The sequence below is a fragment of the Myotis nattereri genome (genome assembly GCF_964212035.1).
Source record: "Myotis nattereri genome assembly, chromosome: 12".
In the NCBI taxonomy this organism is placed as follows: domain Eukaryota; kingdom Metazoa; phylum Chordata; class Mammalia; order Chiroptera; family Vespertilionidae; genus Myotis; species Myotis nattereri.
The window spans coordinates 77,029,018-77,151,705 of NC_138087.1; the positions used below are offsets into that span (position 1 = coordinate 77,029,018).

The 122,688-nt window shown below is 52.8% G+C and overlaps 6 protein-coding genes across 15 annotated transcripts; 3 read left to right on the plus strand and 3 right to left on the minus strand.

The window, feature by feature from the left end:
- Nucleotides 1-9,583: 9,583 nt before the first annotated feature.
- Nucleotides 9,584-57,785, plus strand: STXBP1 (syntaxin binding protein 1). Of its 2 annotated transcripts, XM_081104127.1 has the most exons (20): nucleotides 9,598-9,821; nucleotides 29,054-29,103; nucleotides 30,675-30,756; nucleotides 31,926-32,002; nucleotides 32,854-32,932; nucleotides 34,055-34,158; nucleotides 35,873-36,021; nucleotides 37,575-37,659; nucleotides 38,395-38,525; nucleotides 39,508-39,615; nucleotides 41,007-41,067; nucleotides 42,859-42,924; nucleotides 43,621-43,701; nucleotides 45,160-45,298; nucleotides 45,959-46,068; nucleotides 47,488-47,589; nucleotides 49,365-49,450; nucleotides 50,029-50,183; nucleotides 51,679-51,804; nucleotides 55,879-57,785. In XM_081104127.1, exons 1-19 carry the CDS (start codon nucleotides 9,785-9,787, stop codon nucleotides 51,786-51,788), a joined length of 1,812 nt encoding a protein of 603 aa, XP_080960253.1. In that variant the 5' UTR covers nucleotides 9,598-9,784; the 3' UTR covers nucleotides 51,789-51,804; nucleotides 55,879-57,785. The 2 variants fall into 2 exon arrangements, with proteins under 2 accessions (XP_080960254.1, XP_080960253.1); XM_081104128.1 differs by lacking the exon at nucleotides 51,679-51,804 and having other exon boundaries at nucleotides 9,584-9,821.
- A 3,260-nt stretch (nucleotides 57,786-61,045) lies between these two features.
- CFAP157 (cilia and flagella associated protein 157) lies at nucleotides 61,046-67,139 on the plus strand. Its single transcript, XM_081103810.1, has 9 exons — nucleotides 61,046-61,237; nucleotides 62,654-62,925; nucleotides 63,596-63,749; nucleotides 64,442-64,709; nucleotides 65,305-65,435; nucleotides 65,657-65,807; nucleotides 66,162-66,319; nucleotides 66,477-66,663; nucleotides 66,948-67,139. The coding sequence occupies exons 1-9, from the start codon at nucleotides 61,077-61,079 to the stop codon at nucleotides 67,017-67,019; spliced, it is 1,554 nt and encodes a 517-aa protein (XP_080959936.1). The 5' UTR covers nucleotides 61,046-61,076; the 3' UTR covers nucleotides 67,020-67,139.
- PTRH1 (peptidyl-tRNA hydrolase 1 homolog) lies at nucleotides 66,987-68,716 on the minus strand. 4 transcript variants are annotated; one of them, XM_081103813.1, is made up of 5 exons: nucleotides 68,602-68,712; nucleotides 68,018-68,487; nucleotides 67,697-67,796; nucleotides 67,496-67,541; nucleotides 66,987-67,396 (listed from the first exon to the last, which is right to left on the minus strand). In XM_081103813.1, exons 2-5 carry the CDS (start codon nucleotides 68,184-68,186, stop codon nucleotides 67,214-67,216), a joined length of 498 nt encoding a protein of 165 aa, XP_080959939.1. In that variant the 5' UTR covers nucleotides 68,187-68,487; nucleotides 68,602-68,712; the 3' UTR covers nucleotides 66,987-67,213. The 4 variants fall into 4 exon arrangements, with proteins under 4 accessions (XP_080959939.1, XP_080959940.1, XP_080959937.1 ...); XM_081103814.1 differs by having other exon boundaries at nucleotides 68,018-68,237; nucleotides 68,602-68,664; XM_081103811.1 differs by having other exon boundaries at nucleotides 66,988-67,425; nucleotides 68,018-68,237; nucleotides 68,602-68,716.
- A 448-nt stretch (nucleotides 68,717-69,164) lies between these two features.
- On the plus strand, nucleotides 69,165-83,000 carry TTC16 (tetratricopeptide repeat domain 16; the record flags this gene model as incomplete). Its single annotated transcript, XM_081103171.1, has 14 exons — nucleotides 69,165-69,182; nucleotides 70,222-70,367; nucleotides 70,670-70,760; nucleotides 70,890-71,033; nucleotides 72,323-72,423; nucleotides 72,984-73,113; nucleotides 75,131-75,345; nucleotides 75,944-76,188; nucleotides 76,454-76,595; nucleotides 78,175-78,340; nucleotides 78,874-79,016; nucleotides 79,173-79,341; nucleotides 81,192-81,258; nucleotides 82,254-83,000. The coding sequence occupies 14 exons, from the start codon at nucleotides 69,165-69,167 to the stop codon at nucleotides 82,850-82,852; spliced, it is 2,376 nt and encodes a 791-aa protein (XP_080959297.1). The 3' UTR covers nucleotides 82,853-83,000.
- TOR2A (torsin family 2 member A) lies at nucleotides 82,931-87,293 on the minus strand. 2 transcript variants are annotated; one of them, XM_081103848.1, is made up of 5 exons: nucleotides 87,079-87,293; nucleotides 86,264-86,529; nucleotides 84,729-84,904; nucleotides 83,937-84,064; nucleotides 82,931-83,693 (listed from the first exon to the last, which is right to left on the minus strand). In XM_081103848.1, the coding sequence occupies exons 1-5, from the start codon at nucleotides 87,242-87,244 to the stop codon at nucleotides 83,449-83,451; spliced, it is 981 nt and encodes a 326-aa protein (XP_080959974.1). In that variant the 5' UTR covers nucleotides 87,245-87,293; the 3' UTR covers nucleotides 82,931-83,448. The 2 variants fall into 2 exon arrangements, with proteins under 2 accessions (XP_080959974.1, XP_080959975.1); XM_081103849.1 differs by lacking the exon at nucleotides 83,937-84,064 and having other exon boundaries at nucleotides 82,935-83,693; nucleotides 87,079-87,286.
- A 1,588-nt stretch (nucleotides 87,294-88,881) lies between these two features.
- Nucleotides 88,882-117,655, minus strand: SH2D3C (SH2 domain containing 3C). Of its 5 annotated transcripts, XM_081103095.1 has the most exons (12): nucleotides 117,535-117,655; nucleotides 115,060-115,534; nucleotides 104,910-104,949; nucleotides 98,960-99,088; nucleotides 96,798-97,252; nucleotides 95,544-95,668; nucleotides 93,800-94,335; nucleotides 92,485-92,600; nucleotides 91,877-92,048; nucleotides 91,036-91,147; nucleotides 90,457-90,663; nucleotides 88,882-89,517 (listed from the first exon to the last, which is right to left on the minus strand). In XM_081103095.1, the coding sequence occupies exons 1-12, from the start codon at nucleotides 117,569-117,571 to the stop codon at nucleotides 89,342-89,344; spliced, it is 2,580 nt and encodes an 859-aa protein (XP_080959221.1). In that variant the 5' UTR covers nucleotides 117,572-117,655; the 3' UTR covers nucleotides 88,882-89,341. The 5 variants fall into 5 exon arrangements, with proteins under 5 accessions (XP_080959221.1, XP_080959217.1, XP_080959220.1 ...); XM_081103091.1 differs by lacking the exons at nucleotides 115,060-115,534; nucleotides 117,535-117,655 and adding an exon at nucleotides 113,255-113,347; XM_081103094.1 differs by lacking the exons at nucleotides 115,060-115,534; nucleotides 117,535-117,655 and adding an exon at nucleotides 108,830-109,102.
- Between the last annotated feature and the right edge of the window lie 5,033 nt (nucleotides 117,656-122,688).

The window sequence follows — 122,688 nt, forward strand, 5'->3', positions numbered from 1 at the left end:
GCTGGAGCCACAATTTTCAGATTCCTAGGCTTTAGGATTTAATTTCTTTTTCTCTCCATCCTACAGGATTCCGCTGCAAGGAGCACAGTGTCTGCGGGTGACCAAGAGTCCACGCAGGCAGGAGGCTCCGCAGCTGTCCCCTGGGCCAGATGCCTCAGAGCAGGATTCAGGCTACCTGGTCCGCCAGGAAGGAACCCACTGCCCCCTGGTGGTGACAAGGGGAAAAACCAACACGGGCAGAAATTGGGGGAATAAGGGCAGGGGAGGCAGGGGTCCTCAGGTCCGCTCCTCCCCCAGGCCTCCCATCTCAGTCACCAGCACTACCACCCTCCCAGCTGTTAACCAGGGCTCCCCCTGCAGCCCCCCCTTTCTCTCATTTCATTCCACCTCTGCCATGTCCCATCCTGCGGCTGCTACAGGCTGATGCTCTCTCCCTTCTGTCCCCCAACCTTTGTCACAGCCTCCCAGCTGGTTTCTCTGCTGTCTGCCTGGACCACTACTCTAGTCTCTACACAGAAGCCAGGGCGATGCTTCGTTGTTATTATTTACTTATGTGACACGCAGCAGATTGCACGAATCTTAAGTGCACGGCTTGATACACTTCTGTGCACCTAATCATCCCTGGAGCACCCACCCACATCAAGATGCAGAACATTTCCAGCCCCAGGAGCCCACCCGCTCCCCTCCCCACAAAGGTAACCAGTATCTCATTTCTATCACCATATTAGGTCAGGTTGGCCCGTTGTTGAACTGCAAAGAAATGAAGTTACCATGTAATGTGCTGTCTTTGGTGTCTGGCTCACCACACTCAGCACCATGTTTTTTAGATTTACCCGTGGTGTCGTGTGTGTATTTGCACGTTGTCCTTTTTATTGTTGGGCAGATTCTGTGTGTGAGTGAGCTACCTCCATGTGTCAGTTCTGCTACTGAGGGACGCTGGGGCTGCCTCCAGTGTGGGGCTGTTAGGAATACACTGCCATGTGCCTTCTGGTACAGGTCTCTCGGTCGATACCACGCGTTTCCATTAGGGACATGCCCAGAGGTGGAGCCTCCAGGTCACAGGGAGGCGGGGCATTGGCTTCAGTAGGTGCCGCTGCAGAGCTTTCCAAAGTGGCTGTACCGACTCACAGGCCCCCAGGCATGTAGAGAGAAGAGTGATCTTTTAACCTTTTAATTTGGAAATAATTTCTAACTTACAGAAGGGTTGCAAGAATAAGAATAGTACAAAGAGCACTATTATTTTAATTAATATTTTTATTTATTTCAGAGAGGCAGGGAGAGGGAGAGAGGGAGAGAGAGAAATATCAATGATGAGAGAGAATCATTGATTCTCCTGCATGCCCCAGACCAGGGATCGAGCCCACAACCCAGGCATGTGCCCTGACTTGGAATTGAACCATGACCTCATGGTTCATAGGTCAACACTCAACCACTGAGCCAGGCCGGTTAGGCTAAACTCAACCACTGAGCCTGGGCAAAAGGAAAAAATCTGGATGCCATTACCCTAGTCCTGGCCTCAGGGACCTGCTGTTCCTCCTGACTACCGGCAGGGGGCGGGAACAGCCTGGTTTTGGAAAGTTGTCTCTGCTTGGCCCAAGTTCTCTAGATCCACGGGATTACTTAAAAGCAGATGCTGACCAGCTGGGTGGGCATCTCTGATCTTGGATAAGTCCCCCTCTCGTCTCCCGGACTCCATTTTCCTATCTGTAAAGGGCCAGGAGCTCACATTTAATTTCCAGCTCAAACAGCTCAGCCCTGACTTCTCATTCATCCTCACGCTTCATGCCCCCCACTGGGAATGTAATTGTTTTCAATTTAGCACCGATCACTGTTTCTCATACACCATCATCTGATTGACTGGACACTCGATTACAAGCAACCTGTGAGCTTCTGAAGGGCATGAGCTCCAGGTACAAACCCAGCGTGTCTGGCATGGTACAGGTCACCCAGCTTCAATATATTTTCTGGTCAAATAGTTATTCATGGTTTTTCTTCTTTAATTTGTTTATGTAATAAATTGACTGTCTTTCTAGTGATGAAATATTTTATGGGGGGTGAGGGAGCGGATCCCAAAGTGAAAATGGTCTATGGTTTTACTTAAAAAAATAATAATAATAACTATATATATATATATATATATATATATATATATATGGCACTAAAATGGATCGGAACTTTCTACATGTTTGTATAATCTAGAATAGTTTGTGTAACAGAAATAATCTGTTATGCAAACTATTAATCTGTCTAAAGACTAGATAAGCCCTGGTTGGTGTGGCTCAGTTGGTTGGGCATTGTCCTGGGCACTGAGGTGTTGCCGGTTCAATTCCTGGTCAGGGCACATGCCTGAGGGTTTGGGCTCAATCCCCAGAGGGGGCCACGCAGGAGGCAACTGATAGATGTTTCCCTCTCACATCGATGTTTCTCTCTCTCCCTCTCCCTTCCTCTCACTCTAAATATCAATTTTAAAATCTTAAAAAAAAAAAAAGGCAAAGTAAAACTCAGAACTCAGCTGTGAAACCATCTAGGCCCAGTGCCTTTTTCACCTCTAACTTTTTATTAAAAATTTAGAATCTACAGAAAAGTTGAATGCTCTTCAGCTAGATTAACCAATTGTTAACATTTTGTCACATTTGTGAGTGCTCTCTCTCTCTCTCTCTCGCTTTCTCTCTCTCTCTCTCTCTCTCTCTCTCTCTCTCTCTCCTTTGTACTGTGTCAACTTAGCTGGAACCACGTCTCCCAGAATTCTCCTCCCTGTGTGGCTCCAGGTCAGGTTGGCCACAAAATAAATTGGCTCACGATTTGGAAGGAGCAGCCATCTTTTATGCTCTGTGCTTTGGAAGAAGGCCTCAGGCGCTCCTGTGCCTGGCACATGGTTGTCCCTGAGCTGTTAACCTGCCTTATTATTGGTTTGGAGCAACACCTGGGCATATGTCTTCTCTGGCTCCTGCTAGGTCTCCTCCTTCGGCTTCTCTGAGCCCTGGGCCAGGTCTGTGTGCAGCTCTGCAGTAATGGACACCCGTTCTCCTGCAGGTCACCTGTGTCATTGAGGTTGGAGAGGGTGAGAGACAGATGTGTCCTTGCTCTCCCCCCGCACGTCCATCTCTCCTTTCCAACTACCGGCCGGTGTGGAGGCCTTGCACAGTCTGTTCCACCAGCACCCACAATTGCATGGGGTCTAGTCCCTGTTACCAACCCCGTATCTTATATCACTAGTGGCCCTGCTTCTCTAGATCAAACACACATGCACACACCATATTTAAAATTATTTTTAAAAAGATATTTTTATTGATTTCTGAGAGGGAGGGAGAGAGAGATAGAAACATCAATGATGAGAGAGAATCAGTGATTGGCTGCCTCCCACATGCCCCACACTGGCCCTGCATGTGCCCTGACCAGGAATCGAACCATGATCTCCTGGTTCATAGGTCCACGCTTAACCACTGAACCACGTGGCCGGGCTGTCCATTTCCCTTCTGTCTCCTTCTGGGCTCTGCTCCCTCTGCTCAGCCTTAAGCTGGAGTGCTTCTCAGGGCCCTTCACATGACCCTCAACTCCCAGGTCATCTCAGTCCCTCTTTCTGGTGTCATCCATCTCCTAAGTGCTGGCAGGAATGCCCAGAGCTGGCTACTGACTTTGAACTCCTATCCAACCACTTCTTAATGAAACCCAGCCTACCCCCTTTAACATACAAGTTGTCCAACCCCCTAGTCCTGACCTTACCTATCATTACCACAGGACTTAACACCTTCTAACATACGATATAATTTAGCGTTTACTTATTTATTGTCTTTCCCCCTCTACAATGTCAGCTTCATACCCACAGGGAATTTTCTCTTTTGTTCATTGCTGGGTCTCCAGTTCCTGGCACATAGTAGGTGTTTAGTAAATATTGCTGAGTTAATGAATGCCACCACACTTTGCCTATGCCAGAGGTTCCCAAACACGGCAGCCTTTCTCGGTAATTTTTTCACAGTCCTTGACCCAAATGAAAACCTAACAGCTCTGCTTATTAAGTAGTTAGGACCTAACAGCTTAGTAACCATTTGAAAAAAATAATACCCACAGATTGAAAAAAATGTTAACTATAATTCTTAATGAATCAGCATTGCTGACTAATGGGATGTGGACACCGTCTCAGACCTTGGAAGCACATCAGACAGCACATGTTCACAAGAGTCTGTGCTCCCGTCTTTGATTGGATTTGATCTTCTCTTTCTTCTCGGCCCCTGGGCTCAGCTCAAATGCCCCGTCTTCCATAAAGCTTGCTGGCCAAGCTGTCCGGAAACAGAACTCATCTGAGCAAAACTATTTACCCAGTTGGAAGAAAAAGCCCCCCTGGGATTCCACAACAATTTAACGTGTGAAAGGCATGAATTGTTCTCTGATATCCAATGTATAGAAAAATGCCATATTTCTCTATTTGATTTTTTTTCAAAATTAAATAAAATCAGCTTTAAGTCCCCACTATCTGAGGTCTCTGAGACTTGTCCTACCTGGCATTTGGGGGTGTCTCCTTCCTTGGTCTAGGGCAGTGATGGCGAACCTTTTGAGCTCGGCGTGTCAGCATTTTGAAAAACCCTAACTTAACTCTGGTGCCGTGTCACATATAGAAATTTTTGATATTTGCAACCATTATAAAACAAAGATTTCTATTTTTGATATTTATTTTATATATTTAAATGCCATTTAACAAAGAAAAATCAACCAAAAAAAATGAGTTCGCGTGTCACCTCTGACACGCATGTCATAGGTTTGCCATCACTGGTCTAGGGCATGTCCCAGCAAGACCAAGCTGCCCGCATCAGCTGTCCTCCGAGGCTTCCACTGCAGTTGCTCTTCAGTCCATTCAAAAGCGGCTGGCCGTCCTGGCCGGTGTGTCTAAGTGGATAGAGCATGGGCCTGTGGATGGAAGGGTCCCAGGTTCGATTTAGGTCAAGAGCACATGCCCAGGTTGCGGGCTCCATCCCCAGGAGGGGGCGTGCAGGAGGCAGCCAATCAATGATTCTTTCTCACTGATGTTTCTATTTCTCTCTCCCTCTCCCTTCTCCCCTGAAATTAATAAAAATTAAAAAGAAGAAAAAGGTGGCTGGCTCCAGCCTGCCACCCCAGAGCCAGAGCCAGGCTGAGCAGAGGTACTTGCTCCTGCCTCTCCAGGCTGAGGGGCCAGGCCCTGCTTCTTGGTGCCCACCACTACCCCTGTCTGAAGCCTCACCCACCACACCCCTCTATGTGAGTGGGGTAGAAGTCAGTGCGTCTCCAGGAATCTGCCGCTTGGGAGAATCCAACCTCTCCCTTTGTGAAGAGGTATTAGTCCACAGTTTGCATTCAGGTAGCCTGGAGGCTGGAAATGCGTTTCGTTTGGCCAGCGTGGTGTTCTTACATCTTTAACAATCTGTTGGAACACTTAAACATCGGAAGACGTCACAATTTCTACAATCAAGACCCTTCGTCATCACTGGTTGGAGCTGAGTAAGCGCTGCCCCTCTGAGCCAGGCGTGTGCCCTGCAGTTGGACAATCTGAGAACCAGAGGTGTTATCCTGACTGCCTGGCCCCTACAGTCCTTTTGAGTTGGAGAACCTGGCCTAGGGTTTGGAAAACAAAGCCTTTTTGATAATATATTCCGATGAAAAACACAAAAAACGGTTGACTCACTCTGGGGGACAAGGATGTACCAAACGAGCTCTCCGGGCCCAGCTGCTCTTGGGACAGGGTGCGGGGCAGCAGGGGTGGCTGCCGGGAGACAATTACTCTCCGCTCTCTCCTAATGAGTCTACAGCAGCAAAAGGGGCAGGACACGGGCTGAAATCTCTGTCACTGTATTTGGAGCCTCATGTCCTGTCATTTTGACCCTGTTCACAGCTAACAGTAATTGGCTCCTTACTGGGTTCTCAGTATGAAAGACCTTTATAAATATTATCTTGTTGAATTCTTTAAAAACTGCTCCTAAAAGAACGTAGCAGAATCTCAAGACCCAGCAGCCAAGAAGAGGGGTGAATCACGATGAACACGAAAACAATGCAACCGCTGCTGCTACTTAAGAGAAGAAGAGAGGGCGGTGCAAGCCCCAGACTGTCAGAGAAGAGGCCCAGACTCTGCACCCAGGCCCTCCAACAGGCCCTGGGTGTGCGTGGGGGGAGCCAAGCCAGTGGGTCCGCGGGATCAGTAGGTCTGATGGAGGCAACTGCACCCTGTCACTAGGGTCTACTCTACCCTGCTGCCTATTCTGGCTCGCTTGTTCCTCTCTCTCCATTCTCAGACCTTCCAGGCTGCTCCCTGCTTCTCTGGCCTGAGCCCAGCTTCTTCCTGCTCCTCTCCGCATCCGTCTTCCCACCTGCGTGGCTTCTGGCGCAGTGGCCAACCGCTCACGTGACCGGTGCGTGCATCACAGGACTCTTCCCACCCCAGCAACTGGCCAGCACCCGGCTCTGCAGAGGCAGCAGCCCGCGCATGCGCAGCAGCAGGCGCACCTGCAAGCCGGCCAGGCGGGGCGGTGGACCAGCCCTGAGCATCCCGCGAACAAACGCAGCCATCCTGTCCCACTCCCGGGCTGGGCTGGGCCGGGCTGGGGTGGTGGACCCGCTTGGGTCCGGACTCCCGAGGGATTCTGGCTCTCCTTGATGATGCGCTGCCAGCAAGCTGTTCACGCAGCCAAACCTCTCCTGAGGCCAAGGCCCTGGGACTGTGCCTGGGCGGGGGACGTGGTCCCCTGAGCATCAGGACGTCTGAGCGGGAGACCGGGGTCTGCACTTACAGCCGGGTGACCTTGGGCAAGTGACGCACCTCCCTGCGCCCCAGGAAAATGGGGTAACAATAGCCATAGTGAGAATTCAGTGAAGACTCATGAGAGTCCTTTGTGGTGTGTGGCTTGAATCAAATGTATATGCAAATAAAGACTACAGAGCAAAGGGCACTCGCTGTGCGATGGCTGGGGGAGGATTTTACCCTATTGCGTAGGTCATCCTGCTGGCTCCTCGGAGCCACCCGGGGGGAGAGAGGCCCTGAGCTTTGTTGTCTCTGTTTCAGAGATGGAGAGACCAAGGCTGAGGGATGCCGGAGATCTCCGATCCGGTCTCGGATTCCACATCCAGAGAAATTCCAACCTGCCCCCTCGGTCAGGGGTCCCGGAGTGAGCTCACAGTCTTTCACCCCCTTGCTCTCCCAGCCATCCTATTTAAAATAACATCCGTTCCAAGTACTGCCATTCCCAGCGAGCATTTCAGGTACACGTCGCAGGAAGAGATTTCTTTTTTGTCTCTCCTTCTGTAGAAACTAAGGAGCTGCTGTATTTTATTTGCTCTGACTTTGAGGAGGTCTCATGCAGATCCACCCACTAGTCCTGGAGCTCTGCAGCCAGGTCTGCCCCTGGGGGCTCTCCTTTCACCCTGCCCCTTAGGCTCTCTGGCCCCCTCTCTGTTCCTGGAAAAACCAAACTCCTTTCTGGCTCCTGGTCTTTGTGCCTTCCGTATAATCTGCCTAGGACGCTCTCCCAGTCCCCTCTTGCTACCTTTTACTCATCTCAGAGAGCCTGTGAGGACTGTACCCCTCCTCCCCCACTGGGTCAGGTGCCCTGTCCTTCACTCTCACAGCCCCTTGTCCTTCTGCTCCAGCACTAACTAGAATAGTGACTCAGTGCTGCATGTGACTTCTTGATTCCTGTCCGCCTCCCCAGCTAGAACCCCAGCTCCTTGAGGGCCATCTCTGCTGACTTGTGCCATCTGGCCAAGGAGGGCGCATGTGGCATCTCAGATGCATCTTAAGTCCCCTCTCATTTGCAGACCATCCCCTCTGAGCCCAGACATAAAGAGGCGACAGGTGAATGCTTTCCCCGAGAAGCCTTATGAGGGTTCTGTTGGGGTATTCTGGGGCAGGAATGAGAAGACGGTCAATCCTTCTTGACCCGGGGCTGGTGGTTGAACTAGGACATGTGGCCTCTTGTGTTCCCTGTTCACTGCATGACCACGGGAAAGTGTTCCTTTAGGCCCCGGCTTCTTTACTTGTGGCTCATATCAAATAAGGGTTCGGAATTCAGATTTTAGAATTGGATCTTTCCTTTGTCACACACACCAAGTACTTACCTTCTCTGAATTTCAATTTTCTCATTTGTGAAACATTACATTTCTTTTTTGGGGTGTGTGTGTGTGTGTGTGTGTGTGTGTGTGTGTGTGTTTTGTTAATCCTCACCTGAGAATATTTTTCCAGTGATTTTTAGGGAAAGTGGAAGGGAGAGAGAGAGACAGAGAGAAACATCGATGTGAGAGAGACACATCGACTGGTTGCCTCCCGCACTCAGCTAAGGTTTCTTAATATTATTATGAAAAAGACCCAGCTCACAGAGCTGTTTCAAAAACTTAATGAATGAGTACTTATTCAATTTACAACAACTAGCACAGTCCTGTCCTTTTTTATTTTCAATTGGGCTCTACTCTATTTGTTGTTGTTTAAAGCCAAAGGTGAGCCCTGTCCCATGTTGCAAAAATAATAGCCCCCACTAACAAAAACATTGCAGCAAAAACACTGGCTGGGGACCACTTAGAATTCAGTGGTTCTCAACCGTCTGGCCCTTTAAATACAGTTCCTCATGTTGTGACCCAGCCATAAAATTATTTTCGTTGCTACTTCATAACTGTCATGCTGCTACTGTTATGAATCGTCATGTAAACATCTGATATGCAGGATGGTCTTAGGCGACCCCTGTGAAAGGGTCGTTCAACCGCCAAAGGGGTCGCGACCCACAGGTTGAGAACCACTGACTTAGATAAAGGTGGACTTCAAGAAGGAGATGCTAAGAGTAAGAGTAACCCCACAGCATATTCTTATCAGAATTGGGATTTAAATATTTTTAACTTTGAGTGCCCCCAAACTAGGATCTGAGTCGGCCTTGTACACGGCTGTAGCTCCAATGTCTGGAATAGCGGCTGACTAACAGTAGCGAGATAACAATAAATATTTGCTAATGAATAATATACAGCCTGATAGCCACATCGCGTGCTCAGATCTCTGAGCCTCAGTTTGTGTTTTCACCTGAAAGTGGAGATTAAAAACAATGCCAGTTATTATGAGAGTTTAATGAGATGATGCATGTCAGGGGCTTAGCTTGGAGCTGGACACCTACCAGGTCAGTGAATGGTGGATGTATGAATAGATACCCAAAGAGAGAGGGTGTCATGAAACCAACCGCATGCTTTGGTTGTGGCTGGGAGTGGGCACCTTTACTAAGAGATCTAGCCTCCGAGTTCCTTTGATGGGCAGGGGAAGAATGAAATGCTACCAAGAAGAGGGAAGACCGGACCATAGCTGCATCTCCGGAAGATGGAGAGCCTCAGCAGCCTGTGGCCAGGGATCCAGGTGCAGAGGCAGCCCAGGGGACTCTAGGACCCGGAGCTCCCGGAGCGCGCGCGAGCCGGGGGCGCGCGGCGCGTGAGGCCAGGGGGTGGGCGCGGCTCCCGCTCCAGCCAGAGGCCGCCTTGCGCCCAGCCGCATCTCGGAGGGCGGGGCCGAGCCCTCGGGCCGCAGTGCGATTGGCGCAGCCGCGTGGGTGACGCTGACGGCTGGCGCGAAGCCCCGCCCCCGGCCGGCCCCGCCCCCGCGCGCTCACGCCGGCGGGTCGGCAGCCTCGCTCTGACTGGAGCGGCGCCCCCGCGCGGAGTCCCAGCATCAGTCGGTCCCGAGAGGGCTTCGGGGCGGCAGGCTGCGGCCAGCGGTGCGCGCCGACCCGGGGAGCCGGCGGTGTCGGCGGGCGTCGCGTGAGGAGGCGCGCAGCCCGACGACTCGCGCAGCGCCATGGCACCCATCGGCCTCAAAGCCGTGGTCGGAGAGAGTAAGTGGAGTCGGGGTCTTCTCCGCGGGCGGGGCTGCGGCTGCCCTGGCGGAGCCGGGCGCCGTACCTGCCCAGCGCCCCGGGCCTGCGGACCGGCTGCTCGCCCCGCCCGGCCCGGCCCGGCCCGGCCGGGGGCTTGCGGCAGGGAGGGCTCCGTTATTCCGGCACCGCCCTCCGAGCGCAGTCCCTCCGGCCTCCTGCTGCCGCGCCTGCTGCCCCGCTTCCCCCGCTCGCCCCATCCCCACTTCCACACCCTCCCCGCCCTCCCCTCTGCTCCCCTCCGCCCATCCCTCCCCTTCATCCCCATCCCTTTATCCCCATCCCTCCCTTGCCTCCACCCCTTCACCCCATCTCTCCCTTCACCCCCATTTCTCCTCTTCACTCCTCCATTCCTTTCTCCTCCCTCTTCACCCCCGGCCCCCATCCCAACCCCTTCGCCTCGCCTTTACCCTCTGCTGTTCATCACCCTCCCCTTCGGCACCTCATCACCCTCCCTTGCACCCCATTCTTCACCCCATCACCCCCCCCATTTCCCTACTCCCCTTCCTTGCTTTCTTTATCCCCAATCCCCCTGATTCCACTCCTTTTTCTTGCTCCAGTCCCTCCCTCTCTCCCACCCTCCTTCGTGAATCGTGACGCGCGAAATCCCAGCCTGTGTCCTTCCCCCCCTCCCCCCTTCACCCCCCTCACCCCCCGCTTCCTCCTCCTTCCTGGGGCGCCGGAGCCGCGGTCCCCGCCGCAGAGACCCACCTGGGAGCGGCTCCGCGCGCCCAGCCCGGCCACTGCGGGGAGCTGGAGACAAGCCCGTTTCCCCGAGGCCTGGCTCTGCGGGGCCGCGGCCACCTCTCTCCTCCTCCGCTCCCGGGTCTTGGTTTCGAGGGCGGGAGGGTCTCAGGGTCCGGACCCTCCGGAACCCCACCCGCGGCGGGAGGGGCGGCCCTCTCCGCACCGCAGTCTGCAGGCTCCCCGTCGGCGCGGCTCAGCCCCTGCTTGGCTGCACGCTCCGCGCTGTTCCAGCCACCGATGCGGGAGGAAACGGCTGTTTATGCGTTTGGAGGAAAGGCTCCACGTACATGGGTGTTTGAAAACGGGTGGCGGCGAGTGCGGAGCCAGGGCTGATGTCGGTTATATTTGGAAAACGGAGTCCTGGGGCTACGATTGGTGCTGTGTAGACAAACAGTGCCTCCTCGGGATTCGGGCTGTTTCTTTTAGCAAACACTGTGTAAGGATCGCTGTGGGGTTTGCTGCCTCTTTTGGAATTAAGAGAAAATCAAAACCGGGCTTTTCTCTGGAGGAGAGGATAAGAAAGGACATAGAATGAAAATGGTGGAGATCCGTTTCCCTTCCAATGATTCTCCTGTTGTAGCACACATTCTCTTCTACGCCAGAAGAAAATGGCAAATGAGCAAGCTTCTAAAGCGCCCACTGTGATCCCTGCCTTCCCCTTGCAGTGAAGGCTCTGAATCACAGTGCACCTTCTATTTTCTAAGGTGACTCAAGGTGTTTAGGGCTGAACGGGTCATAGGGATCCTGTAATGCTAACACCCTCACTGTAACTGTTGGGGGCGGGGGGATGGAGGCTGAGTTGTTAAGTGACTTGCCAAAATCAGTGTTAATTAATTTTTAAAACCTGGTGTCTATTTCCTTGCAACATTGGTAAAAAAAATAAATAAATAACTTTCTTCCTAATTCCAGATCTACCATTTACTTCCAGTTCCTTTATAAAGTGCTACGGGCCCTGGCCGGGTAGCTCAGTTGGTTATAGCATTGTCCCAACAAACCAAGGTTATGGGTTCAAGCCCTAGCCAGGGCACATATAAGAATCAACTGATGAATGCATAAACCAGTGCAACAACAAATTGATATTTCTCCCCCCCCCCCCTCATCTCCCCCCTTCCTTTCTCTAAAATCAGTCGATAAAATAAATAAGTGTTATGGAATAGGAAGAATGTGAAGGTTACATTACTTCTTTCAAATGTTTTGAATACGGTGTTTTTAAAACAAAATCCTTAAGTATTATAGAAATCAGGGTTTTGCCTCCTTGCCACTGGCCAAGACCTTGTTCATGCAGGTGGCTCCTTAGTCCTCCCCTCCCCTTCTTTTTTAGAAGCAAGCATAAAGGTAAAAATGAATCACTATGTAATATGGCCAAAATTTCTTTTCTGAAATAAAGCAAAGCCACCTTTTATGAAAATAAAACCAAACTAATTTTACATATAGTTGGGAATGTGTGAACAGTGTTTTATTCCTTTAACAATTGAGTTTGGTATACATTTTGGAAATAAATATTATTGTAATCCTTTGGCAATACCACAGGTTAATGCTGGCTCCTAATTTTGGGTGAGGTTTCTAGCTTCCCCTTTTTCCTCTAAAAATAAAAGTGAAATCAAGTTTTTTTTAATACCAAAATGCACCACTTTATTTTCAAAATGTATTTTTATTGATTCCAGAGAGGAAGAGAGAGATAGAAACATCAATGATGAGAGAGAATCATTGATTGGCTGCCTCCTGCACGCCCCCTACTGGGGATGGAGCCCACAACCTGGGCATGTGCCCTTGACTGGAATCGAACCCGGGACCCTTCAGTCCCCAGACTGACGCTCTGTCCACTGAGCCACACCAGCTAGGTTAGAATGCACCACTTTAAATGTCATTGTCAAGCTTGGCCTTCCAATATAAATTAAAAACTCATAGTCACTGTTTATCATATTTCCTCATTAATTTTCTTCATAGGACTTAAAATGATCTGGAATGATCTTCTTCAGTGTTTTGTTTGGTTGTTTCATCCACTTGGAATGTGCAGTAGAGGAAGGTCTCCATCTGACATGTTCACCACTGTGTCCCCTGCCAGGATTGGTGGCTGGCTCGTAGTCGGCAGGCAGTGAATGCTTACTGAATGAATGAATGAAGGATACGATGGAGAGCAAAATAAACGTAGGTTTGGCTTCTTGTCACATCTTTCTGAGTTGAGTTTTGGAATGCCGGTGTGTACAGGCACAGTAAAAGTAGAGGAGATGGGCCGACTTTAGTTGTTCATTCAGTAAATGTTTGTTCAGAGCCTGTTGGGAATTATAGGGGAATGAAAGGTGACTAACATATGGGGCGCTGCCTTACTGTGTGACAGACTTAGGCAGTCCTGAATTCTGAGGTGCTTTCCCTGCCCCAAGTTTTCCCTGTCACTTCCCAACACACTTAGGTATACTCTGTGTTTTGCACTTCTTTGTGTTGGTCTTGCCCTAGACCAGAAGTTTCTTTTTTTTTCTTTTGGTTAATCCTCATCTGAGGATATTTTCCCATTGATTTTTAGAGAGAGTGGAAGGGAGGGGGAGGGATAGAGAGAGAAACATTGATGTGAGAGAGACACATCGATTGGCTGCTTCCCGCAAGCGCCAACCAGGGCCCTACCAGGGCCTGGGATGGACCAGGGCCAGGGCCTGCAACCAAGGTATATGCCCTTGACTGGAATTGAACCTGGGACCCTTCAGTCCTTGGGAGGCTAACGTTCTATTCTGTAAGCCAAAACGGCTAGGGCATGACCTTGCCTTATTTTTATGTCTATCTTTAGTGTTGTTTATTAGGTCTTGGTACTCAGTCAATATTGAATGAATGACTTAATCTTATGTATAGCAGTTCAGAGAATGGGCTCTGGAAACAGACTACCTGGGATAAAATTCTCATCTATCACTTATTAGCTGTGTGACTTTTGCAAATAATGGAACCTTTTTGTGCCTCAATTTCTTTATCTACAAAATGGGTAATAATAGCTTCTACATTGTGGGTTCTATAGTATTAAATGATATAATGCAGGTACAGCATTTAACATAGTTCTTGGCATACAGTAAATTCAGTAAATATTATCATTATGAAAATATCCACAAAGAAGGTCAGTAGGAGTGTTACGGGATTTTGAGAAGAGACCTCCTGTGGGGCCAGAGTTTGGGGGGAGGAAGTAGAGTCTCGAATATACTTCTTGAAAAGGTACAAACGAACTGGAAAATGGAAGAATGGGCCTGAAGAACATATGGACGATTTGTAATCTGAGCCAATTTCTTTTCCCATCCTATTAATTTATTTACATCCCCCCCCCCATAAATGTGTTTTCTTCTGCCCGCTACAAAGAGATTGTACGAGAAAGGAGAGTGACATCTTTTGTGGAACTTATATATATTTTTTATGTTAATAGATTATGTTTCGATTATATAAATCCATGTTGTATAATCCAGAGCTTATTCCTGTTCCCTGAAGTTTTGTCAGTGTGTTACAAAGATGCAAGGATTACAAAATGTACTGTTCGTTTTTCTTTTTCTTTTTTAAATCATTTTACTTTAAAAAAATATTTTTTTATTTAGTTCAGAGAGGAAGATAGAGGGAGAGAGAGATAGAAACATCAGTGAAGAGTGGAAATCATTGATCAGCTGCCTCCTGCACGCCCCGCACTGGGGATTGAGCCCACAACCCAGGCATGTGCCCTTGACCAGAATCAAACCCAGGACCCGTCAGTCCTCAGGCCGACGCTCTATTCACTGAGCCAAACCGGCTAGGGCCTGTTTGTTTTTCTTGTCATTTCCTAGCTGTTAGCAATTTCCCCTCATATTTGCTTATCAGAATCATATTTTTTTAGAAAAGAATGTAGTTGCCATGTGTACATTAAACCCATACCTTTTTCAGATGGGGCCATGATTCATAGGATGTGTCACAAGTTGAGAAGACACCTCGATAGAAGCAGTCTTCATTCATTTCTTATACTTTTTTTTTTTTTTTAAAGAAACAGCAAGTATATTTTAAACTATATTAAGCATATGTTGCATTTTTCCATTTTTAAAATTAAGGTATAATTTACACACAGTAAAATTCACCCCTTTTAGTGAACAGTTCTTCACATTTTAGTCATTACACACGCATGTAACCACCACCATAGGCGACCAAGAACAGAGTGGAGAACCCGAGGACAGACTGCTGTCTACACATCTCGAAGCTGACAAATGTCTGTCTGGGCATCACCAGGCACATGGCAGAAACCCATCCACATTGCCATCAAGAATGGATCTGAGCCCTAGTCAGTTGCTCAGTGGTTAGAGCGTCAGCACACAGACTGAAGGGTCTCAGGTTCGATTCTGGTTTAGGGCATGTACCTCAATCCCCAGCCCCCGTAGGGGCATGTCTCTCACATCGATGTTTCTCTCTCTCTGTCTCTCCCCCTTCATTCCACTCTCTAAAAATTAATGGAAAAATGTCCTCGGGTAAGGATTAACTGGAGGAAAAAAGGAATTACAGAGGAATGACACAGAGCACTATATAATTACATATAAAGGGAGGCCTGGCATAAGACTGAGGAGATTAGAGAAAGCTTCCCTATGAAAGTGACATTTAAGCTACTTGCTTTTAGTTCCAGTTTGCCGAGTTTTTGTTTTTAAAATCAGAACCAACTACTTTTTCAGTTTCTTTACAGATCCTATAGTTTTAAAAATTTAATATAACAATGGAATAGAATTAATTCTAATATTGATCAATCATTACACTTTTTAAATAAACTTTACTTGACAGTTATATATTGCTCTTTTTCTGGATCATTAAATTTTACTCTTTATTTTTGCATCTATATTCATTAACATTTGAGCCTTCTTGTTCTTTGAGCATTCCAAGGATGGTCCCATCTCAGGGCTTTGTCTTTGCTGTTCCTTGTGTCTGAAATGTTCTTCCTTCAGATATCTGCATGCTTGTTTCCTTAATTCCTGTAGGTCTCTGATCAAACACCACCTCACCAATGAGGTCTTTTTTGCGTACTTTATTTTATTTTATTTTTTTAATCCTTGCCTGAGGATATTTTTCCATTGATTTTTATTTATTTATTTATTTTTATATATTTTTAAAAAATATATTTTATTGATTTTTTACAGAGAGGAAGGGAGAGAGATAGAGAGTTAGAAACATCGATGAGAGAGAAACATCGATCAGCTGCCTCCTGCACATCTCCTACTGGGGATGTGCCTGCAACCCAGGTACATGCCCTTGACCGGAATCGAACCTGGGACCTTTCAGTCCACAGACCGACGCTCTATCCACTGAGCCAAACCGGTTTCGGCTCCATTGATTTTTAGAGAGAATGGAAGAGCGAGGGAAAGACAGAGAGAAATATCCATGTGAGAGAAACACATTGATTGGTTGCCTTCTGCAAGTGCCCTGACCAAGACCCGGGCAGGGATGGAGCCTGCAATCGAGGTACGTGCCCTTAAACGGAATGGACCCAGAATGGAACTAGACCCTTCCATCCGCAGGCCGACGCTCTGTCCACTGAGCCAAACCGGCTCGGGCTTGAGTACTTTATATAAAATGGCAACTTTCCTTGATTTCCCCCAGAATTTCCTATCCCCTTCCCATGCTGAATCGTCAAATCTCACATGTCATTCTCACTGGTTTGTTTGTTGATCCCGCCTCCACCGGCCAAATGTAAGCTCCGTGAGAGCTTAGGCTGTTCTGTTCATGCTGTGTCCCCTGCACCTGGAACAGTGCTGGTAATAGCGGGCCTCACTAAATATGTGGAGTGGACAGTTGAGCTCGGTATTATACATAATATTTCTTTCTCTCTTTTAAATCTGTTTTAGATCTTCAGCATCAGAATTTCTCCTTAAACTGATTGGGAAGGTCCCCATCTTTTTACATGTTCCAGAAAAGATCAGATAACATGGAAATCCCTTCTTTGAATGTTAGAAATGATTTATCCATAAAACTGTTTGAATTTGTTGCTCTTAGGGGGAAGAGGATAAATATTGGGCAGCCTTTTACATCTGTTTTATTATGATTTGTTTATTTAGGCTTTCTACTTCTCCTTGAGTCAGTTTTGGCAATTTATATTTCCTTAGAAAGAAGGCCTTTCAACTTAAAAATTTCAAACGTATTGACTAAATTAAATTTGTAGGATTTAAAAAAAATATTCTGCATCAGTAGTTGTGATCTCCTTTCTCAGCTACCCTACTTGTTATTATTTTATGAAAATACTTGCTAGAGACTTGTTTATTTTAATTGTTGTTGTTGTTGTTTTTTTTAAAAAAAACAGTTTCTTCCACCTATGTTGTGGGTATGTGTTCTTAATTAAATTTTAAATATTTGGTTAATCTTTTTCTTGTAATAAAAACATCAAAGGCTGAGTACAGCCGTGGTTAAATCCCATAGGTTTTATTCCCAACCCTCTCCCATAGTTTTTAATATGCCATATTCTTGCCATTTATTTCTAAATATAGTCTTTCTTTGTATTGAACTAGATGTTACTCTTATGGGGTGATAGTAGTTTAACTTGGGGCAAAATTTCTGTAAGAGGTGATTGGGGACTCAGGTATCATTCATGTGCTAACCATCCAGATGTAAGGGAGCAAAGATCTGCCACAGAATCCAAAAAGGGCTTATTGAATATGCACTGAAATATTTCCCCTCTGGCTTTTTTTGGTACACAGCACCTCCTAGGCAAACAGGTATTTGGCAGCTAATGAAGTATTTTTTCCTTAGTGGAGTAGCCAGGCCAAACTTTATAGTTATCACTGGCAACTCAACAGCCATAAATTTTGAACCCTACTCCTGTGGTTGCCTATATGGGAAGTGCTGGGAGAGTCCCCAACTGGGTCCTATTCTTTGATTCTCTCAGTCAGTTGCTTCTGTGCAGGGCCATTGCTGTTGCTAGATAGGGCAAGGTATCTACGACTTCGTTTTAATTTCAGCAAGTATGAGTTTTACTTACATATTTCCCCCGTGCTCATTTAAAACTTTTTTTCTTAAGTTAGCAAGAAGCATTGTTGGGTATCGAGAAAAGTTCTAGACTAGAAGTCAGATTCCAGCTAACAGTCCCGGTTTTAGTGGCTGGGTGACCTAAATGTATTATTTTTTAAAATACATTTTTATTGATTTCAGAGAGGAAGGAAGAGGGAGAGAGAAATAGAAACATCAATGATGGGAGAGAATCATTGATTGGCTGCCTCCTGCACGCCCCCCACTGGGGATGGAGCCCACAGCCCAGGCATGTGCCCTTGACCGTAATTGAACCTGGGACCCTTCAGACCACAGGCCGACGCTCTATCCAAACCGGCTAGGGCTGGATGTATTATTTAACCTCTTTTTAAATTGAGGAGTCTAATCCCAGTATCGCAGAATTCTTTAAAGACTCACATAAAATAATATGCAAAAACATTGCTTGGGAAACAAGAAAGAGTCGCTATAAGGGGTTATTATTATTTTACAGATATAATTACAGAGATTAGTATACCTGCTCAAAGTTACTGAATAAATCATTAAAAGAATCAAGGAAATTAGTTACTTTTTTGATAGACACATAATCTAATAATCGCTTGACAACAGCCAGCTATTGGCTACTCTGATGCCCTTTGGGAAGGTTTGCATTGGTTAAAACAAAGTAATTTATTCTGATGCACACTGATCTGATCTTAATATACGCCTCTGGGGCTCCGAAGCAAGAATAACCACTGATAGCTGAGATTGTAAGCTCTCACAGGCAGACTTCCAGTCGTCCTTCCTTTCTGTTTTTTGTATGCCACTGACATTTTGCTGTAAATGTCAATTAACGAATTATTTGGTCTAAGAGCTGACCTTGTAAGAAGTGAATGAGATATTAAGTATCACGCTAGGAAAGCCTATTTTATTCTTGAGGGTGGAAATAGAGGTGGAGAAAAGTAGAGGAAAACAAATTTTAAAAAAATCAGTGGAGCGTGGCTGTGAAGATAATGGATTTGAGTCAGTGTCCCCAGCAGCCACTCCTTGTCGGGAGGACTTCTCCGACAGAGAAACCCAGGCTCGTGTATCACGGCTCGTTTCCATTTGAGCATGCCTGGGAGGGTTCTGGTACCAAACTTTCCTTCATTTGACCAGTATTCATGCAGCCTCTCCTGCATGCCAGGAGCTGGGCTGAGGCAGCAGATACAAAGCTTATAAGCAGACCTGGTCCTAGGGGGAGTTAGACAAGCGGTGCTGATACATCGGCATGAGGCCCTGAGGGGCAGATGGTGTGATGACTTTGCCCCACTGTCGTCTTGTTTCCAGTGTTGCCTTTGAGAAGTTGGAAGACATTTGATTGCAGTGCCTTTGTATGTGGCCCATGCCTTCCCCTCTGAAACCTTCGATCTATCCCCAGAGTTCTGACTTTCATAGCAATTTGCCTGTTCTTATCCATTGTGTTAGACCAGGGTCAGAACTTTTTTATTTTTTGCAAAGGGCCATGTAGTAAATACTTTAGCTTCTGTGGTCCAGGTATGATCTTTGCCACACATTCTTTTTTTTTTTTTTGGTCTTACCCCTTTAAAGTATAAAAGCCGTTCTTAGCTTATAGTGTACAGAACCAGTCTGCAGGCTGCATTTGGCCCATGGGCCGTAGTCTGTTAGATGTGCAGTGGCCCTCTGCCGTCCGGCACCTGGCACTTCTTCAATAATTTCACTAATTTCTCTTGAGTTTCTCTTTATGCAATTCCTACTATTCAGATGTTATACCTCTTGGACTTGTCCTCTAATTTTATCTTTTCTCTTCAGTTATTTATCTCTTTGGCTCTTTGCCTCAGCTTTATCTTCCAGCCCTTCTATTTAATTTTAAGTTTCTGCTGTCAGGTTGTGTAAACATTCTAATAGCTCTTTTTAATTTTCTTTTTTATAGTCCCTATTCTTGTTTCATGGGTGCGGTGTCTTCTTTGATATCTCTCTCTCCCTCTCTCTCTCTCTCTCTCTCTCTCTCTCTCTCTCTCTCTCTCTCTCAAAATTTCTGCCTGGTCTGTTTCCTCCAGGTTTTACTTTCATCTCTACTCTCCATGTAGGAACTTTCCTCGAACGTGACCCACACCTGGCTGGCTGCTTGTGATTAGGAATGAGAGACATAGGCTGGTTGGGAGTGCTGACCTGGTGGGTGGCTCTGATCTGGGTGGGCCGTTTATGGGGAATCTCCAACGTCAGTATCTTTAGATTTTCTTCTTGGGCTTGATTCCCCAGAGAAGTCTCTTTCCGGCTCCTGCCTGGGGGATAAAGGTCAAGCTGCCCCAATTCTGAGAGCTGAGTGGATGAAGAGGGTCCGGGACGGAGGGTAGCTCTCACAGTCCCCACATATGGTCACGTAGGCCCTGTTTTCAGTATTAGACTCATGCTCTCAGCTGTGCCTCGGTCCCCAGGCCAGGGACCCTCTGGACTCAAGAGGAAGGGTTGGTGTTCTGCTATGTTGGAAGGATGATCACCCAGGGAGGGGAAGTGGTAGAGTGGCCCTAGGATGTGACTGTTTCTCAAATACCTTTCTATCAACATGCCTGTGCCCCCTCCTGTTCTTTTAAGCCCCAGAGGCACCTGGCACTGCCAGTTCCCCAAGCTGGTGAGGGATTTTCTGTGCACGTTTCGTTGGTTTTCGTGGCCCTGGCTTAGGACTCCACTTCAGCTGGCTCCTGCTTTCCTGGGCCTGCTAGGTCAGTTTCCACACATTGTTACAGGAAAGAAGACCAGACTTGGAATTTTAAAATAAGGCCTTATCATTGATTAGAACTGTGTTCCCGGAAGGAAGGAGGGGAGGGGCTGCCAGCCAGAGGCGGGGACCACCACACCCTGGTTCCTTAACAGAAAATGACTGGTTCTTTTGGCCACAGTGCTCCCTTCCCGCTGACAGGAGAGTGGAAACAGGCTGCTGGAGCTCTAGGGCCAATTGTCTGGGCAGCAAGCAAAAGTCCAAGTAAACAGAGGCAGCTTGGAAAATACTTGGGACACCCCAAGTCCAGGAACTTCATTCTGAATGGGCTCACTGGGAAGCAGGGAATCACGTGAAGCCTAAAGGCATATACATCCCCAGTGGAGTGGTCCTGGGCATGGAACTCTTCACTAAATTATATCATTTGGAGAGAGGCTTCCCCAGTCAGTTCTCCACCACCCACCTGTCCCCTAGCAGAAGGCAGAGCAAAACCATTGTCCCAGCACACATTCAGAGGGCAATATTCAAATGATCCCAGGTAAATGGGGGAGGGACAAAGAAGGCCCATCTACACATTGTCCTACAAAGGATGACCAGAGAGAATTGCCTCTGGTCTAGGTGATTTGAGCAGAAAAGAAAAAAAAAATCTACACGGCATTTTGTAAAAGTTTGATAAGGAAAAACAACAGAAACATGGCATAAAGGCTCCGGTAAAGAATTTGTTTAAGTCACTCTCAAACATAAACATGACCGTCCGAGAGCTCACATGTCAGGTAATGTGAAAAATCAGAATGACGTGGAAAATGGGCCAGCCAGGCCAACGAAAGAGAAAGCAAAAAGTGATAGCATGGCAGAAGTAACAAACCCATTTTAAAACATGCGAAGCAGAATACATCCTTTAGAGCATGGGAGGCCGACGAGGAAACCACCCGGTCTGCATAGCCAGTGAAAGTTCCTGCCATCTCAGCCATTTCTTTTGGACTTTCTGGTGGTTCTCCTCTTCTCAGAGCTCCGCCTTCTTCCCGGTGCGTTATCCTGACAAACCCAACCGGATGTTTCCTTTTCCTGGTATCTCGTTGTAACCAGTTACAGGGGTTTGGGGAACGGAAGCGGCCCTCCTGAAACCAGACCTTTGTGTGTGTTGGGGTATGTGGGTGGGGGCCTGTGGAAGCTCCCCCGAGGTGTCACGTCAGTGCGACACCTCTAGACTGGCTGTACTGAAGGCTCCAGGTGGGGCTTGAGCCTTGTCATGCTTTGTGAGACTAAACCTTTCTTAATATCTCAGACCTGAAGCAGGTTAACTCTTAGAGCAGAACAGATGGGGCTGGTCAGAATCTTGGATTTCAACATAAGAGGGTTCCTACCAGCACGGTCATGGACAAGGCACTTGATCTCGCTCAGATTCACTTGCTTTATAAAGTTGATGACGTCAGGGTTTCCCAGCCTCGGCAGTATGGGCACTTTGAGCCTGTGCACTGTGAGATGTGTAGCAGCATCCCTGGCCCCTCCCCAGAACATGCCCATAGCACCCTCCAATTGTGGCAATCAAAAACGTCTCCAGACATGGCCGAGTGTGCCCTTGTGGGCGGGGTAAGGTCACTCCCTATAGAGAACCACTGGGCTAGACAGTCCCCTGTCTGTTCTGGGTTTTGGGGATTGCATGAAACATTCCATTCTTTCCCCCGCTTTTCAAAGGGTAGTTTTCCTAACCCTTTAGTCCTCAGGGAAATTCACATTTAACTCAAGAAATGTCATTTGGAGCCATTAAATGCCACATCTGCCAATTTAAGATGCTGGCCACAGCTTGGGTTCCTGCCAAGATCATGGTAGATACTGATTCTTGGTCCCTACAGTCCAAGGCGGAATTACTGTGGTCATCATAGAGTGAGTGCGCTTAGGAGGCCGAGCTTTCTGCAGAGGAACCGATACAGGCTGACAACCAACTGGGCCATTCACAGCTGAGCTCTAATGTGTAGGGCCATGTGCTTGTTCCTTTAATAACTGTAAAAGCTTCCCAAACGCCTGCCTGTCTGGTATGAAAATGGGCCTCATTAGTGAGGCCTTTAAAAAAAAGGCTTCTTTGCAATAATAGTGCCTTCTGCCCTGGAACACTAATTGCCATTTTAGCGTTTTTTGGTTTTGTTTGGTCTCTTTGTTTCAGAGTATTAATATAACTCAATAGTATTTGCTACTATAAGCTATTGATTTTAAGAAGATATAGATGTTTTGTTTTGTTTTGATTGATGTTTCCATTTGCGTATTTTTGGTAACTTCACAGCTCGTTTTACCCATGAACATCGTGTTGTAGGCAACCTCTGGAGAAGAAAACGGTTGCTTTGGTGCTGTCGCATCTAAAGTGCAGCTGGGAAGTCCTATTTCTAATCTCCTCTTGTCCCCAGTTTAAGATTTCCTTTATGATCAGAGTTCCAAGGTCCATGGGCTTTGCTTTAGACTTCCTAGCTCCTTAACCTTTGCCTGTAAACCAGTAGTTCTGAACCTTCTGGCCCTTTAAATACAGTTCCTCATGTTGTGACCCGACCATAAAATTATTTTCGTTGCTACTTCATAACTGTAATGTTGCTACTGTTATGAATCATAATGTAAATATCTGATATGCAGGATGGTCTTAGGCGACCCCTGTGAAAGGGTCGTTCGACCGCCAAAGGGGTCGAGATCCACAGGTTGAGAACCGCTGCTCTAAACCTTAGGAAGCAGAATAGGGAAAATTAGATAGAAAATGAGGAGTCATTTCAGTAACTCTATCCAGCATCTTTATGAGTCCGAGGTTAGGATTTGGTTTCTCGGAGATCAGGCATTTGTTTATCATCGCACACTCCTCTCAAATCCTGGCAGCAGCCAAGGCTGGTGTACAACATTGGACATTTGAGTCTTATACAGTCTCGGTGTGCTTACAAGGGCAGGGCATCAAGTCATCGTTCACCCATCCCTGCACAGTCTAAAGCTGTGACCGTTCCAGACAGTGGGCCGCCTCCTTCCTCTCCCACTCCCCATTCCCGAAACGTAACCCCGAATAGGAGCTTTGCCAGTTGCCATTCAACAGTATGCGGAGTGGGGCCCTGTTCTTGCCCTGGGGCTGGCAGTTTGTGGTCTCTATTTTGGTCTCTCTGACTTCCACAAAGTCACACTTTAGATCGAAGTTTATAGGAAATTATAATTTTAGATAATGATATTTTATAGGAGTAGGTGAGGATACCTGTCTTCAGATGAAGACACGATGGAACAGTTTTATATCAAGCAAAACTGCATTTGTTTTTTGAGTTTGAAGGTTTCGTCTAAAATTCTCTGATGACTTTTAAAAAAACCAAACAGCTTTCTTGAGATACGAATTGCACACCATACCATTCATCCATTTAAAGTATACAATTTTAGTGTAGTCACAGAATTGTGCACCCATCATAATTTTAGAATACCTTCATTACCCCAAAGAAACTCTGTACTCCTTAGATATAACCCCCAACTCTCCCCCGGCCCCAGGCAACTACTAATCTATTCTCTATCGCTATGGCTTTGCCTATTCTGGACATTTCATAATAATGGAATCACACGGGGGTGGGGGGTAGGGGAGGCTCGGGGGGAGGTCAATGGGGGGGGAAGGGGACATATGTATTACTATTTGTAATACTTAAATAATAATAATAATAAAAGAATCACACAACATGTGGTCCTTTGTGGTTGGCTTCTTTGGCTTAGCATTTTTAAAGGTTCGTTCGTATGTAGCATGTGTAAGTACTTTATTCCTTTTTATGGCTGAATAGTATTTCATTACATGGATATATTTCATTTATTTATCCCTTCACCAGTTGATGAGCATTGGGGTACCCTTTTTGCCCATAATTAATTGAAAGGGGGTGAGGTTCCAGGGTCCCAGCCCGGCACACACAGGTAACCAGTGCAGCCGTCTTCCTAGAAACTCTGTTGCCTTATCAAAGTCCGCTTGGTTTATTTGTCGTTATTTTGTATCTGCCACCTCCCTAAATGCTTTTCTGTTTCTAATAGTTTTTCAGTTGATTCCCATGATTTTCTACGGCAGATAGTCTGCATCTTTCTTACCATTATTCTATCTCATTTTGTTTGCCTGTCGTAGTGAAATTTCAGAACAATGTTAAGTGAGAGCGAATTAAAAATATAGTCCTGTGTGCCCATAGTGTGCCATGAAATGTGTAACCTTCTGTGGGCCCTGCCCGTGATTCACATTGATACATCTGTTCCTAAATAAACGGAGGTCACTGTCTGCTCCTCAGGGGTAAGGAGGAGCAATTTTGTGTTATATGTACGGTTTATGTGCATTGGCGCATTGGCACCATTATTTCAAAGTGTATCCACATATGTATTGTGGGTCAGAGAAGTTTTAAAGTTTTTGGTGAAATACCCAGAGTTTGCTTTTAGATGCTTTTGTGATTATTTTAAAGCTGTATTTTTAGTATTTACTTCCTTTTAATAGGGTTTTTACATTATATGAAAATTTTCGATTGGTGGAAGTGATATGTCATAGTTTTCTTGTCTGTATGAACAACATTTTTATAGTGATATTGTAATTGGTGCCTTTTGTTGAATGCCTCCTATGTGCCTGTAATAGGTATTTTATCTCATTAGTCTTCACAACAGGTCATTAGAGTATTATAATTTTTTAAAAAAATATTTGTATTGGTTTCAGAGAGGAAGGAAGAGGGAGAGAGAGATAGACACATCAATGATGAGAAAGAATCATTGATTGGCTGCCTCCTGCACACCCCCTACTGGGGAATCGAGCCCACAACCAGGGCATGTGCCAGCAAATGCCTGAACCTGGATTTTCCCTAGTCCAGTGGTCAGCAAACCGTGGCTCTCGAGCCACATGTGGCTCTTTGGCCCCTTGAGTGTGGCTCTTCCACAAAATACCACGTGCGGGCACACACGTACAGTGCGATTGAAACTTCGTGGCCCATGCGCAGAAGTCGGTTTTTGGAAAGGAGATAGACAAAACAAGTATACAAGACGAGTGTAGATGGGAGAATTGGAAGGGGTCGACCTCAGCGAACGTACCTCCATCAGATTGAGGACGTTTTTAGCAAAGGCCAGCTTAGGAGTACCCTAATTAAGTTAATAACAATGTATCTACCTATATAGTTTAAGTTTAAAAAATTTGGCTCTCAAAAGAAATTTCAATCGTTGTACTGTTGATATTTGGCTCTGTTGATGAATGAGTTTGCCGACCACTGCCCTAGTCTAACTGTAGTGCTTCTCTTGGCGTTCTTTCTTAATCGTGAGGGTGGGGAGGACCTCTGCCCGAGTAGTTAGCGTTCACCCTCACACCACCACGGTCTGTTCAGGAGGGTGCCTTTCCCAGGAGCTGCCATCGGGTCTGGGATAACTGCAGTCTCTGTGCTTCGGGTCGGTAAGAGGAGAGCAGCTGTGAGCTGAGTCCAGCGAAGGGAGGTGCTTCTCCTCCCAGCCTGAGGCCCCCGGCTCCTGGTGCACCTGTGCAGGGCAGCGAGAAGCTCTGGGGCCACAGAGCGGAGAATATTTGAATCCCCGTGGTTTTGAGGACTTGGTGATGCTCACATTCCCCTCCAGCTTCCGGTTCATCTGATATTAGTCCTGCTTTTTCTGGTGTTGTGGAGTGCCCTGGGCTCAGGTGTCCTGATACGGGTCACTGCGGAGGGCGGTCATTGCCAAGGCTAAGGACAGGGCTTCACCAGGTGGGTAGGGTTTGCAACTGTCGCTAGAGTCTGAGCTTTGGGACTGCAGCTGGTATATCGGGTGCACCTGAAGAGGTCCCAGATAATCTGAGCACCTGCTGTTTTTCTCAGGACTTATTGAGTTTGGGAGTCAGCTAGGATCTAGGGCAGTGGTTCTCAACCTTCTGGCGCTTTAAATACAGTTCCTCATGTTGTGACCCAACCATAAAATTATTTTCGTTGCTACTTCATAACTGTAATGTTGCTACTGTTATGATCGTAATGTAAATATCTGATATGCAGGATGGTGTTAGGCGACCCCTGTGAAAGGGTCATTCGACCGCCAAAGGGGTCGCGACCCACAGGTTGAGAACCTCTGACTAGGGTGTGGTTGAAGGAACCCACTTCCTTACCCCTTTGGCAGTGAGGGAAGCAGAGTCCACCAGGCCCATGGCCTCGTACTTATGGAGAAGTTGCAGCTCCTTGGTCTCTTTTGTCCCGTCTCCTTGGACCAGGTGCGTGGTGAAGTGATGTTTGGCTGTAGGAACACGTGACTTGGCACACAGAAAGGAGACCAGCTGGCTGGACCAGAGTCAGAGGCTTTATTCTTTCTTTTCACACAAGAGAACTTACAGGGAGATAGACTGTGATCAGCAGCGGATTATTTGTGAGGAAGTAGCCCAAGCGACTTGACTCTCTTAATACTCAGATGGGCTCTAATCCTTGTTTCCTTTTTGGTCTTGGATCAGAAAATGTAGGGCAGGGTTGGAATTGGCTGATGACAGTGCCCACGACAAGTTATGCCCCGAGAAGCTCAGAAATGGTCGGAAGGGTGGGTGTGGCAGCTGTCAGTCCGTCTTCACTACTTGTGATACTTGTTTTAATTTTTTTGATTCTACCTCTATCTTCCCTTATCAAAAAGTGACTTGAATTTAAAGCCAGTGAATGAAAATTAATTTTGTGTAGCAAAGAAAAAAGTATTAACCCTCAGTAATAAAATAAAGTCAAATAAAAACAGTGAAATATACCATTTTCTGCTGACACTTTAGCAAAGATTAAAAATAAGCACACCTCAAGTTATTACTTTATCAGTATGTTAATTTGGAAAGTACTGGTGAGGGTATAACGTACTGCTGAGGGTGTAAATTGTGCTTTTGCAAAATAATTCAGAAGAATTTATCAAGAGCCCAGAATATTTGTACTCTGCCTATTCATTCCATACCCAGAAAGCTCTCCTAACAGAATCACTTACATTATTTTTAGACCATTTTTCCTATTACAAAAAATAATATATACTCAATGCAGAAAGCTGGGGAGAACATAGGAAAACAAATTAGCAATCACAGATTAATCATAATCTTACTGCACAAAAATAACATTTTGGTATAACTTTCTCTAATTTTTCCTATTTTTGTATACTTTTAAAAAATAGTTGTAACATGTCTTTCCCCCCCGCTCTTAGCCATATATTTTGAGCAATTTCTCCCTCTGTTGTACTCACCTGGGGAAACCCTAACCCTAAACTAGTTGAAACCAACTCTTCTTTTCTTCCTGGCCTATACCTGGATAGGCGAACATTGTTTGAAAACACACATACACAAAACACAATTGAGCTGCCTGGTTTCACATTAAATTCATGGCCATGAACCTCAAATTAGCCCTTAATACTGTCCAGAAATGCTAAAACATCTCTAAATTCACTTTCCCAGACTTCAGGGAGATATTGGATACCCTCTTTCTTCAAACTTTCTATATATGAGACCACTCTGCCCCCTCTTAGCCAGGACTCATCTCCAGCAAGGAGACCCTCACCTCTGCCGCCAGATCTTCAAGGTCTCCTCCCTGCTTCCCACTGGGGCCATGTGGTACCTGCCCTTGTTCACGCCTGGTGCTTAATGACTGGCCAACAGTGGCTACGCAACAAATGTTACTGAATGAGTGAATGAATGCATATATATAGTTCCTATATCATTATTCCTAATGAGTACATAGTATTCCATTGTACAAATGTAACCTAAATGACTTACCACTGCTCTATTACTTTATATATTTGTTTCAAATTTTTCATTCCACTGAAACATGGGAAATAATCTAAATGGCTATTGGACTATTATGGCTGCATTTTAAATCCTAGGAGGCATTTTTATTAACCTGGGGAAATGAGTTTGGTGACTGAAAAAAGCATAATTAAAATTTTATATATATATCATGATTTTAACTGTAAACGTGCAGAGAAAAAGCTAGTAGGAAATAACTAAAATGTTCATTAAGCATTTCAAGTTGACAGGATTACAGATTATTTTTCTTTTTTCTTTTTTTTAAGTAGACAAGTAACACATGATATTTTCTGTTTTCCAAGAGTACTGCAATGAGTGTGTTGTTATAGTCAGGAAGACAGTTCTAAACATTTCAGAACACACTGCACATCAGATTATTGCGAGTAGTCAAAAGCAGAGTTAGGAACCACTGTGCTCTAGAGAAGGACCTACGTGTTTGAAACACACTTGCTAACAGGCCTGCTCACTCCCTGGGTTTAGAAAAGGTGGTGAAAGTGGCATTTCCTGTGAGACCTGCACGGCTGGGGACACTCAGGTGGAAAGGGGAATGACAGAGACTAAGCAAACACTCTTTGGGAACCTCAATTTTTAAAAGTGTAAAGTAGTCCTGAGACCAAAAAGTTTGAGAACCACCAAATTAAGGAAACAGGAAGAGAACTCTTTTTTGTTGTTGTTGTTAATCCTCACTGATTGTTGGAGAGTGGAACGGAGGGAGTGGGAGAGCGAGAGATGAAACGTTGATGTGAGAGGGACACATTGATTGGTTGCCTCCCACACATGTGGCCGGGGACCAAACCTGCATCCCAGGTGCCCTTGACTGGCAATTGAACTTGTGACCCTTTGGTTCACAGGCCAGAGCTGTACCACTGAGCCACACCAGCCAGGGCAGGGAGAAAACTCTTTACGGTGGGTTGAGTCTGGCTCAGTGAATAAACATTGAACAACGAGAACAAAGCCTGTAGGGAGAAAAATTACCGAGTCTAGTAGGCAGGAGTTGAAGTCCTTGAAATTACATTAAAGTTTCCTTTCTCCTTTTCTTCCTCCCTTTCTTTTGTCCTTTTTTAGAGATCATGCATGATGTGATAAAGAAGGTCAAGAAGAAGGGGGAGTGGAAGGTAAGCAGACAGTGTAATTAAAGGCTTTACAGGCGGGTTCATGTAGGAAGAACTCCGGTGGGGAAAGTGTAGAGGCAGAGAGTGAAGACCTTTGCTGTGTCCAGAGAATAAAATTTTAAAAAGGTAATCTGCTTATGCCTCTCATTTGATAGGATCCTGGTTATGAAATCTCTTGGTCATAGAGCTTATCTGAAAGAGCACCTGCTGGGGCAGGTTCTCAGTGGAACTCTTTTATTCAAACAAAATCTTACCTGAAACCCGTATATAAGCAGGAGAGGGTGGAATTCTGCCCACTGTGGGAGGGAAAGGCAAGGCCCTTTGGCCTCTCTGGCCGCTTTACAGCATCTCCATGGAGCCCACACAACAGTGTGGAAAGCCCTCTTTTGGCCTGTCCCCATCTGTCAGTAACTACATGTTTATTCATGTAACTTTGAGAACAACGCTGGCCGTTTCACATGTAATGTACATGAAACAAGTATTTAAGTCAATCAAACTGATTGTGGCCTCAGTTCCTGGAGCGGGTGACGCGAGGAGCGGTCAGCGTGCTGCCCTCCATTCAGGAAGTCGGCGTTTTAAGGGTCACTTGGTTGTCTGGGGCAGGGCCTTACACTGGCCAGGAGAGCATGCAGTCTCGCTTGAACTTCCCGTGCGCTATTGAAGTTTATTCCAACCACTCTTGCCTGCAAGTTTGCAAGTCCATCGGCTGGTAGCAGCAGAGGTGATGGCCCAAGCGGGTTTTGAAGTCTCCCCTGGACTTGGGAGACTGTGTTAGCAGACTTCCCTCTCACCACCAGAGCGGGAGGCCATGCGGTGGGAACTCTCCATGCCCGTCTTTGTGGACCTGGGAGTTTTAAAGGGTCTCGAGGAAGCTGCTGCGTAGGCTGAAACCTGGCCCTCATGCTGCAGCAGCGTGCTTTCTGGGCCACCTCGTGTCTGGCCTGTTACCTCCGTTTATATCATTAAAGGGGGAGAGGAGAACTAGCCTTGTTTTAACTGCATCCCCCTGTCCACCGTGCCGACTGGAGCTAGGAAAGGTTAGCTGAAGAACTGCAGGCGTGAAACTTTTAGACCCGATGGCATGTCTTCCTGAAGCACAGTCGGCTCCCGGATGATGTGTGTGCGGGTGGAGGTGCGTCCTGATGACATTGTAACAGTCCTCACCTTCCAGACTGTCCTTGTGGCACGAGTGCTCCCCCTCCCTTTAGGAAAAAGCTCTGCCCTGAGAAAAGACTCTCCAGCGTAGCTTCTGAGTATGGGTGCTATAGAGTATTTTTATCTCTTTCTTTGCATTTTTATGAGTAATTGATCGCTTTATCATGAAAAATCAAAAGTTTAATATTTTTAAACTTATAAAATTAAGTCAAGTCAGTAAGAGCAAGCTCTTAACTCCCAAGTTCGGTTCGCGTGTGGGGAAAAAAGCTAGCATGCATTTCAGCTAACTTCTGCTGGCCCCAGGAAATACTGAATCTCAGTGTCCTGCCTTCTGGGCTCATGTTGAGGTCTGACGCGGTGAGCCGATGACAAGAGCAGAAGGTGCCACACGGGCTGTAAGCTGGTCTCTCTGCTTCCAGGTGCTGGTGGTCGATCAGCTGAGCATGCGGATGCTCTCCTCCTGCTGTAAGATGACGGACATCATGACCGAGGGGATAACAAGTGAGCGCACCGTTCTCTCTGCCCTTTAGTGAGGCTCAGGCCTTCCCCTTGTGCCAGCTTTCCTCCTCCCTATTCAGTATTACCTGCTGGACTTTAGATTCTTCCACTGACCTGGGTGGTAAGACTGTAAGTTCCTAAGAGAGACCCAAGGCTTCTTGTTCATCACTGAATCCCTAAGCCACTGCTAGATGCTCATTAAATATCTGTTCAAGCAGTGGTTCTCAACCTTCTGGCCCTTTAATACAGTTCCTCATGTTGTGACCCAATCATAAAATTATTTTCGTGGCTACTTCCTAACTGTCATGTTGCTACTGTTATGAATCGTAATGTAAATATCTGACATGCATGATGGTCTTAGGCGACCCCTGTGAAAGGGCCGTTCAACCGCCAAAGGGGTCGCGACCCACAGATTGAGAACCGCTGTGTTAAAGGATGCCAAAAGGAAGGCTAAATCAAGGGAAAAGGCAGGCCATCCACTAGGGAAAAAATGTGCAAAAGACCTGAACAGGCACTTAAAAAAGAATAAATCCAAAATGGCCAATAAATACATGAAAAATTACTTGCCCACTTTAAGGGTCAGGGAACTACAATTGAAACCAGAGTGAAATATGGCTGTACACTCACCAGACTGGAATATTTAAACTCTGATACTGCCAAGTGACAGAGAGGATGTAGAAAAATGGGAACTCCTATATGACGGAGTGTCAGTTGGTACAGCTACTTTGGCAGTGTCTAGGAGAGTTGAAGTATTCTATGGTTAGATGTTTTGAGCTTACAAACTTATTTTCATTAATTTTTTAAAACTACATTTTTCTCTATCAAAGCATGGGAATTCTAAAGGAACTTGGAATTTGGGGTACAAATGAACAACAACAGCAACAAAACCTGAAGGAAGGGGCAAATTTTCCATTTTCAATCAGAGCAGCTCAAGGAATTTACTGAAACCGAAATGGGGAGTGGGAAATAATTAGTGTGATAAGGTTTCAGGTCTTCTAAAATCTTGAGCACGGTGGGACGGCGGAAGGTGGTGACTGTCAGGAAGGGGCAGTGACGCCCCCGCTCCCAGGTTTTTATCTGCTTGTCTGAAGGCAGCCTGTGCCTGTCACTTCCAGTCTTGTGATGCCCAATTGAGTTTTCTCTCTCACGGTGGGCTGCTGTTTTGTGTCTAGTTGTGGAAGACATCAACAAGTGCAGGGAGCCACTGCCCAGCCTGGAGGCTGTGTACCTCATCACTCCGTCAGAGAAGGTAAGTCCTCCCCCCAGAAGAGCTTTGGCTAAGGTCACACGTGCTGGCGTGGCGTCTGCGCAGCCGTGTCTGCAGTTTCTGGGTTAAGCACGCATGTAACACACTGCTCTGCTTAACCATGCAGTTCACAATCGGGGGTGGGAGAGGCAGAGAGGAGTGGAGAGAGCCTTACGGTTTCTGAAATACACCGCTGGCCAGAAAGCCAGTGCCAGGCCATTCAGCTTCCCCCTTGCACTCCCTCTCGGTAGGAACCCGCTTTATCTAGTTAGGGACCAGCCTTCCGAGCTTAGGTATTTTATACTTTCAGGCGGAATTCATCAACAGCCCATTAGTGTTCGGAATTGCCTGTCTTATTGTTTTGGAGGCTTGGTTCAAATCAGCATCCAGACAAGGTCCACCTCCTTGCTTTGGGCTAACAGTTGTCTTAGGCTTGTCTCTCAGTCCATAAATTGCCCCCAGTTTTCACACTTTCTTTTCACTTGTAAAAGTTGGCTTATGAATGAGTTTCTGAAGATGCAACTACACTGCTAGAACTTCATCGGTGTGAATCTCCTAGAAGGTTTCTGACCAGTTTCCTCTTTTGTGGGTCTCTTCTTAGGAACCCATGTTATGGTGGCATCAAAGAACTGACACTGTCATTCTGGAATGATCTAAGAAGGCTTTTGTTCATCTAAACTCCCAAATAATCCTAGTTGCAAATCCCCAAACATGAGTTAGAATTATACATTAAAAATCCCCTGCTATTTTTGTGCAAGTAGCTTGAACGCCCTCTTGGATTTAATTTTGACCACATATAGGCTCCATTTGCTTCTAGAATTGGCTTCAGTTCCCTTTTTCATCCCTCTTCACAGTCTGTCCGCTCCCTCATGAATGACTTCAAGGACCCACCGACTGCTAAGTACCGGGCTGCCCATGTCTTCTTCACTGACTGTGAGTACGGCTGTCAGAGGCTGCCACACCCTCCAGGGTGGCCTTTCTGCACGGCACGGCTGAGCCAGAGCCAAGCCAGGGCAACAGGGAAGAAATGGGTTGTTGCCGTGATTGTCCTGATCTTTTCTTTTCTTTCAGAAGAAAAATTGCATTAGAGACAAAAATAAGCTCACCCACATGCAAACCCTGTAGCCAGTGCAGACCTTTCTGATGACAGTAGCACCTCTTCTTAGGACTGAGCACAACGTCCCGGTGCCAGCCTCGGTGTTTCACCGTGTGGACTTCCAGATGTCACTAAAGTATAGTGTATGTCCATCCGCTTTCCAGCCTCCAAGGTTTCACCTGGTCTTTATCTCAGCTAGACTGGCATCGTTGTCCTGGAGTCCGTTCTGTTATTTGTGTGCAAGGAGCCCGTGTGCTAACATCCTGGTCAATCTTCGTTAACAGCAGAGAGCTGAGTAAGGCGGGCTAGCTAAAGAGCGCACGGCCCTAACAGGTTCCCTAGTGTTCTTCGAAGGAAGACCGGCAGAACTTACCCCTGAGAAAGTGGGGAAAGGTTCTGGCAAAAAATACTTTAATACCATTTGAATGTGGGTGACAGAGAGAGCAGGTAGGCAGCGTGAGTAACGATGAAACAAGAGTGCATTTCTGGGACCCTGCCCTGTTTGGCCCAGGAGAGCCGCGTCAACTGTGGTTCCCCACCAAGTGGGTCTCCTGAGCGGCGGAGTTCCTTCGAGGGTCCAAGAAACACCAGCACCACATTGCCCAGTGGTTTGATTTTTCGTTATTTTCTTTTTCATGAGCATGTCGGATGCATGATGTTGTATATATTGCAGGTCTTTTCCTGCAATATAAAAAAAATATATTAAAAATAGTTGTTTTTTTTATTAGCTGTCAGAATCTCAGTCTTTATTGCCCATTGTTTCTCTGTTGAGGGCCTTGTGGGTGTTTTTATACTCCTTTTATAGCCTAGAGGTAGTGGATATTTTAGGAAGGAATTAACTTTTTATTTCCTTTGTTAAAATGCTAATAAATGAAGAATCCACCAGACACGTGTGACTATTGAAATTAACCAGCAAACGAACAGGAAAACCTAGTTAGTGTCTTTTGTCATTCCTGCAGCTTGTCCCGATGCCTTGTTTAACGAGCTGGTAAAATCTCGAGCAGCCAAAGTCATCAAGACTCTGACGGAAATCAACATTGCGTTTCTCCCCTACGAGTCCCAGGTGAGGCTGGTAGGGAGCACATGGAACTCTGCATCCTTGTTATTCTGTCAGGAGCTCTGAGAGGGTGGGGTGGGGGTGCAGTACACAGAGTGGGGAGGGAAGGTGTCATTCTGGAAGACAGTGCGGGGTTGTGAGTGGATGTTTATGGAAAGAGGCGGTCTTCCTGAGGGGTCTGCCCGGCCTTCCTCTTACTCTGTATTTATTTCTGACCTTTGTAAAGCCTTTGTGTGCACTTCTCCTTGCTCCCAGCGTTCACCCCACCTGGCTGAGTCCGAATAACCAAAAGGTGGTCAATCCAAAAAGACCGTGGAAGGAGAGATGGGAAGGGATCAGACAACGCCCATCTGCTGTGAAGGAGACTGTTTCTATGTAGAGATAACCTCAGCCTGTCATGTGCTGAGCGAACAGATGGCAGCCTTCGTCATTAGCCCTTAACACTGCCAGTGCCAGGAGGGCGGCAGCAAGCCGCCTCCTTGGAAAACACAAAGCTGTTAAACCAGTAAAGGAGAAGCTGATTGTGAGAGGGCACAGAATGAGTGTCTTAGTCTTTTAAGATTTTTAAAAATCTTCTGGCAAACAAAGAAATGAGATAACAGGACATTTATGCATTTTGTAGAGATAAAAAATGATTGTGGCATATGGCAGCGGTCGCCAACCATTCGGACCTCACAGCCCACCAGTGGTCTGCGGAGCACCGGTTGGCGACCGCTAGCATATGGAATCTTTTTTTATTTTTGCATATGGAATCACCTGTTCTTAGCTAAGGAGGGATGGAAAAAGTACAGCATGAACATTTAAACACAGTCTCCTTCCCAGCTCACTTGGCCCAAAGCCCATTCCCTGAGGGCAGCACGTTTTTTCCTCTCTGTGAGCCCTGTCACCACCTGGATTGAATGCAATCCACCTTTAGCATGTTCCAGCACACCATAGTGCATAGATTTTAAAAAGCAATACACTTCAAACACAGCCTTTCGCTTTTCTAGATGATCAGGGCGGTTCACATCATGAGATTCTGAGAAAATACTTAGCTGGTAGGCTAGGTAGTGTAAGAGAAAACTTTACACTTCCGAACTCTCCAAAGAAAAAGAAAAGTAGTTAGAACATACCCCTGAGGATACAAAATTATTCAATCAAAAAGCACCATTTGCACACAGTCACAGCACAATTTCTAGCTTATCCCTTATTTACTTAACCCTCTAATGGCCTCTGAGGTCTGACACTAGCCTCCTCTCCTGCTCTCCTCCCGGTCTCCTCACTGTTCATCAAACACACTTGCCTCAGGTTTTGGCACAGCCATCCCTCCTTGGGGAAGTCCCTGCTGGTGAGAAACTGCACCTCCTCAAGCCCTGTTCAAGCGTCACCTTCTCCAGGAGGCCTTGTCCTGCCTGTCGAGCCCATCCGGGCATTCTTTCCCTGCTTTATTTTCTCATACACACACCAGTTTCTCACATGCCATACAACTTACTTTCTTTATGTTTATTGTTTGTTTACTGCCTGCCTTCCCTTCACGCACTCCACGAGGATGATCATGTTTTGGTCACGAATAGTTCCCATGTGTTTAGCACAGTGCCTGGCCCAGCAGACACCCAGCCCAGATCTGAAGGATAAATGAAAACATGCTCTGTAGACTCGCTATCAGGTTTGGAGAAAATTCTGACGTTTAGCATCCTGGATGCAAACACTATACATGCGTGTATTTTTGCCTCCTCCTCAGGTGTATTCTCTGGACTCGGCTGACTCTTTCCAGAGCTTCTACAGCCCCCACAAGGCTCAGATGAAGAATCCTATACTAGAGCGCCTGGCAGAGCAGATCGCCACTCTGTGTGCCACGCTGAAGGAGTACCCCGCCGTGCGGTATCGTGGGTAAGAGCGCGCTCGGGAGAAACTGTCCCGACTCCTCTGGCCTTAACATTCCTTTGCCAATTGTCTCAGGGTCAAGATTTGAGTGGCTCGCATTTATAATTATTCTTCCAACGGTTTTGTCATTTTTTAAATTTTGTGAAATATAGTAACACATACAGAAAAGAGCATGAAATATACATATATGTTCAGTTATGTGTAACTGAAATATGAACCCCTATGTAGTGGCACCCAAGGTCCCTGTAGTTTTGCATCTCTTCCTAACCTTTAAAAACAAACATCGTCTTTGCAGAAGCTGTTTCAGAGTAAGGTAAAATAATTCTCTAAAGGACACAGTCAGGTTTTATAAAGTCATCCATGCATCACTTACCTGCTGTGTGCTAAGTGCTGGGGAGACTCCACCTGAGGACACAGCCCCAATCCGGGCGGGCAGGGAACATCCCAGCAGATGGGCCATAGCTGTGCACACCTGCAGTGTAAGCCCTGCGAGATATGACTAAGGGCAGACCAGCCAAGGGCCCTTTGGCCCTTCGAGCTGAGAGGATCAAGAACAGCTCAGACTAGAGGGGTCGTTTGAACTAGGTCTTGAAGGACAGGTTTGGATTTCAAAAGACCGATGAGGACCAGAGGGCCTTTTCTGTGGACAGTTGGCTTTGCCATTGGAATGAGCAAAAGCATGGAGCTGGGGAAACCAAGGGCAAGTTTGAGGAGGATTGGCAGTCTAGCACAGTGTGTAGGGCAGGGCGAGATGGGGCCATTTCTGGAGGCCTCCAATGCCAGCTTTGGGATTAGGTCTTTCAGTGGCTGTCCACGGGAAACTTTTGGGGGGTTGACGGGGGAGTGAACGCAGGAGTCAGGGGAGGAGAAACTGGAGCCAGAGGAGCTGAGGGCCTGAACCTGGAGTGCGGGGGTCAGTGTTCCACCCAGCCTGTTGCCTTTGTCTGCTGGACGTGTAACCGTAGAATGGCGCCTCCCTTGGTCTGCCCCAGCGTCTGACCCCTCTGTTGTTGGTGCTCCCTGACAAAAGCTGGAGATGGGGCCGAGGCCATCTCCCCTGACAGAGGAGTGGCGGATTGGAGTTCATGCGTGGGAGGGCTGGGCTGGGAGCAGAGGCGCTTCAGCCTGAGCCTGGCCAGGTGGCAGGCAGCACCACACACTGTGTACAGCGGGTGGGGCCCCGGAAACGCTGTCAGGCTGAGCCCAGGGTAAGGTTCAGAGGTTCTCACTTGCTAGCAAACAAGACCCAAGGGGATTTGAGTCAAGGGAAGTGAGACTCAGGTGGGTCAGGCTCAGATGGCCGATCCCGGGGAAAGGACGGATGGTCAGGACCCTCTGCTGATGTGAGGCTGCTCATCGGAAGCTGCTTTTCACTCATTTCTGTTCCAGGAACAGAGCTAAATATTTGATTCTGTTTGTCCTTTTTAATGATACACGCATATGTGCCTATGTCCTCATTGTAAAAGAGCAATGCAGGTGAAACACGCGTGCCCCCTGACCTGCCTGCACTGTCCTGCCTCTCTCCCGAGGCCCGTCACCGTGTCTCTCCTCCTCGGCAGGGAGTACAAGGACAATGCTCTGCTGGCCCAGCTAATCCAGGACAAGCTCGACGCCTACAAAGCTGATGACCCCACCATGGGCGAGGTAAGTGGCCGTGGACCATGGGATTCTCTCACTGGGTGATGTGAGTGCCGCTGTCCCTGCTCGTGGCCTCTGGTGACATGCTCAGCCCCTTGGGCAGGCCGATTGAGACTCTGGTCAGTGTAGCCAGGGCGACGACTCATTTCTGTTCTCCGGGATGACCCCAGATTTAGCACTGAAAGCCCTGCGTCCTGGGAACCCCCTCCGCAGAACAATGTCAACCCCAGAAAACTGACCTTGTGCAGATCTCACTAGTTTGCACACGTATTCGTGTGTGTGTGTGTGTGTGTGTGTGTGTGTGTGAGTTCTATTTAATTGTATCACATGTATAGATTCCTGTAAGCCCACTGCAGTCAAGGCACAGAGTTCTTGTCATCTCGGGTTTACAGCCACAAGTCCCAGGGCCTGGAACCCCTCGGCCCAGGCAGATGCCTGGTGGGCCACCCGTTCGTAGCTGAACCCAGTGGTGCTCTTCTTTGTGAGCTCACCTTGGACCAGCCACCGTTTCAGATCTGCTTCAAAGGACACTCGCTATGAAACAGACATCCTGGGTTCTCTCTCACACGGTGTGAACTGGTATTCTGGTCAAGCAGTAAAGGGACTGTGCTCCGTGCTGTTTCAGTAGGTTTTGTCTCCGAGTTCACTTCCTGCTGCCCCTTTGGCAGGAGGGCCATGCGTGGTGCAGAGCCAGCACTGTATGGAGTGGCTTGTGAAAGTCCCCCGTGTCCTTCCTTCTAGGGCCCAGACAAGGCTCGCTCCCAGCTCCTGATCCTGGACCGCGGTTTCGACCCCAGTTCCCCTGTTCTTCATGAGCTGACCTTTCAGGCTATGAGTTACGATCTGCTGCCTATCGAGAATGATGTGTACAAGTAAGTATACCGCCCAGAGGGACTGCAGCTTTGCAAACGAACCAGATACAACCTCTGACTTAGGGAAAGGGCGTCATCAATCCTAGGAGAAGTGGGTGTTTCCATAGTCTTGTCAGTTAGCCTGCAAGCTTGTCTGTGAGTTCCCAAAATCCTCATGGCCCTTCTAGCCAGGAACCCAGGCCCCTTTTGGGGAGAACAAAGACTTTAGTTTCCAGATCTGTAGTCTGCTCTCGTGTCAGTATGTCGTCGATTTGGGCATGTGTGCGTATCTTTTTCAGAGTTGAATCTTACTTGCAGATCATCAAATATGATGACAGATATATTCACAGGAGTTTCTTACCGAACTCATTTGCAGAGGAGCCGTTTCCTTCATTATAAACATTTTTCTTGGTAGCAATCATTAGAAATTCAGTTTCTAAAAACTAATCTTTATTTTTATGGAAACAGACTGCACTGCTGTCATGTCATTTACATTGATTATAAGGGTAGTGAATGAAAGTTCTGGAACTCTGAGTGGATCTCTGCTCTTATCCCTTTGGCACCTGTGGTTCTTGCCTTCCTTTGATGTTCATGCTTTCACAGGCGTCCTAGGCCGAGGGCCTGTGCAGGTCACTGCTGAAGGTGTCAGGCACCCCGCATTGGGTGGTGCTCAGGCCTTTCTGAGAGAGGGACAAAGGGTGGCCTTTGTCTTTCCCTTGTAACTCACCTATAACCTGACTTCACACCCCGAGCCACATGGCTCAGGTGGCGCTCACGTCAGCTGACCCTGAAGCATCTAAAACGGGACTCCGTGTCAGTTGACCTTGATTGGAGCTCTCTGCCCGAGGAATTGCAGCCATTAGTGCCCATTCCGCAGACACCAGATGGTCATGGAGCTTGTAAAGTCATTCCTGGGGACATCTGTCTGCTGAGGACTGTGAGCTCTTGTCTGTTGCAAACCAGAGGGGACTTGGATGGATTTTGTGGGCCCTCCCCTCTCTAGGTATGAGACGAGCGGCATCGGAGAGGCGCGGGTGAAGGAAGTGCTTCTGGACGAAGACGACGACCTCTGGATAACGCTGCGCCACAAGCACATCGCAGAGGTGTCCCAGTAAGAGCCCCCCCCCGCCCTCCTCCAGGGCGAGGCGTTTCTCTCTCCCTAAGGTGTTTCCAGTGTGCATTCTGGGCAGCTGGGGTGGAGCGCATCAGCGATGAACTCGCTGCCTCAGCAAAGTGTCCAACATGCTAATCTCTGATGATAAATCCCTTCTGATCCCTGGCTAGGGCTCCACCAGCTTCAGGAAGTTAGAAAATTCATTCTGTGTTAGGGGGACTTTAGGATTTTGGAAAGCATTTGTACCTCTCAGCGAAATCCTATATAATAAAAGCCTAATATGCGAAGTGTCCGACCATTCAACCAGTCGCTATGCTGTACACTGATCACCAGGGGGCAGACGCTCCAACCGGTAGGTTAGCTTGCTGCTGGGGTCCGGCCAGGCAAGACAGGCTGGACACACCATGGAGCCCTCCTGTGGTCCCTCCTCAGCCCCGATCATGCACCAGTAGGGTCCCTTGGCCTAGCCTGTGACCTCTCGCAATCCGGGACCCCTTGGGGGATGTCGGAGAGCCAGTTTCAGCCCAATCCCTGCAGGCCAGGCCGAGGGAACCCACTGGTGCACGAATCCGTGCACTGGGCCTCTAGTGCTTTATAAACACTAAGTATGTAAAATGAGTTTGTTCCATTTAAAGGTCCAGACCCCACCATGCAGTTCTCTCTTATGTAGCTGGTGTGTGATCTTCCTCTTCTGTGGTCATACCTAAAATTTCTGAGCAAGAACTGTCTCCACACACAGAACAGACTTTGCTCTGAAAATGTTTCAAAATGTTTCCAATATGTAAATGTTATAAGACCTTTAAACAATTCTGCTTTTGGAAAAAGACACATTCTGCCACATTGAGTCGGTGCTATCCTCAGGAAATTCACAGGCAAGAGTGAGAAAATAATAGTCTTGGCTAGCTCTGCTATTGAGAAGTGGTCTCCACACTTTGGGGATCACTCAACTTTAGAAAATGTTGGTTCACATTTCCAGTATTTACATTTAATTAAATTTATCTGTGAAGTAAAATATATGCTTTGTTGTACTAATGTGTATATTTTACAGCATATACAAAAACATAAATTTGAAAAGGATGAAGTAAAATAAGCATAAGTAGATGTCCTAATATTTTCTTTTCTCTTCTGGAATCATCTCATGCACCCCACTCTGGAGAACCCTGGTTTAAAATATTAGCTAGAAAAATTAAATAAAATAAAATAAAACATTAGCTAGAATAACACTGTCTGTCTGTCTGTCTGTCTCAGAAAGTCACTTGAAATGTGTCCCTTATGACAGGAGAAGTCACCACATTTTCCTAAAGGAAGACTCTTGCATTATCCAATATCACTCATACAGAGGCACTTGGTGTTGCTTTGAGACTTAGCTGCCTTCTTCTGTCTTCCAGGGAAGTCACCCGCTCTCTGAAAGATTTTTCTTCCAGCAAGAGAATGAACACGGGGGAGAAGGTGAGCCCACCCTGCTTTCTCCCCAGGAGCAGGGAGGACGCCTCCCCGGCATCAGGCTGGGGAGCTGGGGAGCTGGGGGCCATAGTCCTCCCTTCATCCGTGATCGTTTTGTCTTACTTCTGCATTCAAGACTGAGATCCAGACCCCGTCTTCTGATATTTATAGAGAGCTGTTTTTTGTTACTCTGTGGATCCATATTTGCTGTTTTGGATCATGATTCATTTTAAGCCGGAAGAACTGTGAAGCCTTTTTTAGCTTGTGAAGGAATTAGAATTCATGACCTAACTTTCCTGGGCCTCTCCTTATCCTGCTGTTTACAGAGGTGCTTACCCATCAGCAGAGGGAGATGAGCTCTGATTGTGCCACTCCCTGGCTTAAAACCGTTTATCGACTTCCCGTTCCCAGGAGAATCAAGCCCCACCTGCTGACACATCTATGGAACCTGGGTCATCAGGCTCCAGAGACTCTCTGGTCTCGGACATCTCTGTCTCCCTCCTTTTCCCACCGCCTTCCTCCAGCCACACCTGAGCTCCTTGTCTGGGCCTTGCCTTGTGAAGTCCCAGTCCTTTGCTCAGGTGTCGTGTTTTTTTGTTTTTAAAATGTTTTTAGTCCTAATTGGTTTGGCTCAGTGGATAGAGCGTCTGCCTGCAGACTAAAGGGTCCGGGTTCGATTCCAGTCAAGGGCATGGCATGTACCTTGGTTGCGGGCACATCTCCAGTAGGGGGTGTGCAGGAGGCAGCTGATCAATGTTTCTCTCTCATTGATGTTTCTAACTCTATCCCTCTCCCTTCCTCTCTGTAAAAAATCAATAAAATATATTTTTAAAAATAAAATAAAATGTTTTTATTGATTTTTAGAGAAAGAGGGAGAGAGAGAAACATCAATGAAAAAGAAACATTGATCGACTGCCTCCTACATGCCCCCCTACTGGGGATTGAGCCTGCAACCTGGGTATGTGCCCTGACTGGGAATTGAACTGGTGAGCTCTTGGTGAATGTGACACACTCCATCCACTGAGCCACACCAGCCAGGTCGGGTGTTGTTTCTGGGGGAGGAGCAGGAACCTTCCCTGCTCCTCCCTAGACTGGTGCCGTGCCTCTGCTCTGTACACCACACTGACACCCTCAGAGAGCGCCAGGCCACTCAACGGGACAGTCCCCGCCAAACGTGAGCTCTTCAAGGCAAAAGTACTTGACATCCTTTTTTTTTTTTTTTTTTTTTTGGTCCTTGTATGTCCAGCACCTGAAAGTGTCTGGAATGTAGTAGTAATTCAATAAATTCTTGTTGGATAAATGAGTGGGATTAGGTGGTTCGCACAGTTAGAGGGTAAGCAGACCCCTTTCACCTGTCAGGATGCAGATTCCAGCCTTTCACCTTCTCCCTACTGCCCCCTGTCTACTCAGCTGCAGCCTTTCAACATGAACGTGATGCCAAGAGAGCTTAAGCTGGGGATGCAGAGAGGCAGTGGATGGACAAAAACGTGTTCTTTTCTGGCAAGAGCTATGCTCTCAATAACTGTCTAGTCCAACAAATAAAACGTAACTGCTGGGCTCCGGAGTTCAGCTCACCACCCATAAGACAGTCATGCTATTTGGGTCAATAATTATTTGAGCAGAAGCTTGGCAGTCTGAACACACATGATCTTGTGTGTAATGGATTCCTTTTGAGAGTTACAGAACACACTTGGGGCTTCGGTGCTGGCTGCTGTCCTGTCCTGCGCCCACCACACTTGCTCAGCCTCCTAGGTCAGGGCCACGGGCGTGAGACCCTCTGCTTTCCTTTCCTTACAGACCACCATGCGGGACCTGTCCCAGATGCTGAAGAAAATGCCCCAGTACCAGAAAGAGCTCAGCAAGGTATGGCGATCCAAAGTGACCGAGTGGGATCGTGAGTGTAATGAGCTTCAGAAAGGCGTCTCAGAGTCCTGGCACACTGACCGGTCCATTGACACCCACGGATCTTCAGTCATCTTCCATTCTTACTCGCCAAAAATGGGAGGCTGGAGTAGACAGCTTCTTTCCTAGGACTTTTCTCCTCTTCATCTTTTTCTCTTTGTTCTTCCTATTCCTCTTCCGTCAACCTCGCCAAGGGGCTGCCGGAGTGTCATCACAACATGGCAGCTGGCTTCCCCGGAGTGAGTGAGCTGGGAGAGAGAGCTGGAAAGAAGTCACACGCCCTCCCGGTCCTGATGAGGGACATCACACATCACTTCCTCCGCACTGTTCCTTAGAAGCGAGTCACTAAATCCAGCCCACACTCAAGGAGGGGGTACTAAGCTCCTCCTCCTGGAGGGAGTAATATCGAAGAATTTGTGGGCATGTTGTGCAGCCAACAGCCCACCCCATCCCACCCACGAAGGATTCCTCCTTCCTGTTGACCCTTTGAATGTGGTTTGTCCCTCTCTCGACACATAATGCCCTGCCTTGTGGTGGTTGTGTGCTGGCCTGCATGAGGCTGGTGATTCCTTGGTGTCTGGCCCAGTGTTTATGCATCCTAGGTAGGTGGCACACATATCAGCGAGTAATTCTTGATCACAAACTGCTTTTTCCTAGTATTCCACCCACCTGCATCTTGCCGAGGACTGCATGAAGCATTACCAAGGCACCGTGGACAAGCTCTGCCGGGTGGAGCAGGTAGGACCCTTTCCTTCTCTTCCTGCCATGACCACTTACCCAGCAGAAGTTTAACCTCTGACCTTGAACATCCTGCAGAATCATAGGAAATAGAGATGGGAAGGCCTACGGGATCGTGTGGTCTCACCTCGCGAGCCAGTGCCGCACACTCTCAAGGGTAGGGACTGGACGGTCTAGAAGGACGTGCCGTGTGGATTTTGCATGTCTGGCTTTCCAGAGGTTCTGAGCCCTACAGGTGGGGCCGGCTGATTTATATCCGAATGCATTTTCTCCTGCTGCAGCCACAGCAGCTTTGGAGGCCTCGGGTAGTGCAGTAGCAGGTGGGGAACTCGCCCCCTCCTCACCGATCGCAGTTAGGGCTGGAAGGGTCAGAGTTTGGGATTTGAGTTGTGTCTCTGTCACGGATATGTTTGCTGTGCCCATTTCTCTCTGTATTTTCCTCATCTGCAGAGGGAAATGCAATGCTGCCATGACTTCTGGGAGTGTGGTGTGGTGTGGTGTGGTGTGTGGGGTCAGTAAGCTAGCACTTAGTTCTTCCATTGTAATACCATGACCCAGCCAGGGGCAGCTTCTGGGGGGGAGAGAGCACTCAACCATCCTGAGGCCTCAGCAGAAGGCCCGCTTCACAGTAAAAACAGCTCAAGTTCTCAGTGAGATGCTGAGATTACATCTTCTGGTTTGATATGATGGGCTCAGCTTAGGTTTGAGAGACCTGCCCCGATTCATTGCCTCTTCGAATGGACGCAGCCCGGCTGAACCCGTCAGTTTCCCAGGGGATCTTGGCCGACACAGGCGTCCTCTCCAGAAGGCCTTCACCGCCAGAGGGTGGGTTATCTCTGCATCGGTAACAGCGCAGTCGGGATCAGCCCTCAGAATTAAGTTGTTGCAGAGTGTGCAGTAGTATTTGGTGAACTAGTTACATTTAATCTGCCTTTTGGAAAGTGTTAGAATCAGGTCCTGCTGAACAAACATCCGTGAGGCTGGTGGTGGGACTGAGAGGTGAAGGGGCCTAGGAGAGGTGCCCTGCCTTCCTCCCACCCAGACTGGGAAGAGGCCATGAACTTGAGGTCATAATTGTTATGAACTCCTGGGATCTTGAGGGAAAAAAGGGAACCACAGAGGAAGTTGCAGCCACAACGGGACCAATAGTTCTTGATGGGCTGAGCCTGCTGGCCTCGCTCGAAGCTTCCCCTGAGGCTGGCACAGGTTCACTGGCACCTCCTGAAGGGAACAGCGACCTGTAAACAAGGTGGCAAATCATCGAAAGTGAAACCTGGATGGTCTAGAAAGCGGTGCTAGTTGCCCGGGTGCTAGCTGGCGTCGTGAGAGTGGAAGTACCTGCTCAGGACCCTCCCCAACCCAGCACAGTCCCAGACATTACGGACCCGCAGTTTCCCAATAGTTACCGCCTATCCAGACTGTCACCAGAAGTGGGGCCAGTGTGGCGTGTTTCTGCAGGACCTGGCCATGGGCACGGATGCTGAAGGTGAGAAGATCAAGGACCCCATGAGAGCCATCGTCCCCATTCTGCTGGACGCAAATGTCAGCACTTACGACAAAATCCGCATCATCCTCCTCTACATCTTTCTCAAGAATGGTAGGAGTGGTGGGCACGAGGAGGGCAGCTGGGGGGACCAAGCAGGCAGAAGAGTGGTGTCAAAAGAGTGGAAGGGTATTTGACAGGAAGATCCCAGGGGCTTTTTACGTTTGGGGAAATGTAACGCAGGCAAATCAGTTTCCACTGGAGGCTGTGCCCCAGTAGTTCTAGGGTTAACCCGTGGTCTGGGACTCATAACCGAGGGCCTAGGGCCAGTGGGGGGGCCCTTAAAGCAGGGAGCGTGTCTGCCAGACACCTTGAATTTGCACCACTCTTGTAGTCTGTGCCTTTAAATAACTGATTTTTACCCCATCATAGTTGCCCATATGTGTCCATTGTGCAAAAAGATGGGCACAGAGACTCCTGTCCATGTTGACCTTGATGTGGGCCCATGGTGGCTGGGGTGGCTGAGGAGCAGGAGGCGAGGGAAACAGACCCTGAGGGGCAATTGCCGATGGCCGCAGCCCGGGATGGGGGGTTAGCGTGGAACAGGAGTCCTGATCTTGTCCTCACCTGACGGTAAAGTTGCTGCAATGAGCAGGTTAATTTCCAGCAATGCTGAGGAGAAGGGGCACTGTCCCCCTCCCGCCAGGCGTTGGGCTGGGCCTCTGAGTGTGCACTGTGCAGTGGCGGACGTGGTGACGGGTTTTGCTCTCTCAGGCATCACTGAGGAAAACCTGAACAAACTGATCCAGCACGCCCAGATCCCCCCGGAGGACAGCGAGATCATCACCAACATGGCGCACCTGGGTGTGCCCATCGTCACCGATGTAAGGGCCAGCCTTGTGCAGGGGGGGGGGGGGGGTGGGACTGGTGGGTCTTTTCTCTTCTCCCCTAACTACTTACTTAGGCAGCTTATGAGGCACACACTCAACACTGAGAAAGAGAGATCAGGTAAAATCAGAGGAATAAAGATCCAAGATGAGTAACAGGGTTAGCGCCAGGAGCCACAACGTGCACAGGCAGGCGTGGAGCACAGCGCCAAAGCTGAGCCGTGCTGTGGACCAGCCCACAGCAGGAGCCGCGCCTGCAGGTTGGCCTGGCTCTGCCTTTGGACACCAGACGCAGCTTCTTCCGTGAGAATCAACACTGCCACTGATCCAGGACCAAGTCAGGGCAGCTTGTCCGGGAGGCCCAGCCCCCAGTGGGCTCTAGGAGAGGCTGGGGGTGGGGGGCCCAGGATGAGGAAGAATCCTGAGCACTCTTCACAGCACCCTGCTACGAGCCTCCAGGCAGGGACCCAGTGGGGGTTCCTTCCAAGCCACCAGACCAGAGGCCTGTAACTGGCATTTTTAGACCCATGTTCACAAGAGGGACCACAGTGAGAATGGAGACGATTCCTTCAGTACATCCTGTGCTGTTGAAACAAAATCAAAGAGTAAGTCTTACCCAAAGTAGTGTTTTCTCCTGGTGTTAGTCGACAGCAAAGTATTCTTTTTAACTACCTAGATTTTTTTTTTTAATTTGACCTGCATTTGCTGTGACTTTAAAGAGCCAAGTTTGGCCCTGGCTGGTGTGGCTCAGTTGGTTGGGCATTGTCCCATGCACCAAAAGGTTGCCAGTTCGATTTCCATTCAGGGCATATGCAGGCTTGATCCCTGGTATGGGGCACACAGGAGGCAACTGATAAATGTTTTGCTCTCACATCAGTGTTTCTCCTCTCTCTCCCTCTTCCTTCCTCTCTCTAGAAATCAATTTAAAATATTAAAAAATAAGCCCTAGCCAGTTTGGCTAAGCGGATAGAGTGTCGGCCTGTGGACCAAAAGGCCCCAGGTTCGATTCAGGTCAAGGGCACGTACCTTGATTGCAGGCTCCTCCCCGGCCTGGGCCCTGGTACAGGAGGCAACCAGTCGATGTGTCTCTCTCACATCGATGTTTCTCTTTGTCTTTCCCGCTCTCCTCCACTCTCCCTAAAAATCAATGGGAAAATATCCTCAGGTGAGGACTGACAAAAAAATAAAAAATAAGAATAAAAAAAAATAAAATATTAAAAAAAGAAAAGAAAGAACCAACTTTGCTCCAGTTCCTAGAAGGGCATGTTTTTGGCTTTTCCAGGGAAAACACTCCCACTCGTTAGAGTTGGCCGTGCTGCCGTTCTGAAAGGAGGCCTTGGGAGAGGGTTTCCAGAGGCCAGCAGGGACCCCGGGGTCCACATGGCCTGACAGTCTAATCTTTATGTTTGCATTCAGTCTACGTTGCGTCGCAGGAGCAAGCCAGAGCGGAAGGAGCGCATCAGCGAGCAGACCTACCAGCTGTCACGATGGACCCCGATTATTAAAGACATCATGGAGGTCAGTGCTGTGGGGTGGGTGGGGTGGAGACAGGCTCCAGGCCCAGGGCTCTTCACATAAAGGCCTGATGCTTCCAGCTCCACCGCCTAGCAGGGGCAGTGACACCCAAAGGACTGGCTTCCGGAGCTCTCTCAGGCCTCATAGCACGTCTTGTCCTGGGGCTGGTGAAGAGCAGACCCAACAGACGGCCAGGTGCAGGTCCCAAGACCACGTGATTTCTAGGAAGCAGGAGGCAGAGATCCCTCAGTGGTACCGCACCCAGAGGAACCCAACAGATCACAGCACCAGAAGGTCCCATGAGTAGCGAGTTCCATACGGAGGTGTGGGTGGGCCTCTGGAATGTGAGCCCAGCCTGCCTCCCTTCTCCCACTTATCCCGCACCTCCGTCCTCCATGCCAACCAGAGAAGCCTCTTCCTTCAAAGCCCCCATCCCGTCTCACTGTGCCACCCGCCACCCCACCTGGCCAACCCGCCCCACAGAGGCCGCCTGGACTCCAGGAGCCTATGTTAGGGGGGTTCTTTGAGCACGTCTGCCGCTTGTTGTTTGGCTCATCTTTTTATACCTCGGTTCTATGCCCTCAACTGCTGCGTCCTCTGGCCCCATGCTTTGTGCATAGTAGGTGTTTCACGTTCGTTAGGCGCCTGTCCTTCCCATCTCTTCTTGTAGGTCAGGGAAGCCTGCATGGAATCCCACCTGCTAGAAGTTGGGGGCGGGATTAGAGCTAATCTGTCCAATTCCTCACTTGGCAGGCAGAGGGGACTGGGGTCGGAGAATGAAGAGACTTGCTCAGGATCCCTTTGTTGACTCATAGCAGAGCAGGTGTTCGTACTGAATTGTACGTTCAAATAAATGTATTTTAAATATATACAGTGAGTCAGCTTCCTGTTTTTAAAACTCACGAACCAAAAGGCTGGGTGAACATGAGACATCTAGAAACCAAAGACAATGTTGGCTTGCTGCAGAGATAAAGCCAGCCCCTGTCTCATCCCTCCTTTGTTCTCTGCTCCCTTTTCTGCCCCTCCTTCCCGGACCTCCAGGGAGATGTGTACGCTTTGCGTGGTAACTGGTAGGGAGTGTAGGTTTCTAGGCAGCAGGAGGTGGGGAGCTGGGAGCCACCCACCAGATAATTAGCCCCTTGGGCAACTGAGGGTGGAAGGCTTTCTCCTGCCTGAGAGATGCCTGTGCCTAGTGTCTACAAGACTGATGGTGTCAGGAATTCATGGGACAGGATACAGCACAGTCTCACGGAGAATGTAAAGAGGGAGAAAAAAGAATTAATTGGAAGCGAAGCAAGAAAAATCAATGCAATTTTTAAAAATTTCTCTTAACGAGCAGACCTACAGACTAATCTCAGCACATCGGCTGCTTCTGGAGCATCCTCCACACGGGCACTGCCCTGGGCAGCGGCAGCAGCAGCGGGAGCAGGGAGCGGTCTGGATGCTGCAAACTTGGCATGGTTTTCACTAAGTGACTTGTTCGAATTCTCTGGCTTCCATCAGCCCTTTTCTAGCAGGTGGCAGACCTAACATCAGTCTCTTCTCTTTTTATATATTTGTATTGATTTCAGAGGGGGCGAGAGGGGAGAGAGATAGAAACATCCGTGATAAGAGAGAATCGTTGCTCGGCTGCCTCTTGCAGGCCCCACACTGGGGATCGAGCCCACAACCCAGGCATGTGCCCTGACCCGAAACAAACCATGACCTCCTGGTTTATGGGTCGACGCACAACCACTGAGCCACACAGGCTGGGCAACATCAGTCTCTTTTCTTTCCAGGACACCATTGAGGACAAGCTCGATACCAAGCACTACCCTTACATCTCTACCCGCTCCTCTGCCTCCTTCAGCACCACCGCCGTCAGGTGAGACGCTCGAGCAGGCAGGCGGCAGTGAGGGGCTGGCCCTGGTGGCATGTCAGCTGCACAGCAGTCCCGTTGTGATACCGCGTGGCCGTGAGCCCCTCCCGCTGTGCTCATCGCAGCCAGGTGCAGGCCGGCCCTGACAGCGCCACCCGCCCACAGGGCCCTTCCTCTCAGTGCAGGAGGCCCAGTGAGGCATCTGTGCGCATTTGCTGTTCCTTTGGCTCTGCTGTTCCTGCTCACTGCCAGCAGAGTGCCCATTCACAGCTAGGAACGTGTACCCCTGGGGGTAGACTCCTGGACGAGCAGCACGCCGGAGGAGCTGCTGAACTTAGCATGTCAAACAGTAAAGCCGACCTGAGCCTGGCTGCTGCCTACATGTTTCTAAGAGACTGACAGGTGGCAGCAGGGTGCTCGTAACAGTTCTGCTCCCGGCCCCACTGTGCTTCATTCACAACACTCACTACGCAGCCTCTCTGTGTCACTGTGTGCGGACGAACATGTACACGTGTCACGCAGGTGTGAAGTGCAGGTACTTGAGTGCGGGTGAACATTATTAATCTCTCCCCTGCCCCCCTCAGCGCCCGCTATGGGCACTGGCATAAGAACAAGGCCCCGGGCGAGTACCGCAGTGGTCCCCGCCTCATCATCTTCATCCTGGGAGGCGTGAGCCTGAGCGAGATGCGCTGCGCCTACGAGGTGACCCAGGCCAACGGCAAGTGGGAAGTGCTGATAGGTGAGTGGGCCTGTTTCCCAGGGGGTGGGGCTGCTTCTCCGCACTGGGCTCCATTCCACGCTTTGGTGTCTCATTCTGTCCTCGACTCCACTGCCCCTGCCAGACGTCATCTCTAGAGCTGTTCATGGTCGGCAAAAGCTAAGGGGTGAGGTTCCTCGTGTCTGCGTGTGGTGGGAGGGGCCTGACACAGACTCCAGCAGCCCAGGCCCACTTTCTGCTCTGCCCCTGCCTGTGGGTCACCTGGGCATGCGCCCCACCTCTCCAGGCTGCCATCTCCTTATCCAACCAAACAGGCTAAGAACACCCACTTACAGCCCAAACTAGACCTAAGGTGGGACTTGTCCGTGTCCTGGCATTGGGCCTCACACCGAGGTGCTCGGTAAAAAGAAGGTAAACTGACCCTCCTTACCTCTCCGTCAGAGATGGACAGACCAGACACGCGTGTGAGCAGATGCTGCCCGAGGCGTGCTGGCCTCTGCCCAGGGTTCCCCTCCAGCCCTACTACTTCCGGTCTCTCATACCCTGTCTGCGATTTCCTGATGGTTTTCCAGAAGAAAGGCAGCAACTCACAGGAGCTGACTCAATGCAGCGGCGGTGTTTCTCCTTATCATGCGTGTAGGAACGCCCACAGTTCTAGGGTTGGAAGAGAAAGAGGGAGCTGAGAAAAATCTCGCTTTCTCCACGTTTTCCTCAGTCCCTCCTTTCCCTTAACAAAATGGAGTGGCACTTGCCCGGATGCCTCTTGACAATAATTGGCAAGAGGCTATCAGCACATACTACCTGGCCAGGCCCTGCCCTCTCTCCTTATCTCGACAAGACGAGTCAGCTTCGTGCCTCTCCTTTGGAGTGGCCAAGTCACGGTGCCTCCAGGCTCTCAGAGGAGCAGGTTCTACACACCAGTCACATGGTGTCCCTGGTGTCTCCAGATGGACCCAGAAGCACCATTCAGTGGGGAGATTGGACATTCTTCCTCCCGTCCCCGCTCCCTGGAGCTCCCCCATGTGGTCACCATTTCTCCCTGTGTTGTTCCTTCCCGTTCGTTATGTAGGCGCCCCCCCGCCCCCCCTGATGAAGCTCTCTGCTCCCTGCTTGCATATGTGTTGCATGCGTGTGTTGGATAATTCTTACCTCAAACACAGTTTTCCTGGGCAGAAGCTGTCAGAGCCGGGCTTGGGGGTAAATCTCTATCTTCGACTTTGGCCCTGACCTGAGGTTCCCCATTGGGAGGTGGTATAACCTGGGGAGATGAAGTGACCTACAGATTTTTGGAGGGGTCTCGCTCAGACAGCCGATGTCCGCTGTGTGGCCTCACCTGCTTTTGTGCATGCCAGCCATCCTTGCAGTGCGTGTGCTGTGTGCGTGCCTGTGTGCGTGCGCGTGCTCGTGTGTCTTGCTTTCTCATATCTCACTGGCTGCATAAAACGTAGGCCTAAGTTGGCATGTTCCTGTTCCGTACCTTTGTTCAAGCAGTCAGCTGGCCTCTGTTCTCCCGCAGGTTCTACTCATATTCTTACTCCCACCAAATTTCTCATGGACCTGAGACACCCCGACTTCAGGGAGTCCTCTAGGGTATCTTTTGAGGATCAGGCTCCAACAATGGAGTGAGAGCCAAAGAAACAAAGTAAAAGCAGCTTATTACAGAAAAGAAACTCTTCCTCTCTGAAGGGCTTTCTTTGATTATTCCGTCACTCTTTTTATTTTTTCTGTTTTTAGTTTATTATTTATTTGATTTTCCTTTAACAAGAAAATGCTTGCAGTTCTTAACACCGATTGAAAATGTGTCCGATGCTGCCTTCACCCACTGGCCACAGAGCCTCCGGGCCGGCCCGCGGGCTCTCTCCTGCCCTGGGTCCCCTGCTGCTCAGCCCACAGCACAGTCCCCGGGGTTTTAACCTGAGAACGAGAATAATGCTGTGAGCAGCCCTGCAGAGGGGTTGAGGGATGCCAGAGGGTCGCGCCCACGCCTGGTGCTCAGGGATGCGTTTGTGGGCACCAGGAAGAGAGCACCTTGTCCAGGTTGGGGTGTGGGGTGGGAACCTGAGCACGAGGCCGGCAGGCTTCCCAGGGACAGCCCTGGGTGCCCGGTTGTGGGGGAGGCTCTGCGGAGAGCGTCAGAGTAGACTCCGAGTCAGTGGTAGTGAGACATGTAAATGCCGCTTTCCCCGACAGCACTTAGCCCGGGGAACAAGGGGTCACAGGCCACCATGTACTGGGTGAGCTCCCGCCAGCCACGGAAGAGCTCCTGTCTCGTGTTCCTCTGGGGAAAGGGCACTCATTAGCCATTTGCTCTTTCAGTAACTGCTTTCATTTTAACCTCCTGTGATCCTTCCGAGAGTTGAGTAATCACCCTCCTCACCCACTGAAGCCCCTCGTGCTGAGAGCCTTTGGGTGGAAATCGCTCTCCCACCGCACTGCACCTGCTCTCTGTCCCCCAGGAACCTGCTTCTGTTCGGTAGATGATCCAGATTTTATTCTTGTCCTCGTCCCCTCCTCTCTCCTTCCGTTCTCCCTACGTGCTGGGAACCTCCTCGGATGCGTTTAAATGGCAGACTGATCCAGAACTCCACTGGAACGTTACTCAGGCCTTAGCTTCACTGCCCGTTCTGTGATGAGGCCAGAGTTTGTGTACCTGGCTTCATAGACTCCATCGACATGGGCCCTGAAAATGTCCCCTCCACCTGGGCTGAGCTGTGGCCCAGTGAGTCTTCAGAATGTGAGTCACCTTGAGCAGTGGGGAGACCTGGACTCCAGCCCCAGCTCTGCCACAAGGACCTGTGACTAGGTCATTCCCACTTCCTGGGCCACAGTGTATGGCCCACAGGGAGGCTGGACCATAGGGCCCCAAGGCTCCTCCTCAGGTTGGTGACTGAAGCCATGCAGCCCTACCCATTCTCGGCTCCCTGTTGACCTCAGGGGAAAGCCATCAGCACCTTGGCTAGGAAACCTGGAAGGTTGATATGAAGGTGAGAAATAGCAGGGGGCTATGAGCCAGGACACTGGGGCTGGCTATGGCCTGAGTACCTCCCATTCTGCCCAGGCTCCTTCCCAAGGAAAGCCAAACCTGTGGGCACTGAATTAACAGTCGTTGTTTCGAAGCATTTTGGGAGGTGGGTAATCAGAATCAGAGCTGCTAGTTCTGTGTGCAGGTGGCAGGTGGGTGGATGGCATTTACTGCAAGGTGTGTTTTTTAATTGATTTTGAGACAGAGAGAGAGAGAGAGAGAGAGAGATGGATTTGTTGCTCCACTTATGCATTCATCAGTTGATTCTTGTACGTGCCCTCACTGGGGGTAGAACCTGTAACCTTGTATATCAAAACGATGCTCTAACCAACTGAGTACCCGGCCAGTGAGAGAAGGGTTTTGTCCCAGCAGACATCTGTCTGCCCACAGCGCTCAGTCTTTCGGATGACTCTGTTCTGGGAGACCCCATTCACATTTCTCAACCTTCCCGTTATGTAGACTAAGAGGGACCCTCAGAGCAGTGGGACCCTCTTGCTGATCTAAAGGGCCTATGTGGTCAGCTACCTGTGAGTTCAAAGTGAGAACATTTGCAAATTGTGGTTTAAACCCACCCCACTCAATTAGCAATATTTGTGGTGGTAGAAAGCCTAACCAAGTATTAAAGCAATACAGATGATTGGGTGGCAAGAATGGGCACTCAGCTGCTCTGGGTCCTTTAAAGAGACCAGTGAGCGAGGGCCCAGCACCGTGCCTGGCACAGGGTCCTACAGGCCTCTCTAGTTGCCCAGTACTCTTGGTCCTGGGTTTTCTTCTTTCAGTCAAAGCCTGGGAACACCAGATGGTCAGTGATCAGATAATATCAGAAAATTCTAGAGCTGATGGATTCCTTAACCTCTTTTTGGCCTCCCACAAATCCTGAATTTGCAAGGAAGCAAGGGCAGGGGGAGCACTTTGGGACGGGTTAGGGATGGTTTTCTCTGGAATGAGTGTGCTGCCATTGTCTCAACCTAGGATGCCCTTGAGCTAACCCTGCACCCAGAGCCCAGGGCTGTCTTTCAGGGTGTAGACACACAGTCCGTGTGGATTGAAATTGGAAAGCCCTCATTCTCACAGCTGTTCACTGTTAGGAATTTGTAACATTTAAGTCCTGCTTCCCCATTTGTAGACAGTCTTTGACTTTCTTTAGGACGCGTGGTAAGATGGGTAGAGCCACAGAAATGTGTACTCTGGGGGACATACTGCTGAAGCCTCTGTCACGTTTGTAGGAGGAGCCTCAGTGCAGGATAATGAGTCGGCTTTAGAGCTGGGGCCTGGGGCCTGCGGCCTGGGCATCACTCGGCACGATGGCAGTAGCTGCTCTGAGCAGTGACAGGTGCCTGGGACTTGCACTGCAGGGAATGGGGTGTCGGGAGGAACCCCTCACACCAGGGAAGGCTTTACGAGTTTGCTGCTGGTTTGACTGACCAGGAAGGTCCAAGGCCTGCAGCTCCAGCAGTCACAGGTCAGCTGAGCAAGTAGTGGTCAGAGGCACAGGGACGCTGGTGTGTGGGATCCCGCCCAGCAAGCCAGCCTGAGCCTTCTGTGCCTGCCCGAGCTCGGGCGGGGATCTGGCATCCTGAGGTTTCTGCTCCCCTTGTCCCATGAAGGCCATGCCTGCACCCGCATCTCCAGGGAGGCACATTTTCAAGTACAGGTCTCTTTTGTTCGGTTCTTCTCTCCCACCAGGATCTTTCTTTGACGGCCACTGCTGCATGCGTGCAGGCCTCATGCTCACACACCAGCCACTTCTGTTCTGTTTGAGTATGTCCATGTCCAAACCACACGATCCATGCATCTTTTTTCACTGCACTTACTAGATCTCTCTCCTTATGAAAAGGACTTCATTTACTTTTATTTATTTATTATTTTGTGGTAGAAGTTATACCTAATTCCATTAGCTTAAATTTTTGCAAGCATTTCTAATCTCTTACAATGCACGGTCTCTATAAGGTAAGGCCTCAGGTCCCCGCCCTCTCCCTTTCACACCTGAGGTCCCGCCCACCACGGCAGTTCCAAGCATCTGCTCCCAGAGGTCAGTGGCTTCCCCCAGGGTGTTCTGCCTACCAACTGCCTTCCTACCAGGCACCATTCTTTCCACACATAGGCCCCGCATAGCCCCCGCCCCATTCCCAACCTTTCCCTGCCATGTGGTTTGGAATTCCTCTCCCTGCTTCACCTTGAGTTCAAAATGCAGCTGCCTCATGTCCTGCAGATGGCGCTGAGCCCTGAGGGGGAGGCCTGGGACCCTGCCTGAGCCAGAGGATTTTAAAATATATATATTTTTATTGATTTCAGAGAGGAAGGGAGAGGGAGAGAGAGATAGAAACATCAATGATGAGAGAGAATCATTGATCGGCTGCCTCCTGCATGCCCCCCACTGGGGATCGAGCCCACCACCCAGGCATATGCCCTTGACCAGAATTGAACCCGTGACCCTTCAGTCCACAGGCTGACTCTCTATCCACTGAGCCAAGCCAGCTAGGGCAACCAGAGGATGTTTTGTTTATCCCCAGTCCCCAAATGTCTCCCAGCCCCAAATGTGACTTGGCCCCAAAGCCCAATCCCCAACCCCCTCCCTGCCTCCACTGACCACACCAGGGTGGGGCGGGGGAGTGGGTGCAGGTCTGGGAACCTCGAGGAGCAGGGAAGGAGGAAGCGTCCCAGCGAGCTCACTGTCTTCTCTGCCTCCCTCAGGATCCACGCAGATTCTCACCCCACAAAAACTGCTGGACACGCTGAAGAAACTGAATAAAACAGATGAAGAAATAAGCACTTAAAACAATAAGCTGCCCCTCCAAAAAGTGAACCCTCTTCCCCCCATGCTCCACAGCCCTGCCGCTGCCCACTGCCTGCAGTGGTTCCTTTGCTGACCCTCTGTCCCTCCCTGCCTCCCAGCTCTGCACGCCCTAGTCGGCGCTGTTGCCACTGCGTTCTCGTGTTTAATGATGCCCTCTTCTCTTTGAAACAAAAGAAAATAATGCATTGTGTTTTTTAAAAAGACTGTCTTCTATATGTGCCCTGAGAGGAGAGGTTCGTGTGTAAGTGGCGCGCTGCTGGAGAAGTTCTGGGACTGTTCAGATGAATGGACACCTCCTCCCCATTCGTTATGATTCCGTGACCTTGTACATAACCTGGTGCGACACGTGCAGATTGCCTGAGTGTGGGAAGGCGGATGCTTGAGTGTTTTTAAGAACCTGTCTGGGTTGTTTCTGTTCTTATTGGGACTCAGATGTCTGTTCTGGGAGTTTTTCAAACTGAGGCTCTCTCTGTCCACTCCGGTTCCCACGCCCCAGGGCCTGCTCTCATCGGGTAGTCGGGGCAGCGAGGCCCAGGTGGATCTCGGAGGCTGGAGCTGGAACCCACCTCTTTGCTTTCCTCAGTGGCCCATATCCCCAGTGCTGTGGCTGTGGCTGTGGGTGGGGGCTGGTGTTCAGCTTGTCACCGCGCCCTCCCTGGCTGCGTCCACAGCAATGTGACCCTGAGGGAAGTCGCTCTGTGGTCTAAGTCACTGCGCCCAAACCAGTGAGGAGCAAGCTCCCCCTGGAGACCATGGTCTCCTGGAGAAGGGGTTAGGCCTGATCTTTTGACCAGAGAAGTTCTTTCTTAGTGGAGTCAGCCTGGGAGAGCTCAGGGGTCAGGAAGGGACTAGAACAGAGTGAGCTCTGCAGGACGCTGTCAGAGGGCCTTCGCTGTAGAGAGGGCCTGTCCCCTAAGACGTCCAATGGCCGGGATCATAGCCCAAGGGATGTATACAGACCGTTGCCCACTCAGATGACCCTCAGTGGAAGATACTTCCTGATATTTTATTTTTTGTAGTGCAGGGTCATATGTTGTTGTGCTTGTAGAGAAAAATGATCATTTTATTCCCTGTATAAAAACCTAGCTGTATAAAACTTAGCTCTAATGCAAAACTTAAAGAAGCAAATGCAGGCAGGATGTCTCGTCATCCTCAAGACTCAGCAGTTCTCGTTCCTGGGAGTGAGCACACCGTTTGTTCTGCTGCTGTTGTCATGAAATATAATGACAGTGGAAGTCACAAAAATGTCCCCTGTCCAGCCCCCGCCACCCTTTTACTCCTGCAGACCGCGTGTATATTCCTGTCTCGTGATGTCGTTGCAAACGTGGTGTGTGCTAGTTTAACTCGCCCGCTCTCCTTTCAGAACATGTTCCTCGCCCGCCCAGTAGATGCCTGTGGTGTCCTCTCCTCACAGCTTGGAAACCTCTCTCCCCTTTGCACTCAGATTAGTTTGCAGGTCTGTCTCCCCTCTCCCCTTAAGACATCTTATTTCCTTAGGACAGAGCTGTAGGTACTTGCATTGGTTGGTTTCTTACTGTTACTGCTTGTTTTGTCCCCTCCCTGTGACCAATGCTCATGCTTCAGGACCTTGTTTGTTGAACATGTTGGTTTTCCTTTCTCTGTTATTTATAGAAACATAATTTATCAAAAGGATATTTTAAAAATCTAGTCTGTCTTGAAACTTGTTTACCTTGAAATTATCAGAATCTCAGTGTTTGAAAGTATTGAAGCACAAACATGTATCATCTCTGTACTGTTCTGTACTAAAGTACTTGAGTCTAATAAATGAATAATTCGGCGCCCATTCATGGTGTCCAAGGTGACTCTGGGCTGGTTTCACTGTGGGAAGTGGAAAGGAAGGCTTCTGCAATGGTCCATGGCAGAGGAGTCCAGCTACCCCAGCCACGGCTTGGAGTCTCCTGGATCCAGGTCTCCGTTACTTGCATTAAGATCTGTAGCTGTTGCACATTTGGGGACAATCCGTGAAGCTTGTCTTGGCCCCTAGCCGCAACAGCAAGCTACCTGTAGATGATATGGTCCTTCCATCGCCCTATTTCTCTGTGTCTAGAACGTCTCCATCTCAGGGCCTGCAGGCTGGAGGTCTCCACCAGACCTGCTCAGGTGCCTGTACAGCCATGTTGGTGTTACACCAGGCTTTTGTTCCTGGGAGGCAGAATGGCAGTGACAGGGTCTGCTTGACAGACCTTGGCATCAAGCAGGCTTGGCTCAAATCCACATGACCTTGATGAGGAACTTTGTCTCCTCCTGTGAGTGATGCCTGTGGAAGAGTAATGCTGAGCTGAAGGATAATTTTGCTGGATATAGAATTCTTGGTTGACTGTTTTTTTCTTTCAGCACTTTCTCATTCTACTGCCTGTGTGGAAACTTAGATTTTCTTTTTTTAATTAAAAAAAAAATATTACTCATTTTAGAGAGGAAGGGAGAGGGAGATAGAGATAGGATAGAAACATCAATGATGAGAGAGAATCATCAATTGGCTGCCTCCTGCACATCCCCAACTAGGGACTGAGCGCGCAACCCAGGCATGTGTCCTGACTGGGAATTGAACCATGACCTTCTGATTCATAGGTGGATGCTCAACCATTGAGCCACACCAGTGGGCAGAGTTTCTTAAATGAATGTTTTCCCATTTTCTGTACGCCCTTAGAACAATTTCCAGACACTTTAAATAATTGTTTCTTTTTTTAAATGTTCAATTAACTTGTCTTGCTGAAGGGAAGGTGGACTGAGCTCCTTACTATGCTATTCGGAAAACCCTTCCACATGTGGTCTGACAGTAAGCAGATGTTTATGAGTGCCTACAGTGTGCCAACTTCCATCCTAGGCTCTAGGAATGCAGCCGCAAACCAGGCAGACTGGGTCCTCATGAGCTCACACTAGTGGGCGGTAGTACTGTATCACACACACACACACCCTGGATGAACAAATCTCTCTTATGTCATGTGTTCCATAGAGGTTGGCAAGATGTCAGGCATGTTTAATGATGCCTGCCCCCCCAACCCCCCTGCCGTCGCCATTGGTCCTAGGCTTCCTTCCCTCCAGAGGCTTCCAGAGGTGGCAGTGCCCCAGCCCATCAGCCACTGCCCTGGACTGATGCTGCCACCTACTGGGCTGTGTGCACTGCACCTGCTCCTCTCAGAAGACCCAGATCACAAAGTCAGGAGGCCCTGGGCCCACCACCACCAGTCCCCAGTGTGGACACAGGTTAAGAAGCAGCAACGAGATGGTGTCACTGGGAAAGGTGATGACTAGAGACTCTCCAGGCAAACTCCAGAAAGGAGTATCCTTCAACCTGTAGCATTCCCTTCCCCACCCCCACCACCCAGAAGTCTGGCCGGAAAGTCCAGCTGGCCACTTGCTGTGTGACTGCAGCTGCTTTTATAAACCTGGCCCTGACCCCCAGGAGGAAGTACCGGCCCAAGAGTTGATACCTTCTGTGGGCTCTAGGCAGCCCATCAGCCTGGGGATTCAGAACTACCCCTGAGATGGGCCTCAGGTAAAAGGGCAGCAACCCGGGAGGCATGAGGAGGGAGAAGGCAGCTGGGGATTCAGGCACCATGGGGACCCTCTGCCTGGGCGGGGCTCTGTCAGTGAGCCTCCCATGTCAGTGAGGCAGCAATCTCCAGCTCGGGGGATGGCCATGGCTTTAGGCTGGAGGGCCAGTCCCTCTCCTGGCCCCAAGTTTTGGGCACTGGGTCAGGCCTCTCTCCCCTCTGGGACCTGTATTGCCCTGTTTGCAGTCCAGGGCAGACAAACTCAAGCCCACCTTTAACCAACCACTGCTCCAACCTGCCTCATTGCCAAAAATAAACACCCACCTCCCTGTTTCTGAACCTCCCTATCCCCTGGCACCCACTGCAAGGATCCAGCCACTCAGACGAACCCCTAAGGCGGCAGTAACAGAGCTTCACCTTGTCTAGCCTTCAGGCTTCCGGGAGGGACTCTGCCACCTCTTGCTAAGTGCCAAGCCCTAGGACAACAGGGAGGAAGAGGACCTGCCCCCGCCTCAGGAGTGCCTGGGCCACAAGCACTGGTTGAATACCACAGGCCTACAGGCATGGTCTCCAGGAGAGGGGAGGAGATGGGGCATGAGGGGCCAGCCAGGGCATCAGCCAGCTGGACACCTACCGTGCCCTCTTCTCCCCGTCCCCCCAGTCCAGGATGCTGCCAGCCAAGGCAAAGCTACAGAGTACACCTTTATTTGCCGGGGTCAGCGTGGGACAAAGGGGCACTTTCCCCGAGCCGGGTGGAAAACTGAGCCAGCCTCTGGACAGGGACGTCCTGGGACCCCCCCCCCCTGCCCCCCATATGGGAGCCTCCTATATGAAACATCTATTTCTTTTTTAAAAATATATATTTTTTCATTGATTTCAGAAAAGAAGGGAGAGGGAGAGATAGAAACATCAATGATGAGAAAGAATCATTAATCAGCTGCCTCCTGTGCCCCACACCGGAGATCGAGCCTACAACCCAGGCACCTGGCCCGACCGGAATCGAACCGTGACCTCCCGCTTCCTAGGGCGATGCTCACTAAAACACCTGTCCTTCCCGTGCCGCCTCCCCACCTGCTTGGGTGAGCCAAGAGGAGGATCTTGCTGTGTAGCTGCATCACCAAAGAATTAAGCTGGCCTCAGGCCTCGGGGGAGGGTTTCTTGGCCTGGGGCCTGGTGACCAGCTTCTTCTGGTCCTGGGGAGCTCTGGGGCAGCTGTCCCCTCTGATCAGCACCAAGGGGCAGGGTCGTGACTTCGAGGGCTCAGAACCACTGTAATATTTCTACATCACTTATTGCCACCTGGGGGAGAAGGGGTCTCCCCAGAGCCCAAGAGTGCCCTGAGAGCCTGGCATCCTGGTCTGGAGACACCAGGGCCTAGGAAACCCCAACCTAGAGCCTCTATGGAGGCGCTGTCAGCCTTGGAGGTGGAGACCATTCGCCAGTGCCCGCCTTGCCCAAAATAGGGCAGGGCCCCTTTAAGCCTTGTTTCATTCCTTCAGTTTGTTGCTATGTATGAGACCAACTTCCTTAGCAACCACCTGGTCTTTAAAGGAGTCCTGAGGTAGCGGTGGCTACCAGCCATGGCTCCCAAAAAGAAGGCAAAGAAGGGGGCCAAGGAGCTCGAGGCCAAGAAGAAAGGTGCCAAGAAGGAGCCCAACGTGGCCATGGATATGGTTTTGGCCGAGGAGCTACGGGAGTTCTACCACATCCAGATCCGAGACCTGGAGGACAGGCTGGCCCGGTGGGTGGGCGCCTAGAGGCTGGTCCTGCTGGGTCAGAAGCTCTGCCCAGAGCTGGCCACTGCGCAGGCTCAGCTGGGGATGGGTGTGTGTGTGTGTGCATGTGTCTCACTCTTCCAAGACATGTTCACCTGGCCATTTTTCTTATTTTCAAACCAAGTTTCCTCCCAGTTAGGATGCACTGGCTCAGTCTCAGGGTCACCCTTAAAAGACCCTTTGGTGATGAGCAAGAACCCCACATGTTGCAGATAAGCTAACGTTGACTCCTCCATGTGTGCCAGGTGGGTCCTGTGCTGTGCTCACTGTGTCCCTGAAACAGAGCCAGGAGAGAGGTCTTCATGGCATCCCTATTGCACAGATGGAAGGTCTGAGGCTCAGGGCGGGGAAGAGAGGGCAGATGGGAGCTCTGGCCCCCTGACTTCCCTCCACCAGGCTGCTTCCTTGCTCCACAAAGCAGGTCATTCGGGTCTGCACCCTGCAGGGCCCTGTATGCAGTAGCCGTTCAAAAGATGTTGGTTGGGTAAATTATGAAGTAAAACATCTTTCCAAATAACTTCACCAATTATTCCCTTGGAAACCAATAGGTCAATCATATGACACTCTTAAAAATTCACGAGCTTCCTTCAAGCTGAGACACTGGATCGAATGTATTTGGGGAAAATGTGTTTGGGAGACAGTATTGGGTGCTTACTACTTGCTAAGCTCCTCTGCCAGGCCCCAAGAATATCATGGTGAAGGAGGTAAGAGGTTGGCCAGGTGGAGAAAGCAGACACGTCAGGTCTTGACTGCCCAGTGAGACAAGGGCTAACCTACTAAAGGGCACCCCAGAGAGGGTCACAAATACGGCTCAGAGCCAAGAAGGCTCCACTGAGGAGGTAGCTAACTCAGTGGATGAAGGTAAGGAAGATAGCAGGTGCAAAGGCTAGGGAGGGCACAGAGCTGGTCCACTTGGGCAGTTAAGTGTTGTAGTTGAGCCTTGACTTTGAGGTCAGATTGACGTGAGTTCAAGTTCCGGTTTTGCCACTTACTAGGAGTTTATCCCTAAGCCTCCGTTTTCTCATCTGTCAAATGGGCATAATCATCATGGTACCCACTTCCTTATGGGCTATTGTGAGGAGTCCGCAAATACACAGAGTACCTGCTATGTACCAGGCACAGTCCTAGGTGTTGGGGACACAGCTGTGAACACCAGAGAGAAAGGCTCTGCCCTCAGGGAACTTACATGCTAATGATGTGATGAAGGTAATGCACTGAGCAGACACTGGCTATGGTCATGAGTGCAGGTCAGGGGAAGATGAGGCTGGATTCTGACCATGAGGAACCTCAAATGCTCCTCTGTGAGAGGGTCTTGTGGAAGTTGGCCCAGTTGCAGGCCTGGCGTGCCCAGACCCCTGGAGCTCTGCCCTGCCTCACCTCAGGTACCAGCACAAGTGGGATGAGCTGGCCGTGCAGGAGAAGCTGTTCCGCCAGGAGTATGAGCAGCTGGCCAGCAATAAGAAGGAGATTGTGGCCTTCCTCAAGCGGACGCTCAACCAGCGGGTGGATGAGATCGCCGACCTCAACGAGCAGCTGCAAAGCCTGCAGCTGGCCAAGGAGATGGAGAAGGACGCCTTTGAGGCCCAGTTAGCCCAGGTGCGCCATGAGTTTCAGGAGACCAAGGACCAGCTCACCACGGAGAACATCATCATTGGTGAGGGGGCCTGGGTGCACCTGCCATGGAGACAGGGAATCCCAGACTCTGGCTCTGTGGGCTCAAGTCCTAGCTCTACCACTATCTCTACGGCCTTGGGCACGCACTTCTCTCTGACCCTGTTCTCCCACCTGGGAAACGGGGATATGTCTACCTCGAATAGCGACAGCGATGTGCTGCTTCCCACACATTATCTTCCACAGTTAATGTCCCAGCAATCCTGAGGCAGGAAGAGCTGTCTCCCCATCTGTAGGTAAGGGAGCACCTTAAGAAGGTGAAGTGTCTTGGCCAAGGTCACCCAGGTGGCAAGGGTTGTTTTGAGGCTTAATGACAGCGTGACTGCCTGGCCCAGAGAAGGTGTTCAAATGAGTGGTGGTTGTCACCATTGCCTTCATGAGACAGGAGTGGAGAGTGTCAAGCACAGCTTCTCAGAGGTGAAACCTGAACGAGTCTTGATAAGATTAGTGGAGGGGAAGAGAGAACTTTCCAGACTAAAGCAATAAAGGTGGGCAGGACTGGGTGTAGGGGTAGGGGTCTGGCCCTCCTGGATCAGGAACCATAAGGCAGGCAAGAGGAAGTGGGGGGGGGGGCATCACTCCAGGCCCTTGCTGCCCCTGGGACCTGCCCTCCCAGGCGGCCCCTCACCAGGCTGTGCCCTGGGATGGGGCAGGGGGGAAGCTGGCAGCCCTGGAGGAGTTCCGGCAGCAGAAAGAGGATCTTTCGGAGAAGTTCACATTGCTGGAGGAGCAGCTGCAGAAGCAGGAGTACGAGTACAAGGACTACATGTACAACCTGGAGAAGAAGTCGGTGCTGGACAGGGACAGGTGGGCAGGCCGGGTGCGGGAGCCTTCATGGGGGCGGGGGGGGGGGGGCAGGCGCAGCCCAGTCCTCAGACCTCTGCCTCACAGAATTCGGATTGGGGAGCCTGTGCTAGCTCATTGATTCCCCAACCTGAGCTCCCCGGGATCCCAGCAGGGTTATGGAGGGTGTGAGAAAGTAACCAAGCTCCCCAGCTCGTCCTCACACTGGCATTGGAGAATCCCTGAACTTCCTTTTGCCACGTTTTGTGACTTAAATCATGTTTATTTCATAGCTAATACACTGATTTGGTTCATAATTCAAGGTACAAAGGGTGCCATAGCAGGTTGGCTCAGTGGATAGAGCATCGGCCTGTGGACTGAAGGGTCCCAGGTTTGATTCCAGTCAAAGGCACATGCCTGGGTTGTGGGCTCAATTCCCAGTAGGGGGTGTGCAGGAGGCGTCCGATCAGTGATTCTCTCCTCATTGATGTTTCTCTCCCTCTCCCTTCCTCTCTGAAATCAATAAAAAAATATGTATGTTTTTTAAAAGGTACAAAGGGTCTACAGTGAGAAACCTCCTGCCCACAGCCCACCCCTCCTGGAGGGACGAGCAGAGAGGTGGCCCTAGGCACTCTGGGCACCTCCACATAGGAAGGGGTGCCTGAGGCCTGTGCCCACTCTGCCTGACCCCCTTCATTCCCACCCATCCCGAGTAGAGTGAAGAAGGAAATCATTCAGCGTGTGAACCAGGTGGCCACTGACTTCCACAAGATGGCCACTGGCCAGATGTGGGACACAACGAAGCAGGCCATCCTGGAGAACAACACTGTGACCCTGCAGCTGTCCAGGGTCTCCCAGCATGGCGTGCAGCTGCTGCGGGAGAATGACCAGCTCAAGAGCAACCAAGACAAGCTGTGCAAAGAGCTGGAGCTACTGCAGAACGCCAAGCAGGCCATGGCCAAGCACAGCAGAAACTACCGTAAGGTGTGCCTGCCAGGCCCTCATCACAGGGTGTTTGGCACCTAAAGCTGGAGGGAATCCTAGGGGCCCTGCCCTGAGGGCAAACACATGCTTGGCAAGGGTGTACCTGGCCTGGAGCCAAGTCCTGAGGGAGCAGCTGTGAGGGGACCAGCCCTACTTGTGGGGGCTCTAGGGTGCTGGCCCCAGCTCATTTTTTTTTTCTTCTTAAATATATTTTTATTGATTTCAGAGGAAGGGAGAGGAAGAGAGATAGAAACAACAATGATGAGAATCATTGATTGGCTGCCTCCTGCATGCCCCCTACTGGGGATTGAGCCGCAACTCGGGCATGTGCCCTTGACCGGAATCGAACCAGGGACCCTTCAGTCCACAGGCCGATGCTCTATCCACTGAGCCAAACCGGCTAGGGCAGCTCATTTTTCTTTATTTGATTTAAAGCCCCTATAACTTATTGAAGTGGAACCCACTCCCGGAGCGCTGGGGGCTCTGCTCAGCTGCTCTTCAGGGATGTGACCTCTCTGTGCAATGGGGTGAGCCCTGGCTGAACCTAGAGCTGGGGGTGCGGGGCTGGGGCATGGCCACCTGCTCGCACCCGCAGATCATCCTCATGCTGACGGAGAAGTGCCACAAGCAGCAGGAGGGCAGAGCGGAGGCCAATCAGCTGCACTTCCTGCTGGGCGAACTGGAGCAGAAAGTCCTGCAGCTGCAGAAGGAGAAGGAGGCGCTGAGGTGGGGCGCGCGGTGGGCGGACAGCGGGAGTAGGCAGGAGCCCCTCTCCTATGGCCACATGACGCAGGCCAGCGACTTCCTCTCTCTAGAAGGGCCTCGAGGCTTCCTGTCCAACGGCCTGAGGCCCGGGGCTGGATGAGGGACCCTGTGGGCTAACGAGCAATGGCAGGGCCCAACACCCTGGAGTAGGGAGGTGGCTGACCCATCGGGTCCCCGGCCAGGAGCCAGAAAGCCCAGCTGCACCAGCAGCTGGCGCACCAGCACGCCGAGACCAAGCGTCTGCAGCAGGAGCTGGCCAGAGAGCAGAAGATGCGGGCGAGCCTGGGGACGACCCTGGCCCACACCACCAGCTTCCTACAGAACATTCTGCAGGTGAACCACAAGTGGGTGAAAGGGGGGGGGGGTCGGCCCAGAGGTAACTGGGCCCACGGAGAAAGCCAAGCCAGGGCCGGACGCCCCAACTTTTCCCTGAGAGACTCCTGGCAAGGCTGCCCTTTTCTGAGTCTGCAATTCAAAGATCCCTTCAAGGTCTTGAAGAAACTGGATGGAGCCCTTCTCTGAGGCCCTGGAAGGCCTTGGGGCCTCAGGCTTCCCATGTGGAGAATGGGTATCCCACCACGGCCAGGGAACACTTTTTAAAACAGGCACTGGGGTTGGAGTTTCCCAGAGGTGGGTGTTGGGGCCACTATGGGCCTGATCCCCATGGGCCACCCCCACTCCTACCAGCACCTGCAACCAGAGGAAGAGGACGGCAACTACGAGATAATGTTCCAGTTGCACTGCAAGGAGATTCTGCGGCAGCTGCTGGCCATGCTCAGCTCAGGCGTGGTCCTAAGCCCCCCGATGATTGTGGGTCCCCACCAACATCATAGCCACCCGGACAGGTGAGTGACCTTGTGTGACCTCAGAAGCAGCAGCTATAGGACTTGCCAAGGGCTGTCTCAGAGACCCTGGGCCAGAATTTGGGCTCCCCAAAGTCTTTCTGAACCTCAGCCTCCTCATCTCTGAAATGGAGGTGATGACACCACCCCCTCCCCGCAGCCAGTCCAGCATCTCGCTACCTAAGACTGGGTCAATGCTCCAACGGCTGTCCGACCTCCAGACCTCCCAGCTGGCAGACCTGGGCCTGGTGCCTCGACAGGTCCGCATCTCACCCAACCCTGAGGACCTCAGGCTGCTCTCACACTTCACTCGGATGAGATCATTCCAGACACTCAGCAGCACTGAGGTGAGAGTGCCTGGGACCTCGATGACAGCCAGCCCTGGGTGCGATCATGGCTCAGTCACACTGCAGCTGTGTGGCCTTGAGGATGTGGCCAGACTTCTCTAAGCCTCCATTTCCCCATCTGTGAAATGGGCTGAAGAAAGGTGTGACAAGGTCTCAGTGGCCTAAGGCATGCCCACACATCCCCTGGGCGGGGGGCTTGCTGGGTCCCTCCTCCACAGGCAGGAGGAGGGTAGGAACCCCCAGAGGAAGCTTCAGCTTCCGAGCAGGCATCTTTAATCTTACAGATGCAGACCTCGGAGTCTTCAAAAAAGATAAAAAAGCTTAGTCTTCCTGAAGTTTCCCTGTTTTCCAAGTAAGACACAGAGAGACGACCAACCCTCATCCCCAAAATGGACCAATCCAGCCACAGTCCCTTTTAATGCCAAGAAGCCTGGAGTAGTCCAGAGAAGAGTTCTATAAAAAGTGGATACCACAGGCTGGCATGGCACCTCTGTGGATGTGGCTGGGTATCTGGGCATGGCAGGTGAGCAGGCCGCTGTGGCCACTGGCGTCAGGTGCCTGACAAGGACCCCTGGCTTCGCTCACGGATGTGGTCCAGGAGCAGGTCTGTGGCCCGCTCCAGCACTGGCAGCAGCAGTTCCTGCTCCGATGGGGAGAAGCAGCCCAGCACGTGTGCCTGCACGGCGTCGGGGTGCGTCGGGCGCCCGATGCCCACTCGCAGCCGTGGCATTGCCTGTGGGAGGAGCGGAGGGGCCCAGGCAGCTTTGGTGAGGAGTGTTGGGCCCCATTCCGAACAACCCGACCCAGAGCAGGACCAAGGGGGCGGACTCACATTGGAGTTGAGGCAGCAAATGCAGGAACGAACTCCATTATGGCCCCTTCGAGGGACAGGAGAGGGGCAGTCAGTGCTTCCCTGGGTCGGCCCCCTTCCCTCTCCCAGCTCGGCAGGGGTCAGCACCCCCACCCCACTCCAAATGGGAGGCCAACTTCCTGTCCCATCCCGTGTCCCATCCCGACGTGCTCGGGGCCTCACCTGGCGCTTCCGCCCAGCTTCAGAGCCAGCCTCCCCAGGGGCTTGTCCAGGTCGTCGTGCACCAGGTAGACCTCCTCGGCAGTCAGCCCCAACAGCTCCGCTTGGCACAGGGAAACGGTGGCCCCGTTACCGCCGATCTGCCCGGGGGCGTTTCCCAACTCCCACCTCCCGTGAGAGGCCACAATTTAAAGAAACTGAGGCTCCCACGGTCCCCGAGGCCAGGCGGCAACCGGAACTCTGGAGGGGAACCGTGGCCGCAGCCCCGAGTCCCCCCTGGCCCCTCCACCCGCCAGGCCGGCTCCTCCGGTGCCCTCCACTCACCGGCCCGGGCCACGCTGCGCCCGTTGGCATTCATGAGCCGCCGCGGCCGAAGCAGGACCAGCTGGGCATCCCCGAGCGCGGCCAGGGCGAGGTCGGCGGCGCAGCGGCGGTCCCGGGCCCAGCTCTCCGCCACGCCCAGCCGCCGCGCCAGCTGCCCCAGCACCGCCATCCCCACGCTGTGCCGCGTGCCGGGCAGCCTGGGGTTCCCCAGGCCGGCCACCTGCGGGCGGCACCGGGGGCACTGAGGCCGACAGCTCCCGACCCCTCCATCTCACAATGCCCCCTGGAACCCGAAGCAGGAGGAGGGTAACGCCAAGCAGGAGCGGAGCGGGGACGGGGCGCGAAGGGGGGGGAGGGGGGCCGGAGACCCCGGGGCCTCCAGAAGGCTGGGCGGGCCGGACCGGCAGGGCGCGAGGCGCCGGGGCGGAGTTCCTGGGAGTTTGGAGCCCGTCGGAGTAGAGGACCCATTTCTAGATTTAAAACAACAACAGAGGCAAAGAATCCGGGGGCTCTGTCGGGGAGACAGTGGCAAAACTGGAGCTCGGTCCCGGGACCCCCTACGTCGCCCCCCTAACTCCACTCACCAGCCACCGCTTCCCCGGGGGCCGGGGTTCCAAAACGCACCCGCTCATGGCCCGACTCGGCAGCAGCCCCGCCCGGCAGAGGCCCGGCGGCGGACGGCGCGCTTCCACCCCGAAACAGCCCCGCCCCTGACGTCACCACCCTGCGGCCAATCGTGGACGCCACCTGCCGCCAGCGTCCAATAGGCGGGCCACGGGGTCGCCACGCTTCTGAGGGGCGGAAGTGGCGGGGCAGTGGCCGCTCCCGGGCGCCCCCGCGCCTCCCGCGGGCCGGCGTTACCGCGTCCCGCTGCGGGCGAGGCGGGCCTCGCAGAGCCCTTGCTTGGTCTCCGGATCGGAGAAGGGAGCTTGCTCTGCCCCCGCTGTGGTCCCGCCTCGCTGTCGTCTCAGCCGCCCCCGCTAATAAAAGTTTGTTGCCCTTTTTCTGGCTCAAACAGCCCTTGGAATCTGGAGGCGTGGCCAGAGGGGCGGAGCCTGTGGGCGTCGTGGAGATGGTGCCTAGCAACGTCGAGGGAGGGCATAGAGGGAGCCAACTCAGTTCCACAGGTCACCCAGGGAGGGACCTCATGACCGACCCCAAGCAGGTGCGGGAGAAGGCCACCGCCAGGGCAGGGGGTCGGGAGAGAAGTGACCAAGGCGGAGTTCGCAGGAAAGAGGCCGGGAGAGGCAGGATCACTTGTGCAGTTCAAGAAAGTGCCAGGTCGCAGTGCGGGGAACAGGAGTTGGGACGTGTGGCCGGTGGAAGGTCCGAGGGGTGGCCGATGCCGGCGTCCTGGCCGCGATGGCATGGGCCCAGAGGGGAGGGCGAGAGAAGAGGAGGGAACTAAGCGGTCGTGAGGAAGTGGGGCAGACAGGACTTGAGGACTGATGATGGGACATAGGTCTCTGGCTTCAGAGAAGGTGGACTTCCCGAGGCGGCAGAGCTAGAGCAGAAGTCAGGTGCAGTGCTCAGTTGGTCCTGCTGGGCCCGAGGATCACACAGGATATGCTAGAAGCTGCAGGCCGGAGAGGGGTGCAGGGAGCCGGGAGCGGGGAGGTGGGGCGGGGGAGGGCGGCCTGAGCTGGAGGCATTAGAGTTTTGGGTGTGGCTGGAGGTGAGTGCTGAGGGGTACCAGGAGGAGAGCTGAGGACAGTGTGAGTATGAGAATCCTAAACCCTGGCCTTGACCATAGGAAAGGGAGAGGCAGGACTGGCGAGAGAGGTTATGGTTCTCAACCTTCTGGCCCTTTAAATACAGTTGTTCATGTTGTGACCCAACCATAAAATTATTTTTGTTGCTACTTCATAACTGTAATATGAAGTTATACTTCTCTGCCTGTGCCCCTTGCCCCCACAGCTACTGTTATGAATCGTAATGTAAATATCTGATATGCAGGATGGTCTTAGGCGACCCCTGTGAAAGGGTCGTTCAACCGCCAAAGGGGTCGCGACCCACAGGTTGAGAACCTCTGGGTTAGAACATCCCTCGGGAATGGGGCTGGGTGCCACCAGACCTCAGGCTGTGCCTCCTACCAGGCCGCATTCCCACCTCTCCTCCTTCCTGTAAAATGCCTGATAAGCCTGTATAAGTGGAGTGGGGGTCATCCGCGAGGCCTGCTCCAGCTTGCTGTCCATTGGTTCTAGGATTCGCCAGAGCTAAAGCCATGGGCGACTCCACTCCCAAAGGAGACCATACAGCGCATCTTCGGGACCAGCCAGGCGTTCCAAAGCTTTGATGAAATAAGACCAACACTCTCTGAAATAACAGTTCCTCTCAAAGTCAGGGAGTAGTGAGTGACTATCTTGCCCCAAGGTCCCTGGTTTCTATTCTGAACAGTAATTGACATGCTGTGCAGCTTTGGGCCAGTTACTCTCCCTCCCTGGGCTCCAGTGAACTCAACTGTATAATAGGGCTCATCTGCCTCAGTGAGTCAAAGGCTGCTACTGGCCTGGATGAGCTCCAAGAATCTCTGTCTACTCTTCTGTTCTCTCCACCCAAGTGCCTCCCACCCACCTGCACAGTCCCGGCCGTATGCCCTTGGGCCAGTCCAAGCCAGGGCCACCTCTCCGCCTGTGCCCCTTGCCCCCACAGCTACCACCGGGGCCACTGGTGCTTGGAGCGAGAAGACTGGGAGACAGCTGTGGTGTTCTTCTCCCGTGCCATCCACCTGGACCCCCAGCTGGTGAGGGGGAGAGTTTTGGGGGGTCCACCCAGTCTGTAGCACACACTTCCCCCTCACTGTCATGCCTTCCAGGTCCCTGGTCTCAGGGCCACCAAGCCCCTGCTGGTAACTCAGTCCCCTCTCCCGCAGGTCGAGTTCTACGCCTTAAGAGCCGAAGCCTACATCCAGCTCTGCGACTACTCCTCGGCTGTCCAGAACCTGCGGAGGGCCCACTCCTTCCAGCCGGAGAACACCCAGTTCCTGAAGCGCCTCACCTTGGTGCTTTACCTGCAGGTGCTGGGGCCGCCCAGGCCCACGCCAGGCGCACACCTCACACCCAGGCCCCTGGGCCTCCCCCCAGCTCTGGGGGCTCTTCTTGCTCCTGGGACTAGTTCTGACTTCCCGGGGGGTTCCTTAGCCCTGTGTCTGTTCCCCACCTGCTGCCCCTCTCATGACCTCTCCCACCTCCCAAGTGGGCTTCCCACTAGGGCTGGTCAAGTTTAGTAACATCGTCCAATAGAACTTTCTGCAATAATGACAATGACCTGCTCGGCACTGTACAATCTGGTAGCCACTGGCCACGGGGAACTGTTGAGCCCTCGACATGTGGCAATTGTGATTGAGAAACTAATTTTTAAGTTGTGTTTATTTTCAATTAAATTCATATAGCCACATGAAGCTGGTGGCTATAAATACTGGACAGTACAGACGTAGAATCTAGAGACTCCAAGCACTTAAAAGGGAATACCAGCCCCATTTGCATTTTTTAAAAAAACACACCAATATTAAACCATAAATACCAACAAAGTCTTATTTTTTTCCATTTTGACAACTTCGATATCTTTTAAGCAGTTATTCAATTCTTGAAACAGCTGGGCTATCCAAACCACATACTTAATCTGTCTGTTAGGGTCCCGAGTCCCGTACTAACACTTCCTGTGCCACCTTGGGGAAGTTACTTCACCTCTCTGAGCCTCCGTTCTTTCATCTGAAAGGGGGATGCTAGTTAGTAGCAGTGAGACTGTAAGTTCGGGTTCTTAACACAGGGCTCGGCACCTGGAGCGCTGGGCCAGGCTGGAGCCTGCTACTGTGGGCTCTGCTGTTCTGGCTCACCGCCCACGCTTCTCTGTTTCTCTTCGTTCCTGTGTCTGTAGTGCTGGCTCTCTCCCTAGCTCTGTATCTCTCTCCATCTCTGTGTCTCTGACTCTTTTTTTTTTTTTTTTATAAATTTTATTGATTTTTCACAGAGAGGAAGGGAGAGGGATAGAAAGTTAGAAACATCGATGAGAGAGAAACATTGATCAGCTGCCTCCTGCACACCTCCTACTGGGGATGTGCCCGCAACCAAGGTACCTGCCCTTGACCGGAATCGAACCTGGGACCTTTCAGTCCGCAGGCTGACGCTCTATCCACTGAGCCAAACCGGCCAGGGCTGAGTCTGACTCTTAAAGGCTCTCCAGATCTAGAGAGCGCTGAGCCTGTCTCTTGTCTCTCTCCTCTCCCACCCCAACGCTGCCCACCCCTCTCATGAGTGCTGCTGGGCTGGGGACACACGCAGAAGGGACTGTCCCTCGTGTCCCCAGGGCCAGTGCCTGTTTGAACAGTGTGCTTTTGCGGATGCCCTGAATGTCTTCTCGCAAGCCTTCGAGCTCCAGCCTGAGAAACCCAGCTTCCGTTACCGATGGTGAGTGGCCCGTTTGTGTCCTTGCCAGCCCTGGTTCGCCAGTAGCCCCTTCCTGGGCCTCTAGCACAGCGATGTGCAGCCGGTGTGCCGCAAGAACCTAAGTCATGCAATACCTGAGTATTTAGTCAGGAGCACTGACCTCTTTTCCCTTAGGTTGTCAAATTTAAAAAATGACAACAGCCAACACAAAAATAGCCTCCCAGCCTGGCTGGCGTGGCTCAGTGGTTGGGTGTCGACCTATGAACCAGGAGGTCACGGTTGGATTCCAGGTCAGGGCACAGGCCTGGGTTGCAGGCTTCATCCCCAGTGTGGGGTGTGCAGGAGGCAGCCAATCAATAATTCTCTCTCCTCACTGATGTTTCTATCTCTCTCTCCCTTCCTCTCTGAAATAAAAAATAAAAATATATTAAAAATAAAATAATAGCCTTCCAGTGAGAACAAATCAAAACATACTGTTTGGTGTGCTGCAGAGTTTTGGTCATTAGTTTACGTGTGCCATGAGCTGGAAAGGGTTGAAAATCGCTTCTCTGGTAGACAGCACCTCTGCCCTTTGCCCTCAGCATGGCCTGTCTCCTGGCCCTCAGACGATATCAGGACTGCCTCTCACTTGTCACCAAGGAGGTGGAGCATGACGCAACCAACGCTGACATCTACATCCTCCGAGCCAGGCTCTATAACTCCATGGGGAAGGTAAAATAGGGAAGGTGGGAAGGGGTGGCCCTTCCCCCAGCACATCCCAAGATTATAGGAGGCTGCCAGCAGCCAGCAGCCACATCCCCTCAGTGCAGAGAGGATATGGTCCTCTCTGGGCAGATGCCCAGTCAAATACTGTACCATTGTTACTAAGCCCTGGCTCTGTGCCAGGCCTGGATTGGCCCCCGGAAACCACAAGATAAGAGACTTATGCCATCACCGCCATCACAGAACTCACAGCCCAGAGAGACATCCCTAAGCAGATAATTAGGTGAAGAATGACTTCGTGAGTCTATGAAACCATCAGAGATCCACTAGATAAAGAGGCCCTTCCTCCTTCCTTCCTTCCTTTCCTTATTTGTCTCAGCAAACATTTTCTAAGCACCCCAGCTGCTGGACTGCACAGGCTGGGCATGCGGACAGACAGTCGAGGGAACAACTTGGGGGCCAGGGAGACGAGTCACAAGGGAGGCGGGGCATTTAGGTATGTGAGGGTATCAGGCAGGGACTTGTGAACTCAGGACGACCTTGACTTCTTCCTGAGGACAGTAGGAGCCTCAAAAGGGTGTTCCTGGGGCAGTGGGCTTTAGAAAGATCCTTCTGGCTGCCAGAGGGAGTGTGGGCTGCAGGGGGGCAAGTCAGGAGACCAGGGGCCTGGAGAAGAGGCTAGGTGCCATCCAGCAGAAGAGAAGGGGGCCAGGGGAAGGATGGGCAAGTAGGCAGCAGTTCCACCATCCTTGGAAGTCAGGACCAGAGACTGGGGGAGTGCAAGAGGGAAGGAAGGATCCAGAACAATGGCCGGTGTTCTGGCTTGGCCTGGTGCCTGGGAGCTGGGACACTCAGGAGGGGAAGGAACGGGTGGGTGGGGCATCCTGGGGGTGGTGGGAAATGTGAGCCTCCCTGTACTGCGGCTTCTGTGATCAACAGTGAGTCAGTGTTGATCTCCTTCAAAGGTAGGAGACTAGCAATTATTGATGATTGTTGACTGTTGGGATTTTAGCTGCTCCCATCACTTCAGCCCTTGCAATGCACATGCTAAGCACTTTACTCATTTTCATCTTTTTAAAAATTGATGAGAGAGAGAGAGAGAGAGAGAGAGAGAGAGAGAGAGAGAGAGAGATTTGTTGTTCCATTTATTTATGCATTCATTGGTTGTTTCTTGTATGTGCCCTGACTGGGGATCAAACCCGCAAGCTTGGCGTATCAGGACTACGCCCTAACCAACTGATCTACCCCGCCAGTACCTACTCATGTTTACCTTAAAGGCTCACAATAACTGTTTCAGTAGATGCAACCCCCTTGTCCTCTTGTTACAGGTGAAGATACAGGTCCAGAGGGGCTGGGTGACTTGTTCAGGGTCACACAGCCAGTTCCCAATAACTATGCCCTTGAACCCAAGTCGGCCTACTTGGAAGTCCTTCCTATCTTTCCCCTCTCAACTTCCTGGTGTCCACTGTTTGCTCTGCTCACCCTCCCACCAATTACCTATAGGACATGGGGTGCCTCCCAAAACTGTGTTGACTGACTGACAGACATGCTCATCCGGTAGAAGGTATTTGCCTGGGAATGTTTTCTGCTCATGCCCAGGCCTGAATCTGTTCTTGGCCAGAGTTATGTTGGGCTTAAAGGTCAAGGCAGCCAGGGAGGAAAGGATAAGGAGGCACAAGCGTCACAATCAGGAGGCCACACCCTCCTCCCACCTCAAGTGCGTTTCACCGAAGTCCTCCAAGGAGGCCGTCCTCCAAATCCCCTTCCAGGGCAGAAACCAGGAGGGCGGCCCTCGCTCACCTGAGGTCCCATCTGGAGGGGCCAGGAGGGATGAGATTTCCCCACAAGGTTCCCTGCCTCCTTCAGGAGGCAGAACAGATGGAACAGCAAAGCGGGGCACTGATGGGTGGCATGGTGCCAGCCTACCCTGAGAAAGGCCCCTATAGCCAGGAGGTCGGCCTCCCCCCACCGGACAGGGTAAGGCTCAGCTTGGCTGTGCCCCTGATGCTACCCCTGGCCCCTGCAGCCCCACCTCTGCTATCAAGACCTGCACAGCGCCTTGGTATTGGATCCCAAGCACACACAGGCAAAGGTGCTGCTCAAGACGATGGTAGAGCAGTCCCAGAAGTCATACCGAGATGCCAGGATCCTAGCCGTGCAGGGCAAGCTGCAGCATGCAGTGCAGTGTGTGAACTGTGCCATCGATAACAACCCTCTGGACCCCAGCTTCTTCCTCTTCAGGTACTGGGTGGGGAGGTGCCAGGATAAGGTCCAGCTGTGTGGTCCCAGGAGAGCTCTTGAATCTATGTAGGCCTCAGTTCCCCATCTAACTGATATTAATCTTTCCCTACTCCCCATTGGGATCAAGGCAGCAGGGGAGGTGGTCTCCGCAGGCAGCAGCCTCAGTTAAGCAGGAATCCTGGACCCCAGGCCTGCGGAGCAGGTCATGCTGGGAGAATCAGCCTGGCTCAGTGGACAAGGCTTGGGTGTGAATCTGACCTCAACAAGGACTCACCGAGGATTCAGGACCATTTAACTTCCTTGAGCCCGGGTCTTCCCACATGAGCAGTGGAGGTGAAACACCTGTGCATGTACAGCCTGAGCATAGAGGCTGGCGTGCCCTTGGCTCCCAAAAAGAGAGAGGGAAGCTGCTTTTGAGAAAAAATGACTAGTGACGAGCAGGTTACCTGAGTAGCAATCCCTGACCCATAGGCCAAACCTCCTGAGGGTTGGGGGAGCCGCCACCACCACCTCCACGGGGCAAAAGGCCCAGAGCAGCAGCGGCTTGCCCAGCCACCCGTCAGCGCCCTGCTCTGGCCCTCATGCCCCTTCCCCGCAGGGGCACCATGTACCGCCGGCTCCGGGAATTTGATGGGGCGGTGGAGGACTTCCTGAAGGCGCTGGACATGATGAGCGAGCACCAGGAGGACATGGTGCGGCAGGCGCAGCGCCAGCTCCTGCTGGCCTACAACGACTTCGCCCTGCACTGCTACACGCAGGGCGCCTACCAGGAGGGCGTGCTGCTGCTCAACAAGGTCCTCAAGGACGAGCAGCGGGAGAAAGGCCTCTACATCAACCGCGGCGGTGAGGGGGCAGCGGGTGGGCGCCTGAGGCCCCGGGGAGGGAGGGAGGGAGGGAGGGAGGAGGGAAAGAGGAAACGGTGAAGAGTCTCAGTGTCCCACGGACACACGTGGGGAAACACTGCCTTCAAGAAACTGGCTACAGCCTACGGCCTGCTCAGAGATCAGGCAGCTGGGAGAGGTGGACCAGCCCCCCGTTTCAGGCCCCGCCCTCTGGGGGGTGGAGAAGGCTGAGCTAGGCTCCTGGACACTGGGGTGGGGGGCCCCAGATTGCTTCTTCCAGTTGGGCTACCTGAACTTTGCCGAGGCGGACTACCAGGAGGCGCTGACGCTGAGCCCGTCGGACGAGGGCGCCAACCTGCGCATGAGCCTGCTGCAGGAGAAGATGGGCTGCTGCGAGCACAGGGGCAGGTGCGCCGCGCTGGGGGCGGGGCCGCGGGGCGGGGTCAAGTGCTGGGGGCGGGGCCAGGGGCAGGAAGCCGCCGGCTGGGATCCTCGGGTCAAAAAGTTCTCCCAGTGATGTCCCCTAAATATAGGTTTTAATGTCCACGTTTTTGCGAAAAATCCCTCACTGTTTTCTAAATATTATGGTAATTGTGCTTTTTATAAAAAACTTAAGGGTTTGATGATTTATAACTCAGAACATGGAAGTTCCTTATAATATCTACCTCCCAATGCCTCCCCACCCCCATAAGTTTGGTCAAGATTCCTCCAGATTGTTTCCTATGCATGCATTAACAGTTATTATCACTTTACAGAATGTTTTCATGCTAAATTGTGCTTTTTTACTTCCCATGGCATTACGATGGGACCATCTCATTCTCTTGCTCTGCTTGCCTAGGGCTCCATTCTGTGGAGGAACCATAGAGCATCGCCTTTTATTCATTTAGCTACTACACTGCTGCTGGACATTTAGGCTGCTTTCAGTTTTTTTTACTATAAATAATGCAGTAATGAGCCCCACACATATGTTTTCATGCACTCATACCAGGAACACTATAGTTAGATTGCTGGAAGTTAAATTGTTTGATAAAAGAGTGTGAAAATTTAGCATTTTAAATAATGTCCAAATGTTCTCCAAAAACAGTGAACTAATATAAACTTTTCTCCCAGGAAAAGAGTCTTGGTTTCCCAGACCTCCCTAGTGTGAGGTAGTAAGACTATTTTTCAACTCTGCTAACCTAATAGGCAAAAAAACAACAAACTCTTTTGCACTTGATCTTGCAAGTCACTAGCGCAGTTGTGCAGCATCTTCTACGTGTTTATTGGTCGTTATGGCCCGCCCAAATCTTTTGCCCATTTACCTACTAAATTGCTCATTTAAAAAATTTTTTGTTAAAGGGTTCTTTGTGCCAATAAATTAATTTAAAAAAAAACATTTAAAAAGAGTTTTTGTGTAGGTGAGGAAAATTAGCTTATCATCTGCCTTATGTAGCAAAATATATATGCTATTTATTGCTTTCCTTTGTGGTGGTCGTGGCTTGTGTGTGTGTGTGTGTGCACACTTAATTTATTGATTTGAGAGAGTAACATTGATTTGTTGTCCCACTCATTTATGCATTCATTGGTTGATTCTTGTATGTGCCCGGATCAGGGATTGAACCAGCAATCTTGACATAGCAAGACGATGCGCTAACCAACTAAGCTACCCAGCCAGGGCTTCTTTGTGGTGTTTTTGCTACTCAGTAACTTAGGATTTAATCACAGTCAAATTATTTTTTTTTTACTTTTAGCTGCTGGGTGTATGACATTCTCAGAAAGGACTTCCCTAATCTAAGATAAAAAGAGTGTCTACTTATGTTGGGGTTGTATACTAGCATTTGAGTCTTGGGTCCATCAAGAGTGTAGCCGGTAGAAGGAGAGTGGTGGGGCGTGGTGGCGGGGAGCAGATCCCAGCCTGGTTTTCCCCACACTCCTCTGTGGGGCCGGAAGCTGCTATTTCCCACCCAGGTGGCTTCACTCACTGCAGCCTCTGGCTGCTATTTTGTAGACAATTCCAGAAGGCAGAGAGCCATTTTACACTGGCCATCCAGCACAATCCCCAGATGGCTCAGTACTACCTGCACCGCGCCAGAAGCCGGCAGTTCATACAGAACATTTTTGGGGCCCGCCAGGACGTTGCAACTGCCCTGATCCTTGACCCTAAGCAACCAAAGGTGGGTTACTCCTGGTGGCCAGGAGGGCGTCTGCAGAGTCAATATTCCTGGCCTCCTAATGATACTCCCTGCCCTAAAAAGAAATGTGGTTTCCTAGCAACTAGTATAAGCTGCTAATGCCAGAGCATTTACTGTGTGCCAGGCAATGTTCTAACCTCTTCAGCTCGCATCACTCTAACCCTCTTCAGCCCCTAGGAGACAGGTAACATTATCACCCGCCAATTTATAGACGAAGAGGGTAAGGCTCAGAGAAGCCAGTCCTCTTGTCCTAGGTTACACAGCTTAGAGCTTAGACCCTGATCTGTCTGGCTCCAGAGCCCTCAGCTAGATGCACCCTGTCAGTGTTTCCTCTCTGAATAGTTCCTTTTTCATGGTCTCCTCACAGTTCTGGGGCAAAACAGCCCTTTAAAGACAACAATTTGTAAATTCTCCCCTCTTCAGCCCAGCAAAGGGACTTTGCAAGGGCAGGGCAGCATCATACCACCGGCCCCTGCCCTGGCCCACACCTCACTCTGGTCACCCCTTTCCTGCAGCTGCTCTCGCTGATAACCCACCTCTTCCCGGGCATGTCAGCGGAGGAGGTGCTTGGCAGCCAGGTGGGCCTCCTGGCCAAGATGCAGCTGAGTCGGGTGGTAGAGAGCAGGATGAAGGATAACGTCTCTCAAGGCATCATGGGGTAAGCTCCTCGAGCAGGAGCCACAGGCCAGGAGTGGGAATGGCTGGGCTCAAGGCTCCTCTGGCCTTGGCTGCCTCCTCAAGCCATTGTCCAGTCCTGGGGATGGTGGGTGGGGCAGGGAGACTTACCCCGTGCTCTGGGGCCCTGGCTGGCCAGGCAGCTCTATAAGCAAGAACTGGAGCGCCAGAAGGCCCGGGCCCTGCAGCTTTCGTGGAAGGAGCAACAGGTTTTGCAGGAGACCAAACCTCAGAAGCTGGACTCCACGTCCCCGATCCTGCAGGAAGAGCCAGAACACCCAGAAGAGGCCGTGGATGCCAAGAAGGAGGTGAGTAGGCCAACAAGCAGGACCTGGAGCCCTTGAGGTCTGGTGAAGTGCACCGCAGGCCTGGCTCTGCCCCACTCAGCTGTGTCACTGGGGCTGGGGACTTGCTGCTGTGAGATGCGGATGGTACCAGTCAGGAGACCCCCGGAGGGAGTGCACAGGAGGACATGGGCCCCTCACGGAGAGGCCTCCTCAAACCTTGCCCACACTCACCTTCATGCATGCTGATGTGTGCACTGGCCACTCAGGCCAGAGTTTTCTTAATTCTCCGATTCCTTTCTAAAAACTTGTACTGAGCCTGGCTGGCATGGCTCGGTGGGTGAGTGTTGACCCAGGAAGTCATGGTTCGATTCCTGGTCAGGGCACATGCCTGCATTGCAGGCTCGATCCCCAGTGTGGGGCATGCAGAAGGCAGCCGATCAATGATTCTTTCTCATCATTGATGTTTCTATCTCTCTCCCTTTCCCTTCCTCTCTGAAATACATATATTAAACTTGTATTGAGTGTAACATAGAAAAGGGTTCAAATCATAAAGGAAATGTTTGATGAATTTTCACAAACTGAATGCACCCATGGCATCATTACCCAGATCAAGAAAGAACACTCCCAGCTCCCCAGAAGTCCCCAGGAGCCCCCTTCAAGGCCCCTTCCTCAGCCCAGCCCACCCCAGGAGGCTGTCGGGATCGCTCACACCACTCACACGGAAGATGAGCCTAGTGTTCAGGGACAGATCCGTGCGCCCTCTGGTCCCTGCTCCCTTCACTAAACCGCACCGGTGAGATGCACCGGGCTGATGCTCTCACTGCCATGGCGAATCCCATCTACCCCACAATGTACCTACCCCCCGACTGCTGTTGGACAGCACGTCAATAGTGTCCCCAGGAAACCTCGCACAGGGGAAGTGAATGGGCTCCCTGAATCCCTTCCCATAAATGGAAAAGGCCAGCTCACCCTTCTTCCAGGTCCCATTAGAATACAAAATACAAAACGTTGGTCCCCGTGCCCCTGGAGTCGCTGTGGGCTCCCTCCCTCGGAGCTGTGAGCTGGCGCCTGAAGTTAGTGCTGTTCGTGCTCCGTACCCTGCCCAGCCCCCCGGCCGCAGCGTCTCTCGGCGGAGGCCCTGGGCAGGCTGCTTGGGTGCTCAGGGCCTGATTCCTGGTCAGTGAAATGGTATCAGTGGCAGTGTCCTCCCAGGTGTGTGGGGGAGGAAGTGGGATACGACATGCAAAGCAGGCGAAGCTCCTCAGTCCCTCACTGGCCCCTGCCCAGGGTACCGCACCCGGCAGTTTACAGAAGCCTGTGCCATACCTGAACTAATTTACATGTTGCAGATGGGGAAACTGAGGTCCACGCAACCTCTTTTTTTATTGTTGTTGTTAATCCTCACCTGAGGCTATTTTTTTGCATTGATTTTTAGAGAGTGGGAGGGAAGGGGAGAGACAGAGAGAGAGAAACATCAAGGTGAGAGAAACACAAGTGGTTGCCTCCCGCACATGCCCCGAGGGCCTGGGATGGAGCCTGCAACCTAGGTACATGCCCTTGACTGGAATTGAACCCAAGACCCTTTAGTCCACAGACTGACACTCAAACCACTGAGCAAAACCAGCCAGGGCCCATGCAGCCTCTTGAACACTGCCTTGCTCACAGCAGCATGCCTCTCTAGGCTGGCCACTCCCCCTCCTGTCCAATCTTAGCCTCTGCATGTCCCTACCCAGCCCTAACCTGGGACCTCTGAGCAGCTCCCAGCTTAAGGGAAGAGTCACTGAAGGCCCCAATGCCTGCTGGCCTTCCGGAGCTCAGCCGCTAACCGGGGTGTCCTGCAGCCCCACTGCCTAGCCCATCTCTTGCCCTAGGAGAAGCCGGAGAAGTCCCTGTCCGACAGCTACCCCGACCAGACCTCGTCAGTCTCCATGTTGGGCTGTAAGTCCCTGGTGTCCCTTCTAGTCCTGAGTGAGCCAGAGCAGCAGTGAGCCAAGGTCCGGGTCAGAGACTCCCTGGCCTGGGTGAGAATGTGGGCTCTGCTGCCTACAGCTGTGCGGCTGAAGCAGGAGTATAATCCCACTTTGCAGGGGGCATGCTGAGCCCTCGGGGAGGCGATGCCCGCACAGGCCTGGGAGCGGCGTTCACTATGGGCACTTCACAGCTGCTGCCTGCTCCAGCCTCACGCCCCCTCAGGCCCTTTCTCTCTCTGCCCTCTTGCCTCTCCCTAAAATAAGCTCACATGTGCATGTCCAAAGGGCTTTCACCCCCGATTCTGCCGAGCACCAGCATGGAAGGGACAAGATTCAAACACCCAGGAAATGCCACTCCTAACAGAGTCCTGAGGGCAGGTGTGAGCAGTCCGGGGTTGGGATAGAAATGGCGGCAGCCAGCCCTGGCCTTCCATTCAGTGCAGTTCAACAAGCCATCGAGTCCCAGGGCTGGGCTTGGCCACACACTGGTCACAGGCATGAACAGCCCAGTCCCGCCCCAGGAGCTCTTGGTCCTGAAGGGAAGAAGATGTGCAGACAGACAGATAACCAGGACAGTGTAGATGTGCACTGGAGGGCTGTGGGTGCACTTAGCCGCCTTTGGGGGACCAGTGGGGACTTCCAGGGCCTGAAGGAGGGTAAGGGAGGGTGGGGCAGGGCGAACTACAGGCTGTTGGTTGTGGCTGGAATGCAGAGGACAAGGAGCAGCCAGCACCACGGAAGCCAGATAGGCAAGACGGACCCTCAGTATCTCCCCCTTATCTTTCAGCCCTGGCCCACCTTCAGAGCGCAGGTTGCTGAGGGGGGCTGGGCTGGGCTGGCAGGCCTTGCCCTTGGCCATGCAAGGCCTCTGGGATACAGGCAAGGGGGAGGCCTAGGGGCCTCCTTTTCCTGGAACTGCCTAGGAAGGTGGCCTGATGGGTGCTCTTGGCATGTTCTTCCCAGTCAGGACCCTGTCTGTCTCCGAGACGGAGACGTCCACCAGCTGTCAGGAATACAGGAGCACCTCGGCCACCCCTGTGCCCCTCACCTCTGATTCCTCACTGGTGAGGACGCAATCCTCAGACCTGGGAAAAGACAGGGAAGACTCAAGCCTGAACCTCAGCCCCACAGACAGGGGCCAGACCCAGCTATTCAGCAAGACCGAGGTCACGAGGAGCCAGAGCCAGAAGCCAAGCAAGGCGAAGGCCACCCAGGGCCCAAGGCAAAGGCCCACCAAGACCAAGGCCACCCAGGGCCCGAGGCAGAGGCTCAGAAAGACCAAGGCGGTTCACAGGCGGAGCCCCATCAAGGCTGAGGGCACCCGGGGCGGGACCCGGGGACTGCTCCGAAGTTCCAGCAAGACCAAGAATGATGATGACCCAAGCTGGAGCCCCAGCCACACGGAGGACACCCAGGGCGAGGGCCAGTGGCTCATCATGGCCAAGGTGCTCGAGAACTGGAACCAGAGCCCAAGTCCAGAATCCAGCAAGACTGATGTCATCCAGGACCGGAGCCAGAACCCCAGCCTTAGCAGTGTCACTGCTCTCCGAAGGGGCGACTGAGCCCCTCACTTCTTGCTGGAGATGGGAGATATCCTACCACATTGGCATTCAGCAATTAGAAACCTCAGCCAACATTACTCTGGTCCCATGGCTAAGTTTATTGTGTTTGTTCTCTTCTTTTACAATATTAAAAACATTAAAAACCAGGCCCAAGTGGCAGCTTGAGTCCCTTCACCCTTGGGGACTGAGAAGTCTCAGCCTGGCTTACAATACTGGGACAGGGTGTGGGATATGGTAGCAGGGCAAGGGGCTAAGGGGAAAAGGCTGAGGAGGGAGGGAGCAGCCAGGAGCCACAGTCCCTGAGTTACAATTCACATTTAAGAAGGCTCAGGCTGCAGGGTGAGGTCAAGACTCATTGAGGTTCTGGGGTGACCAGCACTTTCCCCCGGGGCAGGAAGCCAAGGCCAAGATGTCCTCAGACCAGCTAGGAGGCCCACCTGACCCTCTGTCTCATGGCCTAGCCAACACTTCTCCTCATCTTCAGTTTGTGCTCTAGGTCCCACTCTCCAGGAGGTCAGGACAAGGGTCCCTCTGGCAAAGGCCCCAGGGCTTTCCTGCACGGCCTGGCCAGGTGGGGAGGACAGGATGCCAGAGAATCAGAGGAAGAAGGCAATTCGGGAAGCCACAGTCTTGCAGCCATTGGAGGAAAAGAGCTGCTCGTCCTCAGGGAAGAAGGTGGTGCTGTCCAGCACAGCCTGGATAACCTCGTCCCTTGGCTCCAGGCCCAGCTGGGCCAGCTCGTTGAGCAAGCAGTGCCGCACATGGTGCCGCTGGAGCGGTAGGAAGGGCACCAGGGCATCCAGGAGATGCTCTTCCATGATGCCCGAGCGCCAGAAGCCGTCTGCCGGAAGGGATGATAGGGAAAAGCAGCTGAGCTTCACAGAGCTGGGTTTCTACCCCCCAAAGGCCAGTGTAGGTACACTGTTCTCAGCCACCTTCCGGGCGAAGGGCTCAGGCAGGTTCTGGGACAGCCAGGAGCATAGAGCCTGGGCTGGGAAGTCCTGGGTCAGTGGGCAGAGCATCAGATCCCAGCCCGATGGACCTGGGTGTGAAGCCATCCCAGGGGGGGCTCCTGAGCACTCACGGTGGGGGTTGTCCAGCACAGCCTGGGCGATGACTGGCTCGAGCTCCTGCAGGCAGATCTCCTCGCGGTCCCGGCGGCTGCGCCATGCCTCCAGTACCACCTGGTTGATCTGCTCACCACCAGTGTTGCTAAAACCAGGGGGACCCGGGCCGAGACTCAGACAGTGGATTTGGCCCTGCTTCCCACATGCCACCTAACACAACCGGAGCCTGGGGGCCCCGCTCAGTGCCAGCAGGAGCCAAACCCACCAACACATTCCACAGGAACCACTTCCCCTTTCCAGAGCGAGTCCACAACCATGACCCCTAGAAATTCACCTGTAAATGCCATGCACTTTACAGTTTACAAAACACTTTAAGTCCCGTAAACTGACTTCCCCTCACCCAGCTTCTAGGACAGTGGGGCATTCATTTGGCCCTGCTGTTCAGAGAGGAGATGGGAGCTCAGAGAGGTGAAGTAATTTGCCTGAGGAAACATAGCAAGGACTCTTGGAGGTGATACTAGAAGCCCAGTCTGTTTCTCCCGGGCCCGTGTCCTCCTGGCCACAAAAGAGGGAAAACTCTTGAGCTAGCAGCAGGGCTTCCACAAAGAAATGAGGACCAGAAAGCCTGAGCCTAGAATGGGCTTCGAGACTGTCAAAGGGGAAGCCAGCCACCTTAAATGACACCATCAGGGGGTGAGGGGGTTTGGGAAAGTTTGATGGGGCCCTGGGGGACGGTATTCTGCTGGGGGACCACACACCAAGACTGGATAGCTGAGGCCTCTAAGTATCCCCGTCACAGCGGCACCCACCTGATGAAGATGAAGATGGCTTTGCGATAGTTGGTCCCATACACAACCCAGGAGGAGCCCAGGAAAGGTTGTAGGACCTCCATCAGGCCTGGGGTCAGCTTGTCCATCTCATCGAAGAGGAAGAGGGAGCGGCCACAGACAGTGAGGTTCCCCTGGACCCAGCTCTTCAGATCCTTCTGCAGGAGAGAGGCAGGAGTTTGAGGGGGATTGGAGACACTCCCCCAGCCCCAGACTTCTTCCCAAGCAAGAATTAATCCCCTTCCCTGGAAGATACGGGCGCACAGCGAACACCATCCCTTCATGGGACTGATGGCAAAACTGTGGCCCTGAGAGGGGCAGAGACTTGTCCAAGTTCAAACAGCAAGTGAGCAGGAGAACAGGGGCTCAAACCCAGGCCCGGCACCTGCCTTCGGGGCTCCTTCCCCGACACCTACTGCCTTCTATAAAAGGGAAGGCTCCTTCCTGCCCCGTGAACTTTCTCAGCAGTTTTGTTTTATGTTTTCTTGGGTGTTTTTTTTTTCTTTTCTTATTTTTAAATATCTTTTTATCGATTTCAGAGAGGAAGGAAGAGGGAGAGAGAGATAGAAACATCCATGATGAGAGGGAATCATGGGTCGCTGCCTCCTGCAAGTCCCCCACTGGGGATCGAGCCCGAAACCCCGGCATGCGCCCTTGACCGGAATCGAACCTGGGACCTTTCAGTTCGCAGGCCCACGCTCTATCCACTGAGCCAGACCGGCTAGGGCAATGTTTTGTTGGTTTTTTATTTTATTTATTTATTTATTTATTTTTTATTGCTTAAAGTATTACAAAGGGTATTACATATGTGTCCTTTTTTTCCCCCCGCCCTTGACAATCCCCTGGTTGTTGGTTTTTTAAAATTGATTTTAGAGAGAGAGGAAGGGAGAGGGAAAGAGAGAGCGAAACATCGATTGGCTGCCTCCTGCACGACCCCTACTGGGGATCACGCCGCATACGGCGTGTGCCATGTCAGGGAATTTAACCAGTGACTTTTTGGTGCAAGGGAGGGGTTCAACCAACTAAGCCGCACCAGACAGGGCTCCCGGCAGTTGTGACAGTTAGTTCAGCCTGGAAAGTGCCTTGCCATCAATAACAACAACAGCAGTAGTAGTGAAAATAATAATAATAGTAGCAACAACAGCTTGTCGTTACTAAGTCCTTACTCTGAGCCTCAGGTTGGGGCTAAGTGCTTCTCGGAGAGAAGATAATGCAGACTGGCAAAGGGAAGTGCTCAGTAATTAATACCCGTAATTCTATAATCTCATGTTCTTCAGAACAACCCTGGCAAGTAGACGCCATTAATGCCTCACCCCCAAGAATTAAAGCGAGAACTCCCTGCCAGGTAGAATGGCAGGTCCCGAGCTCTGTTCGGGATGGGTCCTGAGGGCTGGCGCCCACCGACTGCGTGGCCTACAGCAAGTGAACCCCCCTCTCTGGGCGGAGGACTGCCTCCCTTCCCAGCGCATGGCATCCCTGGTGCAGGGGGATGATGGTCCAGGATGCAGCCAGCCTACCTTGTAGCGCTCCACGTGGCCAGGATGGGGGAAGTGGATGACAGGGGAGAAGTGGTGCACAAAGGGGCTGCGGAGGCCGTCCCGGAAGAGGTAGTGTGCCAGCAGGGCGCTGACATAGGACTTGCCAGTGCCTGTCCAGCCGTGCAGGGAGAGCACCAGCGGCTTGGTGGGGGCCGGGTCCTGCACGAAGGCCTTCAGCGCCTTCACCACCAGCGCCCTGGCCAAGTGCTGGCCGGCCAGGTGCTGGGCCAGGTCACACTCCAGACCTAGGGCCACAAGAAGGACAGTGTCAGCGTTGAGGACACGCTCCCGCCGGAAGAGGTTCAAGGGAGAAGCGATGTCTGGAACCGGGTCTAGAGATCCCTATGGCCCGGGACGCTTTCACAAGGGATCGCCGGCTGCAGGAGTCACCCTCCGGCCTAATTCAGCGTGGCAGCGCCCCCTCCAGGCCTCCCTCTGAATTGCGCTCAGCCCTAAGTGGGTGCCAGCTGTCAACAGGGTCTGCCCCAGACCCCTCTGCCCATTCCCAAGGTCAGCCTCTCCCTCGGCGGCCATTCCCCTGGGGAGGCCTAGCCCTGCCCCGCGGCCCCGCTGTCAAAGGCCTCTCCATCCTGGCAGGGCTCTGCCTGGACCCAGACAAGCATCCCCTAACCTTGGCCCCAGGTCCCGAGCCCCAGGCTCTCCACACAGGACCCACTTCCGGCCCGGCCGTCCAGGAGTCTGGGGTCCTTCCGCCCCTCGGTTCCACCCTCAGGTCCAGTCCCGGAGTCCGTGGGGTCTCCGGTCGGCCCGCCCTCCACTCTCCCGCTCCTCACCCTGGAAGTCGGGCTGGAAGTCACATTCGCAGAAGGTGCCGAGGCTGCAGCGCAATGACGTCAAGTCCCAGGCGGCGGCCGCGACCGAGACCGAGACCGAAACCAGCCCGAGCAGCCCGAGGAGGCGCGAGCCCCACGGCCGGCGGCCACGCGTCTCAGCCGCCATCCGGGCGAGGCCCGAGCTAGGTCTGGGGCCGCCAACCGCCTCTCCCGAGAACTACAGCTCCCGGCGTGCATCGCTCCGCGGCAGCCACCTCCCTTGGCCTACAACTCCCGGCGCCACTCTCGCCCCTCTCAAAGGCCCGCCCAGTCGTCCCGCTGCAGGACCAGAAAGTGGCCTCCAGGGGGAGCCCGCGAGCTGTCCAATTCGGGATGGAGGGCCGCGTTTCCATAACCATGGTAACTAGGGGACCGTAGTAGTAGTTCCAAAAAAATAATAAGGAATTATGACCACAAGGGTAATGTAACAATTGTAGTGAAAACTTGTGTGGCACCTTACACCTTGTAAAGCGCCTTTTTCATGCTTTTTAAAAAATATGTGTTTATTGATTGCAGAAAGGAGGGGAGAGGGAGAGATAGAAACATCAATGATGAGAGAGAATTATTGATCAGCTGCCTCCTGCACGCCCCACACTGGGGATCGAGCCCACAACCTGGGAATCAAACTGTAACCTCTTGGTTCATAGGTCGACGTTCAGCCACTGAACCACTACGGCTGGGCCTTTCATGTTTAAGAATACTGATAGCTTTTGGTGAGCACCTACTGTGTGCCATTAGTATTAGGTACCTTATATATCCTGTGTGATAACAGTACCTATCATACAGAAAAATGGTGATATTTCAATGAGGTACAGGCACATAAAGTGTTTTGGATTAAAGTAATCAATAAATGACCATTGACAATCCATCATGCATAAAACATAGTGGTTCCTTACCTAGCAACTACTATGCACTAACTGCCTCAACACCAATCCTAAGAGATTGATTCTGTTATCGTTCCCATTTTATTGAGGTAGAAATGGGAACCTGAGAGGTTAAGCCTGATGTCCATGGTTACTCAGCTAGTAAACAATAGAATTGAACCCAAGTCTGGCTGCCGCCAAAGATCTAATGCACTGTGTTACCCAGCCTCTCTGTCAAGGGATTCAGAACAGAAAGGACCCCATATGCTTCACACTCAGTGAATGGGCTCCCCAGAGTTCCATCCTGGCAGGGCTCTGCCTGGTCCACAGGGTCTACCCCTCCCACCTATAGAATCAAGACAACCGTGTTCATGTCCCTTTTCAAAGATTACCTACCCCACTCCACACACACACACACACACACACACACACGCACACACACACCACTTCTGAGGCCACCTTTCAAAGCCTGAAGCTTAGTAGTTTCCGTTATTGAGGAGAGAAGACAACTCCAGTCAGGACACCCAAGTTCCAGCCTCCCTCATTCCACTGCTGTGACCCAGGTCACAGTTCTCGGGTTCTCAGAGAGGTAGATTCCTAGATTTCAAAAAGCCCTTCCATCCCACATATCTGGGATCCCTCACGGTGCATTTGGGGAACCTTTGCTATGGCTTCCCGGGGGCAGGGAGTGGAGGAGGAGGGGGGCAGGTCAGAATTTCTCCCACTGGTTGAAATCAGCTGTTTATCTCCCCCACTGGCTGTGATTTCCTCCAGGCAGGGACTGGGGTTCAGCATTAGCAGTAACTCCAGCTCCTGGTACAATCTGGAATGTCCCAGGTGCTAAATAAATATTTGTGAAATGAATTTTTTCCCCTTTCGCCTGAGAAAAGATGCTTCCTTCCACCTTAGGGCCTCCTGGGAGACAGAAAAAAGAGACATAAAAGTTTATTATATGAAAGAAAGAGCATGGCTTCTGTACATCTATTTACAGAACGGAGACTTATTTACAGCCAGATGGAGGCCTTGGTGTCGGTGGGGAGCAGATGCCTGGAGGAGAGGGAGGAGGCGTGAGGAGCCTCCCATGGCTCAAACACAGGGCACCTGAGCAGGACGGGGAGAGGCAGAGCTGCAGGGAGGAACAGGGATCCTGGTTCTTCCTGAAGGGAGACCTGGTGAGCAGGTAGCAGGTGGGACGGAGCCCAGAATCCACGCAGGACCCCGGGGGCGCAAGGGAGATCTTGGTGTGGAGTCCGGTACATTCTTGGGCTGGTCACAGTGTCCCTGGGGTGCTCTGGAGAAAGGTCTGTGCCCCTCTGTCCCGGATGCTGCCCGTAGCTGCAGAGGGGAAGGGTCCACGGGGGTCACAGCTCGCTGGAGCGGATGGCAGGCTCCAGTTTGTGGGACAGGGCGGTGAGAACCTTGTCAAACTTCTCATAGCGCCGGGCCTGGCTGCTGCTGGCGCCCTGACTGCCCCAGAGGAGGCGCATCTGGAACTCCGTGCTGAACACCTCCAGGAGCTCGGGCTGGGCCTGAAACCCTGCAGGGCGGGGCACAGGGGTTAGGGGACCACCACGCAGCTAGGGAGGCTGGGGCTCTCGCAGGAGCCACCACATCCCTCAGGGCCCCCTCCAAGGGACACCTCCCCCAGCCCTGCCAGGGATTCAGCAAGGTTTATTGATGGACATGGCCTCACAGTTTAGTACCTAGTCTTTGCCCTACTATTTACAACATATAATTTTAAAATGACTGGAAGATAAAATATTAATGTTAATGGGGGGGGGTGGACTTGAGTGCCTTTTCTTTTCCTTTTTGTGTTTTTCTGCAAGTTCCAAAATTTTTCCTAAGAAACGTATATACATTTTGTAAGTCAGTGCAAAAAACGTGTTTTTGTGAGTTTTTTTTTTTCTTTCTGAAGAAGAAAAAGGAAAGACATGCACTGGAATGCTCACAGCATTTACCTCTGGGTAATTGTGGGTGACTTTTTTAGCTTGTTTTTGCTCGGCTTTCATTTCCAATTTGTCTATAGTAAACTTGTATGACTAAATAATGCCTAAAGCAGTAAAAGATGGATCGTCTGAAGACACTGTCTCTGCTCCTTTCATGAGAGTTCTACCTTTCGACTGGGCTAAGAGCTCCTGGAAGGCAGGGCAGGTCTGTCTCAGCCCCAGGCCCCCAGGCATAGCACTTTGCAAACAACCTTGTAAAGCGGGCCTGCTAGAACACCCACTTCACAGACGAGAAAACTGAAGCTCAGAGAAGCTCAGACACACAGCTCTGATGCTCTTTGACTCACCTGTGTCTACCTGGTGCCTGCCACTAACAATTGCTTGTTGAAATGATGAGAGAGGGAGAAAAGGGATGAGGAAAATGAGTCAGGGAGACAGGGCAGGAAGGAGGAGTGGACAATGGGAATGAACATCTGGAGGGAAGGGGAGAGCGAAGCAAGCGGAGGGAGGCCCAGGCGCGGAGGACTCACCCTGCAGCTTGGCCTGGGCGTTGGTGTGGTACAGGCCTCCGTGGCGCGCCACCGTGCGGGCAGCCTCCAGGTGGGCCAGCACCACCTCCACGCCGTGCTCCGTGCCACCCCAGGGCTCCGGACCCTCGGCCGGGGCCGTGTCACACTCCAGCAGAGTGATGAGCGGCAGGACATGAGGAAATGTGGTGTTGCTCAGCGGCGGGCCTTCTGCAAGGAGGGAGACAGCAGGCTCTTAGAGACCCTGGAGGGCCCCACTGCCCACTGTGGCCCCAGAAACTGAGACACAGAAGGGGAAAGGGCGGGGCCTGCCTGAGGTCCCAGAAAACCCACGGGGCTCCTGACTCCTGGACAGACCTTCCTTTCAGATTCTTTCAACTAAATCTATCGCACCCTCGGCCGGGCCCCAAGGGCCACGCCTGGACGGGGCTGACAGTTGCCAGGTGCAGAGTGCAGGAATAGCTCGCATAGAGCTCAGTCAAGCTCTCATCATCTTCCACACCGAAAGGTCTTGCCGGGCCCAGAGAGGGTTGAAACCTGTGCAAGGTCACACAGCAACATGGGCGGGGGGGCGGGGGGTACCTTTGCCCTCATTGAGGCTCTTGAGAAACGGCTTGAGCTTCTTCTCGTAGAGGATGGCACCCTCCGTGTGTCGCTGTCGCAGAGTCATCCATGTCTGCTCCAGCCGGGCAATCTGGGGAGACCAGACTGTGAGCGACCAGCCGGGAAAGCGGCCAGCAAGGGCCACAGGCCGCCCTGCCGAGTGGATGCCCAGATGTGCGGTTATTATGATCACCATTCATGTATCAGGGACGGTGCTAAGCCCTCATGAAGCCCTCCCACAACCCATTTTACAGATGAGCACACTAAGGCTCAGAGAAGGGAATGACTTGCCCAAGGTCATTCCAAAAATAAGTGGTAGAGCTGGGAGCTGAACCACGGCCTGCAGGACCCCACTGTTCCTATTTACTAGGCATAGGAGAGGAGGTGCAGTGTGGATGAGGTTTGGGCTATGAAATTAAGACAGACCTGGTTCTAATCCCAACTTTTTCAGCCTCTGACTGTGTGACCTTAGGCAAGTACTGCTCTGCCTCAATTTCTCCATCAGTAAAATGGGGACAATACAGACATTTACCTCGAGATTGTTTTGAGGAATCCGTGCTTGTAAAATACTTAGTGTAGCACTAGCACCCAGCGCACAGTAAGTGCTCACTAAATGACTGATACTCCTATATGCACCGCATGCATGTTACAGGTGGGCAGACTTGGTGTCGGAGCAGGTCAGCTCTTAGAGAACCCTCTCTTCCAGGTGCCCTTTCCCCAGGGCTGCTGAGTTCTCCCGGAATCACTACACAGCCATCCCGAGGAAACCAGCCCAGGGCGACAGTCCCCCTGACCCCGCTCTGCCAGGGCCCCTCCGTACCTGGGCCATATCCAGGGCGCCCATGACCGCAGCGAAGCTGAACATGTTGCCCATGGTCCCCCGAAGCTCGGCGGCCAGCTGGATGGTCTTGTGCAGAAGCGCTGCTCGCTCCTCAGCAGAGCCGGTGCAGCCCAGGATGTCCACAGCCAGCATGATGGACATGGTGTGGAACCTGTCGCAGAGGCCAGGTCAGGGGGGCGGGACCAAGGGCGGGACCAGGGGTGGGGGCAGGGTTCCTGCCACTGCCAGGGGTTAGGCACTGAGTGGGTAGAGAGCAAAGCCCAATCTGGGAGGTAGTAGAGTCCACGAGGTCAGGGGGCGTGGCCAGAGTGAGAGAGCTGATGGGCGGAGCAAAGATTCATGGACTATGATTGGTCAGGAGGATGCAAAGGTGAATCCCTAAAGGACTGGGACTTTGAGAAACCAGAATTGCTTGGAGCCAAAGAATGACAAGTTGCACTTGGTCAGTGGGATAGGGGGCGTGGCCACAACCCCTGGGAGCCAGGCTGAGAGACTGTGATTGGCCAGCTGGCCAAAGCAAAAGGACGAGAGTCCCCCAGCATGGGGGCGGGGTGTGTGTGCTGGGGGGTGGGGGGTGTTTCCCTTACCTTTCCAGCAGGTCTAGACGTAGCTGCCGGCCATGGGGGAGGGTGAGCAGCTCCATGCCCCAGCGGACTCCCATTAGGGTCTGCATCTCCTTGGTAACGCCCAGTATCCTAGCAACCTGCAAGGACGCCCAGAGGGCTGATTAATTTCCTGTCTTGGCTGGCCCAAGCCATCTGGGAGTCAGAAAGCTTTATCTAGGAGGGCAGCCTGGCTGGGAGGCCGGATTTGAATTCCAGCTCTACTGCTAACCCTCTGCGGTGGAGCAAATGAGCCTTCTCTTCCTCATCTGCGAGATGAGGGATAAATGGGAAAATGCCCAGAGGTGCCTGACGTGTTAAATACTCAGTTAAGGTTAAGGACCAAGGACTGCCTTATTCCAGAGGCCAACCTGAGTCCCAAGGAGAGAAAAGGTCAGTCCAATGTCACACACAGGGCCTAGAACCCAGGGCTGCTCCCTTCACACCTTAGTGCTCGTCATAGAACACCCCTGCACTCTCTCTTCTTGCTTCCTGAGCTTGGAGACCAGTGCGACCCAGTAACCAGTGCACCCCAAACTTCAGAGGGAGGAAGTGAGGTGCAGAGATAGCTGGGGTTCTGAGATGAGCAAAGATTCATTCACAGCAAACACTCTGGGCTCCGACAACTTACGGGCTCAGGTAATGAGTTTTGCTTATTTTGTCCACCAGGGGGTGTGGGGGCGGGGAATCGGGTCATTTACATTCCCTGGACCAGCCCCGGACTTTAGCCAGACTCAAACAGCGAAGTCAGACACCACTGGGTTTCAGGACTGCCCAGTTCCAGTGCCAAGCTGACATCTGGAGGAAGCAGTATCTTGCTTTTTGCTTTTTTTAAGTCTCTATAAATTTATTTTTTAACATTTCTATTGGTTTTGTTTGTTGTTGTTTTTTTAAGAGAGAGAGGAAGGGAGAGGAGAGAGAGAAGCATCCATGTGAGAGTGAACCACCAATCAGCTGCCTCCTTCACGCCCCCCATCGGGACCAAACACAAAACCTGGGCATGGGCTCTGACCGGGAATCAACCCTTCAAACCTGCAACTCCTTGGTGCACAGAATGACACCCAACCAACCGAGCCCCACAGGCCAGGCCAACTTTTTTAAAAGGGGAAAATGGAGGCCCAGAGAGGCAAAGTGATCAGCCCAGAGTCACACAGCAAGTAAAGGACAGCCATGAAGCCAGAATCCAGGCCCACTGGCTATGTTTGGGGAATTTAGGGGCCAGCTCCTCACTACCCTGATCCCAGTCCTAAAGCCAGGGGCCGGGGTGCTGCCCCTGTCCCAGGGTGCACCGAGCACCTACCAGGCAGTCAACCTTGGTGACATGCTGAGCCAACGTGCGGGCGTCCACCTCTGCCAGCAGCTCCTTGACCCTGCGCAGGAGGCCCACCTCCAGGGGCCGGTTATCCTTGGGGATCAGTAGTGACTGGAAGGTGGCTGGGTTGAAGGAAGAGGTGGCTTCTATGATGGGGACTGTGAAGGCCCTGCCCCAGTCCCCGTCGGGGGCCCCATTTTCTGACAGTTCCTTTAGCCTCTCTCCGTAGCTCTTGCCCTGCCGGCTGGAGGCCTCAGCTGCTGCCCACTCACGGCTGCCGCGGACAGGAGGCTGGAGCTGGCAGTAGTGGCCAGAGTCCGGGTCGCTGTAGCTGCTGAGCGATGGTGAGGGGGAGGCCTTGCAGAGGGTGTGGGAGGGACTGGCGTAAGGGCCCTTGTCCAACTCCCCAGGGGGCTTTGGGGCACTTCCGGGACACAGCTGGGGTTCGCTGGAGCGGCGGGTGACCGGGGAGGCGGGCAGCACTGTGGCCGAGGGGGCTGCGGGGGTGGCATGACCACGGGTCACTGCAGGAAGAGAAGAGGAGAGCACTGGTTACCATGGCTCCACCCAGGGCCGTGCCCCCACCCCCTTCCCGAAGGACAGCCTCCATCTACCCTACAGGGGACACCCTGCTTCCAACACAGCCCAGGCCCAGCGGGCGCCAGCAAAAGGCACAGCCCTCAGCGAGGCTTGGCCATCACTGGCCCCCAGGGGTCTGCACACGCCCACCCTAAGCTGCAGCAGCCTTGGGGAAGCATGGGGCTGGGAGGGGGGAGGTGGGGGGGGGGATTTCAGCGACTCAGGGAAGCTAAGCACTTGCTGGAGTTCAGGGAGCCACGTGGAATTATTTCTCGGTGGATTAGTAATGATGGTTTAGTGAGTTCCTGTGTGCCAGGAGCTGGCGATATGTTGGAGATACACTGGTCAACAACAGTAAAACCATCATCAAAATTACAGGTGATCTAATTGAGCCCTTGCTGCCTGCGAGATCCTTCTTGGCACATTGGTCCATAGTATCCTGTGAAGTAAGTACTCAGTATCCTGTGAAGTAAGTACTTTTATGATCCTTGTTCTGCAGGTGAGAGAACTGAGGCTCAGAGAGGTGAGCTGACCTGTCCCAGGTCGCCCAGCCAGCAAGCGGGAGAGCTGGGTAGAACCTGGCTCCTGGGTACTTGCGTCTACCATGTTGCTTAGAAATTGTCCAATTGATCATTTCTGACAAGGGATTTTAACTTTCACACTCAGGCCTGTTGATTTGAAGGGGGATAGTTATGACAAAGTTTCTGGCCCGTGTTTAGGGACTCAAACCACTGCAATGAGCAAGCTGTGGAACTGTTTGTATGTCAACATCAATAGCTCTGCTCTAGCCGGCTTGGCTCAGTGGATAGAGTTTCATCCCAGGTTCGATTCCAGCCAAGGGCACATGCCTGGGTTGCGGGCTCGATCCCCAGTGGGGGGCATGCAGGAGGCAGCCGATTGATGATTCTCTCTCATCATTGATGTTTCTATCTCTCTCTTCCTTCCTCTCTGAAATCAATAAAGAAATGTATTTTTAAAAAATAGCTCTGCTAGCAGGTTCTTAGAGTAAATTTTTACAGGGCCTAGCTCTCAGGAAAGAGGTAGAAAAGCACATAATCACACGCAGTAACAGAACTCATCAAAAGCATGTGCACACACACAATCATTGTCACCAGATCCCCCCACTGGCCCCTCTGCCCGCCGCTGGCCATACCGGTACTGTAGGCGGGGGAGCTGGGGCTCTCAGAGATGGGGGACATAGGCGAGTGCAGGTCTGGGATCTGGTCCATGCTGAGCGCACAGTTGCGGATGGATTCCCGGGGGTGGGGCAGCGCTGTGCTGTGGAGCAGACATCTTCGTGAACAGAGAGTGCAGTTGGGCCCTCAGCCAACCTTAGGACCCCACCTCCGCTTCCAGCCCAGAACTACTGAACTTCAGAGGCAGAGAAGGCTTGGTGATGATCAAGCCCAACCTCCCAATGAGCAGGTACAAAAACAGCCCCGAGGAGGACGGCTTCTGCCGGCCGCAGCCTGCGCACATGCTCTCTTTTCTGGGGACCTTGCCCCCAGCTCGGACAACTGTCGGGGGATGGGGTTAGAGGGAAGCATGAGAAGCCCAGGGGAGTCAGGCCGACCAAGCGGGGCCCTCCTCCCACACTCTGCTAGATGCCTGGGCACACAGGGCCTGTGGCTCTTGGCACCATTACAGTCACTGCTTCCAAACCACAGGCCAAGTGGCTGCTGCCGCAGGGTATCCAACCATCAATTCCTTGGCGGGCAGCGCCCAGCCGGGCCCAGGGAGATGAGACCCGTCCAAGTGCTAGTGGCTCAGAACAGCTGGTCTCTGCAAACAGCCAGGGAAGCCACAGGAATTAGGAGCACTGACTGGATGCGCAGACCTGGGTTTGAATCTGTCACCACTCACTAGCGAGCTGCTGCCCCTTTCTGGGCCTATTTCCTCCTCCATCAAGTGGGGAATGGACAGGAGCCACCACCCAGGGCGACCGGAGTTGAAGATATGAGCAGGGAGAGCACTCGGCACAGGCTAGGTGCCCAGGAGGCCCCGGGGATGATTCGCTGCTGTGGCTGCTCCTGGGACCAGGCCTGGTCTCACCCAGCCCCAGGGGCAATGGTGTCTCATCCAGATTCCATTCCCTGTGTGGTGGTTTGCACAGCAAAGCCCTCCACTCTGATGCCTGCCTTGGCCTAGCTAGGTGGAGCGGGAGGGCAGGTGGGGAGGGAGAGGTAGGGGGGAGGGGGGGAGGGGGGAAAGGGGCAGGTGGGAGGGAGGGGCAGGAACCAGGCCTGCCCCCCAGGGGGCTGAGTGAGCCGTGTGCCACACTAAGGCTCCAGGGCAGTCATTCCCCAGGTCAGTGTGCCCGCCCTCCCCTTTCTCACCAGCGCGCTCATGACTGACACGCCCACTTGACAAACGGGGAGACTGAGGCAGAATTAGGGTCCTTGCTTACCTGGTGGGGCAGCCATCGCTGCGGGTGACCTTGTCGGCGGTGAGCCCATCGGTCATGGTGACGCTGCGCCGCTTCATGTGGCTGCCCTTGGGGCCCGCGGGGCTGGCGGGCCCGGCAGCCTTGCCCCCGCCCTGGCCCAGCCCATAGCAGGCCTCCAGGTAGCGCAGCGGGAAGGTGCGGTTGACGGGGCAGTAGATGATGGCACCGCTCTGCTCCGACACAGCCTTGCGGCTGCCCACGTGGTACCGCACGAGGGCGGGCACGTGGTCGAAGCTCTCCTGCTCGAACAGGTACTGGATGTGGGTGTAGCTCTCGCCCGCCTTCACCACCACCTTGTTGATCTTGAAGTGCAAGGCCTGGTTGCGCCAGCGGCAGGTGAGCACATAGTCGCCCAGGCTGGTGAGCGAGTCCCGGATGAGAAAGTCACCGTTGCGCTGCACCAGGGTCTCGGACACCTGCAGGGTGGATGGTCAGGAGGGTCAGGGGCAGGGGGCAGGGGGCAGGGGGGCAGGGGGGCAGGGTTCAGGGGCAGGGGGGCAGGGGGCAAGGGGGCAGGGGAGCACGGGCAGGGGGTAGGGGGCGGGGGGGCAGGGGCAGGTGGGGCAGAGCAGGGGGAGAGGGTCAGACCTGGGGTCTTGGGGACATAGTGGACAGAGATATTTGACTCTTGGGAGGGGACTCAATGACGTGGATGCAGAGGGGGCCACAGAGGCACAGGGGCCCAGAGGCACAGGGGCACAGGGGCACAGGGCCACAGGGCCACAGGGGCACAGAGGCACAGGGGCACAGAGGCACAGGGCCACAGGGCCACAGGGGCACAGAGGCACAGGGGCACAGGGGCACAGGGGCACAGAGGCACAGGGACACAGGGGCACAGAGGCAGGCCAAAAGACCCTGGATGAAGTCACAGGAACAGGGGGTCTGGGGAACTCAGGTCTCACACCTACACCTCCTCAGGGCTCACGCTGGGCAGACTGAACTCCCAATCCTCGCTCCTCCACACAGTCCAGGCCCTGGCATATCTGGGTACCCTCCCACTGCTTTCTCTGCCTGGACCATCCTGCCCACCCTGCCCACCCGGCGAACTCCTATCCATCTCACAATGGCCCCTCCTCGAGGCTCCCCCACATTCCCCGCTAGGCACTTCATTCTTGCACTTCTCCCTCTGGGCTCTGACTGCCTCCTGTCAGCGCCTGCCCTGGACCACCAGCCCCCCTGCTTCCTCTGCCTCCTTGGAGCCCAGCACAAGGCCTGGCAGAGTTGATTCTTGACAAAGATTTACAGTGCGATTGAGAGAGGAAACAGGGGACCATCTGCCCCAGTCTGAGCCTCAGCTCAGAACAGCGGTCGCCAATGTTTCGGAACTCACGGACCACCAGTGGTCCGCAGACCACCAGTTGGCGACCGCTGCTCCAAACGTTTCCTTAAACCAACGGTCGCCAGCCTTTCGGAACCCACGGACTACCCATGGTCCGCGGACTACCGGTTGGCGACTGCTGGCCTAGAAGCTCAACTTTGCCAAAACTGAGTAGCCTAAGGACTGGTACTCGCTAACCAAACACACAGGAGGCTGATGTACAAACCCTATAACATTAAAAAAAAACAACAACAGCCAAAACCGGTTTGGCTCAGTGGATAGAGCTTGCGGACTGAAAGGTCCCGGGTTCGATTCCGGTCAAGGGCATGTACCTGGGTTGCGGACACCTCCCCAGTGGGAGATGTGCAGGAGGCAGCTGATCGATGTTTCTCTCTCATCGATGTTTCTAACTCTCTCCCTTCCTCTCTGTAAAAAATCAATAAAATATATTTTTAAAAAAAAACAAAAAAAAAACAACAACAAAGAACAATGTTCATTGAGCTCGCTGTATGTCAGACATCATGCTAAGCACTTTACCTGAATTATGTGATCTAATTCTCACAACAGCCCTGTGAGGTAGGTACTCTTATTATCCTCCATTTTATAGATGAAGAAACTCAGGCTCAGAGAGGTCAAGTGACGTGTTCAAGGTTGCACAGTCAGTAAATGGCATAGTTAGACCCCATCCCAGTAGTCCCCTGTGATTGAACCCACCACACGCTAAGTCAGAGCCTCTCTGGGCTAGGGCTGGCTGAGCAATGGGGGAAGGGTCTAGAGATGAGGCCCCAGCTCCGAGCCCACTCACCTCTCGGGGGATGCGGCCATGGTACCAGGCGTGGCTGCGGAGATCTGTACTGCTGAGTTTGAGTTCTTCCTCCAACTCCTTGTGAAGTTTCTCAGGCGATGAGTCCAGGATATACTTCTCCTTGGAAAACTGGGCGGAGACAGCAAGAATTGGCAACCAATCCAAAGCCCTGTGTCTTCTCCCCCTCCCAATCCTACACCAGGTGAACCCTTTCATCCTGGGACCCTGGGAGCTCTTAGGCACAGGTGCCAGCAAGGTCCTCACCCAGGAGTCCCTGTCCTGGCAGAAGTAAAGAAATCACAGTTAATTCCACCAAACCGTGCCTACTGTGTTGCATGCCCTCTGCTATGTGCCGTGGGTAAGTAAGTGAGGCAATAAGCAACCCAGGCTATGTCCTCAGGAAGCCCCTAGTCTAAGCTAAGAGGAGAGAAAAAGCCACGGGAGCACTTGAGTAGACTGCGGTCAGCACCACAGTACTGGACAGCGGCAAAGAGCGCGCAGGTTTTCAGAAGGAAGATGAAGTCTGGGCGAGGTGGGGAGGTCTAGGAAGCCTTCATGGGCGAGATGGCAATAACAGAACGCTTGTTATGCACCAAGGACAACCAACTGATCCTGAAGTGCGGGGAGGGAGGAGTGCTACGGGTAGATCTGGGAGGTAAGGCAGCAGGTGCCCTGGCAAAGGCATGGACCGAAACAGGGCTGGATGGACAAAGAAACATTCTGGGATGGTGAATTATACAGTAGAATGGCAAAAGAGGCAGCTGTAAATAGGGGAGCCGAGCCCCCCCCAAACACACACACACAAATCTGTGTTGTCCTTTAGGATCCCCAAGGCCCTTTCCTCCTTTCCATCTCAAGCAATTCTTGCCCGATGGGGAAACGGCACCCCAGCAGGGAAGCCCAAGGTCACTCACTGGAGATAATGCCCAGGACTCTCCCCTTCCACCTGCCCGAAGGGGGAGAGTCCTGGTTTCCTGGTGACTGTGACTGGGGTTGGAGACCTAAGGGAAATGGGAGGGGAGCCTTTCTGTCAGGTGCACCCCCACCACAGAGCCCAGCCCAATCCTCGCTGTGCCATGTGAGTTCTCTGGGCCTCGTTTGATGGGTATGATGATAAAATCTGCCTCACCAAGTTGCAAGGGTGAAAGGAGACAATACTCCAGAGCAGCGGTCGCCAACCTTTCGGACCTCACTGACCACCAGTGGTACGCGGACCACCGGTTGGTGACCGCTGCTCCAGAGTACTGTGGCTAGACCACAGACATCCTTCTCACAGTGAGGACATGTGACATTGCTTCCTCCTCCTTCCCCCAACTCCAGGCTCCGACAATGACTGCTCCAGGACTGACAGATCTAGCCCAGAGCTAGCCAGATGCAGGTCTGGTGAGGGTGGCACTAAAGGGCCTGGCTTTGGCCCAGGGGGCAGTCTCCCCCAGGAGCACCTACTCCTTATACCACACCACACCCTGAGGAGGGAAGCGGACACAGGCCTTTTGGGGTCCTTCTCCTTGACAAAGAGCATCCAACTGAGAACTAGCCCCAGTACCACATCTGGAGCAAGAGGAACATGGGGCAAAGGGGAGGGGGCTGTGTGCGAAAGACCCTGGCCCCAAGACTCTGCCTGCCACTGTGTGACCTTGAGTCAATTACTTTCCCTCTCTGGGCCTGGGTAGTCTCATCCGTCAATGGGGGTGGAAGACTGGGCTCCACTTTCCCAGCCATAATCAATAGTCTGGGAGAACCTGGGGGGACCTCCCGCACACCCGAAGGTGGGGAGCCCTAAGGCCCCTGTGCCCTCCACCTCACCCTCCACCCGGGGGTCCCCAGCTCCCGGGAGGGGGAGGGCTGGGGCGCGAATGCAGCATCCCCGATGCTCAGCGCCCTGCTATTGGCTGGAGATGATCTCACCGCCTCCCGGCCTGCGCGTGCCTGATTGGCCGGCGCCGGGATGCTGCGCTCAGCCGCGGCCGTCGTTCAGGCGGGCTCGGAGCGTGTGTGAGCCCGGGGAGCGCAGAGGTGATGCGCCGGCGTCCCCCAGGGACCCGGGAGGCAAAAGCGCGGAGACCCCGGTTCAGAGCCTCTTCCCACCAGCCGGCGCCCACCAGGCCCTTCTAGTTCCCCTAGTCTCTCAACCCCGAGCAAAGCCATCCCAGAGGATGCTCCGCAGAGAGGCGGGGTTCGGGTCCTCCCCTCCACCCCCTTCCGTTTAACCCTTTCAGCGCCACCAGGTCCTCCCGCACTGCCGGCCAGCTGAGCCGAGAGCCCCGCGCCCGGAGCGCGCCCAGCCCACGCAGAGTGCAGGGGGCGGCGGGCGCCCAGGCCCCAGCTCCCGACACCGCAGCACCCTCTCCGCCTCCCGCCCCTCACAGCGCTCCTGACCCCAGCCCAGCGCCCGGTACAATGGGGAGCCAGGCTGTCGGGTCAGCCTCCGGGACCCGAGTGCGCGCGGAGGACCAGCAGGACACCGGGACCCCAACTCCTGACACCCCGTGCCCCCGCCAGCTCCCTCCTGCGGAGAAGGCAGGGCCGGAACAGCAGCCCCCACAGTCCCGAGTCCCGGGGGTGGCAGCTGGACGCTCACCCCTAGGAGCTCCCAGAGGTGACGCGGGGATGACCCCGCTCCCTCCTACAGCCCTCGACCCTGCCCGGCCGGACCGGCGCGGCATCGCGGGGCTGCGGCTCCCGGGCGGGACGGCGAGGCTGGCGTCCCTGCCCCGAGCGCCTGGCGGGGCCAAGCCGCCCCTCACCTGCACCTGCACGAAGGAGCCTCGGTAGAAGCAGCAAGCGGCGGCCGACAGGGCGCTCCACAGGCTGCAGCGCTCGGTCATGGTGGGGCCGGGCAGCCGGGACCCGGACGGTGCAGGGGGCGGCGGCCGGCGGGGCAGGGGCGCGGGACTGACCGGGCTGGGCACCGGCTGAGCGTGCTTCTCAGCGGCGCGATTACCTCATCGCCTAGTCGGGGGAGGAGCAGGGAGGCGGGGCGGGGAGACCCCACCCTCCAGCCGGCCCGGGAGGGGAGGGGGCCATTGTTCCTCCCTCCGCCCGCCCCTCGCCCCCCCTCTCGCCCCCACGCGCTCCAGCCCCGAGCGCCCGGGCTGCCTGGAGAGGGGGATGCGCCGCAGAGGACCTGACAAGGGGCCATCACGAGGGATAGTGGGATGGGGTGGGAGCCCCTGGGCCGGCGAGGGCGCTCCTGCCTCCCGCACTCGCTGCACCCCTCACCGACCCTGAGCAGGCAGAGACTTTGAATTAAATCCTATCCAAAGCTGGAAAAATTCCTGTATGTGGTTAACGAAATCCTTTGTGGCCTCAGAAGAAAACCTCCCAGAGCCCAGGAGTTCTCATCTCTGATTTGGAATCAAGGACTCTGCTGAAAATCACAGGATGGTCGGCTGACAGCAGCCGCTGGGGTGCAGAGAGCCAGTAGCTCAATGGTTAGGGCACCCACCTGGGTTCAACTAGCTGTAGTCCCGCCCCCAGCCCACCAGGCCCTTCCCTTGGAGCCCAGATGTAGTCATCTGCAAAACATACCTGTGCTGACCTCACAGAACTCTTGTGAGCACCGGCCAGGCCTAAAGTAAGTACTCAATAAATGCACGCGGTTATTTCCCATCCCCGAGTCAGAATCCGGACTTTCTGTCCTAGAATGACAGGGTCTTCGGTGCAAAGGGAGTCATTACTGGGTTCACACCCTTGGGACAGGCAGGGCGACCTCAGCCACCTCTCTGGGCCTCCCTTGTATGTGAGTGTTTTCTGTGAACACATCGGCCGCTCTGAGTGTGGAACTTGGGGTTGTGCGGCCTTGGAACGCTAGAATCCTTGCCTTCGATGAAGTACCCACTCCCTGGTCTGAGAATCCGGGGGTCCTGGAAGCTGAGAACCTCGGGGCAGAAACGGGCTTTTGGAAACTATTGATTCCACCCTCGTCTGAGGCTAAAGCTAACATCCCTCTGACTTCATCCTTAAGGAGACAGTTTAATCCAGCGGTTCTCAACCTGTGGGTCGCGACCCCTTTGGCGGTCGAACGACCCTTTCACAGGGGTCGCCTAAGACCACCCTGCATCTCAGATATTTACATGACAATTCATAACAGTAGCAACATGACAGTTATGAAGTAGCAACAAAAATTATTTTATGGTTGGGTCACAATATGAGGAACTGTATTTAAAGGGCCAGAAGGTTGAGAACCACTGGATCAGTTTCAGCGCACAGCTATAATTTCTTTTGTAATAATTTTAATTAATTTTTTAGCACCATAAACTATAAGAAAAATACAAAACTTATCATCCTCACGGGGATCTCGCCACCGTCAGCGATGGGGATCTCACTGTCTTTCCAGAAGCTGGGCTTGCGGGGTGCTGAACTACGCCCCCGTGTGCTGCCAACTGGCTTTGTGCTGCTTCTCCCGGGGCTTCTGTTCCCTGAGGGGTAACGCTCTGGGTGAGGAGCCGGGGTGCAGTCCCTTGCTGCAGCCTTGAGCTGCCCTTCCCGGGCTCGCCCAGCTTCTCTCTGACCTTGCCCACACTCTTGCCTCTGCCTGGACCTCTCTGCCACCCATCTCTGCTGACCATTCTCTCCTTTCCAGCCTTTCTTTCGGGGAGAGGATGTTAGTGAATGTTCCTGATCAACTGCAATGGCTTGGATTCAATGTCGCCTCCTCCAGAGAGCCTTCCTTGATCCCCCCTCCCAGCTCCTGAGCTGAAAGTCATCCCCTACTTCTGGAGCTCCAGTGCTTCTTACATGAGCCTTCTGGTGAGGGTGGGGGACAGCAATCCGAGCACGTTCCGTACTGCCTCATCACTCATCACTTACACAGAACTGTACAGGCAGCGTCTCAGGTGATGGGTGTCCCTGGGGCCAGGAGCCAGGCCAGCCTGCTCTGTTTCAGGCCCGGCTCCTTCATTGAGCCCATAGTAACTCTGGGTTGGAGGTGCCACTGTTATCCCATTTCACAGAGGCGGACACCGAGGCTCAGAGAAGTCGCATGCACACACCCCGTCATGTGGCAAATAAGTGGCAGATCCGGGACTAAAATTAGAAGCTGCCAGATCACAAAACACAAGCCTGAACCATTGTGTGGTTCTGCCTGGTCCCAACACGGACCAGGAGCCCTTTGAGCACAGGGCCTGGTGCTCCTCGCCCTCTGCTGTGGTTCTGTCTCAGCAGGAGCCCTGGACGAGGGTGGGTGCTCCTGAGGTGGAAGGTCAAGGGCTTTGTCCATGGTCTTGGCATTAGGTAAACTTGGATGGCAATCCTAGCCCCATCCATTGCCCCCCCCCCTTTCCCGCCCAGTAGCTATGTGGCTATGAGCAAGTCACTGCACTTCTCTGGGTCTCAAGTTTCCCATCTGTAAGTGGCCACAGGAAGGCCTCACTGCCCAGTGATGAGGAAGAAGTAAGACCTCATTCATGCCAAGAGCTCAAAACTGTCTCCTTCCAGTGCCAGCAGCCAGCACAGGGCTCTGCGCACAGTAGGCACTCAAAATGTTATGTCGGATTATTGTTGTTACCATCATTTCAAAACTGCATTTTCAACATTCCCAGCTCCCAGAACATATTCAGCTTGTGATCAACGTGTCTGTAATGATGAAGAGTCATTCTTCCCTGCTCCCACCTCCCAGCACCAGCACATGCGCAGAAACTGGGCGGGACTGGAGTATGGCCTTTGCATAGAGGCACCCTTGGGGTGCTGTCCAGACGGCAGTGGGTGAGGTCTGCTGGTCACAAGCATTGGGATGTCCTGAGTGGGGGGGCAGGACAGAATGATGGCACCCATGGGAAGAAGATGCTGGGAAGGAAACCAGACCCAGATGTTGCCCCAACCCCTAGGCCCCTTCCTCCTGGGGACAGACAGTGAGATCTGGCTCCTAAAAAGGCTCAGGAAATGATTTTGCCCTTCGTGGACCAGCTCTGAGCCCTCCCTCCAGTGTCCCCTGCCCAGCCCCTCCTACCTTCACGTAGTCCCCGCCAGCCTCCGGCTCTCCAGCAGCCCTGGAGGGAAAGAAGAGAGGTGAGTGTCCCCAGCCCTTCCTGGCTCCCCGGCTGCCTGCCTGGTGCCAGCACCGGCCAGAGGACTCATCCTGAAGGCCGAGGGGCACTGCAGCCGAGAGCGCTTCCTGGAATCTGCTGGCCTGGCTGCTCCTCGCTCTCTAGCTGTGGGGCCCTGGGCAAACCCCTGCACCTCTCTGAGCCTGGCTTCCTGTGAATGGGGCCGCTGCCTCATCGGGTTGTCGTGTGGACTTAAGAAGCTGATGAATGTTTGGTGCTTAACACAGGCCTGTTCCTGGTCACTGTCTTCACCCCGCTGTAGGCTCTGCCTACCCCTCACCCCCACCCCCCTGCTCTCCCTCCACCCTGCCCTGGCTGGAGCAGTTGGAGGCCCCAGGCTGGGCCTCAGCCTCTTCTCCTCCTGCCCTGCACTGGTCCCCAGTGCGGAGTGACCCCCGCCCCCCACCCCCAGTGGCTGCCTAGGACTCTGGTGCCACTGCTGGAACAGTCACTGAGGAATTGATCCGGGTGGCCAGGATGGGGCCAGGATGGGGCCAGGATGGGGCCTGAAGGGGCCAGAGACCAGGGTGTCTGTTTTTCCTGGTGCTAAACAAACATCTCCTTCCTCATGAGGGCCACGGTGAGTCGCTCCCCCCAGGCCCTGGCCTGCAATGACATCCCTCCTCTGATACAGCCCGGACCTGTCCCTGCGACACGGGACTCATAAACCCAGCTGCCTGTGGCATCTCCTCCTGGATGTCTGCTGTCATCCTGACCTTGCCACATCCGAACCAGGCCCGCTGGGTCCCCCTGCGCCACGCCCTGCGCCCACACCCACTTCCCAGATCAGTTAGTGTCAGCTTCATTCTTCTCGTTGCTTTGTTTGGCCAAGAACCTCCGGTCATCTGTGCCTCCTCTCTCACTCACACTCCACACCCAGCCACCAGGAAATCCTGCGGTCTCCTTCCAGAATAGATCCTGACCATGTCTCTCCATGTGTTAGCCCTGCCCCACCTGAGCCTTCTCACTGGCTGGCTCTCACACCCCTCGGTCAGCTTCCCCTCCACCACCAGCCGGCACTAGGCTGAAAACCTAAGCAGATCAGGAACACACACCACCCCGACCCTCCCATCTCTCAGAACAAAATCTGAACCCTCCTCCATGGCCTGCAGATGGCTGGCCACGTCATTTATCATCCAGAATGCTTCTCCCCCTGTGAGAGTAGAGTGCCATTATCATGCTCGAAAAATAGGCATAAACTGGGTTTATGCTCCCCAATCTCTAGGGCCCTGTGTGGCCTGGAGGTGCCCAACCACCCATCTTGCCAACCCCGGCCCACATGCCTTCTCACTCATTCTGACCCTCCTCCCACCCCAGCACATTGGCCTCCCCGCCAAGCTCATTCTTGCCACAGGGCCTTTGCACTTGCTGTCCCTTCTGCCCTGCTTTATGTTTCCCCACATCAACTCCTGCCTGAAATGACCACTTGACAGTTACTTGTTGACTGTTAATTACCTGACACCTCCACTTTGTCTTATTCATTGTTGAGACTCCAGCCCTCAGCCTAGTGCCCTGCATTCAGTAGGAGCTCAAGGAATCTTTATTGCTTAAAGGAATGCATGAATACTAACTCTCAAGCAATGTAACCACTATCATGATTATGAATTCTGCCAGGCAGGGCCCTGCTTCTCTAGCTGACACAGGCCTCGGCGTCTATTCCCAACTGCAGAATAGGGAGGAAGCTTGAACATTGGGGAACTGCTCCCTCACATACAGAAGTGCAATATTTAAATTTAAATGTAGTAATTTTAATAAAATAGATTTAAAACATAACAAAACCAAAAAATCTGAGCTTACAAAAATAATAGTGGTTAAGGTATGTGTTCCCAGGGCAGCATTCCTGAGGCCAGGGGGCTTCTCGCTGTGCAGCAGCCTGACAGCCCTCCTCTTTGCAGCATTCTATAGCAGTGGTTCTCAACCTTCCTAATGCCGCGACCCTTTAATACAGTTCCTCGTGTTATGGTGACCCCCAACCATAAAATTATTTTCGTTGCTACTTCATAACTGTAATGTTGCTACTGTTATGAATCATAATGTAAATATCTGATATGCAGGATGGTCTTAGGCGACCCCTGTGAAAGGGTCGTTCGACCCCCAAAGGGGTCGCGACCCACAGGTTGAGAACCGCTGTTCTATAGTCTCTGCTGCTCACCTTCCCTCCTGTAAGGTCCTTCCTTTAACTATAGTCCCTCAGGCTGCAGCCCGGCCACAGCAGGCTTCTCGGGTCCTCTCTGTCCAATGACGGGGGACCCCTGCCCTGCTTACATCCACTGCTCTTCCCGGGTGAGGCATCCCATTCCAGTGTTTCCGGCCATTCAAGCCCGGAAATCCTTCGACTGGTGGGAACAGATTGGCCAGGACACTGGGATCACCCCAGCACTTCCTCCAGCTTCCTGTCTGCTTCCCCTCAGGCTGTGGGCGGGAGAGGAGCCTTGGGGAGGGAAGGCTGCAGGAGGGGTCAGGTGGGATGGGGTGCCCAGGGCAATGGGGGTGCTCAGGGCAGAGGCCCGGGAAGCTAAGGGCCTGGGCAGCAGTCAGCCCCCATTGCCTGCCCCCTGCCCGCCCCTCCCCCCACAACTCTACAGCACTCCAGGATTTCCAAGACAGAAGGTGGCTATGTCTGCTTACACCCACTGCCGCCACTTGTTCAGAGTGTGGCCACCACCTCCTCACAGGCCTCCGTCTGTGCCTGTGGCTCGTTCTCACCCCAAGCAGCCCAAGCAGTCCCGTTAAAATAACAGTCAGATCATGGCTTTTCTCTGCTCCAACCCACAGGAGTGGCCCCCGGTTTCACTGAGAGTAAGAGCCAAAGTTCTCATGACAGCGTTCACAGCCTCCCCGCCTCCCCCCACAAGTCTGACCACCCTGCTCAGGCCATGCTGGGCTTCTGGCTGGAGTTCACCCCCACCTCAGGCCTTTGCACCTTCTGTTCCCTCTGCTGGAATACTTTCTCCCCCGATTTCCACTGAGCTCCCCCTCCCACCTGCAGGTCTTTACGAAAACGCCCCCTTCTCAGTGAGGCCTTCCCTGGCCACCCACCTAAAACTGTGTCCTTCTCCAGGCTCCCACCTCCCTGCCCTGCCCAGTTCTCCCCAGAGCACATCTGACTGACCGTGGGCCTGACTCAAGCGCTGACTGTCTCTTCTCACTATGCCCTCAGCTCCCCAAGGGCAGGGGTTGACACCTGCCCACAGCAGCGCCAGGCACCCCGTAAAGATGTTCATGAATGAATGAAGGTCACAGCAGCCCCTGCAACCTAAGGGTAAAGTCTAGTCCTCACGGTGGCTCCGTGCCCTGGGAGGGCCCTCTGCCAGCCCCCATCCTCTCTCCTCTAAGGCTTCCTTGCTCTCTGGCCACCGCACACATCCTCCCAAGAGTCATCTCCCTCCAGCCTCAGGGCCTTCGTCCACGCTGTTTCCTCTGCCTGGAGCCTCCTCTTTGCCTCAGGGCCAGGGAAATTCCTACTTAGACTTCAGGTCTCAGTTTGCTTGGAGATTTCTAGAACGTTCTCCCTCTTGTTGTAACGAGCAAACCAGGAATCAAAACTTTCATTTCTAAACACTCGGCTCCATTCATTAATTAACTTATTCCGTATTTTATGGATTTAAAAGGCACATCCCCTCTAATATTAGTGGTAAAATCAATTAATAAATAATAGTGACAATTGAGCTAAATCAGTCCCATTAATCAGCTGCATTTATTATTTAAATAACCAGCCCCTTTAATTGCCCATATTAACTGATTTGTTCTGATAACTGATACCACTTGGTGCATATATTAACTTAGTTAATTGGATTAATGAACAGTAATTAAAGCCAATTACCTTTTATTCCCCTGATGCAGGTTTAAGTCTGAGTGTCACATGACCTTCAGGACCTCCATCCTGGCCCAGAGGAAAGGGCACGGCTCCGGCTCCCCCGGGCTCCCCGAGGAGAGGCAGTGGAGGGGCCGCCATCCTGCCCCCCCCCCCCCCACAGGCAGCTTTGCCCTCTGTCTGTCCCCTCGTTTGTCCCCTTGGGCCTGGAGGCCTGCTCAGAGGGCCCTGAGTGGAGACTTCCGCAGCCGCTGCCTCCTGTTTCTTGGCTTTCCCTTTGCCTTCCCCTCTCTGAGGGTCAACGTCCTCATCTGTGAAAGTGACTCATTAGAACTGTCTTCCCTGAGGGGCCACAGGGATCCTGTGAGAGGGAAGGGTGCGAGGTTCCCCAGCCCCGGTGGCTCCTCTCTCTGCCCAGGCCCCCTCCCCGAGATCTCCCATCCTGCCCTGGGGCAGCAAGATTCTTTCCTGCCTTCACCTTGACCTTCACTCCGCCCTGGCCCAGAAGCAACCCTGCTCTGTGCTCCTCATGCTTTAAGGGCCCCGGGCTGAGAGCAATCTGGGGCAGAACCCCCCGGCTCTCCAGGGACACCCTGCTGTGGGCCTTTGGGGTCTCCTGCCAGGAAGGCCCTTGGCTTTAGCGCCCGCCCTGCCCCTCCACCTCTAAGATGGGCCACCCTGTCCTGGAGGCAAGCCTGCTTCTTCTCCGCCATTCTGCGCCCTCAGACTCCTTGGCAGGGGTGAGCTCCCGGCAGGAGCTCAGAGAGGGCGGCGGCCGTGTAAGAAGAGGGCAGAGCCAGGGACTGAGTTCCGAGGCTGCCGAGTTTCAGAATGTACAGGAGAAGAGCAGACGGGAAGGCAGCGCTGGATGCTGACCGAAGGCCGGGGACCGGAAGCCCCATGTTCTAGGGGAGGAAAGGAAGCTGGGGACCTGGCCCAGGACACACGGCTGCGCAGACTGGGTCGGGGTGGGCTCTGCGCTGTCCCTTGCATGAGGTGGTCCCCCCAGGAAACAGAGGCTGCTCCTGGTGGGGGGAGGGGGAGCTGGGGAGGGGATGGCGAAGACAGAGATTTCATCCAAACCGGAGCCCAGAACCGATGTCAGAAAGAGGAAAGGGCATGTGGGTGCAGAGGGAAGACCCGCTGGGGGTCTGGGGGGGCCCTCGGCTGGGAGCGGGGAGCTGTGTGACCCTGGCAAAGCCCCTCATCGGGCCTCATTTCCTCTTCTGTACCCTGGGCGTGGCGGTATGAGCGGCTCCCACGTTCTGGTACTTCCTTGGGTCAAGCCCAGGGTAAATGTCCCACCTGCCACATCTCATCCAATCCCCACAACAACCCTGAGAAGCAGCTGCTGTTAATTTCCCCAGTTTATAGATGGGGAAACTGAGGCTCAGAGAGGGGAGTTGAGTTCAAGGATGTAGAGTCAGGGGGACTCTGAGCTGCTGATACATCCCACCCCTGTCCTCCAGCCCTCACCCCCCGACATAGGTGGCGCACGCTGCAAGCAGGCCCCCTGAGGGTTTAGGGGGATTGTCTCAGCTGGGGGCGGGGGCAGTCCATCGTTCCTGACCCAGCACAGTTCCCACAGCCCGAGGCGTCTGGGGGTCTCGAGGACTGTGAGAAAGTCTCCACAGGAAATGAGAGCCAGGAGCAGCTGGGCCCCTTCGGAAGACAAGGACCAGCCGCCCTGAGCCTGAGGAGGCTGAGCGGGCTGGGCCCCCGCCGCCCCCTCCCCCAGTGGGTAATCACTACCAGATGCCAGCGGCTGACGTCACTCTGCAGGGCCGAGAGGGTCGTGGGACTCTGGGGAGCACTGGGAATTCTTGGACCAGAATCAACATTCCAGGAGGAAAGGGGGGAGCTGGCTTGTTCTCAGTGCCTGGCATCAGGGCTGGGGTCCAGGCAACACAGGGTGCCCGGGTCCCCTATGGAGTACCACCTTCCTCAAGTCTCAGGTTCCTTCTGAGCAGCCCTAGAACGGGGTGGAGGGGTCGGGTCTCTGGGTCGGAGAAAAGGGCATTTGGGTGGGACCTTTACCATGAGTAGAAGTGCATTCAGACCCCACTGAAAGGAGAGGTCCTTGTCACCCCAAGTCACAGTGGGGCCCTCCTGCCTCAAGGCCAGCAATGGCCGCACAGTCACAGCCAGGCCTCATGGTCCCTGAACCCATGTCCGCTCCAGCCTGCCCCCTCCCACTCCTCTCCCCCAGCCCCCCACCCCCCCCGCCTTGTTCTTAAATATGCCAAGGACGCCCCACCTGGGGACCTTTGGCCTGGTACGCGCTCCCCCAGATAGCAAGAGGGACTGCTACCTCATCTCCTTTGTTTAAGGTCCTTTCCTCAGGGAGTGTTTCCCAGCTGGCCTCCCTAAATTGCCACCACTAGCCACTCCCCCCACGACCAATTCCCTTACTCGACTTAAACCCCTCTTCCTGACGCTTTTCTCCGCTGACGGTATAACTCGCTTTCTCGTTAATCGTCTGTCTCCCCCACCCTGGAATGGGGGCTCCGGGAGCCCAGGGTTTTGCCTGCTGTGCCCACTGCTGTCTCCCCAGGACCTAGAATAGTGTCTAGGGCAGAGTTACATCTCAGCAAATGTTAAAATTACTAAAACTCCAACTCAGCTAACTGTGTGATCTCATGCAAGTCGTTACCTTTACAAAGCCTCAATGCCTTCGTCTGTAAACTGGGCTCCTAACATCTCTCTCCAGGGGGTTATGGGAAGTCACTTGAAATAATGGTAGAAACAGGGTTTGAGCCTTTTACTTGGCCTCGTGGTTCAGGGCTTGGGCTTGGGGTCAAATCTAGGCTCTGACAGTTCATCTCTGCAGTCCCAGGAACACCCCCTCCCCTCTCTGAACCTCAGGCTCCTCACTGATAAATGTGGCAAATAGGAGCCCCCCCATCCCTCCACCCCCTCCCCCCCACACACCTAGGGCCCCTGTGGGAGACCGTGCCCATTGGGAGCTCCGGGCAGGGCCTGGCCAGTGATGAGCCAGATCTCCATCACTCTGCTGGTGCCCTGGCCTGATGATTCCTGTGTGGGTGTGGGCTGTTGGGAGCCTCCCTCGGCTTCCTCCTCCGGAACATGGACTGAGAGGGAAGGGTGTCAGGGGTCTCTGGTCGGGCTACTTCCCTGCAGAGGGTGCTGGGGTCGGGGCAGGCCAGGCTGACACTCTCCTAAAGGCGCTTCATACCCGGTGTTGTTGGCCCCTCCCTCCTCCCTTCTCCCTCCTCATCCCATGATCTCAACAGGGAACTGGGCACCAGGAAACCCCTGCAGCCTCACCTCTTCCCCTTCCTTCCTTCTGCTCCAGGTGCACCCTGCCTCCCCAGGGGAGGGGGAGGGACAACCGGTTTAGGCTGCTCTCTGGGCAGCCACTGGAAACACCCCCTGGGGACCCCCTACGGGAACGAGGCCCCAGTCTTGCTCAGCGACAGTTCTCAAATGCCTTCCTCCGTGGTTGGATGGATCCTCAGAAACCATCGCAGGCCCATCTGGGCTTCTGGGGAGACGGAGGCCCAGAGGAGGGCAGGGCGAGCAGTGCGCCTGACTCCGGTGTACAGGCCCGGGCTTCAGGGGCTCCTGAAAACGTCCAGCAATTCCTGGCCTCCTCCTTGGCTGAAAGGCAGCGTGGGACACTGGGTCCCAGGACACAGGAGGGCTCAGTCTGACCGTCAAACCCACCCCTCTGGCCCCCTGGACACTCCAGATGATTAGAGGGTGAGGGAGGGTCGATTTCTCTGACAGCTTTAGGCCATGCTTGATGCCAGAGGCACTGCCAGGACCACCAGGCTCCTGCCTGCCGCAGGGGAGGAAGGCTGGGTCCTAGACTTGGCATTGCCAAGGTTTCCCAACAGCCCTGCTGGAGAGGAATGGGTTGCCCACCCTTTAAGGGCACAGGCAGGAAGGTGGCGTTAAACCCTGGTTCTGATCTTTGCTGCTGTGCCAAACTGGGCACAGTAACCCTCTCTTTCCTCATCTGTAAAATGGGCGTGATATAGTGCAGTGATGGCGAACCTTTTGAGCTCAGCGTGTCAGCATTTTGAAAAACCCTAATTTAACTCTGGCGCCGTGTCACGTACAGAAATTTTTTGATATTTGCAACCACAGTAAAAGAAAGACTTATACTTTTGATATTTATTTTATATATTTAAATGCCATTTAACAAAGAAAAATCAACCAAAAAAATGAGTTCGCGTGTCACCTCTGACACGCGTGTCATAGGTTCGCCATCACTGAACAGTGTCTCTCTCCCGGGGCGGTTCTGAGGAGTAAATGCCCAACTTGTTTCCAGACAGAGCGGGACGGAGTTCCACCAAAAGTCCCAGATGCTAACCCAGCACCGGTTTGTCAGTTGCCCCCGGGGCACGGATTTCCCCCTCAGACCACTGCGGCCCCTGCCAGCGCCCCCGCGCCCCGCTGGTCACTCACCCCCTGGGTCCCAGCGTGGGGCACCTTCGGCCCACGGCAGTCATGGCTCCCCGCTGGCCGCCTGAGCACCTCCTCAGCCTCAGGGCTCCCTCCTTTCTCAGGCCACGGAGCTCCGGAGCCAGAGCAAGACTTCGGGGGCGGAGCCTGAGGCTTAGGCCACGCCCCGCCCGCCCCGCCCTCCGCCGGCGCCGCTCCGCCGGCAGAAAGAACACGCCCCTCCGCCTCCTGTCTCGCCCCGCCCTCTCCCCCCGTCTGTCAGCGTCCGGGGCTGGGAAAGCCACGCCCCCTGACACACACACCCCGCCTCGCCCCTCCCCTCTCCAACCCCCACTTCCCCAACTGTCCGGGTGCAGTGTGGAAAGGCCACGCCCCTCCATCCGCCAGGCCCGCTCCCTCAAACTTCCAATGTACATCTCAGACTTGGGGCGCCCCGCCCCGCCATGCCATCCTTGCTCTTCCATGCCCGAATGAGGCTGAATTTAGGAGGGAACGGCAGGGCATCCCGGAACGTGGGGCAGCCAGGGATGGTGGAAAGCATTCATTTTATTCATCATAAATGTAAGCATTCCCACTTATTGTTTGTGGTGTGCCAGGCACTGTGCTAAGATTTAATAAGTATATTATTCTTGAATTATCACCACAACGCTACATGGTCGGTGCTATCGTTATGCCCATTTATCAGATGAGAAAACTGAGTTCCAGAAAAGGGGACAGATGTGTCCAACAGCACGCAGTCAGTCAGAGGCAGAGTCTGGACTGGATTCACTCTGCAGATTTACAGAGTCTTGCTCCCCCCATTGAAGGGGGTGGGTCTGTGTTCTGATCTCTTAGCACACAGAAGCTTTTTTGTCTTTTGTGCTTTTTTGTCTCAGGGCAAAGCCACTCAAGAAAGGTCCCAGCACCAGCCCGAGTTCCTTTGCTCAGCTGTTTGTTTTTTCTCTTTATTGCAATGGGCACATCTGATCCCTGTGATTACACAAAGGATCTTAAAGTGGAAAAAGTTCCTTTCATTGGGGTTGAGGAGGGTCTCCCAAGGGCATGAAGTACATGGCTGTCGGGTTTAGAAAGTGGTAGGTAAAATGGGCTGGATGAGTGTGCAGCCCCTGGAAGCAAGCCATTTCCTGTTCAAATCCCAGCTCTGCAACCTTGGCTGAGTCTCAGTTTCCCCATCTGTAAAATGGGGCTGATCATAGATTCTTTAGTTTTCAGTGAATGACCTTTGCTTTGACAGCCAGTAAAATGGGTGCTTACTAAATGGGAGCTATGACCAGATCATCACTCTTTGTATTTTTGCATGAACTCAATTCACCCTATAACCAAGTTAAATGACAAATATTTTCTAGAGCAGGTGAAGCAGTGTTGTCCAGCAGAAGTAAGGGTGCTGATTTCTGCGTGAGGGCCCTGGGCAGGGGTCCAGCGATCAGGCTGGGAGTCCAGCCAGCAGCGGAGCCCATGCTGGAGGTTGCCTGGGGCTTTAGAGTCAGATGGGTCTTAGTTCAAACCCTGACGCTGTCATTTGTTAGATGTGCAACCTGAGTGGAGCAGATGACTCCATCTCTGAATCTGTTTCCTCAAATGTACATAACGGTATCTCCTCTCCAGTTTTGTTTTGTTTTTTTCCTTGAAAAGTAATTGCAAGTGAAGGGCCAGGCATAGTGCCTGGTTTATAGCAGGCACTGGTTAAGGCATGTTTACTTAGATGTGTGTGTATGGGGTGGGGGGGTCCTCTCCAGGCTCTATTAGGAGGAGACTGGAAACCCCATCCCTGCAGGTCCTGCCCTCACCTTCCCCTGGTGGGCACCTACCTTTCTGGGGGCACATTCCTGGGGACTGTCTCCTCTTCTATGTCTACCGTGGGGTCCTCAGGCTCCTTTGTGGGGCTCGCCTCCTCGGCTGACGGGTTGGGTTTCCCCTCTGTGTCCTCCAGGGGGGCTTCGGTCTCCACCACCTTCTCTTTGGCTGCCTCCATGCCTGGGGGGTCAGGCAGGCCTCGGGGCACCAGGTGGGGCTCAGGGCCCACCTCTTGGGTCTCCAGGGCAGCCTGTCGGTTCTTAGACTTCTTGACGCTGGGCCGAGGCATGGTGCCCATGTGGCTGTACATGTCGCTGGAACGGGCATACGCCGGGGGACTCTTGGGGACCGTCACCATGTCATCCTGCGTGGCCTCAAAGATTTCAGGCTTTAGATCCGGTCGGATAGAAATGTGAGCCAAGGGCCGCCTCAGAGTGAAGGACCGGGGGAGATTGGAGAGGCTCCCAAAGCCCTTGAACTTGAAGAACTCTGGCAGGGGGAGGAGAAGGGAAAGGGGTTAATGACGATGCCAGCAGCCATGATAATAGATTCTAGGTACATGCTGTTTGACTCACTGAGGGCTCAGGAGGGCAGGGCTCACCGACACCTCCTCTGATTATTATGGTACAACTTGGCAGCTTTGGAGCCACACAGCCCCAGGCTGGAATCCCTGCTCTTCCGCATCCTGGCTGTGCAACCTTCGTCAAGTCACTTGACCACTCTGAGCTCCATTCTCCACATCAGCAAAAAATGGAGATTATAACACCCACCTCCTCTGGTCAGTGGGAGGATTGAAGGAAAGCATGTCAATGACATGCTTACCATGGGGCCTGGCACACAAATATCCTCAAGAAGTAATGAAGGAGAAAAAAAATGGAGGAGCCGGTCATGATGGTGATGACGCTGATCACGATAATGCCTCTGCACTTGTCAAACGTGCAGCACGCATGACCTCACCGAATTCTCAGCACGACTCCCTGCACAGGTTAATCCCCCATTTTCCAGATGAGGAAACGGAGGTTCAGAGACGTGACATGAACCCCCTGAGTTACACTGCCTGCAGGTGAAGTTGCATGTGTGTGGGCGTGTGTACGTGTGTGTTGGGGCATGGAGGGGGTGGGTGTTTATGCACCTGGGGCGGGGGAGAAACGAGAAAGGGATTGTCAAGAGCCTGAGGGTCCCAGGCCCTGTGGTTCTCTCCTTCCTGTCAGCTGGGCCTTGGGTTCTAACTCAGGCGGCAGTGCTCAGGGCTCGGGTGACACCATCTCCTCCTTTCTGCAGGGGGGCGTGTGGATTCCTCCTTCCGGTCCCCAGCGGGGGGACTGCCCCTTCTCACAGCCACCACCGTCTGAGTCCCTAGGCCCCCAGATAAGCAAAAAGGAAAAAACTCCCGCATTTTCCACTTCCTCATCATCCTCTGCCTCCTCAGGTCCTCACAAGCACGCTGGCAGGTAGGTAAGGTGCCTCCAATTGAACAGAGTGGAGACTGAGGCCCAGAGAGGGCAAGGGACCTGCCCAGGGTCACACAGCCAGGCTGAGCCTGGACAAAGGTCAGTGCTTTGGGGCTTTCTTCCAGCCCTGCCCGCCCCTCACTTGGTCTTAGCCTCTGCCTCCTGACAAACGTCAGAAAACACCTACGCTCTGCTCTCAGAGCGCTCTGCCCTGGGGCAGAAACTGTGCCCACAGCCAGAGGGAGGCTTCCTTTCACAGCCCCACTCATTTGTCTCCTGGGCACCAGGGATCTGGAGGAAACAGTAGTGGGGCGAGGAGTGAAACTGGGGCCCAGTCCAGGCACATGAGCTTGAGCCCTGGTCTATAGCCCCGCACGATCTCAGGCAATTCTCTGGGTCTCAGGCTCTTCATCGTGGGATGCAGCCGTAAGCCTTGCCCTGGACACACACACACACACACACACACACACACACACACACACACACGGTGCTGTCAGGTCAAAGAAACCAGGGCCCAGGCAGGCAGAAGTCTGCTGGGACCAGGAAGGGACTGACTTGGGGAAGCAGCCATGGGTGGGTGTGGCCCTTCTTGAGTTGCTCTGGGTCCCAGTGTCCCTGCTGATGGGGACAGGGGGCAGCCTCTCATGGCACACACACACACACCCCTGCCCTATCCCAGTAACACCCCACCTGAGACCCCATGAGGACCAGGCGTAGAGATGGAGTGTGTAGCGGTCTTCCCGGGCTCCATGGACCCGCAGATGAGTGGAGAGGCTGACACACAGAAGCACAGAGATGGAGAGCCAAACGGGCCAGAGAGAGAGAGAGAGAGAGAGAGAGAGAGAGAGAGAGAGAGAGAGAGAGACAGTGGCCCAGAGTGATGGCGAGAGGGTGACATGGAAACCCAGAAGCAGAGACCTCCGGAGAGAGACAGACATGGACCAAAAGAGAAACAGGAAGGAGACAGAGTCATAAAGAGCAGATGCAGAGAGAGGCTGAGATGTCAGGCCGGCAGCGGGATGCGGACAGTGCACTCACTGAACTTCTTGCCGGCCTTCTTGGGCTTCTCTGTCATCTTGTCCAGCCGGGCAGTGCTGCTGGCCTGCGGGCAAGAGTCGGCTCGAGGCTCTGGACATCGACTTGCCTCCTCACCTCCCCTTCCCCTTTCTCACCCTCTCACCCGCTTCCTCTGTGTATTTTTAAACCAGCGAACCTCCCACAGCTCTACCCTCCCTATCCTCTCCGCAGGGGGCGGGGGGGGGGGGGAGGGCTGGGGCCTCCCCGAGTCCAGGCCCCTGTGGGCCTCCTCCTTGTCCTCAGCAGGCGGGGCGGGGGTGGGGTGGGGGCAGACCACAAGCCCGTGGGACTGGAAGGTCTGGGGAACAAACCACTGGCTCTGGGAACGGAGCCCACTGGGCTGGGGACCGTTGGGGACCTGCCAACAGCTGTCAGGGGGTCTGGTCTTTGGGCTGGGAGGGTGCAGGGCGTCCGGCCTGCGCAGAGGGCAGTTTATTCTAAGCCGCCTGGGGATGGACTGGCAGCAGTGGTCAGGCCTGTGGGCGCTGGGACGACCCAGACCCAAGTTCAAGTCCTGGCTGGCCACTGTGTCACTGTGTGATCGGGCTAAGGCGCTCACCTCCCTGAGCGTTTCCTCCCTGTGAGCTGGGTATGTGCTATGCCTGGCACTACATTGGTGCCCACCAAGCTACCAGGGACGCAGTGATAATTTGGTCCACCCCATGATTGTAAGAAATGGGGAGACGGAGGCCCAGGCAGGCAGAGGGACTGCCCCAGGTCATACAGCGGGCTGGTGGCACAAACTGGGTTACAACTTGCCCTTTCCAGTCCCTTAGCTCACAGCCTGGTGCTGTCCACCGTACAGCCTGTGTGTGTGCATGTGTGTAAACTCACACGGGCAGGACAGAGATGAGGAAATGAAACCTCCCGTAAACAGGTGATGAGGATGGGGGTGGGGCCACAGACCATGGGCTTCCAGTCCTACTTCTGGGCCACAGACGAGTGATCGGAGCCTCTGAAGCAAGATGTCAGACTCCAAGGCTAACACGGGCCAAATAAACAAGGTTGACGTTTATGTGGCCGCAAAAAAACAAAAGCTTCAATTTTCATAGAAACGTAGGTTTATTTCGATAGAGACATGCTGAATATAAAGGGCTGAAATAAATGAGTCATCGTTAACATGCAATAATAGAACATTTTAATAAAAATTAATATTTTTTCTTGAATATTAACTGACCAGACACTGAGTAACTGCACAAATCAATAAGCATAATGCAAATAAACCTATTTTCCTTGCTCTCCGAAAGTGAAATATTTCCTGTTGCGCACACCAAACCAGTCAGCCCAAGACTAGTGACGTGGCAAATCAGCTGCTGAAATACACGCTGCTAGTATCAGTGGAGAGAAATGGTGCGCCTGTGCATGAGGCGCGTAAGGAAAATGAATGCAACACGATTCTAGTAATCAGTCATTAGCAAATGTTGTAGTTTGTTAATAATTATGTATAATAGGATATTGTAAAAATTATGAAATTTTTATTAAAACGTTTCTTACATACTGTTATATTGGCTGGGCTGCAAAATATTCGTTGTGGGCCACAGACTGTGAGTTTGACATGCTTGCTCTGAAGCCTCAGTCACCTAATCTCTAGAATGGGCACAAGTGCAGGGTAAGCAGTCAACCCCCAGAGGCAACCCCCAGAGGCAACCCACAATGGTGTGGATTATTATCCAGGCCTCGGGGCTAAGCTAGAGCTGTGAGAAAAGGAACACAGGCCATGAGGCCAAAGCACCAGCCAGGCATGGAGCTAGAAGCTTCCACTGTGAGGCATGTCCTGGTACTGTCCCATTTCACAGATGAGGAAAGCGAGGCTAAAGAAGACCAGAGACTGGGCAGACATGCAGGTGCCCTAGCTCCCGGGCTGGTGCCCCTCCCATTTCTGCGTTGTTAGAAGGAGAGGGGCCTGTGGCCTGGCAGTAGCTGAGGGTCCCTGGCTTCTCTCCCAGGAGGCATCCCAGTGACTTGGACTACCTGCTGAGGCCGTGGCATCAGCCAGCGCTGGCTTCCCGGCCAGGCCCACTCTTACCGTGCGATCCTTCATAAGAGACTTGACCGCTTTGGGTCTCAGTTTCCACATCTGTGAAACAGATCCCACGGCTCCGGCTTCCTGGGGTAGTTGGGTGAAAGGAGCAAGTGTGGGCCCAGGCCAGCACGCCGTGGCTTCAGCAAACCTTGGCCGTTGGTGCTGAGGGATGGGAATGGGTCAGGCCAGGAAGCCCCAGCATCAGGCACATGGTGTGAGACCCCGGAGTCCGGCCACCTGGAGGCTGTGTTGGGGGGTGGAGTTGCCCTGTCAGTGCTGGGGGCCCTGTCGTTGGCCCTGGCGCCAGGGCCATTGCCACATCCCTGGGAGAATGAATGGGGCTCAGTGTGGCGGCTGGGCTGAGCTCAGAGCCCCCTTTGTGCTGCCTCGAGTGGCCGTTGGGAGTGCGGCTGGGGACCTGCCGGCGGGTGGCTGTCCCACAGGCCCTCCTCAGCCTGTGCTGGAGGCCGGCCACGCTCGGCTCCGCACCCCGAACACGCCAAGCTCTCCTCCCTGCGGCCTCGGGCTGGACCCACACCAGAATGCAGCTTCCACTGAGCCCTGCAGGTCGAGATTGGGCCACACCGCCCCCAGGAACCCTGCTCTGATTTCCGTCCCCTCCCGCCTGCCCCAGTCTGTGACTCAGTTGCCTGCAGTTTGGCCAGGTCCTGTTAGGCCTTTAACTTCACAGTCAAAGGCATTTGATTCAAGCAAACCTGAGTTCAGACCGCACCTTCATGGTCTTGGGCATGTCAATCACCTCTGAGCATCATTTTTCCCATTACTACAATGGGACAAATATAGGGTGTCCCAAAAATCCACGCAAGATTTGCAATTGAATTGAATTGCAAATCTTGCGTGAATTTTGGGACACCCTATATAACATGATCCTGTGGCAATGAAAAAAAACATTTATACGGAGGCTATCATCTTATTATTTGTGTCTTTATTTGCATGTTCTGGACAGACCTTGGGCTCCCAGAGAGGAACTGGTCTTATGCATCCATACTGGCTGCACGCCTGCTGCAGTTCTCCGTAGATTCCTGTCCCGGGCTGGCCCCAGTTGTCTGGTTTTGGGGGACAGTGTAGGACAGTGAGGGCGAACGTTTTGAGCTCGGTGTGTCAGCATTTTGAAAAACCCTAACTTAACTCTGGTGCCGTGTTACATAGAGAAATGTTTTGATATTTGCAACCATAGTAAAACAAAGGCTTATATTTTTGATATTTATTTTATATATTTTTAAAATATATTTTATTGATTTTTTACAGAGAGGAAGGAGAGAGATAGAGAGTTAGAAACATCGATGAGAGAGAAACATTGATCAGCTGCCTCTTGCACATCTCCTACTGGGGATGTGCCCGCAACCCAGGTACATGCCCTTGACTGGAATCGAACCCGGGACCTTTCAGTCCGCAGGCCGATGCTCTATCCACTGAGCCAAACCGGTTTTGGCTATTTTATACATTTTTAAATGCCATTTAACAAAGAAAAATCAACCAAAAGAATGAGTTTGCGTGTCACAGGTTCGCCACCGCTGGTGTAGGACGATGGTAAACAACCCCAGCCGTTGCGAGGACCTGGCTTTGAACCGCAGCTCCGTAGCTTCCTGGCTGTGTGGACTTGGGCAGGCCCCGTCACCACTCTGAGCCTCCGTTTCTGCTTCTGTAACTGGGGGCCCAAACTAGGAACCTCCTAAGAGGGGTGCTGTAAAGTCCCAGGGGTACAACACATATCAACACAGGGCCAGGGAAGTCAGTGCCCACCTAGCTGGGGCAGGATGTCCAAGGTGGTTCAGGGCTGTGGGTATCACACGGCCACCCTCGGTCCTGTACCCCCCTATCCAGAGGCCCCTCATCTCCCGGGCATACCAGCGGCCAAGAGCAGCCCATCCCATGAACCAGTCCTCCCCGTCCCTCCATACACTCCCCACCCTGTCCCTGGTCATGGGGAGAAAAGAGAGGGTCCAGGCCAGGGTCTGACAGCTGGCCGGTAGCTCCCTTTCCTATCCCGTGCCTCAGTTTCCCTAACTGTAAAATGGCAGCAAGACCAGAGGCTCTCTCAGAGCCTGGTCAGTCAGCGAACATTTACTGAGTACTGGCCACATGCCTGGGCTCACTGGCTTAGCTGACCCATGGACGTAGGAAAGGTTTCCCTCAAACCAACAAATCAGTCAGTGAAAAATCATCTCCAGGTAGAACCTCACTTCTTCTCTCTTCGGCCTGAGTGGGCTGGAGTCCCGGCCTTCTGGGGGGCTCCCAACCCCTCCTGTCTGCCCTCCTTCCCCGGGAAAGGCTGGGGGCACAGGGCCCCCAAGGGGAGTGACTGGCAATGTTGGGGTTTGGGCCAGAGACGGTGGGGTGGAGGTGGTGACACCACCGGAACTCTTGCTAAGCTTCTTCTGCCCGCAGGATGTGGGAGGGTTGGTGGGAAGTTGTCAGGGGCCTGGCCTGAGAGTCTGACAGTGAAAGCCACCCCAACCATGGCAGACCCCAGCTGCTACTGTCCCTCTCACACCCCCATCAGCACCCAGGGCCCCCATCCTGGTGCTGTGCCCTGACTGTGCCCCAGCTCCATCCTCAGCCCAGAGGGACAGGGTCCTGACGTGGGTACGTGCTTGGGGTTTGCGCCAGACGGACCTGGTTCGACTACAATGTGGCCACAGGCAGCTGTTTGGCTCTGGCCAGGGGATGTCACCTCTGAGTTGCAGCGTCCTACGTGTACAATGGAAGTGATGGAAGTACCCGCTTCCTATGGCTAGGTGAGCATTGAGGTAATTCTCATAAAACGCTAAGTGTACGGCTCGGATCACTTATTTTCCCTCAATAAATTATAATTACTAGGATTATTTTCTCCCCTCTTGCCCTCGCCACCCCCAATTTAGCACTGGTCTCCTTTCTAACAGTGTACCCATGAGGCTGACCCAGGTCACTCCCTATGTCACTCGACTGCTGGCTCCACACTGCCCTCAGGAGAGGGCTCCCTGCTCCTCACCCCACCCTCAAGGCCCTCCCTGGAAGCCCCCCCACCCCACCCCCAGAACAGGGTCTCTTGGAACACCAGGGTCACCAGACCCACTCCTGCCTCCTCCTGC

What these genes read in the sequence shown, in the direction of transcription:
- STXBP1 (XM_081104127.1), top strand. Translation starts at nt 9,785, where the DNA reads ATGGCACCCATCGGCCTCAAAGCCGTGGTCGGAGAGA. An exon ending in CATGACCGAGGGGATAACAA is followed by an intron (nt 30,757 to 31,925) that starts GTGAGCGCACCG and finishes TTTTGTGTCTAG; the next exon opens with TTGTGGAAGACATCAACAAG. An exon ending in ATCGAGAATGATGTGTACAA is followed by an intron (nt 38,526 to 39,507) that starts GTAAGTATACCG and finishes TCCCCTCTCTAG; the next exon opens with GTATGAGACGAGCGGCATCG.
- CFAP157 (XM_081103810.1), top strand. Translation starts at nt 61,077, where the DNA reads ATGGCTCCCAAAAAGAAGGCAAAGAAGGGGGCCAAGGAGCTCGAGGCC. An exon ending in TCCTACAGAACATTCTGCAG is followed by an intron (nt 65,808 to 66,161) that starts GTGAACCACAAG and finishes CACTCCTACCAG; the next exon opens with CACCTGCAACCAGAGGAAGA. An exon ending in CATCATAGCCACCCGGACAG is followed by an intron (nt 66,320 to 66,476) that starts GTGAGTGACCTT and finishes CCCTCCCCGCAG; the next exon opens with CCAGTCCAGCATCTCGCTAC.
- PTRH1 (XM_081103811.1), bottom strand. Translation starts at nt 68,649, where the DNA reads ATGAGCGGGTGCGTTTTGGAACCCCGGCCCCCGGGGAAGCGGTGGCTG. An exon ending in CCCCGGGGAAGCGGTGGCTG is followed by an intron (nt 68,238 to 68,601) that starts GTGAGTGGAGTT and finishes TGCCGCCCGCAG; the next exon opens with GTGGCCGGCCTGGGGAACCC. An exon ending in AAGCTGGGCGGAAGCGCCAG is followed by an intron (nt 67,542 to 67,696) that starts GTGAGGCCCCGA and finishes TGTCCCTCGAAG; the next exon opens with GGGCCATAATGGAGTTCGTT.
- TOR2A (XM_081103848.1), bottom strand. Translation starts at nt 87,244, where the DNA reads ATGGCGGCTGAGACGCGTGGCCGCCGGCCGTGGGGCTCGCGCCTCCTC. An exon ending in GCCACGTGGAGCGCTACAAG is followed by an intron (nt 84,905 to 86,263) that starts GTAGGCTGGCTG and finishes TCTCTCCTGCAG; the next exon opens with AAGGATCTGAAGAGCTGGGT. An exon ending in TGTGCTGGACAACCCCCACC is followed by an intron (nt 83,694 to 83,936) that starts GTGAGTGCTCAG and finishes CCCTTCCGGCAG; the next exon opens with ACGGCTTCTGGCGCTCGGGC.
- SH2D3C (XM_081103095.1), bottom strand. Translation starts at nt 117,571, where the DNA reads ATGACAGAGAAGCCCAAGAAGGCCGGCAAGAAGTTCA. An exon ending in CGTCTAGACCTGCTGGAAAG is followed by an intron (nt 92,049 to 92,484) that starts GTAAGGGAAACA and finishes CCTCTGCGACAG; the next exon opens with GTTCCACACCATGTCCATCA. An exon ending in GCGCCCTGGATATGGCCCAG is followed by an intron (nt 91,148 to 91,876) that starts GTACGGAGGGGC and finishes TGGTCTCCCCAG; the next exon opens with ATTGCCCGGCTGGAGCAGAC.